This window comes from Amyelois transitella, chromosome 7, assembly GCF_032362555.1.
Source record: "Amyelois transitella isolate CPQ chromosome 7, ilAmyTran1.1, whole genome shotgun sequence".
Taxonomy (NCBI): domain Eukaryota; kingdom Metazoa; phylum Arthropoda; class Insecta; order Lepidoptera; family Pyralidae; genus Amyelois; species Amyelois transitella.
Genome location: NC_083510.1, coordinates 6,373,177 through 6,517,355, shown reverse-complemented (window position 1 = coordinate 6,517,355; position 144,179 = coordinate 6,373,177). Strand labels below are relative to the sequence as shown.

General features: G+C 32.4%; 17 protein-coding genes across 19 annotated transcripts in view; 5 read left to right on the top strand and 12 right to left on the bottom strand.

The window, feature by feature from the left end:
- The window catches only part of LOC106132448 (uncharacterized), a 28,832-nt gene extending 22,768 nt beyond the window's left edge, over positions 1–6,064 (bottom strand). Inside the window, exons 1-2 of one of the 2 annotated variants that reach the window (XM_060945065.1) lie at positions 5,709–6,064; positions 2,037–2,082 (exon numbers count right to left, since the gene is read on the bottom strand). In XM_060945065.1, coding sequence (XP_060801048.1) covers positions 2,037–2,063 — 27 coding nt within the window. In that variant the 5' untranslated portion in view covers positions 2,064–2,082; positions 5,709–6,064. The remainder of the gene's footprint in view (positions 1–2,036; positions 2,083–5,708) is intronic. The other variant, XM_060945066.1, reaches the window with a different exon arrangement.
- Positions 6,065–9,887: 3,823 nt separating this feature from the next.
- On the bottom strand, positions 9,888–18,454 carry LOC106132682 (protein lethal(3)malignant blood neoplasm 1). The gene is made up of 4 exons (XM_013332166.2): positions 18,387–18,454; positions 13,703–13,853; positions 11,328–11,459; positions 9,888–11,080 (listed from the first exon to the last, which is right to left on the bottom strand). Exons 2-4 carry the CDS (start codon positions 13,851–13,853, stop codon positions 10,017–10,019), a joined length of 1,347 nt encoding a protein of 448 aa, XP_013187620.2. The 5' UTR covers positions 18,387–18,454; the 3' UTR covers positions 9,888–10,016.
- Positions 18,455–28,307: 9,853 nt separating this feature from the next.
- LOC106132810 (endocuticle structural glycoprotein ABD-5) lies at positions 28,308–30,784 on the bottom strand. Its single transcript, XM_013332347.2, has 3 exons — positions 30,640–30,784; positions 29,905–30,026; positions 28,308–28,832 (listed from the first exon to the last, which is right to left on the bottom strand). Exons 1-3 carry the CDS (start codon positions 30,649–30,651, stop codon positions 28,646–28,648), a joined length of 321 nt encoding a protein of 106 aa, XP_013187801.1. The 5' UTR covers positions 30,652–30,784; the 3' UTR covers positions 28,308–28,645.
- Positions 30,785–36,276: 5,492 nt separating this feature from the next.
- Positions 36,277–38,348, top strand: LOC106132879 (endocuticle structural glycoprotein ABD-5). The gene is made up of 3 exons (XM_013332443.2): positions 36,277–36,357; positions 36,737–36,873; positions 37,986–38,348. The coding sequence occupies exons 1-3, from the start codon at positions 36,346–36,348 to the stop codon at positions 38,227–38,229; spliced, it is 393 nt and encodes a 130-aa protein (XP_013187897.1). The 5' UTR covers positions 36,277–36,345; the 3' UTR covers positions 38,230–38,348.
- Positions 38,349–40,032: 1,684 nt separating this feature from the next.
- On the bottom strand, positions 40,033–42,463 carry LOC106132888 (flexible cuticle protein 12-like). Its single transcript, XM_013332456.2, has 3 exons — positions 42,059–42,463; positions 41,700–41,818; positions 40,033–40,650 (listed from the first exon to the last, which is right to left on the bottom strand). The coding sequence occupies exons 1-3, from the start codon at positions 42,167–42,169 to the stop codon at positions 40,464–40,466; spliced, it is 417 nt and encodes a 138-aa protein (XP_013187910.2). The 5' UTR covers positions 42,170–42,463; the 3' UTR covers positions 40,033–40,463.
- Positions 42,464–44,078: 1,615 nt separating this feature from the next.
- Positions 44,079–49,710, bottom strand: LOC106132757 (uncharacterized). The gene is made up of 3 exons (XM_013332283.2): positions 49,577–49,710; positions 47,601–47,734; positions 44,079–44,476 (listed from the first exon to the last, which is right to left on the bottom strand). The coding sequence occupies exons 1-3, from the start codon at positions 49,589–49,591 to the stop codon at positions 44,293–44,295; spliced, it is 333 nt and encodes a 110-aa protein (XP_013187737.2). The 5' UTR covers positions 49,592–49,710; the 3' UTR covers positions 44,079–44,292.
- Positions 49,711–60,294: 10,584 nt separating this feature from the next.
- On the bottom strand, positions 60,295–69,707 carry LOC106131585 (uncharacterized). The gene is made up of 7 exons (XM_060945127.1): positions 69,642–69,707; positions 69,329–69,375; positions 68,868–68,949; positions 68,341–68,445; positions 67,043–67,132; positions 60,928–61,046; positions 60,295–60,517 (listed from the first exon to the last, which is right to left on the bottom strand). The coding sequence occupies exons 1-7, from the start codon at positions 69,705–69,707 to the stop codon at positions 60,295–60,297; spliced, it is 732 nt and encodes a 243-aa protein (XP_060801110.1).
- Positions 69,708–70,362: 655 nt separating this feature from the next.
- LOC106131589 (endocuticle structural glycoprotein SgAbd-5-like) lies at positions 70,363–71,407 on the top strand. Its single transcript, XM_013330729.2, has 3 exons — positions 70,363–70,389; positions 70,587–70,696; positions 71,185–71,407. The coding sequence occupies exons 1-3, from the start codon at positions 70,363–70,365 to the stop codon at positions 71,405–71,407; spliced, it is 360 nt and encodes a 119-aa protein (XP_013186183.1).
- Positions 71,408–72,290: 883 nt separating this feature from the next.
- LOC106131595 (uncharacterized) lies at positions 72,291–75,146 on the top strand. Its single transcript, XM_060945125.1, has 3 exons — positions 72,291–72,305; positions 74,399–74,508; positions 74,951–75,146. The coding sequence occupies exons 1-3, from the start codon at positions 72,291–72,293 to the stop codon at positions 75,144–75,146; spliced, it is 321 nt and encodes a 106-aa protein (XP_060801108.1).
- Positions 75,147–76,136: 990 nt separating this feature from the next.
- LOC106132731 (endocuticle structural glycoprotein SgAbd-5-like) lies at positions 76,137–77,888 on the top strand. Its single transcript, XM_013332249.2, has 3 exons — positions 76,137–76,178; positions 76,902–77,023; positions 77,512–77,888. Exons 1-3 carry the CDS (start codon positions 76,167–76,169, stop codon positions 77,732–77,734), a joined length of 357 nt encoding a protein of 118 aa, XP_013187703.1. The 5' UTR covers positions 76,137–76,166; the 3' UTR covers positions 77,735–77,888.
- Positions 77,889–78,573: 685 nt separating this feature from the next.
- On the bottom strand, positions 78,574–81,634 carry LOC106131602 (uncharacterized). Its single transcript, XM_060945124.1, has 5 exons — positions 81,510–81,634; positions 80,498–80,552; positions 79,629–79,744; positions 79,097–79,265; positions 78,574–78,639 (listed from the first exon to the last, which is right to left on the bottom strand). Exons 1-5 carry the CDS (start codon positions 81,632–81,634, stop codon positions 78,574–78,576), a joined length of 531 nt encoding a protein of 176 aa, XP_060801107.1.
- A 3,279-nt stretch (positions 81,635–84,913) lies between these two features.
- LOC106132207 (endocuticle structural glycoprotein SgAbd-2) lies at positions 84,914–89,811 on the bottom strand. The gene is made up of 4 exons (XM_013331567.2): positions 89,751–89,811; positions 87,742–87,854; positions 85,507–85,661; positions 84,914–85,205 (listed from the first exon to the last, which is right to left on the bottom strand). Exons 1-4 carry the CDS (start codon positions 89,757–89,759, stop codon positions 85,036–85,038), a joined length of 447 nt encoding a protein of 148 aa, XP_013187021.1. The 5' UTR covers positions 89,760–89,811; the 3' UTR covers positions 84,914–85,035.
- A 5,743-nt stretch (positions 89,812–95,554) lies between these two features.
- Positions 95,555–103,110, bottom strand: LOC106132223 (endocuticle structural glycoprotein ABD-4). The gene is made up of 4 exons (XM_013331585.2): positions 103,057–103,110; positions 98,431–98,564; positions 97,609–97,780; positions 95,555–95,803 (listed from the first exon to the last, which is right to left on the bottom strand). The coding sequence occupies exons 1-4, from the start codon at positions 103,060–103,062 to the stop codon at positions 95,651–95,653; spliced, it is 465 nt and encodes a 154-aa protein (XP_013187039.1). The 5' UTR covers positions 103,063–103,110; the 3' UTR covers positions 95,555–95,650.
- A 3,684-nt stretch (positions 103,111–106,794) lies between these two features.
- On the bottom strand, positions 106,795–111,754 carry LOC106132749 (cuticle protein 3). The gene is made up of 4 exons (XM_013332273.2): positions 111,701–111,754; positions 109,583–109,899; positions 108,639–108,891; positions 106,795–107,490 (listed from the first exon to the last, which is right to left on the bottom strand). The coding sequence occupies exons 1-4, from the start codon at positions 111,710–111,712 to the stop codon at positions 107,392–107,394; spliced, it is 681 nt and encodes a 226-aa protein (XP_013187727.2). The 5' UTR covers positions 111,713–111,754; the 3' UTR covers positions 106,795–107,391.
- Positions 111,755–116,256: 4,502 nt separating this feature from the next.
- LOC106132563 (uncharacterized) lies at positions 116,257–120,308 on the bottom strand. The gene is made up of 3 exons (XM_013332010.2): positions 120,091–120,308; positions 117,788–117,967; positions 116,257–117,150 (listed from the first exon to the last, which is right to left on the bottom strand). The coding sequence occupies exons 1-3, from the start codon at positions 120,246–120,248 to the stop codon at positions 116,538–116,540; spliced, it is 951 nt and encodes a 316-aa protein (XP_013187464.2). The 5' UTR covers positions 120,249–120,308; the 3' UTR covers positions 116,257–116,537.
- Positions 120,309–122,832: 2,524 nt separating this feature from the next.
- Positions 122,833–126,792, top strand: LOC106132691 (uncharacterized). Its single transcript, XM_013332189.2, has 4 exons — positions 122,833–123,604; positions 123,977–124,079; positions 124,293–125,607; positions 125,691–126,792. The coding sequence occupies exons 1-3, from the start codon at positions 122,898–122,900 to the stop codon at positions 124,482–124,484; spliced, it is 1,002 nt and encodes a 333-aa protein (XP_013187643.2). The 5' UTR covers positions 122,833–122,897; the 3' UTR covers positions 124,485–125,607; positions 125,691–126,792.
- A 355-nt stretch (positions 126,793–127,147) lies between these two features.
- Positions 127,148–137,431, bottom strand: LOC106133977 (endocuticle structural glycoprotein ABD-4). 2 transcript variants are annotated; one of them, XM_013333908.2, is made up of 4 exons: positions 137,361–137,431; positions 130,632–130,759; positions 129,348–129,522; positions 127,148–127,531 (listed from the first exon to the last, which is right to left on the bottom strand). In XM_013333908.2, exons 1-4 carry the CDS (start codon positions 137,361–137,363, stop codon positions 127,433–127,435), a joined length of 405 nt encoding a protein of 134 aa, XP_013189362.1. In that variant the 5' UTR covers positions 137,364–137,431; the 3' UTR covers positions 127,148–127,432. The 2 variants fall into 2 exon arrangements, with proteins under 2 accessions (XP_013189362.1, XP_060801154.1); XM_060945171.1 differs by lacking the exon at positions 137,361–137,431 and adding an exon at positions 131,220–131,246.
- Positions 137,432–144,179: the final 6,748 nt, after the last annotated feature.

Sequence of the window (144,179 nt, the reverse complement as noted above, 5' to 3'; positions counted from 1 at the left end):
AATACATACATACACATCTCTCTTCACTTCTTTATCCGTTAAGGTGTGGACAGAACCAATAGTCAAAAATTGAAGGCCACATAAAGCTGGATGGCTTATTGATGGAACTAAGATTCAGAGGTATTGGAAGGTTGATAGAAGATTGTATAAAATACACGTGAAATACCTTAAGTTAATCTATCTTTATACCGTCATCATGAAAGTCGCATGTAATTCGATTTTCTTGTTGGATTAAACAATCCCACAAGAATGCGTATTGTTTACAACGGTACTATGAGGTACTTCCGAGCTGGTAATCGTAATGTTCACTTTTTGCAATGCTATTGTTTGATCTTGTACCATATCTCGGTTAATTATATCAAATGTAGAACTTATAAAATCGATATATTATAGGTACAAGTTTCAGCTATTCGCTCCTTAGGAATTTTCCATAATGAATTGTAATTATAATTAGATACGTAGAGGAAGAATTTCTATTTAATTTTTTGTAATCAATATGGGATATTTTCTTTGGAACATAAACATGGGATTTATGAAGTCAACAAAAATATGTAAACGTTTTTACGTTTTTGTTTGTAAGAACGCGTGTGCACTATACTATATAATCTCCAAACATACGTATATCCGAAATAAGAACTATTGCTTGGAGCATGCGATGATGAAATTGGTTTACGAAGTAGAACGAGTCCTGTACGTAATTCTGATTCAATACTGTAAACATTGGAGCACTGTCCACTTTCACTCTCAAAGAACTCAACGATAAAACAGAGCAAAGAGCTGGTTGGGCACCAAAACACTGTGTGATTGCTTCTGTGTTCAGGATAGAAGGATTGGTACCGTTTGACTGATATTGCAACGCGGTGGCTAAAGTACAAGATATTTTTGCATATGTAGAAGGATTATAATTACCAAACAATATTAATTTGCGTTTAAAATAATTGCAAGATCTGTCGCGATTACTTAGTATTAAATGTTATTGGTTGAAAATATACGCCATGTGATCTTTAAATTTGCGATTATTTAGTTTGTGTGTTAAAATAAGTTGAAAATAAAATTTTTATAGGTGAATTGAAAGGAAATGATATTGAACAATATATGTACGGTAAATTTAACTATCTCTTTATGTTTCCTTGGAACACATTTATAACCTATATTTGTCAAAAAATATGCAGGCCGTACGGCAATGTAGCAAGGTCTCCAGAGAAAAAAAATTCTAAAACAACTTTTATATTTTAGTAAAAGAACAAGTGTTAATTTTTATTTATTTTCCATACATACATCCATATAATTACGTCTAGATCTATCCCTTGCGGGGCCTACCCTGCAAAGTTTTGAAATGACTGAAAGGTCACGTTCAGCTGTATGTCTTTATGATGGAATTGAGATTCAAATATTGATAGGTTGCTAGCCCATCGCCTATAAAAATAATCCCAAAATATATAAGATATGTTAAAGAAATAAGTATAAATTTATAAGATATTGTAAAGATTTTTCAATTTATTTACAATGTTCCAGATGAAATGACTCGCACATTTCATTAAGGTTGACATAACATTCGTTTAGTACAAACACAACGCGAAGGATTTTACAAGGCGTGGGAAATCAAATTAGTATGTATTATAAAAGCAACCACTTATTAGACCTTACCGCATAAACATTGTACGAAAGAGGTACTTAGCGATTATATGTCTAAACAAAAAGTGAAATTTCGTGAGTGAGAAATTACATCACGCATGAAAAGATTCTACAGACAGGAAACTAAGAAGCCTATGTAATGCTAGACATTCGATTAAAATTTTCCGGTCCATTACCACACGTTAATAAGCTATGAGATAATATAAAATAGAAACTGTAAGTTGACCATAAACTCACTTCTTTGGATGATTGGATTGTTGCAAATTGTGATATACAGGTATGATAAGTAACATCACTACTGAAATGGACATTTATAATTTTAAAGTGATAGGACTGGTTTCAAGTTATTATTGACCTAATTAAAAAAAAAACAAATCAAAAATATTTCAGATATTACTTACCAACAATAGCAATTCTTGTTTAAGCATTTTTCATCCCCGAAGCGACCTAAAATAAAACATTAAGGTTATTAATTATATTCCTTTCCTCGTGTATAAATCTCCTGGAAGATTTTAATCTGTTTATGAAAAAAGAACATACGTTTATTAATAAAATTACTGCTCCATATTTTAGCCAAGGTTAAGCGTGGGTGCACCATTAAAGCGGCATGCATGCTTGTTGACATCGTCATGCTGACCTTGATGTGGAAGTATGAATAATTCTTATGCGAAATATTAATTGTAACACCATCAAGGTTATTATATACAAAAGCTTTTTGGAAGGTTCTCTAAATTAATGTCAGAAAGTCAGGATTTTTTATTTTGAGAGATGTTCAAAGGTTCATTAATTTTGCAAAAACGTGTAAAATGTTTACCTACCTAAACATAAACACTAAATCGCTGAATAGGTACCTATGATTGATTGTGTTGTACAATTTTACAAATATGAACGTTTTTTATATTGATATGTTTGATTTCTTTCAAGCCTAATTTTTACTCCAGAGGTACATTCATACATAAAATTACTTCTTTATTTCTTAATTATTAAAGTAATAAAGGTAATGTTTACAATACTAGAAAGTGTTCACGCAATGGGACACTCAACGATAGTGAAATTGGCATCGTTCCCTGAATAACAATAAGTCACTTGATATTGACGAGATTGATGTATGACGGTGATAGGTGTCATTTCATTACTAATAGAATGCATGACTATGAAACCTCCGTATTTGTACCTATTATGAGTATGTTCCATATGTGGTGTATGCCAAAAACTGCGCAGTTGTGTAATATCAGACAATCAATAATGTAATATACCAGTTTGGTCAGTGCTCCTGTGTGCCTAGATATTATTGTTTACTGGAAAGGAATAAAACAACTTATAAAACAATTATGTTACTTTATTTTTCATTACCTTATGGCGTTTTTAATAAGAGCGTGAATTAATTTTATGAGTGTCGTCTACGTTCTCTTAACTTGAGTGAAAACTTGGGGATTTGTTATAACTATAACAATTTGCAATTAAAAATTTAAATAATAAACGATAGGTAACATGATTGTACGACACATTTTTCCTATTTGAAAATACGATAAAACGGGAAGCTTGAATATGAAACTTGATAAAGCTAGTAGAAGCGTGGTATTTGTGGTTTCTACACTGCAGTTATTTCCTCCGCGATCTCGGAATCAGAATCGATATAAATACGAGTATTGTTATGTTACTTGTTGCTTTATTGGGTAATGTGAAATGACATGAATCCAATATATTGGTCTAAACATAACTTTTGTATAAGTATCGACCAATGCGACATTGGTGTTTTTCTTACGCCAAATTAAAAGATACTATCCATATCCGTCCTTATGTTATTAAAGGTGTAAAAGTATGTACTAGTTACTTCTTCACGCTTTATCTTCACCGATTATTCATTAAATTTTATCCAAACATAGTTTAGAGTACTGAGAAGAATTAATGTGTGCGAGCGGAGCCGCGGCCAAAAACTAGTGACTACTATATTTCTCCTTTAAGGATAAAAAAGTGCGAGAAAAAATTATACTAAATTAGGATGTTTAAAATATATGACCTGAGAATACTGCGACATTTAAAACTTAATTCACAGTTTTGTTAAAAAAAGATAATGTGTGTAAAAGGAAGTCTTGTTTTAAAAGTGACTCATAATTATAAATAAATAGCCTTTGATTGATACTTTAGCCTTTCGTAATAATTTTCTAAAATCCTCACTTGGCGGCCATGACGACATGATTTTTTGCACGCCAAATGCCATTGAATCCATGGAACCGACGGTTTTGTCTGTACATTTATCGAATATTAAAAAAACGCTGGATGTGTAACCATTATCCAACATTTTATATTCCCTTGGAAAGATCGTGGAGCATAGGCGAGAGTAGCTTCGTGTTAAAATTTGACTGACCCAATCCAAGATCGTGGTCATAGACGCACCATGGACTCCTCTACAGTAGGTTGGCGATATCTAAAGATTAATGAAATGCGTCATTTTTATTGCCCTCCAATTCATTCCTGATGTCTGATTAAAAATATATCGCTTTTTAATTTCCGAGAAATACCTATCATCAATAAACCAGGTAATTAAAACATCGACAGTCTAAATTGAGTGGTTAACCACGCATAAATCAGTTTTTTGACGAATATGCAATGAAACGTTGCTTTATATGGTAGCGGCAGCTTGATTGAAGTGTTTAGAAAATACTTGATAATCTAATTAACCCTGTATCATTCACAAGCAACGTGTTTTTTAAATTATTTATAAAATTAAGGTTGATACATTGTCGAAAATTCAGTAACAGCCAAAACTTTATGACTTATCCTAGGATTTATGATGCCCTTAGTATATGTATGTATTGTAGTATAGGTACGTCTTTATCTTCCTCCTAACGTTGTCCCAGATACATTCTAATGGAGAGGTGACTGGGGTGTTCGTTTATATATTGATATAATAATGTTCAAACAATTGTTTTCATGTTTTTTAAACACTGAAAGATATATAATTGGTAAATGATCTCTATAATATTACTGTACTATATTAAAATGTTAAGACATACGAGTAGTTCATACCTTTGTTATAGTAAAACGTTTATTTAGTCCAACAATGATAAAAAATTGTTTTGCGACACAAAATGCTGCAATAAGATGTAAATTTCCTTAAATGTCCTATTGGATTGAACTCATCTGAATGGATGCTCTTGTTTTGGCTCATTTTGAATAAATGGTTCATTGAACTTTAAAACGTATTAATATTTATATAGCAAATCCATTTGAGGCATTTCCTTTTTTAAATTATGAGTTTTCTAACTGTTGAATATATTTCAATGTTATGGCAAAACGTAGTTAATGTGGATATTTTTGTGACTTCAGACATAATGAAGCCAAATTTTTATTATAATTTATTTTTATTTTAATTTAATAACAAGTAAGAAAATAAAAAGTCCCTTTACCTGGACACGATTTTTAACTTATGTGTACCGGTCGTATTCTCCTCATTAATTTCTCATGAAATATTATAATTCATCACAATGAAACAACATTCCTATTACAGCAGCATATTGTACTCTAAAATTGATTAATTTTTTTTAATGTTACTCAGAGTAAAAATTTAAAAAATTTTATCAGAAGAGTCTTAGAACAATAACCTAACCTAAATTTTATTAAAATTTGTTTTTCACCAAGGAAATAGTGAGGAAGGTAAATAAAACTATAATATCTTAATTGTAACAACGACAAACAATCGAATTAATCAATTTGTAGACAAAGCCCATTGTCATTAAACAATATTACCATTAACTAATCCTTACAAATGTTCCATATACCTACTTAAAAAACAGTGAAATAATGAAGATGAATATTCTTTTTTGTTCTCATACAAGTGACATAAATTTATTGTAAGGAATTTGAACAAGAAATATGCAAGTGACCTAGAATGCAAATAATGACATGTGATGTTAAATGATAATGACTGCAGATAACCACAAATGAATAATTATAATTTATTTGGTTAGTTCATTAATTTTATTTCAATGTAGATCAATTAATATTTTTATATTTTATTGCATGTTAGTCTTGTTATTTAAAATTGTTATCTTATTGTAATATTATCATACCTCCCAAAGGTCAAGTATTAATATGCACTGAATTATTTTCCTTTGAAGCCTCTAATTAAACCAGTTTTGTAGTCGTCAAAATTACCTTTTTAAGTATAATTAACTTTAAAATCGGTACTTAAAATTCAGTCACAGGGATTGTTTGGTGTACTTAAGAAAGTAGAACTAACACTTCTTTTATAAAGTAACAATGCATAGTCACACTGCGTCAATGAGAATCAGTACAATAGCAAATGAGGCGTGTCCTCAATACTTCCATTTAAAAGATTTTTCTTACAAAAAGACTAGGAGACAAAACGTCGCGTTCGCGATCTCATCGGGTTAGATTTTGTCTGACGCGTGTTGCGCACGCGCCGGATCTGTTTCAACTGGTAAGGGTTTCCCGCCAAAACCATGCGGAGATACTATCTCAGCTGGTAGCTGCAAAGATTCATTCATGAATACGCATTATGCAATTTTCTTTATTGAACTAACTATTGTCATAGTATACTGCGGTTAAGTTTTGGGTAATGGTCCTTTATGAGGCTGGTTATTTCAAAATTGCGGTCAACGGGCCGACTTTTGTTTTGCTAAGTAGATATTGTTTTCATTAAGCTATGAAGTGGAAGCTATTTCGAAATCATATTTATCTGAATTACTAAATCAGTAATTTATTCCCTTTTTTAATGATTTATTTTCTTAATCTTTCTTATAAAAAATTAATAAAAAATACCAAAGAAATCAGAAGACATATTCCTATTTTTCGATTTATGTCCTGTATTATATGCTGAAAATGTCTAATATTTTTCCGATTTCTGTAATTCACGAAGTATACTTAGGTACCTACTGTCTAAAAAATAACAAACATAGTTTGTTTATGAAATCATAATGCTTAAGTCAATTTAGTTTCAAAAATGTAGTAACGCAATGATTATGTTAATACAGACTTAACTTTGATTAAAGTGATAATTATAAACTCAGTAAACAACCTGTAATTCAAGCAACGACTATTCTTTTAAACGGGATCATTTGGGGAGGAGAAAAATCTTTTTTACGAATAGTCCGTATTCCACCATTTTTATTTGTATCTTTTTTAATATAGTTCCGGTGATAGAAAAAAATTCCTCCTTAAACTCCGCATTAAACTAAGTAACGACTTATTTTTAATAAAAGACAGTACTGTCCCATCTCTATACTACCCGCACTTTCAAAAATTCTAGAACGCATTCTAAATAAACGTCTCATCCATTATCTCGAGAAAAATAATCTATTATCTGAGAATCAATTTGGCTTTCGCACGGGCCGATCAACTTCCCAAGCGGTCGATACTTTAACCTCTCTTATTACTGATGCTTTGGACTCGGGTCAAAAATGCCTCACTGTCTACCTAGACTTCGCCAAGGCTTTTGATACACTCTCGATACCACGTCTTTTATCGAAATTAGAAGCCTTGGGTGTTCGTGGTACTCAACTCAATCTACTTCGTAGCTACCTCACCGACCGTAGACAACTTGTCAAAATTGGTCCCCATCTCAGTTCTGATTGTCCCCTGCATTTTGGTGTCCCGCAGGGCAGCATATTGGGCCCTAGCCTTTTTTTAGTATACATAAATGACCTTACAAACCTTCAGCTTGTGAATGGTAACGTACTGTCATTTGCTGATGACACTGCACTTGTCTTCATTGGAGATAGTTGGCCCGAAGTATTTAAATCCGCACAGTTAGGCTTAAATAGAGTTAATCAATGGCTTGCAGAGAACATTCTAACACTTAACACCACAAAGTCATCATACATGATCTATAGTATGAGAAATATTAATCTCCCGAGTACAGGCACTCATAAGATAATTTCACATAACTTCTCGTCCCCACTTTGCGAGTCCTTAGCTTGTGGTTGCCCAGCTTTGGAGAGAGTGACCACGGTTAAATACTTAGGTGTTACAATTGACTCTAATATGACCTTTCAACAACATATTTCTCTATTATCTTCTCGAGTGAGAAAATTGATATATATTTTTAAACTACTTCGCCCTGTAGCCGATATGAAAGTTCTAAAAATGACCTATAAGGCTCTATGCCAATCCATTATCACATACTGCATAACCTCTTGGGGCGGAGCTGCTGTCACTAATCTTATAACACTCGAAAGAGCTCAAAGAGCAGTCCTCAAAGTAAGTGCATTTAAACCTTTTCGATACCCAACATCTGACCTATATAATGAATGGCAGGTACTTACCGTGAGACAACTATTTATTTTAGACACTGTTTTGAAGTTTCACTCAACATTAACTTATCATCCTGATATTTTGGGCCGTAACAACAGACTTAAACTCTCTTTTCCAAAATATAATACTATGTTTTCCAATCGATTCTTTGGCTTTATAGGGCATTTTCTATACAAAAACCTCAATGCAAAACTTTCTATTGTCGCATTGACCAAATTTTCATGCAAAAAAATTGTTACGAACTGGCTTCTACATTGTTCTTATGAAGAAACAGAGAATATGCTTCATCCTTTAGTTTGACTACTCCTTACTTTCGACGATTTCTCTTGGAATCTAAGTGTTAAAGAATTTTTATTATTCAAATATAGTTATAAGTATGTACATAGCGTAGCCTTGTGTATAATGTCTGGCTTCTGCATTCAGTAGTAATACCGATCTTACTGATGCCAAGACCTAACGTCTTAGGGCTGAATGCAGGGGTTATCACGCAAAACTTGTTTGTAATTATTGTACCATTTCGTAGATTTAATACCTATGTGCCATATTCCGTGGGGGGGGGGGGACCTGGTGACCTGCTATACAGGTGTTTTTGACGCCTAGTGTTGGCACCAGATCTCCACATCTAAATTGATTATTTTATATGGTATTATTACTCGTATTATCTTAAAACCCTAGAACTTATCTCCTTCAATGTTACTTAAACTTAACTAGTATTAAGATTTTGATTTCTATTGGTATCCACGTCAATTTTGTTGTGGAGTGAATAAAGATATTTTTATTTTATTTTATTTATTTTATTTTATTTTGAAAATAAATTAATAGTTTTGAGATGACATCTTGTGATTAGACTATGAAATATTAAAGATTTCACATATAAAAGCAACCTAAAAGCACTCAATATATGAACATACATAGATTAACTATTGATAAAAGTTATCTAAAAGTGTTAACTTTTGTATGTATACTTAGTTCAGTGTTGTTATGGTAGATGGCGTAACGACGGCGTAATATATGTTTACGACGTATACTCATGTCACGTCTTTCTTCTTTACGGGGTGGACAGACCTAACAGTTACAAGATTTTAAAATATCCGTCTAGTCAAATGAAATTAATTCAGAGAAAGAGTCTAAATTTTCTTTTCCTTGACTGGCTTTTACAATCCATGCGCGAGGATAGTTGGTACAAACTATACTTTTTCTTTGCCACCAGACCGGCATATGCAAACCACAGTGGAAATCATTTTGAAATTTTTTACGGCTTTGCTGAGGCGCGTTTATGTCTTTTCCAAGTCACATGAAACTTGTAGGGGATAATGAACTTATCTGGTAAATAAATATTTCCAAACCAACTCTGGCTTTATATATCTAGGTTTATAAACACTTGAATAATAATGAAATATATTAAAGCACAAGGGAATGCATTATTTTCATTGATATCCCTTTTAATAAACGTGGGAGAACAAATGAACAAAGAACACTTGCATGTTTGTGTATAAATATAAAAAAAAATATGTTCACACTTATATTGTATACTTGCAGATCAGCAATAAAGTATATAAAATATCTGAATGCTATTCACAACTTTTCATATAAATACATTCATACATACATATGGTCACGTCTATATCCCTTGTGGGGTAGATAGAGCCAACAGTCTTGAAAAGACTGATCGGCCACGTTCAGCTATTTGGCTTAATGACAGAATTGAGATCTAAATAGTGACAGGTTGCTAGCCCATCTAAAAAAAGAATCTCAAGTTTGTAAGCCTATCCCTTAGTCGCCTTTTACGACATCCATGGGAAAGAGATGGAGTGGTCCTATTCTTTTTTGTATTGGTGCCGGGAACCACACGGCACAGTACATACTTTATTAAAACAATTCTGTCGTAATGTACTATTATCATATCTATAGGAATTCCATTAAAACTATTTAAAATGGTTTAATATTTTATTTACAAATATTATTTTTATGGCAGTTCACTAGGCAGTGTTTAAAGTTAAATTCTATAAGTAAAAGATTATGTAAATAATATCTTAAAGCCAATTAAACTTAAATTAACAATATCAGGTAACTGCATAATTTGAAAATACCAATTTTATTGTTTTCTAACGCTTACTGTCCACTGGGTAGTACAGCCATTTGAATTCGTATCCTTTTAAACCGAATTTCTCATCTTTTTCTGTTTCAGGTTTTGGCACATCATCAGATAGTAAGTCTAGTACTTCCTGAGTGATTTTAGGTCTAAAGCCTTTCTCGTCAGCTACGTAATCTACTCTTGTTCTCACTCCGTTCCTTCCTGTTACAAAATAGTATCCCTGTTTAGCTCCGTTAGCATAGCCTTCCTCAAAATGCCCATGGAACCCAACCGTGTAGTTAAATGTGTACAAGAGTTTACTCATATCATCTTTAGTGAGGCCATCAGGTAACCCATCTCTTTCATTCGGTTCCTTTTTGTGAATGTCGGTATTACTATCGACTATTTGCATTTGTGCGTAGGTCAAAGTCGGTTTCTGCGGAGTTCCTGGTTGCTGAGGTTCATACTGTTTTGGATTTCTTTCACCAGAAGGTTGTTGTCCTGGACCGGGGTAATTTGATCCTTGAGGATTATTTTGAGAATAATTAGGAGAATTTGGATAATTTTGATTACCACCGGAAAGTGGACCGTTTCCTCCATTCGATTCTGGATAATTTTGTCCTTGGTTGTTATTGCCACCATTTTGTCCTGGATAGTTTGGATTGCCCCCGCCTGATGGGAAATTTCCAGCTGGATAGGAACCAGGAGAGTTAGTATTGCTTGGCCCTGATGCAAAATTAGTAGGTGCATTTGGTGCTGGATAGTTAGGGTTTCCAGATCCCGGTGGAGGATTGCTGCCTGCATTTGATCCTGGGTAGTTTGCGTTAGCTCCTTGTGATGGATAATTGGTGTTGCCTTGAGAAGGATAGTTTGGATTTCCCACGGGCGCACTTGGTAAAGCTGGTCTAATAGTGGTAGTAGTTGGAATACTACAGGAGGAGCAAGTTTTAGCTGGCGCTGGTGCGACAGGTCCTGGAATATTTCTGGGTGGAGTCTGCGCTGGTGCCGCTGGCTGCGGTCCTGGCTGCGGCCCTGGTTGGGATTGAGACGGTGGGAGTGGCAGCGAATGACCTTGTCTTTCGGGTCCAGTTGGATCTAAAAAACCAAATGATTAGATTAGTTAAACTGAAATTTTTGATTCTTTACCATTGAAGTGGTTTGATAAAAGTATACTGTTTACTCTTGTTTTTATTTTATTTTATTTACTTAAAGTTCGCGTTCCGTACAATCTTTTTTGTACTCCACACTATATGTTTGCTAAATTTCAAGGAGATTGGTTCAGCAGTTATGTCATGAAAGACTGACAAACAAACAATTTATAATATTAGCATGGATTACTTACATGGTTTTACACGAATATTTTTCATTGACAAGATTTTGAAATTCCCATTCTCATCTGTTGCATAAACTGTGACGTGGTACACTCCATCCGCTGTGATGAACCCAAATTCACCCATGATCAAACCTTTCTCATCTGAAACAAACACATTGCTTATATTTTATAATCGCTCATTATTGCAATTTTCATCCTAAACTTTGAAAACATATTTAAATCATGTGATTTAATTAATAATATACATATATAGAAATATGCCCCTTTCCCGGAAAGGTAGGCAAACACTACATCTCTCCACTTGCCGCGATATCTGCATATTTCCTTCGCTTCATTCACATTCATAACAAGCTCGTTATTCTAACGTAACTTTCTCAGGATTTGATCAAGGTCTTTCGTCTGAGTATTTCCTTCTCTATATTCACATTCTCCTTGTTTATTTGCTTAGTTAATAAATCAAAACCAAATTATAAATAATCATATTTAAGTTAGCTGTTTTGAAGATATTAATCAAAGATTGAAATTACCTACACGTTAACTAAAAATGTTTTGGGATCTCCTTAATCTACAAGAGGGTCAAAAATTATAAATGATTTTTTAATTCAAAAGTTTTGTATTAATAATGATTTCAATGTAATCCTAATTGACGAGGAAGTACGATCGAAATTGTGATGAAATCAAATATTTATCATTATCGAATACTCGTTTATTGCTGGTTCAATAATGTGCTGTTAACTTAAGTTTACTTAAGCCAATTTAGCGCATGATGTCATATGCCGTTTCATTAGGGGCTATTTATATTGAGAAATGTGTTTACTAAAGACGGATTAAATAAGATGAGATTTATCTAAATCTCGTACCTAGTTACGTGATGTTTGTAATACTTTCTGTAGGTAGTTCTTAAAAATCAAATAAAAAAAAAGATACGTTTTATATAGAACTACATGATGAACATGATATTATTACATCCTTTTAATAAATAAGTAATGTTTAAGAATTATCCTTCAATAATATATCAGTAGCTAAATTAAAAACATAATTATATTGATATCGTGTTAACGATTGCTTCTATGATAACGTGTCTAATGTGCCAGACGTATATAAAAAGACTATTCAAATAAAAGTTAAGTGCCTGGTTTAGATGCTTCATTCAGTTCTTATCTTGTAGATTATCAAATAATGTGCTCATAATGAATGTTCTTTATTCAAAGTGACGTAAAAGTCAAAACTGACAATTAGATGTATAATATACTAACCTATAAAATTTAAGAAAATTTATTGGTTAGTGATGTTAATGAATGAAAAAACGCGACAAAGCTACGGGTGGCGTCGTCTAGTCTGTTTTATGTTTACAAAATATGCAGAAATACTTTTGATAATTTGAAAAATAGTTATTAAATTAAAAAAAAAAACATGAACCAGTATTAATTGCTTTTAGGGGTTTATTAAAATAAATATTTAAGGACTGCTAACGATAGGTGTCTTACGTTCAATAGAATTATTGTTTGTGTGAATTGATTACAAAATAGAGAGTAATTAAAGATCTTTAAATATATAGGAACATTAACAGCAAATGCTGTGTGGTTCCCGGCACCAATATAAAAAAAGAATAGGACCACTCCATCTCGTTCCCATGGATGTCGTAAAAGGCGACTAAGGGATAGGCTTATAAACTTGGGATTCTACTTTTAGGCGATGGGCTAGCAACCTGTCACTACTTGAGTCTCAATTCTACCATCGAGCCAAAACGCTGAACGTGGCCTGTCAGTCATTTCAAGATTGTTGGCTCTGTCTAGCCCGCAAGGGATATAGACGTGACTATATGTATGTATGTATGTATGTATGTAACAGCAAATAAAAACACTGTACATATACTAGAAATTTCAGTTATCAAAAATATTTTTTTTTTATTTTTAGTTGAAATCGTGTAATAAATATTAATTATATGTCGTAAATACTCAAACAATTGAAATGCTGGTGCATTTTTATTTAATGTTAAGAAAATAAATATTCTACAAGAAATAAATTTAAATATTTAAATTTCGGAGTCACGCTTTGTAACGCAAAACAAAATTTATGCTAACACGCTAATTGGCGTCTTTTTTCGCATGTGACTGTGATTATTTAAATAGATATGGATTATGATGAGTGTCATTAATTTAATTCTCAAATATTTAATAAAACAAAATTTATAATATTCGCTAGCTACCTTAAAACTTGGATTAATTATTTCCGTGAATTTTATTTTAGTATTCCTTTTATGTTATTCGTTCCCAGTACTGCTATTTTGAAGTGATAAGAAGTACCTACATTAAAATTTTAACTTTTGTTAAGCCTTGACACATTTTTATAGCTTTGAGAGATGAGATGAAGATGTCCATTACCTTTCTTTTCATGCCTGTGTTGTTCTCCTTCGATGTTAAAGCCAAATTCATATGGTCTATTTTCATCCGTATATTTATCAGCACCATGAGCTTGAAGGAAACATGCCAATATCGTGACTAGTATGTAGAGTCTTCTAGATGATGGAAACATCTGGAATTAAAAAGAAACAATGTGTTAATCTTCATAGAGTTCTCAAGAGGAATTTCTCAGGTCAATAATATTATGTTTATAAATTTATCAAATTGCATATTAGTTTTATGATAATGAATTCGGTTCACTACAAAATTAGACACAACCTTATATCGCACAGTCAAGTCATAAATTAAGCTTATCCATAAAATATTATTGCCCACTCTTTTATAAATTAAAACCACCTTAAATTCTGATAACAGCTTACGGTAAAATATAAATTTATTGTTTCTTTATTGATATTGGCAATTTCATAGATAACTTTTTAACTTATACTTATATGAAAGGTACTCGTAGTAAGGTATGTATTAAAAAAATGTATGTTTTAAAAATTTAAGAATTATTTAAAGAGTTACAAGCTTTTAAGGCAACGCTCGCTTATTTACCGCCGTAGTTTGCGTATAGGATCCAAAACTTGCTTGGAAGAAATTCATTATTTGTTTATATACGTAATTTTAATTAACTTAATTATATCTACTGTTCAACATTATTTTAATGGGCAGAAAATATGTATATTATTCTTAGTATTGTAAGATAAAACTGTTTTAGGAATGTAGAATAAGTCGTTTGGTTCAGTTTTACGAAAACTAATGTGTAATTTATATTTTAATATAACCGCATGTTCTATTGAACTTAAACCGGTATTTTATCGAAGATGAGATAATGACACTTGATAATTTTTATTTTAATTAACTGGATCCATATTCATGGCAAATTCACCACTATACCTAATATATACAAATCGCTATGGAAAATCCTAATAGTAGTTCAAAGCCAACAAATAATGTCACCTGCGGCTTTATCTGCTGTTTTTGGTCGTATATAAAGTATGAAATATTTTTATTTTGTGTGCTAAGCAACACTAATATTTTAAACAGTCCAACAGTCTTGAAAATTTGACTGAATTGGCGGTAGTAGGCCTAATACTGGAACTTTGCTCGACTTGTGGGTGGCAAAATTGTCATTATCGAATCCAATATTAAATTAAATACAGATTTAAAAGTTTTGCATTTTAATCAATTAAAATATATTTATTTGTATAATGATGGTTTTTATTAGTTGTTTATTAAAGAAAAAAGAAAAGCAGCTAAATGTGGGGAACGTGAGGGTTTTTATGTGTCTTTTTTAAATATATAGGTGATACTACACATTAAGTTACGCATAGCCGGATATTTACGCACCTTGAAAATATTCGCTAAAACTCTCAGTAGGTACTGGTAAGGTCACGTTTTATTATCACCTCGTAGAAATATTTTTTGAATATCGCGTGGCATTCGGATGTCACGAAGATAAAGCGATTAGATTTTTTAATAATTCGATGAAATTGACTGAACCCAAGTAATTTTGGAAATATTACGCCTAATTCGTATGCTCACAGTATGCTTATAATTGTGATTGGTCATTTTTCTATTAAAGATATTCTAATGATTTCTCTAGTTAAATAAAGAAGCAGAATTGGCATAGAGTTAAATTAGTCTTTTAAATATACTTAAAATTACTTTTGCAGATCACATTCACAAAATTTTTTTTTCCGGAATAGACCTTACACAATTTAATATGAGGTCGGCATAAAGTATTAATGTAAAAAAATACGGTGATGTTAAATTCAACATCTTCTGTAACCTTAACTGTTATTGCTAATTGTTAACAGCGTATGGGCGTTTCTGATTGATTTATGGCTACTTCCTTATATTTTTAAATGCTTTTATCAGCTGTACTGTTAAAATTTTCCTAAATAGACAAACTTATGATCACACTATTTCCCTTGCGGGGTAGACAGAGTCAACAATCATTAAAAGACTGATAGGCCACGTTCAGCTATGTGGCATAATGACGGAATTTGAATTCAAAGAGTGACAGGTTGCTTGCAGGTTTATAAGCCTATCCTTTAGTGGCCTTTTACGACATCCATGGGAAAGAGATGAAGTGGTCTTATTCTTCTTTTCGTGTGGTTCCCGGCATCAATATATGAACTTAATCGAATTCGGACTTTTGTTTAAATGACTTATCTTCTTTAACAGTATTTGGTGAACGTTTAATATGAAATTATTAGAATTAATAAATAATTAATAATAAAAAGACATTCTAATTTATAAACGTTTTATACTCTTTCAGTCTATTTTTTAAACATTTGATATTCATTATGCATTTTGAAGGACTGTACGTTAATTTCAATTAATTAGTTTAATATATATATTGTTGTACATGTTACACACTTTAATAATAAAACCTGTACGACAACATCCGTAATAACTAGAATAGGCAGGTCAAATGAGCTACCAGACCTATAAAATCGTAATCAGGCCCATCCGACCTTTGTGAGACAATTTTTTTTAAATTCTATTTTCACATAACAGTATTTTAATGTGACATATTTAAGTAAGAAATACTATTAACAAATGGGCCTTATTAAGTATTTTATCATCTATAAATTAAAGTATTCGAGTAATTGTTTATACCAGACATACTAATATTATATCGTTGAAGGCGTAACTTCGATGTATTATATCATATCTCATATTATTCAAATTTTAATCACAAATTGAAATCATCTATTCAAGGGCATCAATATTTAATAAAATAATCAAAAAAGGAGTACGACAGGTTTAGTCATTATGCTATTTTATTTGACTCAATAAATCATGGGTTACTTAGATAAATTAATACGCCATTAATAATAAATACACGTGAAGTTTTTAAAAACAAGAATATAATACCGTTATATTAAATATTATCAATCCACTAGTTGACCTGATCATGGAACATATATATTCATTAAGGATAGCAGCAAAATTTGAAGAAATACAAGTCTAGCATGTATCCTCAGATTGGCCATTTTGGGTACTTTTACCTGACTGTATTATAAGGGTTAATATTCTACATTAACAAAGGTGCATTACAAATTATTTGCCTAACGAAATTCAAAGATTATTGAACTAGCATTGGCGGATAAATCTTGCAAATTCTTGAATAAATTACCAATATCATATTACTATATAAAATTTAAATCATAAAATGGCAATAAAGACACCTGTCGAACAGGTTTAATGGTTTTTTATAATAAACGTACACGTGAAAGTTTTAATGAATTATTATTGTAAGCAATAATTTGAAATCCTTATTGCTTTTATATGGTACTGTATATTTGGTATTCAATGTATGCGTTGTCCAAAAGTCCTCTTTCGCTTAAAATACATTGAATTTGGGGTTAACAATATTTTTCAAATGGTTTATGCATTATGATAATCTTTATAATTTATTTTTGGTAAATTTAATAGATTTATAGTTACTGATTATAGAATTGTAACTGATTATAGGATTTAAGGGTACTAATAATATTTCTGTAGTTAAGGTGAAATTAGGAATTTTCTTTTTGGAATACATTTAATATTTGTCTGTTAGATATGTAGTGGAAGGGAAAGTTATTGTACAGGCGCAGTCTACGCCTGCTGTTACGCCCAATTTAAAAGAAAATCTCGTTATTTTCGAGAAATTTCGGGATATTCTCTCATATGCCATAATATAAAGACTTTGTGTTGATATGACAGTGATTCAGTATCCACTTTTATACATTTAGAATTAAAGAGAAACAAAGATTTCTAACGTTAGAAGTGAAATTTTAAAGATTAAGATTTTCAACATAAAGTATTGAGAAGGTAACCTTTTAGGATTGTTTCAGAACCCATTACCCATAGTGTTAGGTGTTTCCATTTACGCACGAATCAATACATATAATGAGTAATAAGGAGTTTCGTCTTACCCTGTCTTTCTCAAGCTCATCGAGAGCTGAGCATTTCATTTAAGGCATTTGAGTGACATAAATGTTATTATATACTTATGTATATAAAGAATTTCCTTTTCAGTATATGCTCATAATAATTGTATTGTTTATTTAAGTGTGTAATGTATATTTATTATATTAATAATACTCGTATATATGTTATTAGTGTGTAGTTGCTTATTAAGATACATAAATGTAGTTATATCTGAGTAAATACTAAGAGCGTCGGTGGTCGAATCAGTAAGGTGATGAAAGAACGCGTGATGCGCAGAAGGCACAGGTTCAAATCCCACCTCGGCTATGTACCAATGACTATTTCCAAAGTTATGTACATTAGTTTGAATACTAACCGATGCTCTTACGGTGAGGGAAATTATCGTAAGGAAACCCGCACTAAATGTAGGTTTATCCGATAATTACTTTAACACCCACTTAATTTCCCTGCTTAACCCAAAGGTCGACTAATAAAAAATGCACAAATTAGTTTCGTTAGATGGGAATGATGAGAAAGTAGATTAAACACCATGTAGTTCATATTTATGTGTTTCAACATTGTCATACCTACACAACAGCACGTATAATAATGTAAATGCATTTTTATCAAAGGTTTGATTCAAAAGATTCATAAGAAATTGTAACGTGCTTAACTTTTACCTATAACATTTGAACTAACTTTGATTGATATAATGAGACAATTTCAATCATAATTTTACCTTGTGTCGTCCTGTAAGTCACAGTATAGGCCGGGCTCCGCGGCCCGTTGCGCAAGAGTTCACACGAGACTGTCCGATTCTTTACAACACTCTCGTAATTTATTAATACGTACACATAGATCAATGGTATATAGAAGAGGATGTTGATTTAACTGCCTACGCATGAAATAACTGACGAATTCTATCATAATATTTTCCAAATACAAATATTTAAACTTTGCATTCTGGCAGAGTGGAATAAAATCAATCATCTCGAGCTAAGGAATCGACCTCGATTCTAAAGAAAGTGAAAAATTCTTGTACCGGTTGACACCAATGGAAGACGGCTGATTTCAGCAGAAATGTAACTACTTTGATGCGCCTTTGACCATGATCCTGGATTGGGTTATTGAGGTTTTCATATGAAGCAACTTCCATTCGACCTCGGGTAACCTTTGCAGAGAGACCTAACCTTATTTTATTTAAGAGGATTTGAGCATGATCACGAGTGTACATTCTCATTATAAGTACATTCAGTTACCTGAATGTGCAGGTTTCCTTACGATTTTCCCACACCGCAAAAGCATTATTTAGCATTCAAACGACGGCTGATATAATTTGTTCAATATTTCGATTTCTGTCTTTCATACACAGAGTTTTACTAAAGTTTGTGTCCTTTTGTTACATTTTTATTTCTATTAAATGTAAACAACTTCATAGTATCAATGGCTAGTATATTAGTTTAACTATTAAGAATACATTATATATTAAATGTTAGGTTTGTCTTATTTTCAAAGCTATTGTATAAAAAAATACCAGCTTTTCTTAATAAAAAAAAATGATGAACTTTGTTTCCTTTTTATTTTATTCTATTTTTGCAATAATTCAGCCCATTATCAGTTTATTCGTTATTTCTATTTATACATAAAGTGATATACTATACCTATATAAATATCTTCGCGTATTATTTTATTTATATAATCTTGTAAAATGAAGCTAACTTATCTTGAATTATTTACAAATCCGTAAAAATGAATAAAATAGTAATAAAATTAACACTTTCTGGTGATACATTACGAGCTTTGGATAACAGGGGCTATTTTGTTATAGTATTAAATTAAGCTTAAACGTACAGAGCACTTTTATAATAAATAATTTTCTTCCGTAGACTGCAGGGCGTTATTTTTTAAGTGGTTGGATTGATAATTATGTCATTGGCGCAGTATTCTCCTGGTGTTGGTTCCGGTTGCATCTTCATTTTATTTATTTATTGTTATTTCACATAACAGAATACAACTGAGTACATATAATAAGATAAAAAAGAAATAGTAGAAACAAACTGGGTCGTATCCCGCAGGATGTGTTTATGCAAAAAACAATCAGGGAAATAGCTCCATGCGTTAAAATACATTACATTTCAATTAAATCAAATTAACAAGCCTTGCAAAATTAGTGTAACAAAAAAACAATCAGATACAATTGGAAAAATATTATTTAGCAGAAATTTGAGGATTAAACGTATGGTGTATGTTTGTGATAAAGTATATTCCTAAGTATTCCGGAATATGCAGCAAATTTAGGGTTAGAAGTGTGAAAATCTTGTCTGGAGAGTTCGGATTACGCTTTTGACCATGATCTTGGATTGGGTGAGCCGGGTTTTTACATAAAGCGACTCACGTCTCCCCTCCGCAATGTATGCACTATCGTTTCAGGAAACAAAAAAAAAAGTTAAAAAAATAACGGTCCTTGTCTTACGTCACAGCACCACGACTGTGCCTTTGACCTTATTAAAATTTAAAACAACATCAATTCTTGATAATATTACTAACATGAAAATCTAAACATGTACTAATTGACAGAGGTCGCAATGTAAGTGCTTATTGTTTACTTAACAATTTGTTACACGAAATATCAAGGTGGTTTTTTGTGCTTGGTTTTAATTTTACCATATTTAAGGTGATAAATTGTACCTTATGATCAGGTCTTAAGAGGTACATATAATATTTAACTTATTACTATTAAAAACAAAGTCGTGCTAAGTAAAGTTTTTTTGGCTACGTATAAGTATTCTATTTTTTAGAAAGTGAAACTATATTTTTACTTTTTCAGTGATTTATGAAGATTTTTATTCAAAATATAGATTAATAAACAACAGGCTATTTGTTTCATATTGTCTGTCTGTATTCTGTTGTTAGGTAATTCAAAGCAATGGATTTGTTATTACACTAGAAAAAAATATTTAGTTTAATTTTATAATCGTAGTATCTAATTGAAATCTACAGCAATTTATAATCATATTTATCATCATATAATGTTATCTTATGGCTTTTGCAGTGGTCTATTATGGGCAACTCATTAATTTTATGAGTAATTTTGACTTGCAATGACTTGCAATTTGGAATCATGGCAAGTGGAAAGATGCGATAAAATTTTATATAATTTTATCTACTTTGAAATCAATCACGTCTCCATGCAAAGATTCCTGGGTGTATGATTTTTAGAGGGGCTATCTATTGTACATATTTAATAGACAGGTGTCATCAATAGTAGTTTCGATATGAAGTTAATTTGGTATAAGCAAGGAACGATTGGCCTTACAATTTTAATTGTTTATAACGAAACAGATACCTATTGACTGGTTTAGTTTTGACGAAACATGTTGCAAAATTATCAATTTAATGAGAAAATTCTTATTTATATATAAAAAAAGTAATTGTTTTAATGTGTCCCACGAAACAATTTTAGAGCTAAGTCAACTTGCCATTAAGAAGTAAGTTTATTATCACCTCGTGAGTGACCTATGCAAGACGAGGGAATACAAGAAACTCAGGAAGGTTTGGTCACGATTGATGACTTTACGACACGAAGCAGATTATTTACTGAGACGATCTAGGCGATAACAGGCCTATTGTATTTAAATGTCATTTAATTGCATATTTCAATGTAATCCGTATATACTTATTGAATCAAAGAGTTACTGGTATAATCTTATGAATTAAAGATACCATAATTACAAACAAAAGAAAAAAAGAGATATTAGGAAATTGTAAAGTTAGAAAGGGTTATGAGCTACTGAATTATATTGCTATCATAGATCATCATACTCCTGGCCTGTCCATTCTGGATCACGTTGATATTCTAAATTATCATCGACATCTCCTGGCGTCAGCACGAATTACGAGAAGAGATATTGAGAGAGAACTTAGCACTGAAGTCAGTTAAATAAATTGAAACTGGGGGAAATTATTAGTTTAATGTTAAACGAGTTAAAGAAAGCGGACCCCAGGCCCCGAATCACTGTGGTGGAGGGTGCAATAGGAAAGGCGCAAAGTTGTGAGAATAGTTTAATGTTGAGTTGATTAAGTTTACCAACATGGATATTAAATTTGCATTGTATTAAAACTAGTTTAATAAAGACATGGAAAAACTTTTATAACTTTGAACAAACGTTTACTGAAAGTATTGCACGGCAAAGTTGTAGAACTGTACAAAGTTGAATATTTTCCACAGAATGATTCAGACCACGTTAAGCCTACATTATTTAAGTAATTAAAAATTTCAGCTGCGTTTTTAAGGCTGTCCTGTCACTGTATATAAATAATAATGCAGGTACCTTAAAACGAGACTGGCTTTATGTTAGTATATTGTTTCTTTCTAAACTGTGGTTTACCTGTGTATATATACATAGGTAAAGCTAAAACCAAAATACTTATAACATTAATCCGCGTAAAGAAAAATTTCTTAACAGGCGTCGTTTGTACAGTCTAACATTTGAAGATAACTCAACACAGATTATCTTTCTAACACATTTTTAAAATATATTAAATGCGGAAGTTAAAGATGTAGTAAAATGATGCTTGTTACTCTTTCACGCAAAATCTAATGGACGGCTTTTTGAGATTTGGTGTACGGGTAGAGAATAATAGAATAAATAGAGTATGATACGGGAATAACATAATAAGTACATTTTTCCCGAAATTTCCAACAGAGTGAAGCCCTAGTGCGCAGCTAGAATAAGGCGAACATCACTCTTTAAATATAATTTTGCCATTGATTTTTTGTTAGAGCAGTGTATTGAATGCAATTGCTATGAAAGGTAATACAGGCACTGGTTGGTACATTGCCTAGTTTAAATAATATGTTATTATTATAAAGTAATATTTTTTATTATATGGATTGAAAATAAGAAAAAAACTTATAGAAATAAGGCGGTGCAAGAACGGTCATTTTAGTAGTCCCTCAACCTACCTTAAAATAAACATGTATTTTTCTCCCATGTGCCACGTGTTAATGTAACAAGACTTGTTAATTTATTAACCAACTTTTACTAAGGGCTGCTTCTTCTTTCTAGATTGTAAAAGTCAATAAAAGTGGACGTTCATAAACTTGGGTTTTCTTTCAGGCGATGGGCCATTATCTGAAACTCAATTCCATTATGAAACTTTTCAACTGAACTTGCCTTCAAGTCTTCTCGAGACTTATTCTAGAGTCTTCTCGAGTCTATCCCGTAAAGGTGATATTTAGTGATATGTACTGGTATGTACTACCTTTGAAAATGTGTTAAAAACGCTAGGTCTCAAACTAATAAGAATCAATCTTGTAAACTAGATATTGCATGTATTAAATGCCTCATGTTATTATTGTGGTGGGCTATATGACATAATTAATTCATTAATTTACTTTCATCTAGCTAAGCATATCATTAGGTTGGACTCTGATCCATTAATAATATTACTTATAATTATTGATATTCTAAATGTTTAATGGTTCTAATTAATTAATTAGATAAGACATTAGGAATCTTATAAAAGAAATAATTTTATCATTTATTTACATTTAGCAGAATATAGACAGAGGTTAAACGAGTGTTGCAGTGGAAAAAAAATCAGAACAATATGAACAGTGTAAGTTTTTTCTCATTTATATTTTTAGACTTACTTATTAATAAATTAAGTATATTTTAAAATTAGTGGTAAATAATTAGACGAAGCCCAAATTAACTACTCCGTATTTTAACAGTCATGATTTGACTCAGCTGTGTATTTTTCCTGAAGGAGTTAAAATCTCCTAGGAAAGTGAATAATATTGCCATAAACTTTTCAGGTAACACTTTTATGTCTATTCGTCGCAATGGTCCGAGGCGCTCCGACGCTCTCCGAGACAGATGTCCGTCGCGCGCTCCCGGCCATTCACCATGAGGAAATCCACGATGACTTCGGACAATATGCCTTACGATATGTCACGGCAGAAGGAATCACTTACGAAGAACGCGGCCGCCTGGTACCCGATCCTGATGGCAAGGATTACGTATTGATTTATGAGAGAGAATATTCCTTCATTGGAGACGATGGTATCTCTTATAAAACTAAATACACCACGGGCCTCGAAGGACACAAAGTCGACGGAGATCATTTGCCAAAAGCCCCTGAAAATGAAGATGTAAAAGAAGAAACTGAGACAGCAACTGCTGAAGAAGCCACAACTACCGAACTGCCGACGACCGCAGAAGTAGCTCCTGAACCCCGTAAACTTACTGAATTCCCTTTGGAGCAGCACGATGAACAAGAACCAAGGCACCCAACCGCCAGTGCATAAACAGAATAGAATTTACAATTACCACTAACTTATATATTATAAAATAATTTCATTATAATTGTATTTAAATATTTTGTTCTTATAAATTCGACTCGTACTCATGAAAATATTTTATTTGGTGATCATTTGACTCAATTTGTTCAGGTTCCTGTATGTATTCTAACAGTCATTTTATTTTTTTATATATTTATGTACATAAAGGAAAAAAATAAGAATAGAACTTAAACTAAAGAGAGATTTACCTTACTACTTATTTCTAGAGAAATTTCTTCCAGTAGGGCAACGACAGGAAAATGTAAAGAAAGGCATTGGCTTGTGTAGGTACATAATTAATAAGATATACATAAACTTTCATAAATTTACTGATATTAATAAACCTGAAACATAATAATATTTTTAATGCAGTTACCTAAAATTCTAATATTTGTGAATCCATTTTGCCAAGTCTTTATTATTATTTTGAGCTTACAACGGACACTTGATGATTAAGTTTATTTTCTATCAAGCCGAGAACAAACAATATCTGTTTTCCTCCTAGCGTGTATTGCAAAAGTACCGATCAACATCAACAATATTTGAATTTGAATTTTATTTTTTCTCTCGAATCATCTAGATAGGCCTGACATACTAAATACAGTGGAATGATAAAGAGCAAATATTAAATGAGAGGTTAAATTTTAGCAAAGCTAGTTAGCAAACTGAATGCATTTAGTGAGAAGTTGGTTGACCCGGTCAGAGTTTAACTACGACACAAAAGGTTACATGTTTCGTCAAAATGATTTTGTAACCATTTTAAATAAATGTGACATAACGAAGGTTCTCAAACACACTCGTCTCTACACGGAGATGACAATACTTGAGTTATTGCGCAATTTATAAAACAGGTGGATCCTTGAGTATCAGCTATATTGGCCACGCAAGGTCAGCAAAATTTTGATGTTTTACAAAAGGTAAGGTTTGTCAATTTCCCCAAGGGATCAAGTTATCAAAAACATGCTCTTAAAGTGCATTACACACGTCAATTTCCTCAGAAATACGTTGCGGAATTTCGATTGTTACTTTGAATGTGACTCCATCGTCTTAATTTTTATCCTGGAAGCGTAACGTTCTTGTGGAGGTCGGGGAATCTATCTTCAACTTGATTTCTAAATTTGTTTTCATTCGTAATATAATTGTTGTGCGATATGCAATAACTATTTTTCCTATCGTGAAAATGTTGTGTGCTCTACGTCGACTGTACGTAGAGAATTAGTTATTTCATACACTGTCATAATGTATTATTTCATGCAAGAAACAGTATTAAATAAAATGTTGGACTTTGAGATACATAGTAGTAAAGCAAATAATAAATAATATGTGACGTTATTAAAAGCATTTGTGGGTAAACCTTGAAATCCATTATACATTCAATTTTCAATAAAATTAATAATAAAGTATATCAATATATGTATTAAAGTTAAAGTAATTACTTTAATGAAAATTCGATTATAGGTTTGGTGAGAACGAAGAAGAGAAACCTTTACTTTCAGGCAATTGTATGTGTATCTATAATAGTGTAAGGGTTACATTCTACCAAGGTCGTAGAGATAAAACAAGAATTGCTTCCACTGACTGTCCTACTCTCGGATCGTAGGTAGTCATAAGCGAACTCAGGACCTCTTCAGAGACGTGAGGACACGTTGTAGGACTAAAACTAGTTAGATCATTACAAATATTTTTAACGCAAGTTATCGGAATAACCCATAACATTGGATGAAGAATTCTATCGCAGGTAATCAGATTTCGGCATACTTGTCTACGACTGTTGATGGACAATCGTAAAAAATGGTGATTAATTATAGAAGAATAACGTAATTAAAGTGAAGGTTACAATAAAATTCCAAAATGATAAAGTTGCGTTTCGTATTATGATTATATTCCAAGAAGACTGTGATGTTCTTGGCATTTACATACATAGTTAGATTTGCGAAACATCTGTACGAATGTGCGTATGCATGGATGTAAAGTCGCAGCATGTAAACACTAAGGCCTAACATATTGCATCTAGGTGTAAATGGCATTTAATGACTTGAAGTGGGCGTACAGCTATATAAAATGCATTTGCATGTTTAATTGCATCATAACTATTGTTATCCGTTATGTAATAAAAATTGTAATATACCCACTAATTTTTTTATAATTCAACGTCAAAAAAACTTCAAATAATAACATTGATTATGTGGGCTTATTCAAATACTAAAAGATACTACCTTGTGCTGTGTAGTTCGCAATACTTTTAAATACTACATCTCTTTTTCATGGATGTCGTAAAGAACGACCAAAGAATAAGCACATTTATCTAATGTAGCTTTAACAATATCACACATAAGTTAGGTTCCCCAGCACTGGTTGCGGAGGTCATTTGGGACTCGCTTCGTCTAAAAGCCTGGCTTACCTAATCCAGAAACATAGTCAGAAGACGCTCTCCGGGCCCCTCTTCAGAAAAGTAACCAGGATTAAGAAAGAAGCTTCTTGGTCGTGTTCTTCATTACTTGTAGGTTGTGCTAGACTTCTTTTTAAGTACGATCTTTCGTTGTAATGACGAAGGCGGGGGAGATATGTTGTTACATTTGTGCAAATATTTTTTGGGCTTGAAGAATGGTATGATCAAATTATCAAGTCAAGTCAAAAGTACCCGAAACCGCCGAGATTGCATGAAGAGAGTTATGAATGTGGATGAAGCGAAGGAAGTATGCAGAGATCGTGGCAAGTGGAAAGAGGAAGTCTCTGCCTACCCCTCCGGGAAAGAGGCGTGATTTTGTGTATGTATGTAAAAATGGTAATTAATGATAGGTTTGTTGGTGGAGAAATCAATTAATTCCTTTTATGCCATCCTATCTTTAATTGTTAATAAAGAGCTACAATTAACATCAATACAGCGTCCTCGACTTTTGATGGAAACTAATAATATTATTTATAATTAATAACAAATAATGAAATATTATTAAACAAAATCGTAACTTGTTATGACTATTTTGTATGAGTTGTTTCACTTTTCAATCATCCATTTCTATTTGTTTTGAATACAGATTATCTACCTACTACCTTCCATTTAAAAAGATATAAGTTTTTCCTATACTTACATAGTATAATTTATGGTAAAATTTTGAAATTATTGGATATAGTTACTAGACAAATAACAAGGTAAACCCGCAATATCTTTTTTGTCGGAACGCGGCCGAGTAGTTTTTGCACTTTATCATAAAGATGATTGGATACAAATCTAATTATTATAATGTTGTTTTGTGAACAGTTCAATTAATTATATTTTGTAATAAGAGACAGTCCTTGAGAATTAAGCTTATGAATTAAAATTATGAAAATATAGGAATCTGTTATTTATACCGAAATATAAAATACGAGTAAATGTTGTTTTTAAACTAATATTCAATTAAGCATTTACGGGAGGGCCCTAGCCTATGAAAAATTAAAGAATAAAGTAGAGACATTCTTATCTGCACTATTAGTTCTTCTCAGCAGTGTTTATACATACATACATACATAAAATCACGCCTCTTTCCCGGAGGGGTAGGCTGAGACTACCTCTTTCCACTTGCCACGATCTCTGCATACTTCTTTCGCTTCGTCCACAAGCAGTGTTTATCACAATATAAAATAATTGTTATATACAGATACTTATTAAAAAATATAATTTTTTGAATTATTTATATCACGATTATGGAAATAAGTATGGAGTTAATGATGAAGATCTTATAAGATCACACAAGTATTTTATTTACTTAAATGCATTCAGGACTCAGTTAAAAAAAAACTGAGTCCTGAACTCAGTTTTTTTATAAAGTGTTTATTAAAATTTAATACAGCCGTGGGTTAATTAAAATTCGGCCCTTTCGTAATGGTCTCTACCATGCAATTCAAAATACACTAGTGACTAGTGCGAAATTGATGTTGTCACGTTCAATTTTACGTCACGTGTAACGTTAAATCTTTTTACGGCATGGAGGGTAATTCCTATTTATAAATATAAATTTGATAAGTATGATCTAACGGCGATAAAAAAAACTTTGAGAAAACTGCACATTCTGCTGATAGGTAAGATAGCACTGCAAAGTTTTTGGAGTCCCTTTTTGTATAACCCTGAAATACTTAATCCAGCAACAGGGCCATAGACGGACCTTGGGCTTCATTCTTGAGAGTAAAGAAGTAAAGGACACAACCGGGGCTAACACAAGGAGGATGATGATGATGATATCTAAAGCGGGCTTAGAAATTACTGAAGCTAACAACAGAAAATGTAGAGAAACCAATGTGATGAAGATAATCAACATTTTTGAAGAAAGAAGACTGTTTTAATTTTCTTAAAAACTTTATTAATATCACATGAGTCTTTACAAAATTATAAAAGTAAAAAAGGTATTCTTATGGCACAAGAACTTAAAATTCGCATTTCCCTTTCTTTATGCTCAGACAGAATACAGCTGAGATCGATAAGCGGATAGCTATCGGGAAAATGTTCATTAGGGATGAATGTTATCAGAGTATTTACATGGACCATACACAAAAGCTTAATTAACACAGTAGCAATTTAAGATGATTCTTAAACAAACATGGCGTTCATTCAATTTTCGATACTATTAAATTGCGCTTGAATTATCTAGAAATATCGTCTCAAAAGTGGTTCAAATTTACTTTTGTCCGAGGGAGGTTTTGGGCTGGAATCCGTTAGGGCCTGCTGTAAATGTAACAGTGTAGTGTTTTCCGTCAGGCGCGACATATGCGTACTGTCCAGTGACTGTTAAAGCGGCGTTTTCGGATTCTGGGTTGTCGATCTTGCCTTCCTCTTGACGGGATGTTCCGTCGCTTGTTTCGTATCTATTGGAAAAAAAAAAATATGTTTAAATTTTCACTTTCACGCTATTTTCTGTCAAAGATTACTTGCTCTTTAATAGCAGCATTCAATTATAACGTATTCTCTTGCTGTGTACAAAACATCATCTCATATTCTCCTCTATTGGTGTACACAGATTTACTCAATACACTAATTAATACTACTATAGGTACTACAAATACCATGTATGTAGCAATAGGGACCACTCCATCTCTTTCTCATGGATGTCGTTAAAGGCGACTAAGGGATAGCCCTTAGTCGCCTTTAATGTTATTATATGGATGTCGTTAAAGGCGACTAAGGGCTATCCCTTAGTCGCCTTGGGATAACCTTGGGATTCTTTTTTAGGCGATGAGTTAACAATCTGTCACTATTTGAATCTCAATCGTATAATATTATTAATCCAAACAGCTGAACGTGGCCTATCAGTCTTATCAAAACTATTGGCTCTGTCTACCCCGCATGGGATATAGACGTGATTATATGTATGTCCTACAAATACTATACTTAAATCTATTGAAGGCTTAAGATGTACCAATTCAGTCGTCAATCAATGTTTAACTAGTTAATATTTTTTTTTATATAATTATAAATTTCAATTAATAAACGTGGCTCCGTTTTTATACGTGTGTCATTTTAACATTTAAGCGGAATCCTTCATTTTCTTGAAACGAATTTTAATGATTTAACATACAAATTATTGAAGTCTCAATTGTATGTAAATTACAGCTCGGAATTTTTCACAATTTTTACTTAACTGTAAATTACGAAATTGTAAGTTAAGAGTTATTAAAATTTTCGTTTATTTAGTTTTAAACATTAGAATAAATGTAAGTAAGAAATCCTAGTACTACGAATTTTGCAAGAGTTAAACTTTCTAATAAAAAAGAGACAATAATTAGATTTTGGGAAAAACAAACACTACCATTTTACAATTTTGACTAAGTTATTAACAAATCTTCAACTTTTAATTCCTAACCTGTAATATTTTTTGATTAAATAAAAAAATAAAGGAATGTAAAAAATATATATATAAACTATAACTATTAAACTTACGCGAAATTGTAGCCGTCGGGTTCAACATTGCTGTCAAAACGAAGGATCTGTACTTCCTGAGGGTTCTGTTGGGGCTGGGGTGCGCCTGCGCTCAGCGCGGCGACCACGCACAATACTGTCACCTGGATAATACAAACAAGTTGTTTTACAATAGGAGTACATACATATGTACACACAAAAATAACCTTTTTCCCAAAGGGGTAGGCAGAGACTACATCTTTTCACTTGGCAAGATTTATTTTTTACCACATCCACATTCATCTCTTCATGCAGCCTTGTCGGTTTAGGGTATTTTTGACAATTAATTAAAAATCTTCAAGTAAAATATATTACATGTAATTATGCATTACTTTTAACTTATACGATATGGCGTTGCAACATGCAAAGATGATGGAAAATTCCTATTTAATATTGAGGTTTGAGCAAATCTTCCTTTTAGTTTGCAACTACAGGTTTTCTAAAAAACCGTTAGATGAAACCTATGTTATGGCGAGATAATTAAATAATTATGTTGATAAACTTTGACCGCTTATGAAACCGTAACTCAGAGTTTGTCATAAACTCAGTTTACGAGATCCATCCGCAACGTCCTCCTTAATAGTTGCCCCACAGATGCATCACAAAAGTCACGACACACTTTCGTAACAGGTTGTAAACAGTGATTATGAATCGGAATACAAACAGAACTGTGACCTTCGTTGCTTATTGTAATAACTTAGAAAAATTGCGACTCACGTATTTAAGCATCTTGCTAAGTTTTCGTGTTGAGCACAAACTAACGAATGAGCAAGTAGTGTGGATCTCTCTTATTATATACCTTGTATCCCACAGTGGTGCACTTGCAGGAGGATGACATCACAGAGGATGGCTTAGCGTTGCCCGCGGCGTTAGCTGTCCGTCACCATGACGATCTTCGTTTCTGCCTTTACAAAACTTTCGGTAACTCATTTGTTTGGACTGTCAGTCATAACTTGGAATTTGCTTACGACAGTAAGATTAATTTAGCTTTATTGTACATTATTTGTCATTATAATTATATCTATTAAAAAAATTCTTACATGCGGAATGTTTAATTAATACAAAGATGCATATCTTATATTTTATTTACATTAACTTTATGTCAGATCAATTGTGTGATAGCGGCTCAGTTATGCAAAACATTTTTATGAACCTAGTCCCTAAATATTCTCTTTAAATTGTCAATCCTTAATTGAAATATTCGAGTGAAAATTAGAAAATTATCTCTAATTTTCACTCGAATATAACAAATTCAATTTATTCTTGGGGTTAGTCTCGGTTTGAGTTTGCCTATTACCACATTGACCATGATCTTGGGAGTGTGCATTCAGGGTTTTACACAAATCTCCACAACCTTCTTTAAGGAACCTTTACCATTACTGGATCAGGATTACCAATCAATATATAAGTCATAAATAAGTTTCCTGAAAATGTTTTCCCTTGACATAAGAGCATCGGTTAGCAATAAAACTAACGTATTATAGTATCCTCATAGCAAGTTAGTACCTATATGAAGTGTTATTGATACATATCCGCGGTAAGATTTGAACCTGCTCATCAAGCAAATCCATCCTAATGATAAACAGCAAAATAAACATAACTACCAATAAGCCACTAACTAATGAAACGTTGATAACGAAATATAATTAGGATTACCTACAATGCAGGTGCGACAAGTGTTGAGTAATAGTCCGTGAGTGAAACACAATGGGCTCATTTAAAAGCTTCACTTTATTGTCATGATGACACATGTTTGCAAAAGCTTCGTCAAATATTTGAGAACCAGAAGCAATGTGCTTCCAAAAGTATGTGGGTGTTCTGTTTGAATGAAACGGCAGCAAAGAAGAGTAAAAACCAAGTTATTATATAGAAGATAACTTTAAAAAGCAAAGCTATTAACAATTTATATGATACCACCACATTTAATGCATTTTTTATGGGCAATAAAAATAATTTGTATTGTATTGGATAGTATACTAGTAGATACATGCGACATTACCAGCGTAAAGCTAAAAGCCGTCATTTCCTTTCACGCGGCAATTTTGGAAAATACTCTCTTAGTACACCCCTAGAGTACTTTATAAGTTATCAACAAGTTTGGGGCTATGTGTTGTTATTTTAGTCAGCTTCTTCATTAAAAGATCGAGAATGTCGTACCTATAAAATAATTAAGCAAAAAAACATACGTAAATCACACCCCTCTCCTGAAGCGACAGGCAGAGATTGACTTTTTTACTTGCCACGATCTTTGCATACTTATTTAGCTTCGTACATATTTTTTAATCTTTTATTCTTGACTTTAGCCCCCATTTGATGAAGGTAACTTTTTACCTTTAAAGTTAAAAAACAAAAAATAATTATTCCTTTTTTTTTGGTTTCGTATAATTCGTACTTAGATAAAAATTGCACATTCAAGGCAAGGAAAATGTTTCATTATTTTAAGTAAATAAGCGCAGAACTATTTTCACAAATTATTAAACAATTTTCACAAGTTTCATACTTTTCTTTAATGAAATGCAGAGTAAATACCACATCTTTCCTTTTAAAGTCGTAAATGCTATCCAAGGTGCAAAGCATAACGCTAAACTAAATTGAAATGGAAACTAGATCCAGTTTGGAACACGTCTAGTGTAAAAGTTGAAAAAGCAATTTCTGATTTATGTTCTACCTATATTAGGTAAAAATAGTGCAACAAAATATTTTAATTCGATTTATTGGGTTACTTTATGTGATGTGTAATGGCATATAGAAATCCTAAGTACTATGCGCCACGCATTATTATATTAACATCCAAATGGCCAAACAAAATATCTAAAGTCAGGAAAACAAAAAGAAAATATTGGAATTAATTATACTGAAGCTACTTTGATGTGATTTGTGATTTTTTGTACCTGATGTTGAGATATGAAATCAAGCCTTAGCATATCTAATAAATGGTTTGATTGCTTTGTTTTTATATTCCTTCGAGTTTGATCATGCGTAACATCTACAATTAAAATAATAAGATTACAACAAAACTGGGAATATTAACCTTGGCAATAGACGAAAATAAAATCAATACTAGCTAGGCGCCTATTTCTAAGTAACTATATTTAGAAGATATTTACGTCATTATAACTATTTGTGCTGTATAGTAAATTTCAGTTAAAACATAAAACAACATAAATTAGTTAATGACATAATAGAAAAAAAATCGATTAATTACACTTGTGAATTTTGTAGTTTAAATTTGGTAAAATAGATGTTTCATGTTCATTAAAAATATAATGGAAAAGTCAATTTAAGAAATTCAAAATTATTTAAAGAACCCATACCATTATGATATGATAATAAAATAATATAGAATAACTTTTATTAAGATATCATATACATAAACGTAATAATTGTTAAGGTAGCTGTCAAACAAATAGACTCGCCCAAGTAATGTGTTATTTACTTCGTTATATCTTAGGCAGTTTTTATTGGATATTGATGCGGAAATAAAAAAATGTTTGAGATATTGTGAAACAATATAAACATAACATCAGTTACATAAATAGCTAAAGATAAATTACAGTTTCAAGTCAACGTGATTGGTTGTTTAATTGTGTTAATTTTTGCAATTTACCGACATAATACATAGAAAAGTTTATTTTGTATATTCGTATAGAAAAAATTGTGCTCTTGTTGGATATTTTTTGTTCAGTTAGGTAGTACTGAGGATAATTTTGATAAAAATTGCGTTGAGTGTTTACTTGCCTAATGTATATTTAATTGAAGATTCTATTTTACTCACAGTAATTTCAAGGTAACGTTTATTTACATTTAAAGTTCATCGTCAATTTATAACGAATCTAACTATTGTTTCTATAGTTTATTTACTTTCAAATGTTAGGTACTCATGGTCTTGCAACGACAAGTGTTAGTTTCTAAAATAAAGAAAATGTAGTTATCTCTTATATATCTTGGATATACATTATATATATATTAATCTTAAATGGTAATTTTAAAAGTAAATCAACATTGATGATGTTTAATAGACGTACATACATTTTCATTAAAGGCGTCCTATTTTATCAAATTAAGGTTCAATGTGTCGTAAAACTACAGTGTTTCGCTTGTACATTTTAAATTAATTCAACCACATTATGGTATGCCTTGACCTGCGGTTATAACATACGAAAATAATGTATAATAAATAAAACTAGCTTCTGAGGATGTTGTGGGTATGTATATGCAGTTATATTTTTTCACAATTGATCAAAGTCGAGATAGCGACGACATATTTTGTTGAAGCAATTTGATATGATAAAGATCAGTTTAGATGAAAAAAATCATCTACAAAAATAATCAAGGATAAATGTTACGTATTTTAAGTCAATAAGTAAGAAAATAAGCAGATTAAATTATACTGTTTTTCTTAATTGTTAAATTAAATAGTGATATTTTGTACCAAAATTACAAAACTTTTGCACCGCGAAAAATAAACGAACAGATATGGTAATAATTACTTCTACACTCGCTGAGAGTGTTGAGTTAATATACGTTAAAGAGTTGCGACTGTAATTGGTTTTAGGTATAAGTACCTGGATGACCGAGCAGTGCTCAGTGGACGTCAGAAAAACAGTTAAAAATAATAATAAAAGAAAACATAAAAATCACCAAAATCTCAGGGAAACCATAAAAGTATAGTAAACAATCAGCATAAAAACCATAAAAATTCGTCAAAATTCATCAAAACCTACAATAAAATAGTAAAAACGAAAAATAAAACCAGCCGTTGTCAGGGATAAATGAGAGAGTAAGGGCACATCATGCATCCAGACAACTGAATATACCACTTAATATTATATATTCAAATTAAGCTTGGTCTTGTCACGGAGAGGTCAGGTCATGGACTGACTTACCAAAAGTGACAAATGTATTATAACTATCTATCTAGGTACCTATGGGATGATGTTGAAACTGGATTAAGTAACACCACGGTTAATACACAGAAGCTAAAGTTTTAAATTAAATAATATACTTAATTGTTATTACTACCTCATCTCTGTAAGGATTGATTACTAAGCCATTCCGCTGATTATATACTTAATGTAAATGATTACAACGAGTTCAGCTAGTGTTTACTCGCTAGAACATAAGGACTTACGTAATAATTTTAAATATCATCGTGTTTAGGTACATCTGGTAACTAACGAAAAATAACGTGTGCTAACTGTTTCCCGCATAGATTGACCCTGGTTTATATTTTTTTTATTGTTTCTACCAGACTAGTGCATCCTTTTACAAAATCCACGGAAAAGAGACGATGTTGTTATTTTCTATAAACTTACAGGGACTTGGAATTTTTGGAACAACTTGAAATTTTTCTTTTAGGCGATGCTTTTTCTGCTAATTATCAAGTATAATATTTTGTCTTTTTGTAGGATATTGATTTTAATGGATACAAAAATAAACTACTTTTAACGTACTTCACATTAATAACACAATAATTTTCTTATCATAAAACTACATTAATGTGACAATAGCAATATTGCATCGTGTGGGTTACCTCAGAACCGAATATCATTACATTTGTTTATGTCGCCAGTGTCTCTATGTTTATTTACTTTTACTGACTGATGAGATCAGGATTAAATCAACGGTTATAATATTGTATCTATATAGCAGGTATATTTCAGCCTAGATGAGTAGGTATACATTCTACAGGAGATAAAAATAGAGGCAGGTGAAATATAATATGTATATAGATAAAAAGTTATTGAACAAAAAACTTAAGATGTTTTTAGGTGATGGGCTAGAAACTAGCTATGCCTTTCAGTCTTTTTTAAGACTGTTGGCTCTGTCTACCCTTTGAAGGATATAAACGTGATCATATGTATATATATCAGACTTTCATTCATACAGGGTGTATTTCTATTGGTTAAGGAACTTTACCAACGTTAATAAGGAATATTATTGTCTGTTTGTTTCTGTCTTCTCTGGAATAACTCAACGCATTTCAATGAATAGCTTTTAAGTCTGGACAACATGTATGTAGGGCAACATAAAACTGTAAAATTTTTATAGAGAAAGCTTAAGTATATTTTTAGTGCGGCGTAGTTCAATGTATGTCTTTGGTAAGTTTTTTTTTTGTAATAAATTATAAAAAAAAACTTACCAATCATATGACCACCATCTTCTCGATAATTAGGTTAAGTGTTGCACGCACGGCCACCGACTGCAAACAATTTACATGATTGACAAATCCATGTAACATTTCGGGGATCACCAAATAAACTGTTTGCATTGTTCTGATTAACACCTCCTCTGACAATGAAACTTCGAAACAAGCAATTGTCAATACTTGAAAAGATATTTATAGCTCAGAAAGTCACTCAGAAGTATAGTCGTTTAGGACTCGTTCTATCATATACACCTTAAAATTCACTAAACTTCAAAATGATGAAAATTGTAAGTTGCATACTTGTGTCGTGAAAACTTTGAACGGATACGAAGTTTTTCACGGAAGGAACTTCGCGTCTCTACTTGCTATTTTTCTAAAACTATACCATTCATTTGCTATTACATTTACATTATAATTGTTATTTATTTCTTTTAAAATATTTATAATTAATGAGTTAAGCTTCACACATATCATACATGAATATAAAAAAATAATCCAATTTTAAATGAATAAATTTTTCTAAATACACGTAAATGGTGCTCTCTTATACGTAACTTATGTTAGCAGCAGGACTTTCAAGTTCTTTAACCATTTTCATTGTATTATTATAAGTATAATATTGTTTTAATATAAATTTTTATGTACTAAAAACTTTACTTTTTCCAGACCATCTTCGCATTGGCAGCCTTAGCAGCAGTATGCGCTGTTCCCCAAGATGCTGCTGCCCCTAGCCAACAACAACAACAGACAGTCCAGATTGTCAAGCAAGACTCTGAAGTAGACGTCAATGGATACAACTTTGAGTAAGTCACTTAAACAAGTAATACTTTTTAAATATATCAATACGTCTTTTTGTTGAAAAATACCTAGACTAATTTATTGCCTTGAGAAGAAATATGAATTAACAAATGTCATAATGAATTACTATTGCTGTACTAATAATACTTTACTTGAAAAATTTCTATAATATTTTGGATAAAACTCATTCCAAGATTTTTTACCTCTATTTAAAAAACAGTTAAAGTTGATGCAGTCAAATAAATTTAAAATCTAGTTGCATTATGAAAAACTATAATGTTACAACAATCAGTTGCGCTGTCACATTCACCAGTACCTAATTACCACTTTTATAGTATTATTTCATTGCGGAATTTATGGTAATCTTTAAATTTTATATATAAAACACCTTTGTACCTACAATGTGTGTGTAATAAATAATTGACATCATATAAACGAATAATTTAGGCAAGGGCACATATGTATATGCTACTGAGGACAAGTTATTTATGATCATTTGAAGTAGTTAAGGTCATTGCTCATCTTACATTAAACTAAGGTAATGTGTTTTTTTAACAGAAAATTATTTGCGCGCATTATGAGGGATTGAGAATATATTACGTCTTTAACAACTTTTTATAAGAATCCTTGAATGGTATTACAAGTAATTTAGCTATGTTTGTTTACACAAATAGTTTTTTATGTAAGTAATTAATAACTTTTGTACTATTTTTATTCGTCAATTTAGTTTCGATGAGAAGGCATTAATAGGGATTTTTGATGTGAAAATGAATCTAACGTACTATTGTAGCTTCAATTTTGAACAAAATCTCTATAATTTTAGTAGAGGTCTTACCAATAGTCCATTTATTTGTGTAGGTACTTACTTAAATAAAAGTAAATATCTTGAATTGTGTTTATCATCGTGTTTATATCAAAAAAAATCATAATTTGTGAAAAAAAGTGTGGTTTGAAAAGTCGTAAGTTAAATAGAATAGGTAGAATGACGAGTCAAGTTTGTTAACGAGTTTTATTTCACCTTTATTTCAGTACCTAAACAAAAAAAACTGTATGTAAACTACTTTTATAATATTAATTAACTCTTTCTACCTCTAATAACATCGTTCTTTTTCTTAAGGTTCGAGACCAGCGATGGTACCTCCAGACAAGAACAAGGCGAGTACAAAAACGACACGGATCAGCAAGGTCTGTCTGTGAAGGGAAGTTACAAATACGTTGCCCCCGATGGCCAGCACATACAAGTGACCTTCGTAGCTGATAAGAACGGCTACCAACCAAAAGAACACACCGGAGATGACCAACAACAACAGCAACAACAAGAACCGCAACAACAGCAACAACAACAGCCTGCACAATACTAAAAGTAATTTTATCAGAATCGCTAAAACCAAATAATGTAATGTTAAGTGAATTATATTTTCTAGTCTAAATGTGGACATGTAACTCGTAGATGTGAATAAAATAAACGTATTTACCTCTTTATGATATTATTATTTGTTAAAAAGTTAAAAGAATTTTCCTACATGATAACAAAATAAAGCTAGCTTTAAAAAAAAGACAGGAAAAGGATCTACGGATCAAACAGTTAAGAAATACATGTGTTGACATTTAAGTTTATTTTACGTGATTATCTAAGTAGCTTTCATTTTTTCTGAACGATTAGAAAAATTCACAAAGAAAAATTTTAAACCAATAATGTTTTTCATGTGCTAACATTTAATATTCTTTATAATAAAATAAATCCAAAGCTTTTAAGAATTATATACGTACATACATATAATCTCGTCTATATCCCTTGCGGGATAGACAGAGCCAACAGTCTTGAAAAGACTGATAGGCCACGTTTAGCTGTTTGGCTTAATGATAGAATTTAAATATTCATATAGTGACAGGTTGCTAACCCGTCGCCTAATGAAGAATCCCAAGTTAAGCCTATCCCTTAGTCGTCTTTTTTATTGATGCCGAGAACAATATGGCAAACAGCTTTGAAGACTTTTGTAAATGAATTTCAGTACAAAATTTCTGGCAATCATCTCTATAACTATATTCAAAATTTATATCAATATGACTTGATTTTATCTTCTATCAAGTTATATTAATTTATATAATATCTTTTAAACTTCTCCCATTTTAAACCAAGACTGTAGGTAATCTTATTTTAAATATATAAAATTTTTAGAAAATAATATAGTTTCAATCATTAAAATTTAAAGTTAAAATGTGTCTTAATGTCTTACTGTCTGTCATATCGTTCAATATGATATTTAGGTTCAAAGGGGTGTATTTGTAAATGCTCTTTTTGAAAGCTCCTGCAGGAAGCATACTGAACAAGAGATGATTAGTAATTATTAATATTATCGGTGACAATTCTTTCGGAAAAAATAATTAAATTAAGAAGACTTCAAGAATTCCTTGCAATTTCGTGGACCTCGTACAAGGACAATCATGTCAGTGCATATTACTAAGATTCAAAGACAAATTAAACAATCAGGAACAAAATTACGGATGCGCTGTAACGATACCTGAATATCACTTTCATGCATCCAAACAAGCGTTTTGAATGTTCCGAATATAAGCTCTGTCTATACCGTAAGTGATAAAGATGTAATTTGGGTTTGTGTCTGTGTAATATCTGCATACTCTTATCTTTGAATCTTTTGCAACAACATCCGGGTCTAATAGTTTAAATATTTGATGGAATGCTACCAAGCCTTAAGAGCTCAAAAGTGGACATGATTTGTTGCGTTTCAATGACAGTTTAAATTTAATTTCTTCTTCTATCTTTCTCTTTTATCAGCCATATTCCGTTACCATTCCCAATTTACATCCGATTTAGCAAAAGCAGTATGTTGGTGATATTTTGTAATAGTAAGTGGACACTGACTCTCTTTGACATAGAAATAGATTTTCGCTGTAAATGACATATTACCCTTTGGTTTTGTTTTATTTGTGTTTCTCTGCAGAACAACCTTATATAATATAATAACGATACTAAAAGTAATAATATAGTATTCAATTGATCAGCTGATCATCAGTTGATCAGCTATTTAACAAATTCTCTACTTATACTTACTCTCTGTGAACACCCACCATAGTTACAGTTGTTATGTGCATGTTGTTAATAAGTAAATGATTCATAATGAAAACATTTAAATGTTTTATTTCACACTCTCTTTCTCGTTTGATCGGATAAAGTAGGTATATTAACAAGAAGAGTTCAAAGCGGTAAATGATTATTTTAATCCAAGATTCTTTTATCTGCCTCTCAAATAAAACGCATAGGTACATTTAAGTTTCCTATCAATTAAACAACGCATTTTCGCTTCTTTGGATCTTTGCGGTCTATTTATGCAACATTCATGCCCATTTTACTATAAATTAATGAATGGAAATATTAACAAATTATATCCTGTATGCATAATATTTATAATTACTAATATATATTAAAGCATAAGTTTACCTACACCGTGGAAAAGAACATACTTAGGCTATATTTGGGTTATCCCGCGGGAATAGGCGCAATCGATGTTTTTCAACCTTAGACCAATTAGATATTAATTGTTCAAAAATAAAGGCAGAATACTTTGTACATAATTTATTGGCTTGGTAAGATGTGAATCTGTGGTTTGTATCCTTTATCATCAGCTGTGAAGGTGACCTGGTACTGCTGTCCGTCAGGAGCCGTGTAGGAGTAGGACCCCTTCACTCCGATACCCTGTTGGTCGCCAACGGTGATCAGGGTTCCTTCCTCCCGGCGTGATACGCCGTCGCTAGTTTTGTATCTAAAATAAAAATACTTTTTGAGGAATTTATAATTATACCATTAGTATTGCTTCATGAGTTTGCAAGAAGAGAGTAATATGTGGGTAATGCGGGGGTTGCGGCAAAGGTATAGCATACTCCTCGTCTTTCACTTAATTAAAATTATATTCACGTTTCAGCTTCAATCAAAACCAAATAATTATTATTTACATCATTTAACATTATAACAATGCCATCTAGCGCAAATTGGTAGAACTACAATGCGGTCAATACATACCATGATCTTTTTAGGATTTGACATCCTAATAAATTTAAAGAAATTAATAAGATGGCGCTGTGGATAAACAAAATATGTTTGTTGTATGATGCCGCATTAAAAAATTACTTTATTGTTATAATTTTTTTATTTTGAAAGGAAATAAATAAGTAAATATTCTGAGAAAAATATTCTGTGATTAATATTGAGCGAAAATACGAAAACATCACGTTTATTGTACTCCCCTAAACATTTTATATCTATTTTTTTTAGTTGTTCTTAAAGCGGCAACGGAAATAGACCATTAAAAAAATAAGCTTTCCAGCTCTCACTGTTTATGAGATACAGTCTGGTGACAGACACTCGGACAGACGAACAGAACAGATGGACAAACGAACAGACGGATAAACTGACAGCGGAGGCTTAGTAATAAGGGCCCATATTTCCTTTTAGGTACGATGCCGTAAAAGCGACTTTAAATGTAATATATAAAAAAGATTTTTAAATATACCTTAGTATTATAACGTAGTAATTAAACGTTAAGCCAATCATTAGGTATATAACCAAAAGATCTTTGTCATATTATGCAAGGTAACACTTTATGGTAAGAAGATAATGGAATGGCCAATAAACCTCAAAATGTACTTGTGATGAGTAAACAATCAAGCATAGACAAGACATATTCTAATTATGAGATTGATCATAAGTTTTAATAATTAAAATATCCCACTAAAGAATAGCCCGCCCTTGTAATGTACGTATGCTCTGTAGATGAACAGTAAAGTATTTTATATGAATTGAAACCGTACTTACTCAAAATCGTATCCATCTGGTTTGACTAAAGTTCTTTCCGTTATTATTTCTACGGGCTGTTTGTCGGCGTTTTCTTGTGCAGTGAGCGCTGCGATGAAAGCGGCGAAGACGAATAATTTCTGGAAATATAATCAACCATCATCTCATTTAAACAAAAAGTAACTGAGCCACTTTTTACTTAATCTCAATAAACATAAGAGGACACTGGCTGACTTTCTAATTGGCCGACATATCAACACAAAAATGAGTGGTTAGTTGAAAAGTTAGAATCAAAGTGTTTGATAGGGATATATAAGAAAATTATTTTACTTTATATCATAAAAATTTTATCGTTCAAATTATATGTAGTAGGTACTTACGGTGAACATCTTGTTTTTTTTTTGTAAAGGATATCTAACTGACAAGTCACTTGGATACTGTGAGAAAAAATACAAAACCATCCTTAAATATAGGTGAATGTTTGTCGACATTACAGCAATGTCAGTGTACAGGGTATGCAACTGAGTGATAACACGAAATCAAGTGATGAAACTTAGCGAACAAACAACAATCGCGAATACATTTGACGATCATAATGATTAACATCACACTAAAGGCTAAATACTTACATGGTCTTTAGCAAGTGATTTTAAACTCAACTAAAAATTTCCTTTATTGATTTTTTCCCTTTTGATTATGCCAAAATACTTGACGTCGATTCTGATTATTATGACATCAATATTTTACTAAATACATACATACATTCAGTCAGAAAAGTATCGGGAATGGATTATTTATTTATGGTTCCAAATTCAAATTTTTGTTTTTTTTGTTGTTGTTAGATTGGAACAACTGTTTTCCATTTTGGCGCGGAGTTTGAGTTGCATCTGTTGTTTACATTAAATACAGTGCTATTTTTAGTTATATCATATCTAGTGTGTATTGCTAATTTCATAATGGATAAAAACATCGAACAAAGAGTTTATCTTAAATTTTGCATTGCCAATGGAATATCGTGTTCGGAGTCACTGAAAATGTTACAGAAGGCTTACGGTGAATCGACTTTATCAAAAACTCGTGCTTATGAGTGGTACAAAGCGTTCAAAAGCGGTCGAGATGTGATGGAAGATTTGCCTCGCTCTGGTAGGCCATCAACGTCTGCAACTGAAGTTAACATCGCAAAAGTGAAGGAAATAGTGACTGAAAATCCTCATTCAACTTTGAGAGAGATAGCCACCGAACTTTCTGTATCTCACGAGTCGATCCGTACCATTTTAACTAATAATTTGGGTATGAAACATGTTGCCGCTCGGCTAGTCCCAAAAGACCTGAATTTTTTTCAAAAACTCAATCGCATGAGAGTCGCTGAGGACATGCTAGAACGAGTCAATTCCGACCCAACATTCATGAAACGCATTGTTACTGGTGACGAGACGTGGGTTTACGAGTTTGACATGCAAACTAGTTAACAAGCTTCGGAGTGGCGCCTTCCAACTGAACCGAAACCGAAAAAACCACGCCAAAGTCGTTCAAAAGTCAAAGTCATGTCGACTGTTTTCTTTGACTATCGCGGTGTTGTGCACTCGGAATTCTTGCCGGAAGGTCAAACGGTAAATAAGGAATATTATTTGAGTGTTATGCGGCGTTTAAGAGAGCAAATCCGACGAAAAAGGCCAGATTTGTGGAAAGAAAATTCTTGGATTTTGCACCATGATAATGCACCTTCGCACAAGGCCATCATTGTGAACGAATTTTTAACCAAACACTCAACAAATACCATCGAGCAACCTCCATATTCACCAGATATGGCTCCAGCCGACTTTTTTCTTTTTCCTAAACTCAAATTACCACTTCGTGGCACCCGTTTTCAATCGGTAGAAGACATAAAAGAGAATTCGCGGCGAGAACTGACCTCAATTCCGGAAACAGCATTTAAAAAATGTTTTGATGATTGGATTATTCGTTGGCGTAAGTGTATCGTTTCTAAAGGAGCATATTTTGAAGGTGATAAAATAAATTTGGATGAATAACAAACAGTTTGTGTATTATTGATCTTTTCCTGCTACTTTCTTGACAGAGTAGTATTTCTGTCCACCACTTTTCAAGATAAGCGCATAAATACAGACAGAAAAAAAAGGAAGAACTTTACATTATAATATGTAGTGATAAGTAATACAATATAAATCTAAAAGTTGTATTACGTAATTTACTAAAGGCGGCATTATATTAAAAATGAGGTAGATATTCAATTTCTTTTAAGGCCCTTAAGTTGTTCTGCTCTGCTATAAAACGAAATTTATAATAGTTATAAACGTTAGTCTTTTTTACAAGGCTACGCAATATTCATTTTAATCTTGTATGATCTAGGTATAGTTAATTGAATAATGTTTTCTAATAATTAAATAAAAAAAATTGTTCATTCAATAATTTAATAAATTAATTTAAATAAAAACTTAATGAAATACAAGAGATATGATGACTTCCAGTGACAATATACATAAGTTACAAGATCCGATCGCTTTTTTCAATCGAATCCAGACAGTCTTTTGTTAAAGTCAATTCTTTGCATTAGTTTACTATATATCCCTATCATATTCACTTCTTACATACAATGTTATGACACTTTCTTAATTATGGTCCTGTAGCCCCTCTTGCCAGCTTTATACGTCATTTCGTACAACTGCCCCTTATTGTCGTACCAGCGAACTGCTCCATTGACGTCAAGGGCAGCATCATCTGATCCCAGATTCAGAATAGCTCCCCTTTCAGTTCTGGATGACCCATCATTTGCATCATAACTGAAAATAAAGAAAGAAAAAAAAATAGTCTTTAAAGGTATTTCCTTCTTTTATCAGCATTCGTATTTTACATAATACGGTAAGCTCGAAGATAACTGTTGAACACTGTGTTACTAATGAATATTCTAAATTATTAAAATATGACGAGAATAAAAAATATTCCTGTTAAAACCTTGAATAAATATACCATATATCATAAAATTCGTGTCATATTTTTTCACAAGATATATGGATTTTGTAATCATTTAAAATATCTGTACTTCTAACGGGATAATTATGTTATTTTTGTTTTTGCCTGTATAATATGAGACAAGGATTTATAAAGGCATTAACATAATAAAACACTTTTTCTTATTAAAATAAAGATGGTTAATAAAATTAACGTATTTATTGCAATTATTTCTTCAATCTTTCTTTCACCTTTGAGCTTCGTCGGTCTTGTTGTGTGTAGGTTCATGTAAAAAGGAAGTAACTGCTTCTAATTTCAAAATAAATAATTCTTATTAATTCGTATATCGATGATTTATGCTTAGTGATTTGCAAAACTCGTCAAGAATTTTATGCTTTTTATAACCGGCAGTGAGCTGAATTCTCAAGAAGTCCTAATTGTAACTCAAATGATCGGTGTTTCCTTTGATCAGCTCCGTTGAAATAGCGGCCGTTGAACCTTTCGCAGGTGTACTTCTTAAATTGTTTTTGTACCACGATCTTGTTCCATTGTCCATGTTAATATGATATGCGCTTCAATTACATAAATCTGATAAAGTATACAATATACCGTGAGCTAAACAAAATTATCTAATGTAAATGTTAATTATTAATGCAAATATATAAAAGGAAAAGTTGACGGACTAATCCTTCTAATCACACACAGCCAAAATTACGGGACAGGTAAACAAAAATGTAGGCATGAATACCTATGAATGGTTTTTACCAAGTTCCTATGAATCTGAAACTCAAGCAAAAGCTTATTCAGCAATTTGTGTTGTTTGCATGATATCCATATAATTAATTATCTAGGCTTGACTGCTCTTTTTTGTTGACGGTAGTTTGGTTGAATGAATGAATGAAACAAAGCTACAAAAAAAGTGTTAAGCGAGATAACTTAGTCTAGCTTTTAGTGTGATCTGTACTTTATAAAGCAACATGCGAAACACCCACATGCTTTATGAACAGGATTTATAATTTGGATGTATTAAAAAATGATCTACATTTTTTTTATCATTTAGGTAAGTACGAACATGAACGTATGAATGATTTGGTATATATGTATGTTTTGTCTTAATTGTTTTACATTTATATATATGAAATTAAAAAAATAATTGCGGAATTAATTATACATACCTACCAAATAATGGCTAACAAAGAATATTAAAATTTTGACAGCTGTTTGAAAAGTGCACGAAAATCATTCAGAGACTAAATAGATGAACATCATTATGAGAATATTGTCAATGCATGTGTTCTACGGCAAATAGATTTGTCCTTCTCAAATACATTCCGCTTATACATAAATAAATATATATATAAGGGACAGATTAAACAGATTGAGTTAGCCTCGAAGTAAGTTCGAGCCTTGTGTTACGTGATACTAACTCAACGATAATATATTTTATTATAAATACTTATAATGATAAACATCCAAGTCCCAGAACAAGGAGAAAGATCATTTCTCATCATTCCCTGGCCGGGATTCAAACCCGGGACCTACTGTGTCACAGACAAGCGCACTACCGTCGCGCCACAAAGACCGTAACCGACATCTTTCTGGATGGGAACCCAAGATGCGTCTTTTAATCATGATCTTGGATTGGGTAAGTCAAGGTTTGACACGAAACGACACCCGAGTGATCTCCGCAATCTGTGCAGGGCAATCTCACATCTTAGTATATCTCCTGCAAATAGTACCTATTTGCACTAAAACGGATATATTGTTTATTGCGGAAAGTTTGTTGCCAAATATTAGCTTTCTACAAAGCGTCGTCGGTCACCATCAACCTGTCGGGGCACGTCCCGCGATAATCTGGTTACATCGTCCACGTAAGTGCAATAAAGACTAATTTACATAAAACCGACATTCCGTGGTGTTTGTACTGCAAATATTTATGTCGATCTATTACGACTGACTCATTGTTAGCTTTCCATTTCATTTATTTTCTAGTATTTGTTGATAAATGGACCTTGTATTTGTTTGTTTTCACATGTGCCATATATTATGAATTTATAGTTAGTAAAATATTTAAATAGCACATTATTAAAAATATCCCATAAATAGGCCTACAATGTATTGCGTGACTGCATTTTATCTATGTATAGACATAAAAATAAACTGTTGTAAGTTTAAACGAATGGCAAAAATCACTTCTCAACTGCAAACTAAAGTAACAAGAAATTTAAATTTATATAAACTGAGCATATGTAAACATTATTTCGTCTACATTTTTGTCTACTCGGGTCGAGTAACTGTTATTATACAAAACTATCCAAATAAAATTGTGGTTTTATCAGTTGTATTTTTATAAGCTCTGTAATGCCCAGGCATTTCCTACTAAAGAGTAGGTAGTAAGTTGATATCAACATTAACATATTAAAATGGTATATTCATTCTAATTTTGTATCTAACAGATTAAGTGAATAATTATTAAAAATAATAATAAGTAGGTTTTATATAAATAGCGAACCAATACCTATAAAATAAAGTGTGCTATCAATAAGGGCGAAAGTGTCTGGGTGACATTATTTTTAGTAAAAGTGGGCCGGCAACCACATTTTTGGCAGACTGCTCGATTCGAAATTTTGTAGGTACTACTATATACTGTTGTTAATGCAACTGCAATTTATACGATATATTTATTCTATTGATTTCTTCTTTGCTGCAGAGGAGCCCGGGGTCTGCCTGTGACCACGACCCTGAAGTGGGTAAGTCAGGTTTTTCTAGTAAGCGTTCTCTGTCTGCCCTCTGCAACAATTGCAAGCGGACCTAACCCTTATTGTTAGGTTACACATCCATTTAATCGTAACGGGGTCGGCAGAACAATGAGTTATAAAACTCAACTGCTACTCGTACATTCAGTTGGATGGCTGTACTGATGAACTTTAGAAAATTAAATATTTATTGACTTACTAAAAATTATAGGAATTAGGCATGTTTGCTGTGTCGTATTCATGTCGTACAACTTGCGCACTCGGTTGGTTTGGCTGGCTACCATAATAAGGACTTGCTGTTAGTGTTTGCACCAGACAAGCGGCACTGAAGACCTGGAACGTAACGTAACAAACTTAGTATAAATAATAATTCATGTTTGAGAAGAAATAGCATCGATCTATTACTAGGTTTTATTTACCCATTATTTATACATTATGTACCCACCTGGCTCACTGATGAACTTTGAAGAATGTAATCTAAGAGAATAAATTCCCCAAATAACAGAGAAAATTGTTAAAAATGTGTGTTTTATATTTAAAATAATAATAAATAAATGTGTAAGGGACAAATCAAAATATTTTTAAAAAGAAAGCTTAGAATAGATAGACATACTTATAGGTATAGCCACTTCGTTTTATATCACGTTACATATTAGTATAAAAAGTATAAAACTCAAGCCAAAAAACATTGCCTCTTCGTTAAATTTATTAGGGTCTAAAATGATAAGAAGTTCACATGAAGTAAATTGAATATACATATGTTTATTGTATCGGAATGCTTTTACTTTGAAGCGATAACAAGATCCCTTTTATTTTTCCTATCTGCATCTGAATGTTTCATGATAATGCTAATTGAAGGACATGTACGACCAAGAATATATATCTATATATATCAAATGTAGGTAAAATAAACTTCGTGCGAATATTGTTAGCTTTTAATACAAATAGTTTCCGTGCGGAACTTTAGAATAAAATACATTACGAGTATAATGTGGTCAGCAGTAAATGTAAAATTACCTATATTTGACGACGACCAAGGTAAGGGAAGGCTTTACGTAGTCCGAGTCTTTTTGAGACTAATGGGTTTTTTATTATTTGCTTTACTATAAATAACATTATATTTATGTATGTTTGTTCATCACTACATAGTATAAAACAAAGTCGCTATTTTAGTCTGTTTGTCTGGATGCTTAAATCTTTAAAATTACGCAACGGATTTTGTTGCGGTTTTTTATAACAGGTAGAGTGATTCAAGAGGAAGGTTTTTATGTATAATAACATTTATAATTTTGCACCCGTGCGAAGCCGGGGCGGGTCGCTAGTCAGATATATATGTAAAAGGACACTAACTGACGCATCGCCGCCGACTTCTGAAATTCTCGCGGAAACGGAAATTAGCGGGGTTTCACGTCCAGCACGCGGGCGCAGTCTAGAAGTCAAGATTCAATCAATTTATAACGTTTAGGATAAAGAAAAACAAATGAACAGGTCGGGTCACACGTTCAAATATTATAAAAACTTTTTAGATAGGCGAAGGTCAAATTCGCGATTAAATATAGACAAAGCCTTGATGCACGGGATTAAATGTCATATTTTTTATCTTCCTTATATGCATAACTAAAAATTTGCCTTAACTTTAAGAATTGTGTAAAATTTTTATTGACATGGATAAAAGTCTTTTAATGTACCACTTAAAATATTAATCAAGTGTTGTCATGTTATAGTCTAGTCAAATAGATGCTCCAGTAATACTAAGCTGTACGTGATTTACTAAGGCCTTTCTCTGTACTTTTGGGACACTTATATATTATGGAATAATCACTTACTGTAACATAAACACATAGTTATAGAGCATTTATAATAATGGAAAAAACACAAATTTCGAAAAAATCTGCAAGGCTAATAACACATTTTTGACTCCTGCCAAAAAGTAGTAGCCTCCTAGTAAACAGTCTATTCAAAGTCATACTGTCACTCCCGTCTGTCCGTCACAATTGGCAAGTTTGCAAGGAAACTTAACCCTGAGTAACTATACAGTTACTAAACCACCAAACAAGTACTGTTACCAAGTTTTTACAAAACTGTTGTAAATCAATATATTTTTTATTATTATTATCGTCCAAATTATTATATTTTACAAGTTCGACAATAAAAGTAAATACAATAAGTACCTACCAGTAACAGCAGCATCTTGATAAAAGGTAATGTAGTTTCCTGGACAGGCCGTAGTCAGAATGTGTTAACGGTTTCGTAAGTTCTCCTTATATAAAGAGTACCTGGTATGCGTCCGCCGCCGCTGCCCACCGAACTCCGACCACTGGCCAGTGACAAACCGAGCCAATTTTGCTTGACCAAAACACCGGTCCTTATATAGAACAATTGGCACATCTAAGATAAATCCTACAGAAATTCCCAATGTAAACTAGGCTCTTTTTAAACTTGTAAGAAAATAAAAATATCATTACGCACTGAATGTTATATCCTTGCCCGTCCATCGTTGAGATAAATATAAAAAATCCTTAAGATGATTTAATAATTATATTTTATTGAAGGTATTAATCTAATATGGTGTTCAGATTATTTTGTGATTACTTATTTTAATTTAAATTTTTTCAATCTCAATTCTATTATAAAGCCATATAGCCGAACGTGATCTTTCAGGCTTTTCAAGACTGGTGACCCTGTCTACTCCGTAAAAATATATTAATATAAAAATAAATTATTATAATGAATTTATGTGATGATTCTGTAACTAAAATTTTATGTAAGTATTATGTATGTAAATGTTTTAATATCACAATGTAAAAAATATTTAATGTCACAATTAAAATAACATTATTTTAATTATGACATTAAATCTTGAAAAGGCCACTATCACAAGTTTAAGCGAATAAGGTAGCCATTGTACAAAACAATACATATTTAAGGCACTCATGACTTTTTAGATGGTAAGTATAAACGTTCAGCTATCCACTCAAACTGGCATTTGAAAGGCCTGAAAGACTATTGCTTCTATTTCTATCGAGTCCGTGAGCGATAAAGATGTCATGTTGACGGCCTATGTGGCGCAGAGGTAGTGCGCTTGTCTGTGACACCGGAGGTCCCGGGTTCGAATCCCGGCCAGGGCATGATGAGAAACGAACTTTCTCTGATTGGCCTGGGTCTTGGATGTTTATCTATATAAGTATTTATTATAATTATATTATCGTTGAGTTAGTATCTCGTAACACAAGTTTTGAACTTACTTCGAGGCTAACTCAATCTGTGTAATTTGTTTCTATAATAAATGGTATAAATATGGTCATATCAGAACTGGAGCAGTGAGTGCACTCAATAAACGTTTTAAACATCAGACGTGACAGACGAGAAACATCAAGCCTTTTAGGAGACGGACACATGAATGGATTTACCAAGAAAACGCGTCACAAATCGCCGCCCAAATAGGTAACATCCTACGTCGGACAATGGACACGTGAATATTTCTTGTAAACTGCACAATTAGCAAGTGAGATCATTTAGAGGAGTGTTCAGTCAGACAGATTTGTAACAATGATCTTTGAATAACTGAAGTTTATTACACTGCCATGTGGTCGAATGACACTGTGTACAATCATTTTCAATTTTTTGGTTTTGTACATACATACATACATATGGTCACGCCTATATCCCTTGCGGGGTAGACAGAGCCAACAGTCCTAAAAAGGGTGAATGGCCACGTTCAGCTTTTTGGCTTAATGATAGAATTGAGATTCAAACAGTGACAGGTTGCTAACCCAACGCCTAAAAAAGAATCCCAAGTTTGTAAGCCTATCCCTTAGTCGCCTTTTACGACATCCATGGAAAAGAGCTGGAGTGGTCCTATTCTTTTTTGTGTTGGTGCCGGGAACCACACGGCTTTTGGTTTTGTGCTGGTTTTTATTGGTCACAAATGTATAAAGAAAATAAACAAAGACATAAGTACAGATTATTTGAAATGAAATCTCTTTCAGCAGGTTCGTGAATAGATACCTTTCAAATCTTTCCTTACCAATCTGGAGAAACAAAATAAATTTTTTGCCTAGGGCCTAGGAGATAGCTGTTTCACCTCGCACGGAGGTGACCCAGGTATCTCTTGAGCCTTGTGTACAACGGTTTTTATATCTAAATATATAGTTAAATATAATATATAGCTATAATATCTAAATATAAAATTCTTTCATAAGACGGGGGTCTAGAGAAATATAATAAGAATTACCTATCTGACATTTACTGTGACCTATCTGACTGTACTGTGTCGCTCCGGGCACCAATAGAAAAAAATAATAGAGACCACTTCTTCTCTTCCCCATGGATATCGTAAAAGTCGACTAAGGGATAGGCTTATAAACTTTGGATTCTCCTTTTATGCGATGGGCTAGCAACCTGTCACTATTTGAAACTCAATTCTATCATTATACCAAACAGCTGAACGTGGCATTTTGGTCTTTTCTAGACTGTTGGCTTTGTCTACCCCGGAAGGAATGATGTGGTTATAAATATGTATGTACCCGTCTGACATTTAGTAACAAATATTTGTAGGTAAGTATTATTTAAGTCATAAGGAATTTGTTTGATAAGTTTTACTGGAAAGGCGTCAGTGTGGCGATCGAAGTAATGGGAAATCTTAGTCTGGTTGACAATGGGCACTTAGAAATACCCTTTATTAAAATACAATTACTTTGGAAGACATCTAGGTTTACCCAATACATATTCAAAGATTCACACTTATTTGTATTCAATGTTGAAATTTATAATATTCATTAAACCTTTGATCTCTTCGTGCACTTAACTTTAGTCATCTCGTTTTAGCTGACTATCAGTTGAATCGCTTCTTCATTTCGATAGTACATTTATTTAGGTACTTACATAATCGTTATATACTAAGCACTTTGGAATAGGAGTTCTCCATCTTTTTACATGAATGTCGTAAAAGGGGACTCATACTGTTCAGGTCTGGTATACGTACCAGCTGCTTCTCTAGCCGTGAAAATTATAAAAGTCACTCAAAGAAAAATCTGTTTAAATCTGCATAAAATGCAAACCTGTCACTATCTTAATATCAACGCCATCATCTATAAGCTATAGGAGAAAACTTATTATCATATTCCAATGTCTTAACTACATATATAACCGCAAAGTGTCAAAAAAAAATCCGTATATTCGTTTTTGCGTAAAAGAGTGTCAAACACATGCACATCTTTACGAACTTTCGCATTTATAATATTAGTAAGACAGGATAGTAGGGCTCATATTGAACTAAAGGATTTCATTATGCGTGTACATAATGTGTCGTTATTTTTACAACAATATGACATTATCATGCGAAACTCTCTCCCTTGATAAGATATCGATTGCGTAGAGCAGCTCATAAAACTGCCACCATGACCACAACACTGGGAGAAAGTGGGAGATATATTGCTCAAGGAAATGGCAAGTGGCACATCGTATCACAGACATACATATATAATAAGAGCCGTATTATCTCAGCGATATCATACAAATTTATTGTAAAACAAAAAAACCCGTGCCTTTTATTGCCCTAATTTTTTATAATGGATTCAATAACTTACACTGTGACCTCTTCGTCATAGTGAGATTATGTCTTTTTTATATTTACCTATGTAAGGTATGTACCTTTTAGTATAAAACTTATTGGTAGAGGAAGACAATAGTTACTGATAACAAATTCAGTACAAAATTGAAAAAAAACCTTTGGGTCATTTAAAAGCATTTAATAGGTAACAATGCTGAAAAGTAAATGTTGTGAATAATTCGAATTTTATAAACAATGTACCTATTTAAAAAATACTTTATTCTTAAGTGCCAGTGCGCTACAAATACAATTTTATAATTATTGACTAGTCTAATGGTTGATTGAAACTCTAATTATTGCAAATTAGTATGTATGGCATGAAATCCATGCCTGTATATTGTTTGCCAATGCAGCTAGTCACGTTTATAGTCGCAGATGTGTATGCATTATCTGTTTGCTGAATAAATGTCGATACCTCATTAAAGTAAACCTTGTGGCCATATTTTTTTTAATATTTAATTTTTGATATTTAACATTAAAAATATAATACCGAACCAAATGGCACTTGAAATCATGTTCCAATAAAGGTTGCAATGGCACCTACCCTGCAAAGGTTGCGAAAGTCAGATGAGAGTCGCTTCGTGTAAAAACCTAACTTACCCAATCCAGGAACATGAGCAAAGTCGCATCCCGGGATAAGTGGTGAGAGTTAAGGCATTTGATTCTGACCACATTTCTGTATAAGTTCGTATTGAAATAAAAGGTTGCTAAAAAATGCACTTTTCCTCAACTGATTGACGTGAAATCAGTTGACTTGAAATCATATTGTCATTAATCTCAATCCATGAGCGTTGATGATCAATTTTTAATTGTTTTGATAACATTGATTTAAAACCTGCTTTCATTTTCAATCAAACGTCCTTGCTGAGCACGTATTTAAAGTAAGTTACTTTGTAACCTTTATCCTGAAATTTCTAAATAGGTATATTGTTGTTTTATTGAAATACAGTTCCTCTTCCTCTTCCTGGCTTTTAGTCCCGGTTGCAACCTCACCACTCTGAAGAGGAGCTCGGGGTAAGCCCTTGACCATGGATCCTGGATAAGGTGAGTCAGGTTCAGTCAGGAAGCGACTCCCGTCTGACCTCCGTAACCATTGCAGGGGGAACCTAACCTGTATTGGATCATATGGTTACACATCCAGTTCCCTGAATGTGCAGGTTTCCTCACGATGTTTTCACTCACCGTAAGAGCATTGGTTAGTATTTAAACTAATGTACGTACATACTTTAAAAATAGTCATTGGTTCATGGCCGCAGTGTGATTCGGTGCCTTTACGCGCAACACTTGTTTAACCGGGCGGGCACCTTACCGATTCAACCACCGATGCTTTTTTTTATTGAAATGTAGGCATATTTAACGACATACATATATACATATGGCCTCGTCTATATCCCTTGCGGGGTAGACAGAGTTCAGCTATTTGGCTAAATGATAGAATGGAGATTCAAATAGTGACAGGTTGCTAACCCATCGCCTACAAAAGAATCCCAAGTTTGTAAGCCTATCCCTTAGTCGCCTTTTAAGACATCCATGGGAAAGAGATGGAGTGGTCCTATTGTTTTTTGTATTGGTGCCGAAAACCACACGGTACATATTCAAGCAAACGAAAAATAATGGGTGAAATTGGAATTGTAAATATTTTCAGAAAAAATACGTGGCTGTTTAATAGAAATCTAATAAGTTTGTCAAGTATATCTATCAAATAAAAATTAAGCGACACTAAGGTATAATAGATCCCTAAGATTTAGAAATTACTTACACAGCGACAAATGTTCATATAAATTGTACGAGCATGTTTTTATTCTTATTGCATTTATCTTTTCAGATGAATTTTCGGATGGCAATATATCTCGCTTGTTTATTTTTAGGCTTCTCATGTTACGAAGACAGAATGAACAGAAATGATTTGATTATACTAGGAATTAGCGATTTAAAGGAACTTAAGAAACTTTTACAGACAGACAACGAGCAGATTCAGCAGAGGAAGCAAAAACAGTCTTTGAGGTCTGAAATTGAGATTCCTGATGAAATTGCTAACTTATATTATAGTGAAGTCGACAAAAAAGGAAAAGTTGTGTACTCAAAGTGGCTGAATAATTTGAAGGACGTTGTTGTGATGCTGAGAGAAAAATTCGGTGTGGAACTTGTGACATAATTATAGAATAGAGCAGCCAAAACTTTTTAGTTATTAAAGTGATTTAACTATTACTGTTAGTATCAGTTAAACCTTATAATATAATATATATATATAATATTTCCTTTTATTAAAGCAAATGCAAAGAAGTTCGAAAAAAAATTGTTGAAAATATTAAGAGCAAATGCACTCGGGTGCGTCTGGCTATCCAATTATTTACTGACGCCATTTGAGATCGCAGAAATTTCATTACATTTCTTCTTAAACGACACCTCACTCGATATTTATTTTTTTAATAATTAAAATTCACTTATCTTATTCATTAGCTTACCATATAAGTAATGTATCTATACTAAAATGTTTATAGCTTACCTACTACCCATTTTATTTCCAGAAGATCAGAACCAAAAGCCCTCTCCTCGTGAATATCGTAAGGATCAAAAGTACACAACTGTGCCCGCAGCTTTGTCCGCGTTGAATAGTTATTTTAGACATCATTGAAGCCCTCAAGGATCAATAATTTTCCCCGTTTTTTTCCATTATATCTTCGCTCCTAAAAGTTGCAGCGTGATGTTATATATATATATATATATATATGTTATTTAGGTATATATATATATATATATTCTTCTTTCTTTCTTTCTTGATAAATGGTCTATTCAACCCATAATTTTTTTTTCAATTCGAACCAGTTGTTTCTGAGATTAGCTCGTTCAAACAAACAAACTCTTCAGCTTTATAAAATTAGTATAGATATGTAGTACAGAATATTATTAACTACGACACGCTCACACATAATGGTCGCTTAGTTACTTTAAGTTACTACATAATAGTCCTAGCTATAAAACCCAAACATATTTAAAATTTCGAGAGCTAATATAAAGACCATAAATAACTTCAAAATAAAACGCACCATCAAGGTGCACTACGAGAATGATGATCGTACACTTCAATCAATGATTATGTCGTGGCCATATCATAGAATTGATCATTTCATGAAACATTTGAGCATTTCATGATCTATTCACATCACTGTTGTTAAATCTTATACGTTTAATGATTTGGTCATGCACGATTGGCCAGATCATGAAAAGAGAGTGTCCATGAAATGTTAAGTAAATTTTCAGAATATTTTTAGTATGAAAACCATTTATTTATCTTATGGTTTTTTAATATAAAAAAATAAAGTATTTGTTTATATGTTTATCAAGGGACAGAAATTAAGAAAATTCTGGAAACTTGATAATAGATAATATAAGAATAAAAATATATACAACAATTTTACGAATGAAATTATGAAACATTGTTTATTGTCCTAGAAAACTTTGGCAAGACAAGAATTCTTACATTAAGACCCTTAACACTAAGATGGCACTATATTATATCGCAAATTGTATTCCGACTTATTATTATTAAATTTGTATGTTAAAAATAAACAAGAATGAAAAAGAAACATGGGAATCTTTCAAACAGTAGAATCGTAAATACTTTTTTCTTGAATATAAGATAGGTACTCTTCCTTCGCAGTTTCCAAAATATCGTATCTGGCTGGAGAGCCAATAATAATTGTCCATAGACTTTTTTCCCGTGGTCTCCTTTATTTGGTTTATAACCTAAACTATTACGATTATATGTAACTATTTTACGATATGATTAAACAAGTCAAATCGTCAAACTGTTTCTTATCAATGATCTGGTCAAGCCACATCATGATGTGGTCAATAGATAGTTGGCCATTTCATGAAATGTGATCAGATCATGAATTGGCCGAGTATTTCATGAAGTGATCAATTCTGTGATATGACCACGACAATTATAAATATATACATACATATAACCACGTCCATATACCTTGCGGGGTAGACAGAGCCAACAGTCTCGAAAAGACCAATAGACCATGTTTAGCTCTTTATCTTATTGATAGAATCGAGATTCATATAGTGACATGTTGCTAGCCCGTCGCCTAAAAGAAGCATTCCAAGTTTATAAGCCTATCCCTTGGTCGGCAAAAAAACAGTATGAAAAACGTTAGGTAAATTAATAATCTCTGACTAAGTTCGTTTGCACTTTATGACGCGTTGCATGAATTCAACTGGAAATTGAAAAGAAAATAAATCAAAATTATTAGTTGTACAATTTTAAGAAATATCTACATTTGAATCAAAAGTCATGACATATCTACGACTACATCATGTTATTGTACGTACATTTTAATTGGAAATATTATGAAATAATTAGATATATATAGGATAACTAAAAACTTTTTTACAGGTTTTATTTAGTATGTCAACAAGTTGTATCACTGTTGCTGATAATACTACCACTAGCGTTCCACTGACGAGTGTTCAATGGAGTCTTAACAGGTAGGAAACACTTTTGCTCTAGTAAGTTTAGAATATGTTAGCTTTTTCCCTAGATCTTCGTTTCTGCACACTTAGGCAAAAAACGTTATTTATATATACATAACATTCACTAGTTTGAGTGAAAAACAGCGACAGATCATCATTCCTAATCCGGTGTAAGACCACGCTGCTCCCAAACCTTTTTGGAGAGGAGCTCAGGTCACTTATTAAGCATTATACCTTTTGAGTCACGGGTAAGATTAGAACGTGTTCTATGCAATGCAAATTCATTCGAATCTTACCGCGGCGTAAAAGAGCAATCTTGCTTTGTAAGCGGATACCACCACTTGACCACCAATGCTCTTATTTCCTCGAGCATTTTCTCTTTCGATTTATTGAATATAGAAGGGGTGAATTGAAAAAAAATTATAAATATTTAATTAAAACAACCACATTACTTTTATTGTTACAGAACTGATGTAACTCTTAGTTTCCAAAATGCAACCTATGTATCAATTTACAATAAAATGTCTAGAAGAGCAATATTAATAGTCAATCAAGAAAGTGTGACACCCCGTTCTCGAGTGACCCATCAAAGACATGGTAAAAGAAAAACCCGACGCCCAAGTCGATCCAAGATACCAACGTGCCTATATTATTTCGAGTTTGATAAGGACGGGAATAAAATAAATGAACATTTCATGTACAATCTCAGAGATGTTCAGATATTCTTTGACAAAATTCTTCAAACTGATATATGCTATGAACGATGTGAGGGTCTTCCATATGCGCTACAAACTCCAACGCCAACATAATTTAACCCAGTAATGAAGCTACTGCTGACGAGCTGATCCGGGTCTCAATTTCTTCATCGTATAAGTCAGTGGTCTGAAAAGCAACAAGTACACATTATGAGTTTTTTATTCATTATTTGGAAAATAAAAACATAGGTAGACCTAATTAGAAATAAGTTTTTATTTTTTTCTGTTATTAGGATATTAATTTTTTTTATTCTGATCTATTCCGTAAGTGGCATTTGATCGTACGTTGAAAGTTATCAGCTTCATTCATGCCACGATTATAAAGAAATTAAGTATATAATGTATAGCATACAAACCGTTTCATTATCTGTAGACGTAGTCCAGTCTGAGGTCGTTTCAGTCAATCTTGGATTATCTGTTATCGTGATTTCACTTTTATAATTAAAAGATTTTTGAGCGGAATCTAAATCTTTTTTCTTTTCTTTAGATTCATTAATAAAACGCAAGCCTGGATTAATAATGTCAGTAAGCTTTTTTATATTATTTATGTTCCTTTGAATATTATCTGGAGCGTAGAATTTGGATATGTCGTTTCTTACTTGGGAAATTTTTTCTTCTATATTCGATCTCGTTAACTTATTTAGATTATTTATATCTGAAAGTGATCTAAAAAAAAACATTTTTAATAATTGAAAAACGACAAAGTAATAACATGTAACATATTCAAAATACTTACAACTTAAATAGAGAGTCGGGATTATGTGAAAACTGGTCAAAATTAACTGAAGTTAGAACTGATGGTGTCTTATATCCTTGATTATCACTGGTCACGTGTATTATACTCGTAAGTGCAAAAAATGCGAAACGTATCGATAGTTTCATTTCCTAAAAACACATATTTAAAATGAAATAACAAGTTGTTAAGAAACATTTTAAAGTTATCTGGTTGGAAAAAAGATTGAAACTCATGTACCTTATACAAAGATTGTACTTTTGTTACAAGAATTTGCAAATAAATTGTGAACGAGTATTTTCTCACTTAACATAAATATGGGCGCGTGATACCTCGTTACCGGTAAAACGGTGTATGAGGATACAAATTTACAATAATTCCACTGTGGTTAAAAACTTATGATATCCGGTAGCTTTTTTGTGTAATTAGGGATTACTCAGAAGAGCTGTCAGGTAATCACGGTTAAATAATCAGAAAAACATTTCGTTGATTATTATTTGTGAGCATTTTGGATTGGTTCGGCGTTAGTATTACAATTTTGAATTTATACCTATAGCAGTTTTTAGTATTATATGAATTGACATTAGACCCCAAAATCGTACGAGTAAAGGAAATTGATTTGCATTAATGATACCACCGCCAAAACCACTTAAATTTGATGAAGAATGCCCGCGACTACGTCCGCGTAAATTTCGAGTTAAATCTTAATCATACAGTCAGATACAGACAGACAGCTAAAAATGAAAAAAAAAATTCTCTATCCGTTTCAGTCAAAATATTAAATGTACAGACAAAATATTTTTACCGTTTTATCATATGTAAAGATTGTAACATTTAGTGGTAATGTGTTAAAAATGAAGGATTTTTCGAAGTTCTTCTTGGGCCCTGGGCAAAAGCTTATTAAAAACTTTACCACCCAATAATAAACTGTTGATTTATATTTAGTTAGAAACATATCTATAATTTGGAGGTCTAGGTTCGATCTGTTGTGCAAGAAAATAAATTCAATTATTCAAAAAGATTGTTAACCTCTGGTTGTCGATAAATTGTGCTTATTAATTTCACTTTTTACCTACTTGTCTACGGGGTGTTGAGTTTTTCTTCAAACTATGTATTAATTCGCAAAATATAAAGTGATCAGTAGATCTTACACCGTTAAAGGCTTCGATCATGTAAGGTAAAAGGACATAATTAAAACTTAGTACAAAGCACTTACTTATTTATTATGCTATACAATGAAATCGTATATAAATATTATATACTATTCCAACATAAAATATTTACATCAATTGTCCTAGGAGAGGTATAGAAGTTAGCCTAGTAAAGCGATGACTCCCTCGGGTACTGCTCCCCCGGCAGTCTGCGTGATTGTGGGTTGGAAGCCATTCTCATCAGCTATGTAGGAGACGGTGTAAGTGACCCCATCAGGTCCTACCCAGGAGTATTGCCCTTGAACAGCATAGATCTCATTTTCACTTCCAGCGTTTTTCAGTTCACCTCTTTCTTCATGCTTGGTGCCGTCGGAGAGTTCGAACCTGTAAAAATATAAAGTTTATGTTGTTACAGTTATATGTTTGAATTTATTATTTGCGACTTATAATAAAAAATTGTTGATCGTCAATTATATTTGTCATTAAAAAATAATCATAATCTGGAATTCAAATATCTGCTTGTATTTGTAAAATCATGCGGCATTATTTTAAATTTAACCGCCATGATGGTTCCAGTGGATCGTCACAACTTGATTTTAATTAGATGACTACTTGTTACTTTCAGATTGGATACGATTAACAACCTTAGCCTAAAGTGTTTATACACTATTTATGAAAATTATTTATATTTAAGTGGATACTCTAAGTTATAAACTAACAAAATTTATATATTATTTAAACTAGAAAAATATACAATTTCCAAACAAGCGTGCTTATATGGTGATAAAACTTACGCGAAATCATGAGTATCCAGACCGCTATTATTGATGTCATAGCGCAAAATTTGCACATCCTGAGGATTTTGGGCTTGAGGAGCAGCGACCGCAAGGGCAAGGACACAGGCCAATACTAACTGAAAACAAATCCATCCATCAAAAATGTATCCAACAGGAACTCACTAAAAATCACTCACTATTTCACTGCACTTAAATACTTTTACCTACCAGTTTCATTTTTATTTTATTTTTCTATCGACCGTTCCCTTCAATGTTTTCTTGATGTATAAGATGATTACGTATTGTAAGAGTCTCTTATATATTTCCTCTAAAACACGATTGCATCAGAACAGACCTACAACGTTCCTTTGCACCACAGTAAGGCACCAGGTGTAGTATCTGCTCGGTGAATGTACAAAATCATGCACACAAACATATTTGAACTCTCATGTGTTTGTAAACATCAAGTTTGACCCGCAAATATATTTCTTAAGTATAATCCGACAAATGTCAATGTTAATAGGGATTACAAAAGGTAATAATCTTCTTGGCAGACAATGTGTCGTTATTAAACATTTAACGCATATTACAATTCGTATTCAAAATTTGTTGATGAGCCTTTTTTAACTCGATTCTATTTGAGGTATAATAAATATAGACTAAGATTAATTAATAACATTAACTAAGACAGTGGATTAAATATTTTTCCAAAATAATAATAGGCGGCGATTGATAAAACTTTCGTCTGTCTGTCTGGTATATTATTGTTATGGTATTAAAGTCTGATTTTTTTTAATGGTGAAATGGTGGTTTTATGGTGGTTATATGGCTACTTTTCAGTCCCATGCATGCGAAACACAATAGTGGAAATACGAAAATAGATTTTTTATGATCATGTTCTTATACATATTTATTTAGTTATATGAATTTTCATATATACCCATGCTTGAAAGAGGCATCGTCATCATTACTTAACAATTCAAAATTAATCAAAGTCATCAAAAATACTTGAACTAAACTTATTGCGTAACATTCAAGTCGTGTGCCAATAATCTTGAACTTGAGATTATTTTGCTGCTTAAAAGCTGGCGACTTTTAAATGTTTAAGTAAATACCGGAAAACCTTTCAATTGACTTATTTTTATTTCATTAATGCTTTACAATTTTATTTTAAGAGGTACTGCCGTAACGTAAGAAATGCGTCACTGCCGCGATGATGGATAATAGATATACCTACTTATGATCACGTCTATATTCCTTGCGGGGTAGACAAAGACTAAAACGCTACGCTTTGCTTTATGGCTAAATGATGGAATTGAGATTATGATGAAGATGATGGACAAATACTCAAAAATTATCATAATACCTATGTCGAAGCGAGTTAGACGTTAGAGTTTGAGAAAATCTAACATAAAATGATAAATCTTACCAAAGACATTTCATTAGTCATTATTACTGCTATACATATTTAAGCATGGCACCATTTATAAAAGAAATGCGGCACTAACACCGTGATGGAACAATTACTATCATTAATTTAGAAGTGTCAGTCAATCTGTCTATCCTCTTTAGACCCTCGGGCGTGATGTGGCACACGACGCGACTGCAATAATCTCACAGGTTACTTAAATACAAGGTTATTTAAAAAATGCTCCTTTTTATTGATATCTTATTATTAACATTGTCAAAAAACGTTTTGACATCTTTTTATAATTGAAAATTGTAACATTTTTGTAAGTATTTTTTTTATTTTCTAAATTTGATTTAAAAATTTTACTTATTCATTTTAAAATATTTTTCATATAATAAAGATTATATACAAGAGGAATAAGGAACATACAAGTATGTTAATTGCTCAAATGTTTGCGGTTGTAGAATTGTTAAGACTGTGGGAACGTTAATCAGCTCATCAAACGCCACGGCCTTTAGTATTTCATATTTACTGTGGACGAAGTTTTAGGAAGATGATGCATTCAACTATTTAAGCAAAATTAATCCTTAAAAAAATAGAGTTAAAGTTCATTCGTGAATTTTATGCTAATAAATATAAACAGTCATCAAGAAAAGTTCAAGGGAACACATGTTGCTGCATAATTCGATGTCAAATTGATTTCTGACGAGTACTTAGGTGAAAACATTTCGATGAATATATGTGGTTGGTTACTAAATTATGACTTAGTCTTAAATCAGCTTTCGCCATAGAATCTTTAAGGCTATACCTACTCAATAATCCTGTACTTACTGTACAGGATTATTGAGCATTTACTGTAAGAAATCTTTAGAATTAATAGGTATTATCGTTAGCTTTGGTGAATATAAATAAATAATAAAAATATACGGGACAAATTACACACATTGAGTTAGCCTCGAAGTAAGTTCGAGACATGTGTTACGAGATACTCACCCAACGATACTATATTTTAGATCAATCCAATCGGAAAAAATTCGTTTCTCATCATGCCCTGGCTGGTATAAGAAATAACAAATGCTTTAATTTTTAAAAGTCCAGTATTTAATTGCCATGGCTGTGTGAACCATTGATTTGAGAGATTGAGAATTTAAGATTATTTTTAGCTGTTTCTTATAAGTTACGTGAATCCCATGGATTACAAAATTTTTGTGTATATATTCGGATTTATTTACGACCACAATTGTTTGTCGCAACCATCCTAGCTGGTTGCCTTACGTCACAGTCTGATGACCCGAGGCGGAGCGCTCGACCTCCGGCACCCATACATTTTCCTCATATTCATTTTTGGGTTACCTCTAGCCTAGGTATAACCACATAAATAGAGGGTAAGTAACCAAAATATTACAAAAGACAGTTATGAACAACATATCTCATATGAATAAGATATTTTTAATCCTAGAACAGTAGCAGTTTCCGTGAATTTGGTAATATTTCATCTTATTTACCATGACGCCATTATAATGCAACCGAAGGCAGGCTTTCATTCTGTATGCCGGAAAAAAGTACTATACTAGACTGCCGATTTTTCCAAATAGCGTAATTAAATTTGATTCAGGTAGATCAGAAAAAGCTGAGAGATTTCTATGGGATCTTTTTGATGTTTACTAACAGAGCACGTGTGTTTTCGCGAAGTTCTTTAAAATATTACTTAGTATGTTACTTGTTTACCTCGACTTCTTTATTGTTAGCAGGTAAGTATATTACGAGACTTAATCTTAATAACAATTTATGTAACTCTGGCTCGTCAAGACGAGACCACACTGTATGGTAATTTGCTTGCCGTAAGCAAGCGAGAAAAGGATAATCATTGATACCTTTATATTGTCTTTAAATACTATATACCTATGTTATTTATTGCTTGTTGTATTTATTTGAATCTCAATTCCATTGTTAAGCCATAGAACTGAACGTGGCCTTTCAATCTTTTCGAGATTGTTGGCTCCGTCTACCTCGTAAGGGATAAAGTAGTGATTGTAGATACTATTTATTAAATTTGAAATGAGTAAACCACAGAGGCTACGTTTAGCATTTTTTGGGTTTGTTGAATCGGGAAAGGAAGTAAGTTGTTATGTAATACTCGTAGTTTACGAGTATTTTTTCGCGGCCAGAGCGCTTTTTAAGAAAACACACTATACTCGTATTTTAAGGTAATTTGGCTGACACTGATAATTATCTTGAATAAACATAAAGGGGTTGGACTATTGGAAAATATTGAAAAAAAAAAATCATATCTTACTTCTATAAGTACTACTTTTACTTATGGTACTTATGGTGTAATCATATGTAGTATGTATAAATTTTCTTGATTAATGTTGAATATATGTCAGGTGATAAATTTTCGATGGCTACCGTGACAAGGTCGAAAGCCAAATAGACATTTTTGTTACATCAATTCAAATATGCAATTATATTATTATGTATTTCTAACAAAATGTCAAGAGAAGGTCAAGTACCATATTTAAATGAAAAGGCTAGTAATAATACTCATCGATATTGAAAGATGCAGTGGTATTCGGAAGAAGGAAATTGATTATTATAATGTTTCAATTAATATTTATAAGCAGCTAAGATCACTCTTTAAGTTTACTAAATAAATGGTTGGACTGTGACAGCGGTGGCTGTACCTAAGGTAAATAATTTTCACGTCACGTCTTCTCACGTCCCTTGCGTGGAAGACAGAGCCAACATTCTTTAAAATACTGAATAGCTACGTTCAGCTGTATGGCATCATAATGGTTTTTTTTTAAATTATAAATATGTGCTGTAAATATGCAATGACAAATGCTAATAACTTGAGATTCTTCTTTTACGCGATTTGCAAGCAATCTGCCACTATTTGAATCTCAACTGTTGGCTCTCTCTACCCCAAAAGGGATAAAGACGTGATAATATGTATGTATATAATATGTGCGGAAAGATTTCTCTTATTTCATAAACTGTGTGGCTAACCAATATTAATAACACATAATCATTCGATGTAGCAATATAGGTAATTTTACGTATTGCCTCATGTTTGGCTATCTCTGGCACCCAAACAATAATGAGCTATGGTATCTCCGGTCTCGTAAGGTATATCTGTCATTTTCACAGCTCATTTTGAAAATGCTTACGTGTAGTACAGCGTAAGTAGGGCTGCCACCCGGTGTTAAACCAGATCGAGTCTTCCTTATTACATACATTACAAATTACATATCAAGTTTATTTAATCACTAATTTATAACTCAGAAATGAAAATGGAATATGTGCTAACAAAATTTTTATTAATACGGTTTCAAATCATTTCTGCCAATTGAGTCACAAATGTAGTAACCGTGACAAATTTTTTAAAGTTCTGTTTTTCAGAAGCTAAATTTAAACCTTCAAATGTTCGGCCTGATTGTTGTATGTTTTAGATTGAACAAAAAGGAGAAGAAAATTGTGCAAGCTGCTTGTCTCCACACGCAAATTCTTAAAGTTTATCAAGGGACAGGCTTATGAGATTTAAATTCTTCTCTGGCGATAGGCAAGCACCTACCTATTGATGTTACTATCTGCACGTCAATTTCACCATTTCGTCATGCAGCTGACCGTGACCTTCGAGTCTTGTCGAGTTTCTTGGGATTTTTCCCGTCAGAAAAAGGATTTGATTTTTGTAATAAAAAAAAAAACAATAAAATTCGTAAAAAAACGTTCATAATGGTAATGAAAAATTTACTTGAAAATAGTTATTCCTATAAGTAATACCTACCGTTACATTGCACACAGTATTTTGCTCATTGCAAGAACTCAACTTTTTATCTATTTGCATTACTTTGTAATAATTCTATATGGCAACCCTAATTAAAAGGACTACCCCAGTTGCATCATTTAATCAGTGGGTGGGATACGTTTAGTGGTCATGGGAACTGTTCTGCGAAATAATAGGTTGGCTATCAGATCGCTTCATATGGCAGACTAAACCATTTTGCGAACATATCCGTATCAAGATAAAGTAGAATGACAATCCATCTCTCCAAATTTATTTAGATTCTATTGCTTTGACTTAAGAACTACTTTCATATTAATGACTAAGTGTTTAAGTCGTTAACTGTACTAAGTTATTGAACTGTTCTCATGGGCTTTGTTACATAAGGAAGATCAAAGCTTTTGTTTGCGTTATGATTTTTTTTGAGATAAGTATGTAGTTAGGCTGTTGGTTCTGCGTCTATAAATAATACTACTTTACTACTACTACTACTTAAAAAAGATGTCTGCTTTAGTTAGTTTTTTCATGGAAATGCCTATTTTTCAGGCCGACTGTCATTTGCTGATGACAGTCTTACAAAGTGCGCAGAGCGCGAGAAAACGTTTCTCGCGCTCCTTTGCGTTTCTCATCCAAGTCAGCACTTCGCCCGGAATTTCTAAACAATCCATTTATTGCTCATTGTGGGCCGTTGTACTGCGATACAAAATACGTATTTTATATGAACAACAATATGTCAACTTACTATGTGTACATGTGCTTCTTTGATGTAAAGAAACAAAAGAAAATTGAAAAGGGAAGTTACATAATATGTGAACTGTTTTCGGTTTTTATTATTAAAATTTACACAGTTAGTGAAATCATTATTATATTGTTTAAAACGAAGCGGTGACTCTGTCCAGCTCGTCTTCAGTAAAGCAGATCAGCATGAGGCAGAAAACCCGTCGGCGATCAAGATGGCTCCGCTCGTTTGATGACATGTAGTATCTGTTCTCGTCGGGGGTGTGTCGGTCCAAATCCACTTTGCAATACTAGAAAATACAAAAAGAAAGATCATTGTTTTCCAATTTTAGTAAGGGAAAGGCTTGTAAACTTGATATTCTATTCTGAGGCATTATTTAGGAATTTCATTCTGAATTTGGACGTTCAGTCTTTTTGAAACTGTTATCACTGTCTATCCAATAATACTAATATTATGAAGGTGAAAGTGGGTTTCAGTGTTCTTTGCTTGTCTTTCACGTAAATCCACTGAATTGATCTCCTTTCATTCATATTTCAGAAAGTACGAAAAAATAAAAGTATCAAAATCCAAGATCCTAAATAAGTCATATCACCCCGGCCGGCGCAACAGCGACGCGTAAGATTCAGAGGTCAACGACACAATACATTCAGCTGAGCGATCTCGACAACTCTGTACTTTACTTGATCTTGATACTAGAAAAATAATTTATTTTTCAGACATTTATTTATATGTTTAGTTTTAATTTCTTTTTGTTGTATTCGTCTTTTATAAAGCGTGTGACGTATTTCTCTGTACTTTACTTGATCTTGATACTAGAAAAATAATTTATTTTTCAGACATTTATTTACATGTTTAGTTTTAATTTCTTTTTGTTGTATTCGTCTTTAATAAAGCGTGTGACGTATTTCTTGAGGGTTTTTTAAATGATTTACTTTAAATAAAAATAGGCTCAAACAGCTCAGAAGCATGGGTAAAGTCTATGTTTAAAAGGATGCAGTTGTTTTAAATGTCACCCTGTATGTATATACATATATTATTCAGTTGTTCATGTGATTATTGGTTATGTATATTTTATGTATACGAAAGCAATTTGAATATTTCACTAGGGCTCTCCGATACACGCAAAGGTGAAAGAGAGAAGAGTCATGATTATTTACCTTACGCTTTATGATACTTGCGCACGTCTCATCATCTTCCTACTCATTTTGTTTCCCGATTGCATCCTCACCTCTCAATAGGACCCCGAGATGCGTCTACGACCAGACTCACGATGTTATCTCTCTAGAGCATCGGTTGAAATTCAAATAAAGATAAAAAATAAGTATTGATTATATCCTACTTCGTTTCTTACGATATTTCCCCTTCTTTGAGTATAGCTTTATTATCCTGCTGCTTTTATTTTAATGCTATGTGAACAAAATATAAACAAGCAAAAATAATATATTTTTTTTGGTAACGTGTCATGTTTTTTTTTTTCATGCTTTGGAACTTAGTTACCTTTCTTTGACCTTCTTGATAGCATACCAATTCTTCAAAATGGCTGTTTAGTTCAGCTTTTGGATACTTAAAGTACCGTTCAAGCTCAGCGTAGCGTCCTAATTGCTGAAACAAAAGAAACAATAACATATGGGAAAAGCTAAAAGGAAAAAGCACGAAAAAGATTGTCGGTAAGTTATAAAAATATATTTTCCAAAAAAAGCTTGTTTACAATCACTCTTTCACTATTTAAATTTCAGTTGCAACATTAAGACATCCGGCTGAACGTAGCATTCGAGCCTTTGCGAGGCTATTTATTTACTGTCTACATCGTAAGGGCAAAACCGTGAAATATGTAGGTAGACCTTAACTAAGAGAGATACTAGAATTAAAATTAATGCAAGGTTTGTATTCCTTTTACTTTATCGAGTTAATTGAGTGTTTACGAATTTGGCAATGGTACATTTATTTATTTACCCGCATGGGGTTTAACCGGACCTGAGTTATCCCCCTTATAGAATACTCAATATTTGAATAACAATACATACTTCAGCATCCAGCGATCCACTTTTTCGTACTGTGTCCTGTGGGAATTCGTTTGGGAATATTCTTCTTAACTCCACATCTTCGCTAAAATATATGTACAATTTATACTTTTATGGATATTCAAACATGTAAATAGATTACAGTAATGACAGAATATGTTGAATGTCTATTTTTTTTCAACAATACAAACTTAATATTTTCAATTTATTGGAAATGTAGCCAAGAATTATTTTCCCAAAAGAGGCTGTAAAGTAAGAAGCATACAAAAGGTATATTTTCCTTTTGTTAGTTAGAATTTCGGTAAAAATTAGGTACGTCAAAATTAAAACACACTCTCAAAGACCAATGCGAGTGTATGTTTATAATGTCTTCATATAATTTACCCGACTGCAAGGAAGTGCGACTCTAAAGTCACGTGTTTTGGTTGGTAGTGAAGTGTATCCAGATTTTCCTAAATACTTACTATGTATAAATCACACTCTCTACTTGAACTGATAGCACAATTAATATCTGTAAAGTAAAATTATGGTTTTTCATTACCACTGTACCTCCTATTGTAATACTTATGTATTCTAGGGATCCATCAAAATAAGATTTAAAAAAAAATAGAACCTCTTACTTAAACCATACAGCTGAACGCAAGGGATAAAGACATGATTATAACTTTGTATGTACTTTCGTTAAAAACCAAGTGGATTTTGTTTGTTCTTTAAATTAAGTTAATAAATTATATTTTCTTATTTCTGAAATGTATAGGTACGCATTATGTCACTTACTAAGAAAATGGCTAAAATACTATATTTTTCCTTGGCCCGGTATATAAGAATATTCAATGAATACATTACAGAATGTTTTCCTAAAATGTTACGAAACAGTCTGGAAATATAACCATAATAATATAAAAGTAATCGATAATATTTCATTTTATTCTAGGTCGTAAAAGTATTTCATGGTATGAACAGTTACATAGACATGCAAAAATTTCTTGTAACAATATACGAGTATGTAAAGTATTGCAGTGTGATACATGAATTGGGATGACAATAAATAAGTTGATGATTGATCAGTGACAGTTACTGCCTATTATCTGGGTCAGTAAAATAATCTAGCATCATTATGAAGTCACTTTAAGAAAACGATTGTTTATAATGATAATTCCATGATGATGATTATTTTGCATACGAAATTCATTTATTCAGAAGAACATGATTTTTATTATAATCGCGTCCCTACTCTATTATGTACTTACTCTCTTTTTATACTTTCCGTACGCAAACAGCAAAATCGTGACGTGAGTGATCTTACAAAAATATATGCCTGAGATATCACTGATATAGCAAATATTTTAACTGCAAAAGATTTTGTAAAATTAGGTGTATTAAATTAGTTAGGGTCATTTAAACTGGTTTCTCTAGTCTCTACATGTCTGTTATTTTTAAGGAGCAGTTATAGTTATTATCAATCCGAATTTAATCTGTTATTCAACCTTCCACCAAAATGGTTTATGATAATCTACAAGGAAATGTGTGTCAAAGACCTATATATATAAAAATAATTGAATGTTTTGGAACTAGAACTTGTTTTGTTCGCAAAGTGACAACACAAGATTTAATAAAATGAAGTTATTGGTTGGTATTGTGTTTTTTATATAGTTTTGATGATTGTTGTATGATATTTTTATAATATTCTTCAAGTAATAACTTTATTTTTGTATTCCCCAGCTATTATTCTTATGCTTAGTACTAGTACTATCGTCATCACATGCGGGGCCTCTAGCTCGTATTTTGGATAATTACTTTTTTAATGATGGTTCAGGAAATTATGAGTTTTGGTAAGTGATTTTAATTATGTAAACGTAAATGTTTTCAGCTTTGATGCTAGAGATAGCTAGCTAGATATGTTCTTATTTATTTACTAATTTATGTACACAGATAACATCGAGACTGATAAACACAAGAAACAAAATTACAAAGGTCTTATTTATTTCAAAGATGTTCTGATTGGGTCCAAGAGAAAAAAATGCTTTCTTTATCTGAAATACAAATCTCTTTTATTTACTAACTCAAAGTTTCATTTACAAATCTCTGTTAAAAAACAAAATGCTGCTTGCATGCTAGCACGAGTTAAAGTATTAGACTGAAATTGAGTTTAACAGAAAATAGTCAAACAATGATTTTGTTTTCCTAATTAAAGATTAAAGAATACTTTTATTTTCCTCCAGAACGAAGTGTATTAAAGTTTACATTGTATTAAGGATTCAAAAGTATAAAATATTGTTTTTCATGAAATATATAATTTATATAAATTAATAATTTACAGGTTCAAACAGTCTGATAACATCTACAGATGGCAAAAAGGAGAGTTAAGGTACCTAGGTACCCAGCCGTTCGTGCATGTGACTGGTGGTTACGCATATATGAACGACGATGATCAAATATTGAGAGTCACGAACTTTACGGCTGACGAAAATGGTTACCAACCGGAGGAAAGTGAGGGTCCAGGAGGAATTCCTGGACGTCTGGCCTCGGGCGCAACTGGCTAATTAACAACTTCATTTGGTTTTTAAATTCTATCAAACCTTTGTTATACCTAGTCATTTCTGCCCTGGTCATGTATAGTTTTAGAAAGTCGAGTCATTAAAATACTTATGCAGAAAATAATTTTATTATACGTAAGTTATATTTTGAAAGTAACATGAAGATAAATACACATTTATGTTAATAAAATTTTGAGTTTTATTCACAAGAGCTTTAGGAATTATTGCAATTTAGACATTTTCATATAAGTGTGCCTACTTTTTTCTGGAGCTAATAATAATACGTAACTTAAGTTACCTACATTTCATCTTTAAATCGCCTTTGATAATAATTTCAACGAATATATAGTACAGCGGTATAGGTATAGGTAGATACCTATTTTTTTTCCGAGATTTTGCTCTCTGCTGTCTTAATCTAAACTTTCAAATAGTGTGTTCCTCGTAAGTAATTAAAATTTGTTTTTGTAAAAAACGTAAAAATAAAATATTGTTTTTTCAAAATTTATGGCATTAAATTCCATCACAGATGTTATGAAATAAAAGTTAATGGTTGTCCATTTGTGGCATTTAAAGGTCCAATAACAAACTATCTGATGCGTGTTGTGACACCCATAAGAGTTTTCGAAAATTTTAAAAATTAACTAATCTTTGATGTTTGAAATATTTGCACAGTTTTATTAGCGAGTGGGTTCTAGATACCGGTACAGCATTTCTCTGATGACAGAACTAATGTCTTCACTTCATATGTCAACCTAAAGTCGATTAGCCTCCCTGAAAATATCCTATATTATCTGCACATATAACCCAATAACTTTCCGTCTTCCTCCTGGCACTAATCCTGGTTACATCTTTACCGCTCTGGAGAGGAGCCTAATGTGTGCCTTTGACCATGATTCTGGATTGGGTAAGTCAAATTTTACAAGAAGTGACTTCTGTCTGATCTCCGCAGCCATTCTAGGTGAACCTTATCCTATTTGATCATGGGGACACATCTAGGGGTCCTCTTCACTGAGGTGAGCACGCAACCTGGACTAACGCCAGGAGGGAGAGAGAACGGAAGAAAATTCATAAGAATTTAACACTGGTCAAGTGCGAGTATGTTCTAAACAACACGGCAGAATTTAAAAATGTTCAAACTTGGAGGTTTAACATAAATGTTTGATAGACACAAACGTGGTCGATTAATAAATCTTAATTTTTAAATATTATTCAGTTTTAAACAGATTTTATTGTAATTTTTAACAATCGTGTAAGAATTTAGACTTTAAGTAATGTTCTTGATGTTAATTTGTTTATCAAAAAAATCGAGATTCTAATCTTGAAAAATTCATGACAGACCCTGAGAAATGCCCTGAGAATTATTATTTCGGTATTTTATACAATATAGAGTTCCAATGTATAACTTAATTTTTTGCTAACGTAATTGCACATTAGGTTTATTATAAACGTACATAATATTAATAGATAATTAATAATGATACTTCATAAAAACGTTTTATTGCAGTGTTTTTTCTGTGGTTTTAATTTTACATGCATGATTAAACCTCATGTCTTAATATTTTTGTCAAAAAAGTAAGACTTTATATAAAAAAGAACCGGCTAATTGTATGTCGGACTCACACACGAAGTGTTCCACACCGAACACTTAAATATTTATTTTTTTAAATTCACGTTTACCAAATCAACCAAAAAATTGCTTAAAAATTGCGTTTATTGTATGGAAGCAAAACTTACTTTATTTTAATTTAATTATTCATTTTGCAAAGGTAATATACAACTCAATATTCTGTTAAAAATCTTTAGGCGTCTCCCTTTTTTACTTCTTCCTCCTGACTAGAGTCCCAGTTTCATCCTCACCACTCGAGAGACAATTCCGGTTTGCGCCCATGACCATGGATTCTAGATTAGGTGAGTCAGGGTTTTACCCGAAACGACTCCCATTTGACTTCCGCAATATTTGCAGTGGAACCTAAACCCATACTGGATCAAAGTTACACATCCAGTTGCCTGGTTGTGCAGTTTTCTGCACAGCAGCTTCACATTTTTACATAGATACCCATCACAAAACGTGCACTAAACCGCTAAAGACGATTTCACTTAAAAACATTATAAACGTCCCATATGATCTGTGAAAAAAAACGTTTGAACTATTCCAAAAATACAGTTGTTAATAAAAATAACGTCAACAAATCAATTAAAATTGAAAAAATTCAGATTTAACTTTTCACTCTTCTTGACAAATTATGCTTATCTGTCCTCTTAGAGATAAACCAATTTATATAAGAATCTCTATTAAGTTTATATGTCAAAACTTTTTTGGTCATGAAAGTTCAGGCCGGCTGCAAATATCGTGATCTATAAAGTTAACGCAATATTGCAAGGTAGCGGAGGCAACGCGTATTTAAAGTCGTTGATTAAAAATGCATTATAGCAGTTAGTACTCAAGTTTCACATGAAATAGAACATTTGAACATTCTATTGAAATGTAACACGGTCTTGCATTAAGTTTAATAAAGAATAAGATAATTTTTATAAAGAATAAAATAGCCATTTCTACAATGAATATCACGGTTAGTTTGTTTTGTTTAAACTTTGCATTTTATTTTGCTTTTCGTAATATATGTATTTTTGTTATTTATACTTAGAACTTTTAAAAGTTCATAATATACCATAGCATAAAATCTTGTACTTAATCATACGTGCCGTGTGGTTCCCGGCACCAATTAAATAAAGGAAGGGACCACTCCACCTCATTTCCATTGATGTCGTCAAAGGCGACTAAGGGATAGGCTTATTAACTTGGGATTCTTCTTTTAGGCGATGGGCTAGCAAGCTGTCACTGTTTGAATCACAATTCTATCATTAAGCCAAACAGCTGAAAGTGGTCCCTCAATCTTTTTAAGACTGTGGGCTCTTTCTACCCCGCAAGGGATATAGACGTGATTATATGTAGGTATGTACTTAAACATACTAATTTATAATATTTCACCTTAACAGGCTTCCTGCCTATGTTTAGTTTTGATATTGTCTACTTCTTCTGGAGGTCCTTTACATGAAATAATATCAAATTACTTCGAAGACGATGGGTCAGGAAATTATGAGTTTGGGTAAGTTTGAATATAAACAAAATGTAATAAACAGGCAAAAGCAATAACAGAGCTGGAAAAAGGGGCAATCGGAATGCAATGGGATTATTTTCAACCAAACTCGATATATACGCCGACATGGTTGTTGATTTATAATTAAGACAGATAGATGATATAAAATCCTAGCAGGTCAGAGTAGCACTGATATTGTACGTACAATTGCTTGGTTCAAATACAAGGCGCTACAACTTTGATGTTCGGCACACCTTATATATTTTCTTTTTGCCCATTAAATTGTCAGATGTAAAAATGTTTAATTAATTATGGATAGGCCACGTCTTATTATTTTCAATTTATACACAAATTCAACATCAGGAAAATTAATACGGAACACAAAATGTTATAAATAAGTAGGACTAAAACATAGTTTATATAGTTTCAGGACATCGGACAACATTTACAGATGGCAAAAAGGAATAGTGAAGTACATTAACAATCAGCCAATCTTATCAGTAACGGGTGGTTTTGCGTATTTCGATGAAATTAAAAACGTACTAAAAGTTACTAACTTCAAGGCTGATGAAAATGGCTATCAACCAGAGGAAAGTGAGGGGCCAGGTGGAATACCAGGACGCCTCGGCGCCGGCGCTGCTGGCTAAACTACTTACCTAGTCAATATTTATTTAGTCAATAATTTCTTCTTTTATTCTGTCTTGTTGACTTAACTACTTAGAAAAATATTAATAAAGTTAGTTGAAGTGCTATCTAGTTTTATATTCTTTCATACTAATAGTCATAATTTAAAGATGAGTACCTTAGCATTTCTTGACCTATATAGGTACGTGAAACATGTAAGAGCACGGAAAACCATTTTTGCTGTGGTTTTAAGTGCAATGACAATGTTAAATGCTGCTACGTTTTGCTGAGATGTTTGATTTACCTGTGGCAATGATGCAAGTCGCATATATACTTACTTTAGAATCGAAATATTTGAACCCTAGCGATCCGCCATGGGTGCAATGCTGATATCACATACCTTAATATCAACCTTTCTCTAAAATCACAATATCTATTGAAAGCACTCTCAACAAAATAGGTTGGAAAGTTTAAAAGATTTAAGTAAACAAAGGATACAAGCTACTTTATTTTATAGTATGTAGCGATAGTAATATAGGTACACTAGACTTTAATATGCTGATCGTCGTGTCGAGCGTACTTTGTCAAAGTAAGGTTATATTCCCATGAAGTTTGTGCGGTTAGGGCTACCTCGTGTTCCTTTTTACAGAGGTGAGGACATATTTGGTTTTAATATTTAAAGACGTAGTAACCCTAATAATTACCGTACATAATACGTAAATATTAAAATAATAAATAAAAAAATTGTTTTAGATTAAATTTTAAATCTGCGTGATCTTAAATTTAAATTTAAACCAAAAAAGGGAAAGCTAGTTTTGTCAAATACTTATAACAATGGTGAAATATCCTTCTAATAAGTACTTAAAAATTTAATAGCTACTAACTTTATCGACTAAAGGGCCGTTAGCCTTGTCTGAAGTTAAGTTTGACGACACACATAACTTAAGATGTAATAACTCGACCACTTTTATATAAAGAGAAGATAGTTACCCAATACATCAGATTGTAAGCAACGGTCACGGCAACCACACGGTGTTAGAAAAATGAATAAACTGGTACGTATACAAGTGAAATAACGTGCTTTGTGTATAAAAAGTATTAATATTACTTGTTTTAAGTATTAATTTAAATATCATCTTATATGATATGAATAACCTTAACAATAAATAAAGTAATCTGTAAATCACACGTTCAAAAATGTATTTAAAATTTGGTAGGTTTTATAAACTTGACTTAAATTTGACGGCCTCTGTGGCTCAGCGGTAGTACGCTTGTCTGTGACACCGGAGGTCCCGGGTTCGAATCCCGGCCAGGGCATGATGAGAAAAGAACTTTTTCTGATTGGCCTGGGTCTTGGATGTTTATCTATATAAGTATTTATTATAAAATATAGTATCGTTGAGTTAGTATCTCGTAACACAAGTCTCGAACTTACTTCGAGGCTAACTCAATCAGTGTAATTTGTCCAAAAAAAAAAAAAAAAAATTAATGTAATTCGTGAACGACGTTCAAATAACTAAACTAACTCATACATGAGATGAGCAACAGATCACTTATAAACAAGTAATGTTAAAATGTGTTGTGTGTGTTTGTGTTGAATTTTTTCTACCCCATTAGTAAATCTTCATCGAAATTTATTCCTTTGATTGATTTCATCAGCTCAATAGAGCTGATGAAAATAGGTAGATGGAAATCAAAATACTATGTTTACAATATTAATGGCCCATTTTAGATGTTAATAAAACATTTAATTTATTTCACATATTAACATTTTCCAGGTGCTTCTTTGCCTCATATCATCGTTGGCTTCCAGCACACTCGCAGCTAGTATTCTAGAAAATGCAGTGAAATTGCTCAAACACGAAAACAACAATGATGGCTCCGGAAATTACAGATTCTTGTAAGTTTGATCACGTTTACTTCTTATTTTTAATGACTTTGGGCTTAACATATAAATTATTAGAAGGTATTTTTATAAAAGGAAAAGATGGTCTTACATAACTATAACTGCACATCTAAAACCACAAAATGGATTTCCCTGAAATTTGGCGTAAGGATTCATATAATGACCTAGAATCCGTTATGGTAAGATATTTGATGAATCAATCTATGTACTTCTAGTGCCACTTGGTATTTCTTTTAATTCAATTTTATAAAATGTGCTAATAAATATTTTGCCTTCTTTGTTATTTTATTATTACAACTCTTATTATAATGCAATATACTATTGAGAATCCAGTAAAAACGACATCCTCTTCTTATGTGTACGTAAATATTTTATGAACTGTATTAGTAGGTACTATTATTAATTCTGTAGTTTGTGTAAGTAGCAGAATCATGTTTTGCCAGCCATTTGATTTTTAGTTGAGTATTTTATACCGTTTTCAGTTTTGAACAGTCTGATGAGACGAGACACGAGCAGATTGGGACCTTAAGGAACGCTGGGACAGACAACGCGTTTGTAGCATCTGAAGGGTTTTATACCTGGCGGGCCCCTTCTGGACTGTTGTACTTAGTGAAATACATTGCTGATGAGAACGGATTTCAGCCAACAGTTGAAGAAGGTCCAGGCGCCTTGCCTCCTGCGGCTACTGCATCACTTTTAGGCTAAGTTGATACGATTGGAAAATATGTGGATTTCGTTTTTAGAATCATAGACTGACCTTTCTTACGAATGTTTTCAAAAGATGTAGGCGAATTTTGACCTTTGCCTACTATTTTTTAAGTAGGTATGCTAAAGTTCATGTTTCTTAGAGAACCTTGTGTGTTATACTCGTAATTTGCCAAATATTGTTGTTTTATATTAAGTGCGTTGGCTCTAGTCAAGCTGATGATCAAACTGAAATAAATATGTGATTTCGATATATTGTCTTTTATTAGAATAATTCTAAAATAAGTCAAAAAATAAATTTTAGAAGAGTACTTATAACTGAGTTGAACGTTAGAACTATAATTATTTGTAGATATTGGGGCTAATTTTAAGAAGCTAGGTAATTTTAAGATAAATAGACTCTTGTCCGCATTTAAGAACGTCTTCATTCACCCTAGTATAGTCGCAATTGCTCTCGGATCGTAGCTGTAGACAGGAACTGGCTGAAGTCTCCCCACGATCTACGAAATTTTTCGGTGTGTTTAGGTCTATGTAGTAACTAGTATAGCTAAAACATATTATTTAGAATTTGAACGAAAGAGAATCAAGTTAACTTTATGGTGATAAGTTACCTAAATATTTTTTTTTCTTTCTTTTGTAAAATAAACCGGAATAAATAATCTGCAAAGATTTTAAATTCATAGCAGTTACTTTACATCAAAATTATGATTGATAATATTAACTAATGATATTCAAATTAACTCGTAGTGTAAAAGATGACAAAAGTGGGTAACTTTTTAAGAAATAATGCTTATTTTTAGTTAGGAATTAAAGTGAAAATGGAATATTTATTCATTATTTTATCCCAATACAGATGCAACTGCTCGTGAAGGCAAACTGAAATATGTTCTTTCTAGTACTGGGATCTGAAAGTAATAATAGATAAAATTATAGTTTTCATATTAAAAAGTGGTGACAAAAAAAAAACAATTTTTAAATTTTCAAATTAAATTCAGCACGGATTAAAAAAAATATATATTTCTGACTCAAAATTAATACAATATTCTATGATTGATGATTGATTTTAGTTTATCCTAAAAGGCTTGCAACGGCTGTTGAGGACAAACTTTCCGGTACTGACTGAAGTATAGGGACCTGAAACTACAGTTTTTATCATTGCACTTGTAGTCACATATTAATAGAAAGACACTCTTAATAATAATTTTTAATTCTTAATTAGATTTTCAATTGTTTTTAACTACGGTTTATGTTAGCATTTGTAGCAGCTGTGTACTTAGTACCTACAGGAAGCATTAATGATTGAAGATGGCATCGCAAGAATAAGAACAAGAAAAAGATTTATGTGCTAGTATATTTACTTACTTTAGAAATGGTATAAGTGGGATGGTACCCATTTTTATCAGCATAGTACGTCACTTTGTATTGGATATCACCAATACGGAAACTGTAAGATCCTTCGACTATTTGATCACCGTTCTCGTCGAGTTTCCCTTGACGATCCTCCATTATGGTACCATCGTCACTTTCATAGCTAAAATTATTATTTTTAAATAGACATTTAAAATAAAAGTATATAATATTACACCTTAAAAATTATAAGAATAGCAAATCAACTACAAATTACAAAAAGCATCTTTGCCATAGAAGTCGAAATAAAAATTTAAATTTATGTAATCTTCGCCTTTTAATGGAAGTACAGACAGAACGGTGTAAGTTTAAATATGTTTAGAAGCTAGGCATGCAGTGCCAAGTTTGCTTGTATTCTAATTAAATATAACTTATCATTTATTTGGTTCTGTCTACTCCTTAAGAAATGAAGGCGTGATTATCAATTCTTATCATTATGTTTTGAATTAAACACCCGGAATAGAGAAAGACTGAACATATGACTTACCTGTAACTGTATTCCCCTTTATATAAATTATCTACGTCCAACTTATACGCCACCGCCGATTTTTTATACATTGATGCAATGATTGCAATACACAACATGAGCTCTGGATATTTCATCTGAAATTAATATTTTTATAATGAGAGATGTATTTTTCAAAATTTTAATTTCGTACAAGAAATGATAATTGTATAATAAAGGTGGAAATGTTTGGTCACTTTATTGCCAAGAGTTACCTCTTAAATGTATGAATGTTTCATAATACACTTACCTTTATATATTATACGTAATGAAAAATGCACTGGTCAAAATAACAGCACTTGCAAGACGTGCTGATCTCAGTAATATAAAGTCTCCTATGCCTTAGCTTTACAAATACATTATTTGCATTCAAGTTATAATTGACCACTTCAGGTAGTAATAGTAATGTGAATGGATTATTTCTGCATGCAACGAGTATTTGTATTTACTTAAGTATTTTAAAACAAGAATTTAGAGTTACAATTCTCACCTTAGTATCACATACGGATCCTACTTTTTAGGGTACTGTAATACCAAAAATGGAAAAGGACTTATAGAACCAATTTCTTACTCAAAAGTATAACCGGCAGATTTTTAAGGAAATAAAGTTAATATACAGATACCTTTCATTAAAAATTGTCTAAATTCATATACATAAATGAATTTTGTAAATCGATATTGTTTCATAGTATTATTAAGATAAAATCATCATTAGACGAGTAAAATTACTTAATAAAATATAATCATTTCTAAATACTATTTATTTAACTGCAAGTTACTCTTATTTGTATATTTGTAAATGTTATTTATATCTTAAATTTATATATTAAATCAACATTAAATTTATTAACATTTTCAAATAATTCTTCTGTCATTAAATCTTGAGTCGTCGCTATGGAACTGAGGCTGGAACCCGTTGACGTCGGCTATGTAACGAACTAAATGTCTGCGACCCCCTGGGTCCACGTATCCATATTCACCCCGTACACCATATCCGTCATTCGAAGATTTGAAACCGCCATCTTCTTTTCTATATGAACCGTCCGATAATTCATACCTGAAACAATATATTTTGTGTGTTGACATTTTAAAGACTTGTATATTATTTTTGCATACATTTTTTTTAAAGATTTCATTCTTAACGAACTTTTTTTTTAAAAGAACAAAGGCAGTATTCCGGCTTCTTCTTCTTCTTTCTCACATAAGCTAAGGATTATTCTTTTAGGGGATAACTTAGCAACTGTTTCTACTTATCAATCTCAATGTTTTCATTGAACTATCCAGTGGAAGCCTTCAACCCTTGTGACTATAGCTTTTACCTTGTAAAGGATAAAAACGTGATATATTAGGTATTTTTCTCTACTCCAGTACTACACCACAGTACAGTAGCTTTGCCAAGAATATAATATATCGGAGGCCAAAGTTGCAAGATGCTTCGTAATTACCATGGGCAATCATAAAACTGGTACGTTCACGATTCAATTAAAATGTGGTTTAAAAAGAATCAAGTGAAGAGGCAAGATGTTTGCACGCTATTTTAACTAAGGTCAAAAGTCACTGTTTCGTTAGGTAAATTACATTACCAGCAAGGTTGAAATCGAATTAGCTTTACAACATGCAAATTTACAATTAATTTCAATTACATACTCGTATATTTGTCAATTGCACTTTTCTATTAGCATTACTTATTGATTTTATTCAAACGATGATACGATTTTGAAAACATTTAGCTTTGACTTTTAGAGTTAGTTCCATCTTAAGGTTACATTGCTCTTGATTGATTATGATTTTTAAATAGAAAAGGTTACTAATTTGTTATCACTACGACAACAAGAACTTATCCTTCCTTTTTAATATACTTACTCAAAACTGTAAGCTCCAAGCCCGTTAATGTTGTACACAAATTTCTTTGTTTCTGTTCTAGCTTCCGTCGGCGCGTCAACGATGACCAAAACCACAACGATGACGCGTAGAAGAGATACAAGCATCTGCATCAAATCAAATGTGTCAAGGCCGACTGGTCTATAGTGTCCATGACGTTATTAAGAATAGGTACAGTAAACAGCACATCAACCTACCGAAATTCACTGTAAATTCGCCTCTATTACTGCGTCATAGAGTTACATGCAGGCAATTTGGTATGCTGTTGATTATACCAATTTTATTTCGATAACTAGCAGATAATGACTGGCGCTGAGATGATAGAAAGATTTGGTCACACTTATGTAACGTATGTGATTTGATACTGTTTATGGTAAGAAAAAATAATGAAAGAAACTTAACAATAGGACGGCAAATGAATGTTATAATCTGGTAATTTATACCTATTGATTACATAAAATGCAGCAACATGTTTGAATAGAGTAAGAAGTAGGACATTTCAATGTACATAATAATATGTTCTTTCCATATAATCCAAAATAAGTATTTTTAGATTTCTACAACTTTGACTTTTCGGTTTTGCATAAAGATTATAAAAGGAGAGTAGAAGACTTTTCGTTTAAGTCTGAAATACCTAATATTTAAACATTTTAGTATTCAATATGATGATGGCATTGAAAAATATTGTGAGTATATGCATAGCTAATTCAAGATTCAATTCCTTGAACTTAATAATACAGTAGACGTGCTGGCTTTTATGCTTTTGTTGTGTCTAATTAAACTTAAGTATCAATAGTACCTAGCTATTTATTTAAGCGATCTTAACCTGCTTATTTGTTTGAAATCAATCTTAGTTGTTTGAGAAATCTAGCTTTATCCGTAACGTAAGCTTGGGGAACTCTCGATCTAGAATATTATCTATTCCCTCCCTGTTTCAAGAAACTGATTCCTATGGTGTACGTACTTATATGGAAAGTTGGTAAACCAATACGATTAGAAGAAATATAAGTAAAAACAAGCAAAAATATTTATTTTAGAAGACATTACTTGATGAAGTACGAGTAGGCTGGAAAATTATTCCATTCTCACTTACCTTGTAATAATCTCCACCAGTTGAAATGTTTAAAAATTGTGACAACAAGACAGCTGTCCACACTTTATATCCAGTTCATTAAGAATGTCAAGCCGGGACTTCATTCCTTATTAACAATGCGAAACGAGGACCAAACTTGCTCATTATGTGTCAATGACTCCCAACGCGTCTTGTGGATAAACAGGTTGACACTATTTTACATATTTAGGATTCCGCACTTTGGCTATGAATAGTCCATCATGCTACTTCAGCAGATGTTACGTTTGTAGCCTCACTCGTGAAAGGAGCCCGGGGTGCGACTGTGACCTCGATCCTGGAGTGGGTCGGGTTAGTCATGTTTAAGCAAAACGAATCCGTCGGCTTTACTACTGAATCCGACCCATATTGATCCTAACATTAGTCCATATTGGGTAGCAATAAGAAAATATCATATTTCTGAAGAAGAATCATTGGTAAGATTCAGAATATAGGTTACATGAACGCTTTTTAAATATGATATCTCAACCACTCGATCAGCAAAGTAATCAAAATATTTAACATAGATACTTGGGAGTTTCCACTATAGAGCCATACCTAGATAATAATTATTTTGTAATAACTGATCAATTACAATAAAAGGTCACCGCGGTTCATAAGCTCATATTGTTACTTACATAACAGATAGACATATGATATACCCGCAAACACGGTTGTACATAGGTATAAGATATTCATGCTTCTACATGCTAATTAAAGTACTATAATACCGACATCCCTATTATGATTGAACGTAATAAGATATTTCAGAAGAAAGTATAAAAGTTTTTATTTAGCGTAACATTGGCAGCATCTGAAATAAAAAATAATTGATCTAGGGAAGCTAATGCTCTTTAATATGAGATTTTTTTTGCAACAGTTCTTAAAACTGAAGATGCTGTTGGACGAAAAAAGTGGAATGCGAAAAGACGGAATTCATTTTAAAAACAAATAATTTTATAACTATTAAAAGCGCTTTAATATGTGACATGGAGTGATGCTTTAATATCTGCACGAATTGTTCACGTCAAAGTACATTCTAGTGAGTTTGATTAATGATATTTTACCTACATCCCACTTTGAACCGTTGAATAAGTTAAAATGACGTCACAAATTATTTTCCTTTATTTATTTTTTAAGTACGGAACCCAGATGTGTTACGAAATTTTGTGGTTATCGTCTAGAAATAAGTATTATGTAACCAACAAATCCCGATGACAAATAGTTTAATAATAGGTAAGCAACCAGCACACGTTTTAATGCAATGAAGTAAGTATTACCAAAGCTCACACTATTGTTTGCTTGGGGTCACATTGTTTCATCTTAATTTATTGATGTGACGCAAGGAAAGAGATAAACCTCTAATATTTTTTAGAGTGTTTTCAGTCTTGGGGGATTAAGATGTGATTACATGTATGCAAGTTACAAGTATAACTTATATTTATGTACGTATACCTAAATACTAAAAAAAAACGATTGATATAAGAACCTTCTACTTTTTGAAGACGGTTAAAAAGTTAGGGCAAATTAAGATAAAAGTTATCTTGAGAAAGCAGTAAAAATATAATGGTAGTGAGTACTACAATATAATATGTAACCCGAATTTTCTTGAATTACTAAAAGAAATAAATAAAAATGTGTTTGTATTTTTTACAACGAAGTTTTCATAATTTAATCGTACTATGGCTCCATCTAGTGATTGTCGTTAACATTTACAAGAATGTAGTGCTGAGTGATTGCTTAAATTTCTATATTTTTTATACTCAACTTACTAGAGGGCGTCACCAACATTAACTGTGGATATAAGTAAGCTCAATGTTTTTTTACTACGCTTTTATTAGCTTGGGTTGTATGTATGTAACGGAATCTTTGAGCTTAATTTTCACTGGTTTCTAAACGTCTGATCAACTTGGAACTTTGCACACGTATCAAGGACCGATGACAATGCAATATTTTGATAAGAGTTTCTCATTATCCTTATTAAAACTGCCAGGATTAATAAATTCATTTTTAGATCCTTCGTAGGAGAGTAAGAGAGACAGAGATAGCACCAGTTCCAGTATTTTGGTTTTTCTAAACTGTTGATTCTGTTTACGCCGTAAAGTATTAAGATATCACAAAATGTGTGTTAAACATGTGAGTCGGTAAAAGAATATGAAAGTACTGAATTAAAGGGTTAATTTTATAAGAATGTTTTTATCGTATTCATAAAATTGTATTTAAAATCCAAATTCTTCGAGAATATTATATTTTTCTCATTATTATCTACATACATAAAGTTTAATGTTCTTAGAATTAATTAAATCACAGTTACAAATCTCTACTCAATGAGCCTCTCATGAGTATCTTACTCAGCATCGTGTAGGTCGATTGACTTTTCTTTCTAAATCGTTATAATTATTAACCAAGGGAAGCGAAGTTTCCTCGTGGTTGGAAACCTTGTGGTTGGAACTGTTGTTGAGGTTGGAATTGATTCTGCTGAGGTTGAGACGCGATGTACTGCAGGGCGCGCGCGATGGCTTCTGGGATCGGTGGGGGAGTTGGCAAATGGGCGCCCTCGGGGCGGAATCCTGAAAAAATTAAAAGATATGTACTGAGCTATAGAGTGTGATGTTGTGTATGGAAACGACATCCAATTAAATATAGGTCTTTATATATTGATTTAAATAGCCGCCTGTCACTATGAGTATCTGAATCTTTAAGCCATATTGAGAAATCCTCGAACTCGAAGAGAAGACCTCGAAATCGTTAGCTCGGTCTTCTCTGTTAGGAACAAAGACATGATGTGTGTATAAACTGTTTAAAATGACATATTCGTTTGTTATGACTAGTATCAAGCAAGACTATGACTTTATTAGCAGGATAAGCTACCGTTTTCGTCAGCAGTGTATCTGAGAGAGATGGGCACGCCTTCGGGCGAGGTGTAGCTGAAGGAGCCTTCAGCAACCTGCGCCTCCGCATCCTTGATGCCCGCGTTCTTCAAGTAGCCGCGCTCCTGTGCTGCGATGCCATTGCCCGTCTCGTAGCTGACGAAAAAAGTATTAAATTAGGGAGACGATTTAGTATCCGAAAAAACTATGCATATAGGTTTATTTTTCAAATATCAGCCAGGCTCCGAGAATTAGGATAATTTTTATATTTTCGTTGTTGTACGTTTTATTAAATGTGGACTGCATTTGCACCATTAAAATCTAAAATAATAAGCCCATTGTTAAACTTAAATTTGACGTTTTATCTTTAACTATATGATCAACATTTTGGTAAACCAAAATAAACTACAGCAATATGTATTTGAAATAATATTATTAAGCTATTTAGCTTAAGAACTGTACTTTAAACTACCTATAACAAAACGTTTCAGAAATTGATTGGTCGTGGTCGTGTTTCAAACGAGGTGTGTGAATACCGCCGGCAATCGACGCACATCACTAAAGATCAAATGTAATGAGAGGTTCTAGTAAGCGGTCTAGGTCTTACAGAATCTTTCTTGCTAAATGTCAGGTCTCACTTTTCTAGAGTTATCCAAATTCAAGGAGAAACAAAATACGTAAAGCGATGTTTTAATAGTCTGAAATTAGTATGAAATAGGGATTCTCTGATTCCTCGCAAAAAACCAATAGAGGTTAAAAGAATGTTAGTTCTTACAAGAAGAGATAGGACGCTAAAGCTCTGTTAAATTTCTGTTTTTGGATGGTAATAAAAATAGAACGAACAAGCGAAAATTTTAAACTTTTAAGTAAAACGTAATTTTAGAGCCCAAGAACATATTGTCACTTTAATCTAGACGACAGCCATCATGAAACTGGTATCTTGGTCTATGGCATTTTATGTTGCATAATTTAGTATGTGTGAGACTGAAAGTTTTGACAAATTGCTCAATAAATTCGCATGTATATTTCCAAGCTACTAACAAACAATAAATGATTACATGCAAATTTTATATCTGACAAATATTTATTACGTACATTTTCCATCAAACTATAATTTAGTTATACAAGGAGTCAGAGTTTGTTGTAACTTTTATTTGATTTTACTTATTAATAACAACAAAATTGTTATAGTATTTAATTAACATTAGATGCCGGAATATCAAAAATGTTGCAGTTTGAATCTCAAAACAGTTTTACCTAGTTTAAAAAGTCAAATTTAGTCAGAAATAAATTAAAAAATACTTGGACGAAAAAGACCACCGTGCACCGGTTTCAATTCTTTATAAACTCATCTATCTATTTAGTCAATATAGTCATCAGTACAACTTTTACCTTGTTTTATCTTTAAAACTTTATTCTTTAAAACTAAACTTTTCACAAAACCATATTCCAATATTAATATGATTTCAAAACCATATCCGAGCCAATTTTGTTGCGTAAGTAGGTCCGACTCAGATGTGCGGGTGTCTCTTAATACGTCCTATTTTAATATGTAATGCGTTTGACACGAAAGGAATGCACATCTATGATGTCACCATCGATATTAAGTAACAGAACTTTACATAAATATATCAAACTTTATCTGAAATAACATTTAGGATCCCATTTCATGTTTGATGGATCAGCTTGCCAAATAGACGCTTTACGATTAGTATGTTTGCGTCATCAAACAACTGAAAAGCAATCAATATTTTTTTATCTTTCGGTGACAGTTATTGGTGTGAACTTTAGGTGCTTTGGTTTTGTAAGCAGTCGATTATATAATCTATTATTTGCTTCAAAACTCAACGAAACACAAACGTGTTTAAGAGATAAAAATGGTCTCCATATTTATATGTCCTATATATTTTAATTAGGAAGGTGCATATAAACACTTCTTTGGTGTTGTAATGTTAAATTTTCTAATTCAATTATTAATGCTTTGTCATCAACATATGATTGTATTCCCACATCCCTGTATTATGTGGTATTCCTTGTTACTATGCATCATTAGCAGTGAAGCTTTAAAACCCGAATACTTTGTTACCTATATGATTTGACTGTTATCTAACGTCTGCAATCAAGAGGCTAGAGTAGAACCAAGCCTGAGGTAAATTTCTTCGTAATGTTTATTTGCCTTTGCTTGGGTAATTTTTTCCTATTAGCAAAAATTTGACTTTAGTTACTGAATACTAACCTGTATTGATAGCTTCCGTCAACATTCGAGTCCTGCTGGTAACTGATGATTGGGATCGTATACTGCTGCGCCTGGGCGAACGCTACTGCTAATACAGCTGATAGTACCACAAACTAAAACATAAAAACCAAAATTTTAATTAATATTTATCTTACTTGTGGTTAAACTGGATAGAACTTGTTGATCTGTCCACCAGTTTTTACTTTTTCGCAAGTCTTGGTTACACCCTTAAATTTTATAGCTCTTTGTTGGGTAAACTGCAATCTTGTATATCCGCTTTCTTGCTTTTCTTTGTCCTAAGTAAATTATTATTGTTAAATTCAGACATACATATAATCACGTCTATATCCCTCACTTAGTAGACAGAGACAAAGTCTTAAAAGACTAATAAAATACGTTCAGCTGTTCATCTTAATGATAGAATTGAGATTCAAATAGTGACGGGTTGCAATCGACTAAAAGAAGAATCCCAAGTTTATAAGCCTATCCCTTAGTCGCCTTTTACGAACTCCATGGGAAAGAGACCGAGTGGTCCTATTATTTTACCTATAAGTGCCGGGAACCACATGCCACCATTATTATTGTTATGTGTCGAGCAAGATTAGCCGAAGAACCAATTTGTGATAAAAAGGACAAAAAGCTTACAGACACAAATTAGAATGCTAAATTGCTCATACGAAAAAGTGAAAAACAAAAGTTGATCAAAATTTTATGCACAATGTTGAGAATTCATGATTTTTGTTGGGATTGACCTCAGTTTCAAAATGACCCCATTCAATTCAGTCATCAATTAATTTCAAAATGGCACACGAATCATTCATTTACATTTTTATTATCTGGTTTGGGCTGCAACAGTGATATATCAGGCTGTCGTAATGGCTATTAATACAATAAAAAGATGATCGTTACGATATCTATACTATAACTAAATTTTGTAAAAACTCGATAAACCCATAAAACCAAACGAATAAAAACATCTTAATCAAACTACGCACTTAAAGTGCATATGCAATTATTATGTTTCGACAGTAACAGTTTGAATATTGATTAGATTAAGATATAAACAGCCTTTGTGGTTTATAATGACACAAAAAGAGTATTGTTTGTCATACAATAACAATTGAGTGTCAAGTAATTTTGTGGGAAACGGCGGTACCTATCTAAGGAAACTTCTTTGTTGTTGATATCTCGGCATCGCGTATTGTTAGAAATTGGTAATCAAAGCATTGACTATAGGTGTGTGATAACTTAAGGCGGTAAACGTTGCTAGTTATTACATCTAAAGTAGTTAATGATAGATACTGTAATGTAATGAGGCAAATTCTGTTTGTTTGTATGTATATCGTCTGTATTGTTTTGTATTAGATTAAAAATAAAGATTTATTTTGAATGTATGTACATGATAAGTTTATACACTTAAGTTTTTAGAAAATTATTATAGTAATATTTAAAATAATCTTTGGTCATTTATAAACAGATAAAATGATTCAATATCAAATCATCTCATCTTCTGATAAGTATCATATTTAAAATAAATCTTTCTTGATTGGCTGAAACCTAATAGTTATAATAATGAAGGAAATACTGCTTTTTATAATTATTGCTTCAGATTCATGTTATTTCATAGATCTATCAAATAATAATATTTGACTACCAAGCGCATTATGTATAAACTAGTAAATATTTTTTAAAGTTAAATTATTATTGCATATTTGGTATCAAAATAAATAAACCACACAATTTAATGGCAACGAAAAATAATATGGCCTGTCTTATTTAAGGATACATGTATTATAATTTTCTGGAAAACCATTTCAATGAGAATATTCAGAAAAAGTGATAGATAGTTATTTAGTTGTGATCGTGAAAGTTTCACTAATGTAATTATTATTAGTACCAAAGCGTTAATGAACTTTTTTTTAATAGATAATTTAATATACATATGTTTTTGGTTATAATGATTAGATAATATCTAGATAAAGTTTCGATAATTGACCGTCTGCACTCACCGATTTCATTTTGGTATAATAACTAATTGTGGTGTGATAGGCAGGTGATCCTCGGAGGATGTGTTAGACGGGAATGATTTTTCATCTTCACGGCGTCGGCTTTTATACGCAACTGTAGTTGTTGGCTCACCTCAGAAATTGGAGTATTCACTGCGTATGCGCACTGTAGCGGGCGGGCGCCGCCTTGCTTTTTTAAATAAATCTCTTTCTATCAAAACTTAACATTGCATTCAAAAATTTTTATTTCTTAAATTTCATGTTTACATTTATTATTATGCAGTGCTTGTTATTTCTTTTTTTAATGAAATTAAATATTTAAGAAAAAATAGAAATAAATTTTGCTATAAATAGCCGACAGATTTTTACAAAGATTCATATTCAGGTCGCAAGTATATAACTTCGGAAATTCAAGTGCTAAAAAAACTGCTTCATATGGATTACTGTGTCACCTAACAAAAAAAGGAATTCTAACCATTACATTAAAAATTAAAGCACATCTTTTTAAGAAATCATAAAATTCGTCATTGGCTATCAAAGAGAAACCCAAATAGTAGGTGTTTTTGCATGCGAGTGGTAACAATAGATCCAATAATTGCTTTTTAATAAGTCCCATTATCTATTTAAGTGACATTTTTCTTTTAAAGTATACAAGTTCAAATTCAAACTATTTCTTGATACAGTGCTTTTGGGCTGAACGTTGTAAGTTAAGCGTTCAGTTTATTCATTTTAACATTTTTATATGTTTTATTTGTTGAAAAGCCTAAACCTTTGAAATAGTAAGTAAAGAGCTTATTTCACTCAAGAAGAAGAAATACATACAATGTGCGATGAAAATCGTCGAAAATCTTTATAATACAGGTAATTTCAAAATGACCCCTTTACCTTAGACTTTAATATTATAATTTGATTTATGACTTGTTCCTATAGTGGCGACAGATTAGTGTTAGGTACTAGGAATACAATATAAGTATGTTACAATCATAGTTGTAGAACAAATTTTAATACTTCTATATCCTTCACTTCTAACTATCTCCTCTCCTCTGTATCAAAATTTTGTTTGTTTCCGTTAGCACCCTTCACCGCTACGATGCGAGGCCTAAGGTAGATCCTTTACTCTCAAGACTCAAAGGCCACTAAAGTTATCTCTTTAAATCATAAACTTTGCCAGCCTTAAACCAAAGTTAAGATTAGTCATTGATCCTGACTAGTTCAAGACTACGTCGTTTTGTATTAAGAATTTATTGTTTGATATGGTATCAATGCACAGGCCAAACGGTTGGCTAGATCAAGACCAATTTTTACGTGATATGAAATTTGGCATGTAGATTCTTAGTGTAGTTAAGGGGTGCATTAAGATAGGAAAATTTTTCGTATTACGCGGGAGCCTTAAGCGCTCTCTGAGAACAGTTTAATTATATGTGATAGTGATTATCGGATATTGTGAATGAATGCATTGTTTGCATACATAAGTTATAGGTTTAAGGCACATAAATAAGTTCATCTACGACGAAAATTCGAAAATTCTACGTTCATCAAAGACACTCAGAATTAAGTGGATTAGTTCAATATAATCAAATTTGTATTAATACTTAGATGCAGTAATGTAATAGCGCCGTTTGGTTCCCGGCACAATTTAAAAAAAAAAAAGAATAAGATCACTTCATATTTTTCCCATGGATGTCGTAAAAGGCCACTTAGTAAGTGAGTTCCATCATAAGGCCATACAGCTAAACGTGGCCTGTCAGTCTTTTTAAGACTGTTGACTCTTTTCTTGGGATTTAGATGTGACTAAAGTATTTGATTGTACCTATGTATAATTTAAGGTTTCTTGGAGAAGACCAATACCAAGGTCCGGGAAAATGCATATGCAAGAAGATAAATTACCTGCTTGGCTAACAAAATTTTCTGAATAACTGACAACTCTTGTATTGGATATTATTACAAGATTAATGTTTGTGAATGGTATTTGCACAATAATTGGATTTATTCAAAGAAAATCTAGATTCCTGTTCAAATGAATAATAGACAAATGTATTGTGTACAATATTGAGTAGGTTGGCAATATTTTCTATAAATAATAAGTTCAGATATAAGTACAGTTTTGTTTATTATTTTATACTAGCTGTTACCACGGCTTCGTTCGTGACAAGTGAACTTCATCTATACAAAATTTCATTTAAATAACAACAGTGATTTAGCCGTGTAACCTTATCAAATCAACAGTCTTTCGCATTCATAATATTTGTGTAGATTTTGGTAATTTCTTTAAATAACAGTCCTCTATTTACCTAGCTGTGCCACATTCAAGGACTTTTAGGAATTTGTACAGGAACAATAAGAATGTGATTGTTCTAAAATCAAAATAAATTTCAGATTGTATATGCTGCAGAGTTGAAAAGTTGTCAGAACATTAAAAAAAAATTTGTCGGACTGACCGCAACTGTGGTATCTGTTTATTTGATATCTAGACTTTGCAAAAAGACCTGAAGTATAAATAATATTTTAGATTTGCAGTATCTTGGTAGCTTAGAATCTAATCATTCTTAAATCATAAATACGAAAGTCAATGATTAAGTTTGTATGTTTAGACGACCTAAGATTTATATTGAGGCCAAATCGCGAGCTGACATTAGTTTGAAATATTTTTATTATTATTCGATATGCGATATTAATATAAATTTACAGTTCGTTAATAATGTCTTATAATAATTTGATTGATTTATAGAATTTCCTTGATTACGCTCATATATCAAAATAGATTATGATGATTTACATAATGACAAGTCAGTTCATAATCAATTATTGTAATCCATTAATATTTGTTGTCAGGAAAATAATTATTTCATCCTCTTGACGAAAACCATGGTTACGTCCTCACCATAGAGAGGAGCCCATAGTCAGTCTGTGACTATCTGTTCTAAGGGGATTCTCGATTTGGGAATATACCTGAAATATAATAACCTTATTACCGCCAAGGTTTAGGGTATATGGCAACTAAAGTGATAGGCACCAACGGCTTAAATTTCGTTTGCAAATTAATAATAATCTTTTTATATTGAATTTTTCTGGAGCTTACAAATGTAATTTTTAAAATAAGCACAACTTAAAAAACCCGAGCGTCCAACTCTAGCAAAGTTAACAAAGAATGGTACAAACAAAGAAAAAAAATAAAATATATATATATAGCCTTATCAACTTTCCTGAACTCAGGTGAACTACTCAGAGGTAGTGTAGGTAGTAAAATATCATATTTTGTAAAAAAAATACTCCTATTTGCCACCTGAGCGGCATTTTGTATACGCTACTGGCGCGGCACAGAAAACTTGTGTTTGCGTTCAAGCATGTATGACGATGATCCAATACAGAGTAGATTCCCCTGACTTACGCTCTCCTGCCCTCGAAGATGACACGCGCGACGCCTTTTTATGGCCAAAATCTATCCACTCAATTTTTATTATGGCGTGAAACGGGACAGCGATAGTTTATGACGCGATTAAACGGCATCGCGCTTGCCATACCACAGGGGTGTTAGACCATGATGATGAAACCTTGGAAATAACATATTACTGAACAAATTTTGTATCATAGATTTATACCCAGTATATCATCAGAATCAAGATAATTGTAAGATAAAGAAGGTTAACGCGTAGGCGGTTGTAGAGAAATCATCGTTTAGCATTTAGCTTTGTTTGAAACATACGTCTATAAATGTAATAAATAGCATTTCGTATTAAATTTCTGGTATTTATGATTCACCAAAGTAGATATGAGTAAGGTTTTGTAGGTAAATGCTAGTAAACTTTAGTTTTAGCCAATTATGTATTTCATTTCTATGGCTTGTTCATTTTATTTTAAGGCAGAGATCACTACTCCCTCCAGAGATTTAAGTTTTTATACTCGCTCAAAATTTTTAATCTCGACGTGGGGCAACACTCATCGACTCAACCTTTCTTTAGTTTTTGTCAGCTGGGTAAAATTAAAAATTATGTTCATTATTTGTGGAATTTCTTATGTGTTAATCATAAGAAATCACAATAAGAAACAAAGAGCAATAAGACAATTTTACTTACAGATATTAAATTTAAAAAGATGATTTTTTTTTAAGTCAGATATAATCCTACTACTATTATAAAGGCGAAAGTTTGTATGGATGTATGGATGTTTGTTACTCTTTCACGCAAAAACTACTGAACCGATTAGCATGAAATTTGGTATGTAGGTAGCTGAAGACCCAGAATAACACATAGGCTACTTTTTATCCCAGAGTTCCCGCGGGATTGATAGGGTTTCCATGCGGACGAAGTCGCGGGCGGCCTCTAGTAAATACATATAACATAAAAATTTTCATTTCAGAAGCACAATGCTGAGTATTTATGGTTGAGGTGCTATTCGGCGTTTTATTCACAATTTCTACTAAACATAAGTAGTATGTTCTAGTAAACATGGTAGGTACTAAGTTTTAGTCTTTCATTTAACCATTATTCGCATTTCAATGTGAAACGATAGTTATAAACATGATAGTTGCAATAAATGGTGATAGAAGTTGCACAATATATACCATGCAAATGGGGTAATAGTGAAAATTTCTTTCACAGTTTCAAATATCTGGGATTAAACTACCAAGGAATTACTCATAGTAGGGAGTTATATTATAAAAAGTGTCGGCAGATAGTCATTTTCGTCCTCTCTATTCTAAGTCCTGACAGGAATTTATAAAATTATATCAGTTACCATAATAGACAGACAATGAAGAATTACCTATCTTATACCAAATTACTTTTTAACCGTAACACCGACTATCGTCCTCCTTCATCCATCCAGAGAAGTGGAAACATCCGGGCATCCGGAAGTTTTCACTTCTCTGGAGAGGTCCCAGACGTCTCTGGCCCCGATACCTTCAGCAGCAGTTTAGGTGCAGGTTTCCCACCATGTTTTCCCTCACAGAACAGCATTTGTTGAAGTAACAAGAAGTAACAGAAGTTCGTATTTATTTGATTATATTTTCCTAAAATGTATTGTTTTATATATAAAGAATCAGCAAACCAAATCAAAAAAGATCAAATCGAGGACGCCCTGGCGAAAGGTCAGGTCAAGAATATCCGAAACCGATGAGCTTGCATAATGATTAACCTCTCTGGGAAATAAGCGTGATTTTGTGTATGTTTGTAAAGAAAGATAATATTGCTAAGAAGAAGCTAAAAAAAACATATCAGTCATCGTGTAGAATAAAATCTCAAGGTATACCTTCGTTTATGAACCGAACGTGGTACATAATTAATATAATAAATAATTGATAGTAAACACTTTAAAAAAAGTTTATTTCTTATACAAAAATACAAGTAAATACAAAATAAAGTTCGACTATCTACACATTGAATACTGAGAAAAGATGATGCATCCGTAATCTCAGTCGATTAACATTAACAGTATGTAGAAAAAGCTCTTGGTGCGAAAAATGTTCTACCGTTGTCAATGATAACATGGTATACTGTAAGGTTTGTAGAATACTGGTATGGAAGTAACAAACAATACTTATTACCTCCTCTGGTTTATAAATTTCATTTTATCATTTAATTTAATCATGCTTTGCTCAGTCTTAATTTCCTCATTGCGATAAGTTAAAAACATGCCGCGTTATTATGATTTCTTACATTTTGTTAGATGCGCAAAATACTTTTAAGGTCTTTAAGTAAAAATCTTAAAATTTATGGGTCAATAAAAATAAAAAATTGAAATATTATAACTATCTAGAATATTCAAGCCGTTATATGATTATATGCATATCAAAATACATGTTAACAAATCCATCAAACGGCATTACCTAATTTTTCTTTTGAAATTCACAGAGTATTACTGAAAAATAATGACAATTTTAATTTTCGCATGCATAGTAGATATAGTTAAAATCTTCCCCGCGGCTTGAACGGGGAAGGTTGATATTGAGGCTGTATATTTGTTGAGGCACCGTCTGCACTGGGAGGTAACGTCTTCAAATACTCCAAAGCCTTCTGAATTGCCGGTGGGATTGGGGGCGGAGTCGGAAGATGTTCCCCCTGGAAAATTTACAAGAAAAAAATTATGAAATGTTGAGCTGGTTCGTTCATAACATTTATTTTGTATTGCGATTTTTTCTTCCTTATTCGCTCTTTTATGCGTATATTTAGTTATTTTGTGTAAATCGTATTTTTTCGGAATATCCTTTTATTTGTTTCACTTAATTAAATTTAATGCTCATTTAGAAAAAAAAAGCTGAGAAAGAGGTGTGATTTTATGTATGTAAGTAAGAGCTTTCGCCCGCCGCACCGCCCGTGTGAAAAGTACCCCATGTACTTTGCCGTTCACTCACCTAATGTCCGGATCATTTAGAAGGAATGTATAATTTCATGAAAATTAATTCATTGATTTGTCTGTAAAAAAGGTTACAAACAAACTAACTTTCGCATTTATGATAACTATTAGTATGAATCTGTTCATCTATTTGTGTTCAGAATGATTTAGTTTTTTGACCTACATTTTATGTGGAGATCAGTTTGATTTAAATTTTAAAGAAGCCGCACCTATGCATGGAGACGAAGTCAATCAATATTCCACATTTTACAACAGTATTGAAATCAGCAATATATAATGTAGATATCTGCTTTAGTAATAGATGTGCCTACCCAAATAAAAAATAATTTAATTACATATACTTCTGTGTATCATGATAATGATAATGATTATAATAAAGCCATACAACTGAACGTGGTCTTTCAGTCTTTTCAAAACTTTTGGCTCCGTCTACCCCGTAAGGGATAAAGACGTGATAAATTTTACGAGTAGTGTGTAGGTATGTAATAAATAAATACCGAGCATGAAAATAATTTCAAAAGAAATTAATATTTGAGTTCGAGCTTATAAAATAGTGGTCATTTTATCAAAATTAAAAGCCTTTTTCATAAGTATTTAAAGTCTTATGAAAATTTCATGTGAACAAAGTCATAGGTAAAAATAACCACTCATACACAAGTGACACAGTTTTAGAAAACTATCACACTATGACCAGTTTTCAGTCAAGTTTAACTCGAAGACTTCTCAACTTGCTATTTCCCAAGCGCAGATCATGGGTCAGCGTTTGACATTTTCGGACGACATTTGTTCACATATTGACTCTTACGAGTTGACTAAGACTGTATTCATTAGTTTTAATCTAAATGCAAGAAAGAAGCTGTGTTATTTCCGGTAGATCTGATATTTTTGTTAGGATTTCGAATTTCTACATACATATAATCACGTCTTGCTCCCTTTAATCAGAGCAGTAGACAGAGCCAACAGTCATGAAAAGACTGAACGGCTACATTCGGCTATGAATTCAAATAGTGACATCAGTGAAGAATCTCAAGTTTATTAGCCTTTCCTTAAATCGCCTTTTGCGGCACACGGTTCATATTACTTATAAAAGTAAAGTATCACTTACAACCTGAAAGTGCACTAAAGATTGCTAGAATGTTAGCATGAAGTGTTAACATTAAGGGAACCTGACTTTAAGTCAACAATAGTGAATCTCAGGGGATTATGTTAAAAAAGAGATAATAAATTTAGTATATCTATGTATCCATGGTAATATCAATATTTATATCCATGCCAATAAACTTAGGTTTCCTCTCTTAGTCGATAGGCAACTTGTCACTATTTGAATCTAAATCTGAACGTGGCCTTACAATATTATTCCGCAAGAATATCGAGTAATTGATTGATTGATATGTGTTTGTTTGTCTGCCTTTCAAAAAATTTGGTGTGAAGTACGGAGGAGGACATAGGGTACTTTTCGCGCGGGTGGAATCAAGGCTAAAGCTAGCTTTATATAAATAAATATACAAACTTGTGGTTGAAATCCGTTCTCATCAGCGATGTAGGTGAGCGCGATGAGGTCTCCCTCCGGAGACTTGTAGCTAAACTTTCCTTCAGCCACTTGCACTTCCTCACCTTCCCCTTTGCCAAAGTTCTTTACGTAACCTGACTCTTCGGCGTTTATTTCGTTCCCCGTTTCGTATCTGAAATTATATAGGTAAACTTTATTATAACAATGACATTTTCCAAAGATCTAGTGAGGATTTGTAGAAAAGTTGAATGAGAATACTGTAAAATAAGTTCTAAACTTAGATAAAATTAGATGATCTATTCGATCGGTCTCTCGCATATCAGCTTAATACAGATTACTTCCTCGACGTTTAGCTGTATTTGAAGCCGATCGCAGCGGTGAAGAGAGAAGAGACGTGAAAAGTGGTGAGTGTTTCCACTGAAGCGGAATGGAGTATTGTCAAGTGGAGAGTGGTGAACAGAGCGGGACGAAGCGGAGCGGGATGGAGCGGAGTAAACCGGTGGATATCAGTAGTTTATTTCTCACTTCGCACGGAGCGGGGCAGGGCGTACGCCTTCCATTATCGTTCTCTACGTTCCGCTGCGACGGAGGTTCCATTCGGCCTCTCACAAATCGCACCTACTCCTTAATTTTATATGCAAAACTGCTCCTTTTGGCTACACTGTTTCCACTGAAGTGAAGCGGAAATAAGTTTAAGTATCCTTTATTCGCTTTTTTTGGACATTTGTCTGCAAGTAAAGTAGCGAGTTGTTTCAAAATACACTGTTAGAAACCACATAGTTTTGATTCAATTTGAATTGTTATTAAAACATAAGTACTTACAACCATTTATATGAGCCATCTACGTTGGGGCCCTCAGACTCTTGGCGTATTATTGGGATTTGGTTATTTGACTGCTGCCCTTGCTGCACCTGCGGTGCCGCGGCGGCCACCGCTATGAGCGACAATAGAAATATCTGGAATTTAATAAGAAAAAAAATAACAAAATGCCATAACCTGCACTACATGCACATGCACTGAAACAAAACGGTAACGATGTGAGTAGGAGTTTTGCCACTAGGCATTACAAAAGCCGTTCATCAATTAAAAAAAAAGAAAAACAGAAGTATTGTTTGTGTTCTAACAATATTTCATGGCCATGACTATAATAGCACTTGATTATTTAATCCTAAGGTCAAGTTCATCTGACTTGTTCAATTCAATAAATCAATTCAAGTTCGATACGGTATTTATATTAAAATACTTGCATACGAGTATTTATCCCTAGCAAATTTTAAAGGTCGAACGGTGAATTTTATTCGCGAATAAAGCCCTTGATCATCAGTGTAAGCCAAACTTGGACAATACAATTGGTTTTAGTAGCTACTATTATTTTATTTCTATAGTTAATTGATGTTCTAAATCACACACATAATTAAGTAGTACGAGTACTTACTAGGTAACATTACAGGATTATTTACAATTCTATTTTTCGCTGGCCTGGGCCTCTTATGGTAAAGCGTCGGTGGTCGAGTCGGTAAGGTTCCCGTTAAAATGCGTCATGCGCAGAAAGACACAGGTTGAAACAAAAAAATGCAACCGGGACTAAAGCCAGGAGGAAGAAGAAGAAGGACCTCTTATGGATTTAAAATATTTTTCTTTGTTCGAGAAGGCATACTATAATATACTTAAACTATAACTTCTTGTATCACTAACATCAAAAACTCGGTAAGAAATCTTACTGCCTGTTAAAATTATTGAAGCAATGAGATTTTACGCCGAACATATAGTTTTGACACAGGCGTTAAGATACAATGTGTGCATCAGCATATGATCAAAATCACAATTTTTTTTTAAATATCGAAAATTAATAATTAAAAAAAAATAGTTTAACAAACACACAACTAAATTAGTAAAATATAAACAAAATGCTCTCAAAACCCGCGACTAATTGAAAATTAACATATCTACAAGTTTTAATAGTTCGTTAAAGGTTAAAATATTTATAAAATCTTTTTTTTTAAAGTTAGAACTTGTTATCTAATTAATAACAACACAAATATATAAAATATCTTATTTATTTATTTAATTGTTACACCAACAGTGTTAACATACTGCTTTCAATGACAGGGACATTACATATTGTTCTTATGAAAACACCAATTACAGGTATACACATCGTTCACCATAGATTCAGTAACATATGTAGGTATTAAATATAAAATTTGCAGTTATAATCCTAAAACATTTACACTATATTCAGCATCTTATATTTAAGGACATTCAAACTATCGTCAAATAAGTCCAAATTCTCAGAATTGCGAACCAAGGAATTATATGTATCGCACAAACGCCTTACTGGCGCATGGCCGCCCAGATTTGTTCTCGATGTAGGGCCAGATTGCAGTTTAGTTATAGGATATCGTGGCAGTCTACTCGGTACTTTTGTATCTATTAATGACACTAAGTCCCCGGAATCCAATAAGTTATTTAGAAGTTTATAAAGAAACATCACATCGTATATTTTTCTTGTATCACGAAGCGAGACCATATTAAAATGTTTCATCCGTTCAATTAATAACAACATAACCAAACAGTACCAAAATCATCTAAGTGCGTGATTCTTAAACATCATAAATTATTCAAATACTAACATAACTTGTATTATTACGCGGAAAAGCAATGAAGCAGCGGAATAGAGAGTCGAAACGCTTTCCTCGTCAACAATGAAACGAATATAAAGGAAAAGGAATAATGGAGAAACCGCGGAGTCAACCGCATCATATATGTTAAGTTTATAGACAAACCTGCGTATGGATATTGTGGAATATGTTTATTCCAATATTAACAATTATATAAATATTATAATTAAATCAAATTAAAACTAAAGCTAAAACTACTTATAAAAATAAAGAAAAAAGATGACTACAAACTAAAATTGATGCAAAAGTAAGTTAAAAAAAAAATATAATTAATATGTTATAATACATAAAATTAATTTATTCCAATTTAAAATTAGTTTGAAAGCTAACCAATGATTATACGGTGGATAAAACGACACTGACTTACTGAATGTAGTAGGTTGGTTTCCCAGATTTTCAAATTACAAATTTATTGTCGAACTTACTTTGAGACTAGCTCAATCTATGTAATTTGTCCCGTAAATATTTATTTATTATTTTTTAAATTATAGCATCAATCCATCTTGATTTCAGTATGGATAACCAAACAAGGCGTAACCGTTATAAAGGGCGTGTGAAATAGGTCAACTTACGAGCTCGACCGAGCCGAATAGGCGATATTTCCTGATATTTTACATATCTACGAACCATGCTGACACAAATATATATTCACTTCAAGATACAGATCAACATTTCTAATAAACTCTCTTTGAAGTCAACATCAATAAGCGTGAATAGTACTAATGAGGGCTTGTCTGATCTTCCGCAAGTCTGACATTTTCATCTGGTGTAAACCATATTGCACCAATGGCTTGATAAACTCATTCCATGTATTGCATTAAGTTGCAAATCATAATGATACCTACATACCCACTGCTTAATACAATATTTGCGTAAGAAAATTATTTAAAAAAAAGAAAAGAAAATATAAAAAAAATCATGTTTTATGGTTCTTGTTGTATTTAATTTAAGATCATCGTAGATAGTCTCAATTAATTTAAAAGACTATAACGTTTAGTTGAATTAATATTCTACTTGATATATTTACTTTACTACTTTATAGATAAAACTTTACTCGATCTGCTTCCTCCTGGCGTTAATCCCGGTCACAGCCTCAACTCTCTAAAGAAAAGCTCGTGGTGCGCCTATTGACCGTGATCGTGTTTTGGTAACTTTTCGTCTATCCTCCGCAACGTTTGCACCCAACCCATTTTGAATTATAGTAAAATTTCCTTTCCTCGTTATAAACACTTCTATTATTTATTTCTTGCTCACTTTCCACTGAACTCGAATTTAGAAATTAAAAAGCTAGATGCCGAAAGATTTTCGTAGCGGAAAATAGTCTTATAATCCCAAAATAAATTGAAACGTGACATGCCACAAGTGGTAAATGTCGGAAACAGGGAAAGCAAGGCAACCGTGACTCGACAAGCATCTGTCTCCGCGCCTTCCTATCACGCACTCAGTATTAACTCCTGACCTGCAGCGACAATAACATATTTTATGCGCAGTTTACATAAAAATTAATGGCTTTATCGAACTTTTGTCGTGTCATTATAAATTTAAACAAAACTAGCGACCCGTCTCCGCAGTGACCGCACGGTTATATACTGACGTATAAACTGTCTTCTTGAACCACTATATCTTTACAACAACTTTACAACAAAATACGTTTCGTAGTTTTAAAGATTTAAGTATATAAAGCCAGCGTGAAGCACTTTGTTTTATTGTGGTGATTTAAAACTGAATTTGTAAACATTACATGCTTCAAAATTTGAGATTCATATACCTAAGTATTGAAAGTGCAGAGAATTCATCAAAATTTTTCTGTTCATTTTCTTATTACCTAATTCACATATCTTTAAGAATCGTTGTCATAAAGGATATTATGTCAACTACTTTTAACGTTATTTTTATGTCAAAATGTTAGTATTATTTACTCAATATAGATATTCCAAGGTATGTTTTTTGCACTGCAGAATAAAATAATGTAGAAAACAAAGTTTGTCATTCCATGAACTGCAGTTGATAAAGTGTCAAATTTTTAAATTTTATGGGATTCCATATAAGCTCACGTGAGCCATATGCAATTGTGCAAGGCAAAACCGTGCTGTCGTTACATAAGTTGCGGGCGTGCTTATATAGGTAAGCTTTTTATCGTGCATAAACTTCTGTAACGACTGTAGCGTTTATAAAATTTGTCGTGACTCTCATCATTTACTTTCGCGTATGAAATTTGTATTCAAAATAAATTCAATACAAAATTTATGAAGAAGTTCAACTTTTTGATGTTGTAGGTATGTAGTGCCATTAGTCACTGAAACTTACAATCTTATTTTTTTTTTTTATGAAATTAGGTGTTTTATAAACAATATATCAGACATATAATCACTACATATAACAAATTAAAGTCTCCCTTTTTTCTCTGTCTGTATGTGGTAATCTCGGAAAGTTTTTGGACGGATTTTGTTTCTGTATAAAATGTTGGAAAGAGGGTTTTTGAGGAAAGATCATATCTATTAATGCTACCCGTGCGAAGCCGGGGGCGGGTCACCAGTAGCCTATAAAACTTTTTTATAAATGTATGTGTTAAAAGTTTTGTTTAAAATAGTAAATAATAAAACAAATCGTTTTAACAAAAAGTTTAGTTTGATGATATCGCCTAGTAACCTTAGGGCATACCCTGAGGTTTAAATTCAATAAATTTGACCTTCTCAAACTAATTTTGGTCCATCATTCCTGACTTTCTATTGAGGATAAATAAGCTAGGTATATAATTTATCCTTACCATCATTGTAATTGGGGCAGGAATTCTTAACGTGTCTGGATGCACTCACAGGCTGCACTGGTGTGGGCCCGGTGACATCGCATGGTGTTTATATACCGTCGTCTTTACCTATGAACTTCGTCCGACCCGACGACGCGCGCGCATCCAGGCAACACATCTCTGCTCAGCTACACTTGCACGCGTGAACTTAATGTAATTGAGTGTGAGGATATTTTTTATTATTTTTTCAAACTTTTATGAAAAATCGCCATGGTTCATAAGTTATTAGCCTCTGTCGGGGACTTCGTTTTCTGAGGAAAAAAATCAACAAAAATCCCTGCTACTATAATATTTATAAGAATGTAATTAAATGATAACCAATGGTTTTTAGTTATTTTACAATATTTACTCCAAAACTTTGATTTTTGTAGTGATACTCCAATTCCTAAATATATTCCTTTATACTTATCTGGAGCATCAGAATTTTAACATCATTGAACCACTGGTCATTTGAACTTCTAAAAGAATTGTGACTAACAAGAAACTAGCCACGTGCCGTAGCATTTATTTATTTAACTTTACAAATCTCTAGTCATAGGTATCCTACAATACTCCTATTTTTTTTAAGGCAACCAAATCCTTGATGAATGCTGGGCAAAAGAATCTTCTGTCCAGCAGTATGATTGATGGCAATAAATATAAGAAAAATGGACCATATTAATCGAACCAAGTTAACAATATAATATGCGAAAATATGTTCCTGACGTATGCAGTTTATTGAGTAATTAGTATTAATTATGCATAAATGGTCAGCTTGGCAACACAGGCCAAAGATCAAGTAGGTGTTTAGTGGTCATTGAATGTGATCTTTTGGGTAAATAGAAGGATCGCCCCTTCATTCTTTAATACCACGGCTTTATTATAGGGTCTACATTAAAAAATACATCTATATTGTATTCTTTGAAGTTTCTCTTTCCTATTTTAAATGATATTCTTTTTTACGAATTATTCGCTAATTAACTAATAAACACCAACAAAAAACTGACTTAATATAATATTTTAGAATATGCCCTTTTGTTCTTTCATTCCATGTTAGGTATGTAAAAGGTATAAATAATTAAATCCAAATTTTCCCAAAACAAGTGCTTTTATTTATGATAATTTAACTTCAGACAGCGGAGACTTTATACAATTAAAATAGTATGTCGATCATATTTGTGACATTTTAAACTCATTTTTAGTGTGGATCATGAAATTTTATCGTGGGATCCTGTATTCACTAAAAACTCTGTTACCTTTAGCCTGACATTATCCGGTAATTTTACCTTTGCAATCAGTACAACATCCGGTACTCAATCCGCTGTAAATATTCTGTTTTTGCAATATGAATAGACTCTGGCATAAATACTTTACATCCAATTTGGTGCAGTTGACATTTACAAGTCAACGTCTTTCAATTAATTGTTTTTATTATATTTCATGTTAAATTTTAAAAAATCATCATCCTCCTTGCGATCGCATGTTGCATTTGTCCGTTTAGAGGAATAACCAAGATCCTGGATTTGGTAAGTAAGTTTTAATATGTAGCGAGTCATGTCTGTACGCAACCCTATATTTAGCTATATCAATGTGAATGATGTTTTCACACATTGTATGAGTCTTAGTTAGTAATCAAACGAAGCTGCGATGTGATCCGAACCAGGAAACCTGGGAGCGAGCATGTGTTTTGAACTTTATCCACTCGACCAATGACGCTTTTTATTAAGTCATAAATATGTTAAAAAACTGTTCAAAAGTTTTTATTTATATCTGACTAACTTTACAACTGGACATTGGCAACTATGTGCTTCTTTTCCTATAAAAACCTTAGGATGAGAATATTTTTAACTAAAACTTACGGTCAGAAGATAGCGAATATACTATATTATCCTCCTGTGAAATTAGCCCTGGCTGTTATTTAGCCAAGGCAATCCTGAAGTAGGTAAGTCCTGCGAGCTATGAAGCCCACGGCTGAGAAGGCATCGGGAATGCGCTATAATGAAGGATAATATACGCTATTAATTTTATTCTTCAATTGAAATTTGCATAAATCTAGTACAAATGGAGGCATGATGTCCGAAATGGTACGGTATTATTGCAAAATACTATGTTCATTGCGGCCAATGGTGACCCCGGCGGATCCTGTTTTACGTGTGGCATTTGACGAAACTAATGTAATGGAAAACTGAGCAATAATCAAATAAATTTATACAAATATATATGAATTTATTTAGGTACTAAGCCAGTTCTCAAAGGCGACATCATTGGATATGACACGTTATGTTTTTTACTTACATCATAAAAATATAAATAAGAAATATATATATGGCACACCCTGATTGGGTAAACTCCTAAGTTAGTTCGAAACTTGTGTTTCGAGATACTCAATGATACTATATGAAGATTTAAAAAAAAATCGTTTCTCATCATGCCCATGCAAAGATTCGAACCCGGCGCTACCACTGGCACACCACCCAGAGGCCACAGATGAAAGAATTCATGGAAAAGGACACAAAAGTAGTTGAAAGTTATACAGATTGGTGACTCACTATTACGGCATAACCAAGCCCTTCTGAAGAAACACGCGAATTCCCTGCTTTCTAAGGCTGTCGAGATTTTTGATATGCGTCCCGCATTCAAGATGATCAGACACGTCATTCAGACAATCACGTACTGCAGACAATATTTATTGTCATGATATCATCAAACAACTTACAGCCGTGATATTTCTGGAAAAAGATTCTGAGGCGACTAAGGGACAAAAGCAGTAAGTATTCCGTCGACGTTTCTTGAGTTCTGATGCAAGCAGCTATATCAGTTTTGTCTACTCGACGGACCTAGAGATCCGTCAATTCAAATGCAACCGGAAATTCTGTATGATGAGATATGTTTCTTGCTTTAAAAGCTTGCATTATAAGGTACAAAATACAATCAGCACACGGCTTATTAAACTAAAAGAAAAATAACAAGAGAATACATAATAAACTGCCCGCGCGAGGGTCACCTGTTGCCTCCTTCAGGCGTTTTCTGAGCGCTTTGTGGCAGGCAGGCAGGGCTAATAATATCTATGTATTCTATGTATTTATGTAGATATGTACCTATTAATTTATTATTACTCTCATGGGAATTTTCAAAGATCTATCCGAAAAGGTCTGTCTTTATTTCTTACAGAATAGTCAGAGCCAATAATTACAAGACTAAATGGGTACGTTTTGCGCTGGATGGCTTAAAATTATGTAGGTACTTGCTGAATTAAGATTTAGAGAAAGTGACAGGTTACTAACTCGTCGCCTAAAAGAAGAATCCCAAGTTAGAAAAGGGCCATCTGCCACATGCTAATTGTGGAGACATCTCTTCGCCACAAGCCAAAAGCAGCAAACATTCAGAATATATCGCCTTTTGCTGGCGATTTTTTGCGTAATATACTTGAACGAGGAGGGATTTAGACCTGTGCCTATATGCGCATCACACATTTTAACCGGGACCTTACCGATTCGACCACCGACGCCATTTCAATTACACATTATGAAATTGACCAGAATATTCGTAATGATTAATTACTTCTGAATCTATTTTATAACTGGTTAATGCAAATCCTTAACATCGAATTGGTTACTGCGTTTGACATTTATACAAATAATCATAAATAACAATTTCATTAACACTTTTATTTATTTATCAAACAGTCATAATTATCATAAGTTAATAAGGTATGTACAAAAGTATAAAAATATGAACACATAACTATGATACAAATTTTTTATCACATTAAAAAAAAGTTGGACTTAGGTACTGAATTGAAAATACTTGAAAACTCTTGCGGTTTCCTAAGAGAATTTTGGTCACGTAGTGTAGGGCTACCGTTGTTGTTATGTTTAACCACTTAACAATCAAAGCATGCATTACTTCACATCAATAGGAAACTTAATTAGGAGAAAAAAATACTTTCAGGGGTTTGATAAAAAAGAATTATTTTCGTCTAAACGCCTTCTTTAGATACAAAACATTTTTTACAAGATATTGTTGTTGCATTTATTGGTTCCTATTAGCTTCCTATTTCATAATACTGTCGAATATGGATTAGAAAATAAAAAAAATCTAACATAGAAATATTGAAGTACCTTCGTCGCCAGTTAATAAAATTAACAGGAGTCACGATCAACCTTGAATTGTAACCACGTAATTTAAATTGTGCGTTGAAACACGCAAATGCATGTTTACTTAACCAAAAAGTGCTAAAATAACAGATGGTCACAATCCAAGCTTGATTGTGTCAATGTGTACACAATTTTGTCCTTAATTCTAAGAAATATATATCTATTGTTGGTAGTATTGCCCTTTGTAGTCAAGTGCTGCCCTTTCTTCTTGCTGCCGCGCGGCTTCTGGGTTGTTCTTGGCTTCTAAAGCAGCACGCTCCTGATGGAAACAAAAATAATTATTATAACTTGTATTTAAACAAGGAAGCTATTTATTTATACTGTAGTAAGATACCTAACTTTTATTTTGAATCAGATACTTTGTTTTAAATACTGATGTACACAAAGGTTGATAAAAGTGCACGAAGTATATTTCTCACCGTCTACTCTACTAACGTACTACATCTACTTTTAACAAAGCCATTATTAGATACCTAAACTACTATTTTTTATATTGATTCAGTACGTGTGTCCTTATTGGTATTGAACACAATGCAGTAAGTCAAACTAATTTAATATATAAGTGATTAACTGACGAATTTAAGTTGGTACGCAAAATTGAAAAGCCAAGACGAACAATAAACAAATCAGGTCGTAAGGACAAGAGTACCCAAAGACAACGATGATATGAATGTAGAGGAAGCAAATGATACAAGGATCATGAAAAGTGGAAAGCTGTAGTTTCTGCCTACCCCTGCGAAAAGTGACGTGATTATTTGTATGTATTAATTACCAAATCATAACAAGCGTGGATTCATTTTTAGCTTAAACCTTGACATTTCTTGACTCATCTCCTTCTCTCCAACTGGTTAAATGAAATTGTTAATGCAACCGGTAACCTTTTCAATTCAGACCAAGGTCAAACTAACATCACTTTCTTTAAATATGAATCTCGCAAACCAATGAATATTTTATTTAAAAATAAACAGCAATTTGAAGGCCTAATAAAGATATATGGATTACTATAACAGTATTAGATGTTTATGATATTACGTAAACATAAACTGGTTCAATACATGAATATTAATAAGCTCCAAATAAAATGAAACTAGACCTAGAAAAATATTTTACGAATACTGCCGGTAAGTAATAAAATAATAATTTGTTAGCATTATCAATTTATTCAGCATTATGTATTAGTGAACCACGATAAATTCTGTTAATATTACTAGCATTTTATTAATATAATAAAAAAGCATTATCTCAGACATATATGTAATAGTTCCGGATGCTAAATTCAGTAGTGTGCATTTGACTAGTTCATGAAGTGGAAATCACAAACGCACATCGTTACACCAATTAAGTTCAATCATTTCCTATTTGCAATGCTGAACGTTTAGCTATTCTGAATTATGTAATTGTTCTTACCTGGTTAGCTTTAATTCCAGCGTATATGAGGTCTAAACCTTTCTGGATTTCGGGAGATACTGGAGGTGGTGTTGGGATATGGTCTCCCTTTACTCTGAATCCGAACTCATCAGCAGTGTATTCGACAGTGATGACTTGGCCATCAGGAGCTGTGTAGGTGTAAGTTCCCTGCTGGACGAGAGCATCGTGGTTGTCTCCCACTGATTTCAGGTAGCCTTGCTCTTCGGCCTGGATGTTGTTTCCGGTCTCATAACTGAAATAGAAATAAGATCGAACTGATTATGCAATCAGAAAATGTTCTGATTAAAGGTTTTTGTATTTACAAAATTTGTATGTACGACAAATAAAGTTACCGATATTATAAAATCTATTGACAAATATAAAACTAAAACAAGAATACCGTGTGGTTCCCGGAATTTTAGGAAAGGACCACTCTATATCTTTCCTATAGATGTCGTTAAAGGCGACCATAGAAAGGCTAATAAACTTGGGAATCAACATGATACTATGCATGAATGAATCTCAATTTTATCATTTAGCCATAAAGCTGAACGTGGCCTTTCAGTCTTTCCAAAACTGTTGGCTATATGTATGTATGTACAGAAAATATCATAATTGTTATAAATTAGTTATGTATTTTTTAAGACTGATAACATATTTGAGTGATTTAAATATGTGTTATGTTTGAAAAAACAATAAAATTATTTCTTTAATACGTTTTAATTAACTATTTATTGAAATAGACCTTAAAAATGATCATAATGATAATGTATAACGGAAGTAGCAGAAAGCAGTTAAAAGATCTACATACAACCCTAAAGTATATTTTGGAATGTTTTAAGGCGCTAGGTCAAATTTCAGTAATACATTGTATCTATATCAACCCAATAAGTTATTTACAAAGACACATAAATATAAAATAATATGTTATTATGTAAACTTACGCAGTTTTATAGCTCCCATCAGTGCCTTGCTCTTTGTCAAAACGAATAATAGGGATGAACGTAGTAGTTTCCAACTCAATTTTGCCTCTGAAGTCATCAACAGGCTTCCTGTACTGTTGTGGTTGCTGATAATCTTGTTGTTGTTGCTGCTGGGGCTGTTGTTGTCTAAATTCCTGAGGTTGTTGTTGGTAAGCGTTGTAGTTCTGTTCTGCCTGTTGTTGGTCATCGATTTGTTGTTGCGGCTCTGGCTGCGGTCTCAACGACACTCTTCGTTGAGGAAGAGCTGCCGCTAGAGACAGGACTGCACAAGATACTACCTGGAAGAGTTACAATTTGATGGTTTAATACAAATGTTGTTACTGCTAAAAATTTAATCTGACTATTTTACATTACTTCGCTTTTTTGCCATACTTTTAAACTCACGAATCGAGTCTTAGTACTTTGCCGATTAAGTTTCAATTAATAAATAACTATTTAATTTGCATATATGAAAAAACAGCATTGTCCACGGCATATGCTTAGTGAAGACAATTTTCATACATAAATGTAAATTTTAATTAACAGAATGTTCAGATGATCTATGTAATGGTCTTTCTTTCTTTTCAAGTACGTTTATTGTAATTTGTGGCTGTTGTTACTATACAACTTACAAGATACATTCAAAGAAAAGTTTGATTTTTACCGAGGATGATGTCAGACAAAAAAGCTTAATCATATTCGTAATGTCGTAAGATAAAATGAGGCAGATACAATAGGCCATCTTGTGAAACCGGCTCATTCGACACGCAGGTTGGGCGAAAGTGGGCTCAACAGCACACTTGACTCTTATGTGCATGTCCATAACCACATTGTTTTCATTGAGATCAAGTTGACGTTTGTACGTTTTGTTATCCTAGTTCCTGTTGTTTAATGAGATACTCTTATATTATATAACTGACTATCGTAACAAACTTGTAATATTAGAGAAGTAGAGCAACTGCTTCTGCGGCCCGATGGTCTAGGTCAGATTTCGACCAAGACACCAGGGTAAGCGTGAAACATAGATGTCCGTTTGCATATACTTATAAGGTCTGATTTAAACGATTTTCTGACAAAATCGGTTTTGAGCTTCGGAATGTACATACGTAAAATTTTGTTTATTATAAAATTAATATAACATGGCGTCGGTCTAGTTTTAAATATATCGACGAATTTAAAATTATCTTCAAATACATATAACTTTGAAAATATGAAAAAAAAATTAAAAAACAATAAAAACATTTGTTGTCAATCATGTGTTTTGATTTTGTTATTACATAATTCTTGTCAAACTATTATTCAGTTTCGAAATGTTAATATTCGTTTGATCATTATATATATATTTTTGGGAATAAACAAGTATCAAATCAAGTTTTTTTTATTCTACGATTACAATCTTTATGCAATATATCAATATAAAGTAATAAATTTATGTCAAACTACCATGGGGCAATTTGAAATCTGCAAAGAGTTATTAATCAATCAATTAACTTTCACTATATGTTACACTGGATTTGATTTATTTATAGGGTACTTAATTACTCCGGCCGAGTTCAAAATGACTGAAATTGTAATCACCGGATTTGTTTGACCTAGAAAGTGATATTACATAAATAAACGTACTATAACTAAGCGATTAGTAACGATCAATTATTTAAGTTTTTTGTGTTTCTGTAAGAAATTAACAAGCGAAATGTGAAGATTGAATAATCACGCCACTCTAAGTACACCGTAAAAACGAAAGACAAATGACATGCAAATAAAATTGTAGCAAACCTGATGTAAATAGACAGAACTACTTTAATCTAAAAAAAATATATTTTGGTTCTAATCAGAATAACAGGTAGTATAATATCTTAGTAAGATAGACATAGTTTTTGAACTGATCGTTCTACCAAAGTGAAATAAGATATAATAATCATACTGAATAATGAAATGTCAAAGTTCAAAAGCCGAAGTTGCTTCGACCCTAATTTAGGGCACCCTGACGCAACAACCAGAAGATGGTCTTTGAATCCTGCCTATTTCTTTGGCTCTTTAGAAATAGGTCAGGAAAGTGGTAAGTGGTCTAGTTCTTTTTTTTAACTTATAGTAACTTACCAGGAGCTTCATAGTTGTATGTGTGATAAGACGTGCGACGCCGGGGCACGTGGTGTCTCGTGAACTATGTCAGAGTGGTAGTACCGCGCTCACTTATATACTACACCCCTGCCACTTACTCGCGCTAGTGTGCCATCACACTTTCATACAAACTGCCTGCAATACGCGGGATCTTCGGCTGCCCAGGTTGATTTCAATTTGGATATCAAAAAATTATGGTCGAGATGAGATACCATTGTGTGACTTGTTATTGGACTTGGTTGTCAATGGTGTTACGTATACCACTTTGAGGTCATCAATCATCGAGATTTAGGCAACTTTATAGGTAATGCTACATAAGCCTTCGATTACGTCTTTTGAAATATTATAAAAAATACTTAGGAAATTTTGAAAGTAATAAATGTCTTTTATATTTTGACCAGTCAAAAATCCTTAAATAAATACAAACTTTTCCGTTAGTAACTACTACGAATTATAAATTATATCCGATTAAGCATCGATACATATAATTATATGAACAAAACATTTATTTGACATACAATACAGTTAGGTCAAAAGTACCCGAAACCGCCGAGCTTGTATGAGAGTTATGAATGTGGACGAAGCGAAAGAAGTATGCAGAGATCGTGGCAAGTGGAAAGAGGTAGTCTCTGCCTACCCCTCCGGGAAAGAGGCGTGATTTTATGTATGTATGTATGTATACAGTTAGGAAATAAACAAAAACAAGAACTCATTAGAAGATGTACCTACTTGTATGACAGATTTCTGTGAGATGTCCTAGCTCGCCATCAACAAATTTATTTACCACAACTTAAATTTCACCTCAATAATTCTACTGCAAGTGCTCAAAAACTTTTACAAAACAAGTCCTGTATAATTGTTCTTAGATACTTTTACCTATTTTTTGATATTCATAAGTAATTAACTTGCATTTTCATTGACTACATCTTTATTGACAATAAGTGCATTTACCATCTTCATCATATTGTTTTGATGTCTTATTTCTTGATTACTCCTAATAATAAAGAGTAAAAGTTTTCACAACTGACGAATCAATAGTATGCATGTTAGTGCAATGTTTACTACGATCGATAGTTACATAAAGTGTAGGCGTTGTTTTAAGTCGTCAGTGTAGCAACGTGTTAGTATCAGTTATCAAGGCGGCTTGTGCAACAAGTTCAAAAGGGTAAGGCAGAGTTTCAATTGCTGTTCTTCTATAAGAAGTCGTTCAAAGTTTACAAAGTAGTTCATTTCCTCTTTGTGTTTAACCTAGTTCGGCTCTCCTTTAAGTCTGCTCAAAACTACGATTTATGTGGGTAAATCAGGTTCATCAGGTATCTGCATCTGTTAAACCTATCCTAGTTTAAAGTATAAATCTAGTTGCCTAAATGTTCATGAAGACGATGTTGTTAATGATATTATAGTGACAGTGCATACTAAGTTTTGTACATATTTTAAAGGTCTTGCTGCCTGGCATCATATACTTTGGATCTATGTTCTATATGTTCTTCTTAATGTTGCCATATATACGCTTGTGCAATCGGCTCACAGGGCGTGTGTGGCCGCGCCCGTTGCCATCCGCACGATTTCCGATACTTTTTGCGTACTTAGATAAAACAATAATGATACAGATATAGTCTGATGCTATTCCATTTTGATAATATTTTTTTTGTTAAATCAGGGTTTTTCTGATAAGAGGCCAGATTAAGAGTACCCGAAACCGACTAGATTGCATGAAAATGGTTAATAAAGGGGAAAGATGATGATTTTATGTGCCTATGTATGTATTTTTACTTATTCTGGACTACATATTATTATTCGAGACTGTAGAATATCTAATTTAAATATTATACAATATTTAACATGTAAGTACATGTTAATTATTGTTAGTAATAAGTTTTGTGAATAAACATAAAAATACTGAAACCATTTTCCCTTTCTATACATATAGCAACTTAACAATGAACATAGTCATATTTTATCTTACTTTTAATACATGTCCTTTTATTTTTTATTACACGTTAAAATATGCAATTTCTTTTCTGTGGTATCCTTATTTTGTGGTTCCGCTGCTGTAGTGCGTCAGGACGCAATTAATTGCACACAATTATGAAACAAAACTCACAAATGAATTGAAGCAAATGATTAGGTATTACCGTAATTTCTGAGGAAGCTCATACATAAATATAAAAAAGTTACTAAAATTTAAGTGTTTAAAAATATCTGATAAATAATCGTGCCTATCAAGGCATAGCCCTTACCACGTACCACGGGGACAAGAATTTTTAAAATTCGGCATGTAGTTTTCTCTCCGCAGAAACGGTATAGGCACAAGCGTTTTCTTATTTATTTTATTGGTTTTACTTTTAAAAAATCAATGTTAAAAGTCATTTTAATAAGACAAGCCTATCGCTGGTCAAATATCGCAATTGCATCTGCGTGCAACGAGAGATGGGCTATCATTACATAACTAACGAGGTCACTGACACCAGCGCGTGGCCGTGTGGCAGTTCTACCGCCTACATCGCAAATTTTATATCATAGGTACATTCATAGAATTCGGAATAATTTAGACTACAACGTTTAACGTTATTATATAAAGAATGACGTTTTCATATAGCTTCTTAATTCTGATTGACAACCAGAAATCTGCGAAAACACTTCATTTCTATTGGTTCATTGCAATAAAACGTTTCTGTTGTCTTATATTATTACAATATCAATAAATTTAAGTGTACGGTAAAAGTATATAATTGACATCAAAAGTAAGGCAGCTTTCCAGAATTTATATTACATAAAAATAAACCTAGTGTCAAAAATTCAAGGTCTTGAATTTCTCTCATCCCAGGATTTCACGTTACTCATAATGATGTTGCACAGGTTACTTCCTGGTGTCAGAATTTCTAGATTTATCTGAATCTCAACCTCTGGTGTGGTTTAGTGTGAATGATCAATTTACTATAACTGATGTTATACTTATGTTATCGCTGATTACTGAAGCTCTGTTGGAATAATTTTCTTTTGACACGTAAACAGTGGAACCATTCGCTATATGGTCAGAATATATATCAAACCAGTTTATAAAAATGGGCTTCATAGTTGTTGTTTTTTTAACTTACTTTTTGTGATACGGTACTGCTAAAAAGTATACGGTCTTCTTGATTGATTATTTGAGGTAGAGCTAGAGACTTTTGCTGTTGTTGTCACATCAGTCAATTTATTGCTGGACATATGCTTTCCGAAAAGTACAGCTGGAACGGTTGAATGCGTTTTGCCACTTCCCATACACTGGTTTTTATAAGAGACTACGATTACAATTTTAAGTAATTTTCAGTTATTTTTGTCGAAATAGTTGTTAAGCTAGCGTTGAAATATTACTAGCCACTTTAATTTCATAACGCAAAAATTGAAAACATTTATTAACGATGGAAATATCGCAGGTTTCCGTTTAATTATACAAGCCAATCAACATGTTAAGATTTAACATGTATAATTATATAGGTTAGGCACCCATAGTCTTACTTTTCTCAATTATAGTTAGTTGAGTCAGAGCTCAGAGTTGCCAGGTAATAATAATAATCAGTTCTAATATGTTAGAGACTTTTTAGGTTATGTCATTGAATAGTATCTCAATTTATCTGTCTATATAGGCCTAAAAATTATTTGCATTTGTTTTTTTCTATACGTTATTTATTTTGTTCACTCATTTCTCAATAAAGTGAGAGGAGGATCGCTTCTACACGACTATGCGTTTGGGAATTGATCTTGACATTTGATGTGTGATATTTCAATTTGCATCGGCACGCGGCTAAATTCCTTTTGTTCCTGAAGGTTTTTAAGATAAATACTACTGCACTCAATTTATCATTTACATTTTTATTTACAGCTTGATTGTTAACCGATTTTACTACCGAGGATAACTCTGTAGTTGGTTACTCCGTTGATTGCTACATTTAATTTGAGTTGATCTGTTTACATTTCGAATAAAAATTTTCATCCCTTAGTTAAATATTGCAATGACTTCTTTAGTAATTTTAGTTTTTTATAATATTTTTTTTATTCACATATATTTACGTCTGTATTCCTTGCGGGGTAGACAGAACCAGAAGTCTTGAAAAGATTGAAAGGCTACGTTCAGCTGTATGACTCTATGCTGGAATTGAGATTCAAATAGTGACAAGTTGCCAGCCCATAGCCTACAAGAAGAATCCCAAATTTATAAGCCTTATCCATAGTCGCCTTTTACATGGAAAAGATATGGAATGGTCCTAATCTACATAAAGTGCATGGAACCACACGGCACACATATCTTATTAATTTCAACCTTAATTTTCAAATCAAATGACTGACATATAAACTACGCGCTAACTAAAATGAATATAAGCTATAGGGTCGTGTTTGCTGTTTAGAGACACAGACCCAAAAAAGAGGAATTTCACAATATTGATCATATTTATAATACCAGTCAATTGGTTAGTTATAGTAAACTTAAATATTCATAGGTAACGACTTTTTGCTTTACTTTAAACATATTAATTTTAATAAAACAATTAAAAGGCAGTTCATTATATAATTTACAAAAGGTCAATAAACATTACACACAATGTCGACTATAATACAACGAATATCACAATCAGGTTTTTTTTTTTTCAATTTATGTATAAAATTATTTATGTGTGGTGAACAGATTATCCTTTAGACATCCATTTGGGACGATTTTATCAGATAAGCATAATACTAAAGGCTCAAATCAGAAACATCTTATATCACTTAGAGAATTAAACATGTTATTATACGAAGATGGCACCATTATAAAGCTTTTTCATTTTTATTAAAATTAAACAGCAGTAGTAGATGTCGCTGCTTCCGTTGAAGAATCCTCCGCTGGTGCGGATCCCGTAGAAGAAAGAGATTCCTCAGAGGTTGGGGTGGAAGCAGGACCGGCTGTTGATGCTGCCTCAGAAGCAGATTCTGTCAAGGCAGTTGATGGCGTGTCGGCACTAGACGTTGATGATACATCTGAAGCGGCAGTTGATAATTCAGGACTAGCTGTAGAAGACGACTCCGAACCTGTAGTCGATGAACCTTCGGGAGTGGCAGTTGAAGACGCTTCAGCTGGGTTACTTGTTTCGGATGCCGCTGATGTTGTTGACTCTGATGGTGTTGAGGATTCCGGCGAAGAAGATGCTGTTTCAGTCTGTGCTTCTGGTGCCTGACTAGAATCAGCAGATTTTTTTTGTGCATCAGGAGAATCAGATGATTCTTCTTGTTTTTTTGCCGGTGTTTGTGAGTCAGGTTTCGCAGTTTTAGCTGCAGGTGCAGAACCAGAAGCTTTGCTGTCAGACTTTAGCGCACGACCAGACTTTTCACCCGAATTTTCCGATGATGCGGAAGGTATTCTAGGTATGTGGTCCCCAATTGGTCGAAAACCATTTTCGTCAGCAATGTACCTATTCAAAACAACAACGAAAAATTTAATTATTATAAATAATGCACCTTATCCTTGTAAAAGACCTTTAGGGTTACATTTTAATATATTTATATTTTTAACGGTTACTTTTACAATTATATAAGACTAAATATAAATTCATTATTTTTTATTCAACTATATCAAGATTTGCTTAGACTAATATTAAGTATATACATAATGTCGAATAGGTTAATTACCAGATAAATAACATTCGTCAAACTTTGTTTTATTATTTGCTGAACATGTCACAGTTATGTGAATTTTATGATCTTTATTTTCTCAAGTACGTAAATAATAATTTAACTCATAAACACTAATAAATCATTTAACCAAATTCTTTAATTATTTTCTATTAGTGCAGTGAGATTTCCAGCACCAATAGAAAATAGAATAGGACCACTCCATCTCTTTTCAATGGATATCGTAAAAAGCTACTAAGGGATAGGCTTATAAACTTGGGATTCTTCTTTTAGGCGATGGGCTAGCAACCTGTCTCAAATCTATCATTTAGCCAAACAAACAGCTGAACGTGGCTTAACAGTATTTTCAAGATTGTTGGCACAGTCTACCCCGCAAGCAATATAAACGTAATTATATGTATGTATGTCTTATTTTACCTCACAGAAATGAGCGTTCCATCAGGAGCGGTGTAGGAATAAGATCCTTGCTGTACATGAATTTCATCGCTTTCATCACTGTCACTCTCACCGCCTTCATTACTACTGGCAGAGCGGCCTTTTGGGAGCACCTTATCATATGATGTTTCTTCGCGTTTAATTCCATTGCCAGTTTCATAGCTGAAATTTTAATTCAAGTCGAATTATTACACTTCTGAAAGACATTTGTCACTTCTTATACACGCGTAATCCTGTAAAATGTGATACCTCTGCAAGATTTTTTATACAGATTATTTTGGACATCATTAAAACCCTCAAGGATGAATAATTTTCCCCGTTTTTTTTTTTCCACATATTGCATTATTTCTTTGCTCCTTATAGTTTCAGCGTAATATTATATAGTCTAAAGCCTTCCTTTGATAAATGGTCTATTCAAAGCAAAAATATTTTTTTAATACGAACCAGTAGTTCCTGAGATTAGCGCGTTTAAACAAACAACTTCCAGCTTTATAATATTAGTATAGATGTTATTAGGCACAATGCTGTCGTACAATGATAAACGACTTTGAATTTTTTTAGTGAACCGATTTCGATGAAACAAACTTTAAATATTTTTCTGAGTTAAAACAAAGCAATTGGTGAAAGTTTTAAATAAATCGGTTCAGTACTTTCGGAGATAAGCGTGATCATACATACAGACAGACAAAAAATTAAAAAAAATATATTTTTACTTTTTATTATTAATTCTAAGTGTCCCTCTATCCAATTAAGTCAAAAAAGAAAAGCAATTCAATTCAATATAATATGCACCTAAAATTTTTACGCAATACTCGAGTACGTCCATGTCATCACTTGCGAAAAACGAAAGTCTGATGGGAATTTCTTCGGAATGCTCTCAAAATTTTGCCCACCGACTCCTAGATCTTACAAGCCAACGTCCCATCTCCAGACCAAGCGGTTAAGGATTTGCATTGATTGTCAGTCTGTGTACTTTTATATTTATAGAAAACTAGCTTTTACCCGCGGCTTCGCCCGGGCAAATGTATTTTAGATTATAAGGATACGCCATAAAATTTCACCCATTTTTAATCCAGTATCGTGCGGGACTGTTTTAAGTTTATATTTGATTTAAATTCATATGGCTTCTCCCGTCTTGTCCCGTCTCTTCTCGTTCTGTTCCGTCTCGTCCCAACCTGTTGTGTCCCGTCCTGCCCCGTCCAGTCATATCATGTTCCATCCCATCCTATTTAGTGCCATCCTGCTTTCCGAAACTGATACGTATTTTTTACTAACCAATATTTAAGACTTCTCGCACTTCGACACCCATCAAAAAACGAAGTTTCATACAAACTTCCTACCCTTATTTTTCGCCCTTGAGATGCAGTTTTCAAAATCCAATGTTTTAATGATTTTTTCATACCAACCAAAATTTTATTCTAAAATTTTTCAATTTGAATTATCAATTTTCAAAATTATATTAATGAATTATTTTATTATTATTATTATATATTATTTTAATCTAACCGTAAATTTTAATCTCAAATTTCATGCGTCCAACATTAAAAATGACGAAATTTCATACAAACTTGCAACCCCTATTTCACCCCCTTAGAAATGCAATTTACAAAATCTAATTAATGAATTATTTTTTTAATCTAACCGTAAATTTAAATCACAATTTTCTCGTGTCCAATACTAAAAATGACGAAGTTTCATACAAACTTGCAACCCCTATTTCACACCCTTAGGAATACAATTTTCAAAATCCAATTAATGAATTATTATTTTAATCTAATCGTAAATTTAAATCTAAAATTTCAAGTTATTATCCCACACAAAAAATGACGAGGTTTCATACAAACTTGCAACCCCTATTTCACCCCCTTAGGAAAAAAATCCTTTCTTAGTGGATCTCTCCTAATTAAAAACTACCTTCCTGCCAAATTTCATCTTTATTGGCTCAGTAGATTTCGCGGTTTCGTGATTCCTAAGTGACTGGTTTTCGCTTTTGTATATATGTATAGATAAAGAATATAGATGTATCAAGACTTGTAGAGATATAAATTTATAGATATAAAATAATAATATTTAAATAATTATATCAATTTTTTATAATTTTTTTTTTTAATTTCGCGTTGCTTTATTTACTATTTGTAAACGTCCGAGATAAAATAAAGGTAACGTGCGTGTTTTATTTCCATTATTTATAAATAGTATTTATTAATTTTGGTTTAAAATTCAAAAGTAATTAAGTATGAATTTTAACTATCTTTCTGAATATCTTCACATCATTTAGTACTTACCTAAATTTATATGTGCCATTCGGCTCCAATTCCTCTGATTGTGAAACTATTGGGATCACTGTAGGTTGCTGTTTTTCCGGTGGTGGCGCGCTATCCGGCGCCGGCGCAGAATTCACGCACGTCGCTAACAAGCACACGAAAATTAATTTATAAAACATCTTCACTGTATAAAGTCCAGAATTCTACTGATGAGTGGTACTCCAGACTTCATGAGCACTTATATGTAAGATTCAGATATTTACACTATCCTCCCCCCGCCTTCCGGCGGAACGAGCCTTAGTGGACGCTAAATACTTCAACCTTAGCGCTTGACAGAGATGTTCTTCGGAAAATTGCACAATCGACTAGGTGTCAACAATGAGACATGACCAGTGACGAACTCCTCGGATTAATAGTAGACAGATTAAACAAGATCCGCTAATCGAAAAGATTGGTACGTTTCTTCACAGCCAGAGTCAGTTTTACGAATTAATTACGTAAGTTAACTTTTCCTAACCAAATATGTTACTTTAGGTATACAGGGGATTATTTAAATACCGAACAAAAATTCCATTAATTAATAAATATTGTTGCACGCCCGCGGTACGAGGAATTACGTGAAATCCTCTCTTAGTGCACACCTAAAGACTATCAGTCAGTCGGTTAATCATTAAAAAACACGTGGTTTGATAACGGGTCAGATAAAAATTACCCTGATCTGTTCCTATTAAAAAAAATCTCAAATATTGTTGTGTATGTAGTATGTACATGTAATATAGGAAAACTTTTAATGGAACTTGCTGGATCCAGATGAAGTTTCTTTTATTAAAATTATCTCTGAAAATTATTTGTTCATTAAATGGACACTCTTTTATATTTATCATTAAAATTAGTTAACTTTGTGCAGTTGCACAAATGATGAATCCAAGATACGACAATTAAAAAAAAATACATATAACTGTCTTAACGAATTATGGAAAGTCGAATGACCGAACAAAAAGATAAGAAAACGATATCTTATCTACATTATTCGGGTTAAATATATAACGCCACCTAAAACGACGGTTTTTCATGACATTGATTTATAAGATACTACATTTTTGTTTTCTACAGTCTTAACTGTTATGTTTGTCTATTTTGCACCAATAAGATAACAAGTTATCATTATCCAAGCAATTTAGTCTGGCTGCAACCTCCATGGAACACTTGCGGACACACGCTTTAACAACTAATACAAAAGTTTCGTTCCACGTTTCCAAAATTCCTACTTATCAAATATCTTGCTATTTTCATAATAATTATTGCCGAAATTTATGTTGAGGTTCCAGCTGTAGTATTTTACATACATACATACATATTCTCACGTCTATATCCCTTGCGGGGTAGACAGAGCCAACAAACAGTCTTGAAAAGACTGTTAGCCCACCTTCAGATAGAATTGAGATTAAAAATGGTGACAGGTTGCTAGCCCATCACTTAAAAAAAGAATCCCAAGTTTATAAGCATATTTCTTAGTCGCCTTTTACGACATCCATGGGAGATAGATGGAGTGGTCCTATTCTTTTTTGTATTAGTGCTGGGAACCATATATACCATATTAGCTTCCTACGTTTCTTAAAATATTTGAATAGTGATTGTACTATTAATTTACATCAAATACATAGATATAGATAGATGTTTACACAATCATTCACCATTTACCGAAAATCGAGCAGGAATTACCCACAGTTTATCAACATGATATTGATTCGTGAATATTTTTTAGTTATTTTTTCATATATTGATTATATAATTATTCTGCTGATCAGTCTCTATATTTTTTCTGAATATCTTCTTTCCTTGTGGTGTTAGTCCCGTCCTCACCCTTCTAGAGATAATATGTGAATGGGTGAGCTCGGTTTTTACAACCATCTGATCTCTACATCCTTTTCAGGGGAAAATAACTCATATTAAATTATAGTTACACATCCGGTTGAATGAATGTGCAGGATTCCTCACAACGATTTCCTTCACTATAAGAACAGTTAGCGCGGTTAGCATTCAAACTATTGTACATAATTAAGAAAAAAATCATTGGTATGTACCAACCGGTCATGGATTGAATGTGCCATTAGCCGGGCACGCTTTTGACTTCTGAATATCATTCTAATAGCGACGAATATAAATTATATGAACTCTTGTAAATGATATAATATGTATTTATCTATATTTTCAACTAGACAATTTAGTAGCGCCTTATATATTCGGTGGATAAATTTAACCTCAGTATAAGCTTATCTGGAAATTGCTGACTTTGTTTCCATTTCAATATATATTTTTTATTTTGTTCTGATATGAATGCAACTTAATTAACCTTACAAATTTGTAATGTTGGTTTAGATGTATAATGACAATATTTCACTAGTATTTGTTATTTTTAGACCGTAGTGTATGCTCAATGTTGTAGCAATCAGCACTCAAACAACGTTTGTTAGGGGCTAGCCTTAAATTTTTAAACAACAAAAATGTTGTCCTTAAGTAAGAATCTCTGCTAGTTAGGTTAACATGTAAATAAATTTGATTGATACTGATTAATTGGTAGTTAAACAGACTAGACGAAACTTCCGTATGTTCAAAGAGTATACAAATGATGATATCATCATTTGAATGAAAATTAATCATGCTAGGACAAAAACAAAATAAGAAATTAATTCCTGTCGGACTAGTCTATTCAAATATAAATATAGAAAAAAAACAGATTACTTTGTTTAAGTTGATCATCTGACTCATTTTCATAACGAATTCAACCGTCTTAGAGATAAGTTGCACTGTATTAGTAATCTAAAATAATGTTTATTATTTATTCGATTAAAATCGTTTTGGTGTTCATAAATGCTGTATGGACAAGTGACATATCTAATGGTGCGTATAAACCAATACAAAACGTTGACAGAGTATTAAGAGAAGTCTACAAATTTAATCATCCTCCTGAGGAAACAATACCTGTCGCAATAGTTTTTGAAGAAACTGGAAGTCGCGAAGGAAAATCTATTGACAATAAAGCAAACAATAATATTTTACCAAATAAGGAAATCGGTGATATTCAAATCCATACACTGCCGAGAGAAAGGGGTGATTTTAATGTCAAATCTTCTGATAATAATGCAGCTAATATCAAAATATCTGACACAAAAATCATTAAAGAAGATCTTCAAATACCAGTGGCTGTAGTTTATGAACAAGAACACGCTACTGTAAGAAATAATAAACAAGATTTACAGCGCTCTAAAAATCGAAATCATGGTCATTCAAATCGCCGTCGCGTTCAAAAAGTGGTGCCAAAAATATCAAATAACACAATCAGTGGAAATGAAACAACAATTCATGAAAATATAACAACTACAACAGAAACGCTTAATAACTTTGACAATTCCAAGAAAAAAGTCGAGACTGAAAACACCCATAATCGACCTAGAAGTCGGGAACGTGACCCTGTTATACCAATTATTCAATCTGAAAATCAAGTTTATGGTCACAGTGGCGACTTTCATTACAGGTAAAAATTTTGTCATTTTTTACGACTTTTGTTTATTAGTGCAAAATAGCAAATCCTTTATTCGGAAGTCAAACCCACAACAAACAATTAGCCATGGCAGATGAGAGAGAGTTTTTCGACCCAATGTCAATTCACTTTTAAAAATATCCACTCCATACCTTCCCATTAATAAGAGGCGACTAAGAGAAAACGCAGGTTCATCGAGTGCAGTTTTAACCATGATAAATTATGGATTCGGTTCCCCTGCGGAGGTCCGATGAGAGTTGCTCCTATTTCAAAATGCATGCTTTGGGCTCGTGATGTGATTGAGATAAAAACTAAGAGGAAGAGAGTGTTGAGTCAAATGAACAAATGATTGAATTTTATTTTTAGTTATGAGGGCGGAGATGGTACTCAAGTTTTCGAAAAAGGCGAATTGAAATCGTTTGAGGACAACAAAACAGGCGAATCTGTAGTTGGAAGTTTTTCTTACACGGTACGTAAAAATATTTTTACGGTATTTTTTAAAATTTTGTAAAATACCGCTTTTTTAAATTTTGTACATGTGACCTGGAGAGGATACTGCGGACGGCATTAAAGTAATTTCAAATCAATTAGTCATGAATATAATGTAGATTTTTTACAAGATCGCTTGAAGTACGCAGTTCACCAATTTTTTTTACAGAATTATTCTGTATTTTATTTCTAGGATAAAAATGGTCAAGATTTTAGTTTATCGTACACGGCGGATGAAAACGGCTACCGTCCGACAGGCGCGCACCTGCCGACGCCGCCGCCGATCCCACCCGCTATAGAACGAGCGTTGCGCTATTTAGCTACAAAGACTACTCCTGAGCCAGTGACAGATTCGGTTGCACACTCTAAAGATGATTCAGATTAAGGCTACACTGCACTACACTTATATATAAATCATTTTTGTTACAAAGAATATTTTTTTTTTCAAGAATGCAATCCTTTTTTCACAAGAATAACTACTAAAAATTTATTATTGTTTTTTTGTACTTCTAAGGTTAGCCTTATAATAAGCATAAAATTTTAAGGCCAAAAAATTTATTGCTTATTGTTTTGAAATTAATTGTGAGTTTCAAAGGTTTATGAATACTTAAAACATGTATTTACATAAATTTCACAAGTAACTGACAAGACATTATACTGTCGTATTTAGATATTAATTATGCCAGAAACCCGAAAATTGCTTTTGTAATAAATATAACCAGGAGTCTTTATTAAACATACATATATCTTCTACCTACTTTAAATAGAAAAATATTCATTTTACGAAAATGATACAAGATATCACTTAATAACGTGAACATAACTTTATTTCAATTCTACTACCACCTTCAAAGTGCAAATACTCGTACGGAAATCATCAAAATAAATTTGTTCTTTTTAATTATTCACCAAACATTGATAATATATTAAATCCCCTCTCCTTTTTATAGCTAAAAGATTTTTATTTATATACCTTCCTGTTATTTCCATAATATCGTTCATAGATCGTCCCAATGTCTTTTTGGTCTGCCTCTCCTTTGTCGGCCGTCCAAAACCCAAAAAGTATTCTATCTCAGTAGATAGAATAACTTTTGGGTAATAACTGGTTATCACTACTGCAAATGTTATTGATGGGTTGCAGTCTACTTGCGACAAATATATTCTCCCATATCCAATCTTACCGCCAAATGTATACATTTTTATATTTACTAGTCTAAATTTCATATACATATTCCATCATTTAGCCGAAAAAGCTGAACATGGACTATCAGTTTTTTCTAGACTGTTGGCTTTGTCTACCCCGCAATGGAATAGATATGATTAAATGTATGTGTGTTATTATATACGTGTTATATTTTCGTGGGAAGTAGGTAGACTCATAAACTTGATTTGTATAAAAGTGCAACATTAAAAAAAATTACGAGTATACCGAAATTTTTATAACTTTTCAGACCACCGTAATTAGTAATTTCGGTTCAGTTCAGAGGATAAAAAAATGGAAAATAAAGGTTTGGTTAATTTATAATAATTACACAGTAAAAATTACAATTCAATTTTTACTAGTAGGTACTAACTAAATTTATTTTTTTAGCTGTCACAATTGGCATCATAATCCTGTCATTTAGCTATACAGCTGAATGTGGACTTTCAGACTTCTCGATACTGTTGGCTCTGTCTACCTCGAAAGGAATTAAAGACTTAATTATAAGTATGTATGTTCGATATGTAGAAAATTTTCCTAAAGTTAAGGGTCAGGCGAAAAGTTGGTCCGCACGCGTTGTATCCTATTCTACGTTCATCTCCGACCTTGGACTACTCACTACACAAACAGGTTGAGAGCGGAATGTCGGGTCACCAGATTCACAAGCCTGCTGCTTGCTTCCTTAACTTCAACTTACTAAAATTTTTAGTATCGTCTTTGATAAGATGTATCAAAGACGATACTAAAAATTTTAGTAAAAAAGTTTAGTACATTCGTTCTCAACTTACTTATCTATACTTAAATACTAACTAGGCTTCGAGGTTTATGTCTGTTCCATTAGTATCCTAATTTTCACTTTCGTTAAGATCTAAATATTTCAAACCAATTGTCATGGAGTGCCATTACATTAATTACGATGTCAAATTTAGTTTGCAAGATTATTCGTTAAACTAAGAAACTTTGACAGCTACATAAATCTGATATGTAGTATTAGCTGCACGTAAGTGAAAAGAAATGGATACATCTATTGAAACTGACTGGGACATACATCAACGTTTGTTGTAAGTCGGGCTAAACTGTCTTTTACTCTCCTTTAACCGGACACAAAGGTACTTGTATTGTAGTATGAATGCATAGTTTGATTTATTACCTCAAAAAAACATAAAAATAGCTATGATCTTGGGTTATTTTAATTTTCAGCATTTAGGGAAGTGACATAAGTATCATATGTGATGTGACACTTAACTGTTGTTTTAACGTTAGTGCTAATAAACAAAATACATAAGAATGACCTCACGAAGCAGTAAAATAAAAGATAACAAAAACATGTAGAGGGAGGAACAATATTTATGTTTTTTTGCTGTAAACTCAATACCAAAAATGTTGTTTGTTTTGTTTGTAAAATCTTTATAGGAAAGTCCATAATTAAAGAGGCAGAACACATAGAAAGCATTAAGGATGCGTTATAATAAACAATAAATTTATTAATATTTAGTGGTAAACATACATTAATAAAATATATATAAACTTACATAAATATGAGTTCACTTAATTGTTACATGCATTAGAATACATTCTTTTGATTACTGTTTTAAAAGAACTTAGGTTAAGAGCAGATCTCGTATCTTGTGGGAGATTATTGCAAAGCTGAGCAGAAAGAACCCTAAAAGATAAGCCATAAGTCCGAGAGGAAATGTTTAAAAATCTTTGCAAAGATAATGATCAAAAAAGAGTCATTATGCATTCAATAATTAATCTTTTGATCAAGAAGTATTATAAACATTATTTAATTAATAACGTCAGGGCATATAACTGGGATAGTGGCATACGACAAAGAAAATACACCATTTAATTTTGCAATGCTTCTTTGGCACTGTATGCTTTATTTAATAAGAAAATAAATAGTACAAACATGTCCGTTCGTTCAATCATCATTGTCTATCACAGTTCAGTCATTGTACACGTTCATTTTTATTTGATTTTTAATGCGTCGTATAAAATATTTATCGCTTCAGAAATACAATCTGTTACAGAAATAATCGAGATTTTTGTAACCATTGCAAATTTTGTAGCGATGAGCATCAAAGTCGCAGGTACCACGGAGAAGATGGTGAGTTTTTCACAGGAAAAGATCAATTTCTTCCTGGTGGAGAAGGTGGTAGGGTAGCCAGGTAGTCGAGAGCCTTCTGAATCGCTGGTGGTATTGGTGGTGGTGTGGGCAAGTGTGCTCCCTGGAAAACAGGTTAATAGCAATGAAAATGGAAGTCTTATTTTTATAGGATTTGAGTTGCACTTCATAATTTTTTTTGCATATCAGCTGGCAGACTGACTAATAAATACAAAAAATAAAATGTAACAAATTTCTAATTTAGAATATAGACAGATCTATTTTATTGCTACATCAGGACTTCTATGATATGATTCACCTCATAAGGTAGCATGATGTAATGTCACGCTGACTATATAATAAAAAAAAATCTGATATTTCTACGTAGTTTACAACCTTGACTTTATACTAGCTGATAAATTTATCCATTTACATATATTTCCCCGTAAATTTATTGTTAGTGATGACATTGTTGTTAACAATAGCATCATAGATAACATCGACGTTCAACTATTTTTGAGATTTTAGCATATCTGACTATAACAATATTACGAAGTGTAAAAGGAAAAGCCTATTATTAAGTGTTCACACACGCTAGATTATAAAATGTGGAATGAAAAATTTCAAAAGGCATGTGTATTTGAGAAGACTTTATATTAATTTATAAGTATTTACTTTAACCTAGCTATTATTAAAAGACGATTAGTTCAAATTAAAGCTCCATTTTCAGTTTCTATGACGCTATATCAAACGTTATCAGCTTTGAGTTAATCGTGGCATACTCTACTATTTGATGATCGTCCTTTTTAGTAAATAATCAACTAGTTTCATGTTGATGTGCAAATAATAGTATTAGACAGCCTACATTTCGCACATTGTACGAAACAAAACACGTAATTTGCATGTATTTGACATAACATTGTTATACCACCCAGTGGGCGACTAACAGTTAATGGAATGCGCATACGTCCTTGAACTAAAAGATGACACACTAACTTCACGAATGTTAGACGACCATATTTCTTAATCTTAGACTTTACATTTCGAATTTAAGAAATAAATTATTTGATTTATCTTTATACTAGCTGTTACATGGAGTTTTGTACTTGAAATATGCTTCCTAACGTATGCATTCATAATAATAACTATCTGTTTGTCAAATTTCGCAGAAATTCGTCTAGTGATTACACCTGTATGTTGTCCATCATATTTTCCTTTAAAAATACAGATTAGTTATATATTATTTGGAACCCAGTTTCTGCTTAAAATAAACAACTGGGTAGTAGATATAGTATATTATATTGTTTGTATCGAGTTATGCTATTTGTTATAACACATTTGTTATTCCAATTACGTGATTTGTTAGATGATTGTTAACTCAATTATGTAACTCAAGCATCACTTATTTGGCGAAATGTAGATTTTCATTGCTTGGGAATAAGCAGACGGAAACACAGCAATAACCTTCTATAAATGTATTAGTTGTTAATTATATAATTTCTGTTGTTTTTGAATTGTAAGTCTTTTTGCAGTTATTTTAAAGGATTATGTACATTACTATTGTTTTTGTTTATGTATTTGTTCGTTTGCTTTCAACTAGGTTCAGAATCTTAGCGATAGAAATCTGTAATCGTATGACTTTGAATTTGAAAAATTGTTGCCGACAAAGCGGTAAACAAATAATATAGGTATTTTAACAATTTTGCTGTCCAAAAAGTTAAAGAATGGCAAAATTAACCTGACAAAATATCTGTATGTAAATTCAAGTATATATGTATATAAAATGTGTTTAATTTAAAGTAAACAAATGTTAAACTATTTTTTTTCGTTTCTTGTACATATATATGGAGTTACAACTGGCGCAGTTTATTTTCATCTGTCTGGTATATTCGTTTGTCTAGACAGGTACTTTCCTATTTATTAGGAAGGTTTGGACTCACCTCAGGTTTGAACCCGCCCTCATCATCGGCGATGTAGTTCAGGTTGATGACGGTGCCATCTGGCGCAGTGTAGCTGAAGCCTCCTTGCGCGACGATGACATCACCTGCGTCTGGACCACTCGCCTTCTTGAGCGTACCTGTCTCCTCAGCCTTTATGCCGTTTTCCGTCTCATAACTAGAATTGATAATATTCTATTTTTAAAATTCGTTTATGAACACGGATTTTAAATCAGAAGTAACATTATCGCGTACTTTAATGATAGAATCTACTCGTATCAAAATTAAATCTAACTATTGATGTAGTGATAAATCCGCTTTTGTGCCATCTCTTTTTATTTTATGCTGTTATATATGTATTATTCTAATGGTGCAATAAAGTGTTTATATATCATACTTAAAGTAGGTACTTAATTTTTGTAGTAAACTCAAAATAGTTAACATTTTATTCTATAAACATCATTATAAGTATTTTGAAATTTCATCGAAATCTGTTCACCATGAGGTAACAGAAAATAGACAGACAAGCGCGGTTACTTTTTCATAATTAAGTCGTTAGTATATGGATAACTTATGTACACACCAAAAGCATAAAAACAGATAATGATCCACTCAATGTACAAATCAATTATCAATTGCATATGACGAAACACCTTTACGCCAAAAGCTAACTACCAGCAAGTATTTCGTGAATACTATCTAAATAGCACTTAGGCACTTGTTTATTTATAAATTTATCCTAATCCATTAAACTGATCAAACGTTAACCTATGTTTACATAGAGCATAACATTGAGTACCAACATGTTTTTATCTTTTATGTTTTTTAGATCAGGTGTTTATAAATTAGCTTTGTAAATTTACATTGAAAACAAACCAAAATATAGGTACCTATGTTTGAATTATTGTTTGTTTTTGGTTAAAATAACTTAAAATCTAAAAGTTTCTTATGAAAATATTAGGTACCTACATAAATTTTATAAGAATAAGTCCTACCTATGTTCATGAACCTCTTATTGACCGACTTAAAAAAGAAAGAATTCTTGTCCGTGAACGAGGTTATGACTTGGCGAATTTGAAATCGATTTTGTTGATCGTATTTTTTTATGAATATCAGTACTCCTCAATTTTTTTTTTTTATCAATTGTTATGAACAAATTAGTTGCGCTTCCATAACACCGCCTAAATATACTAATTAGATAGATGATATTTTGATATGAAGGCACCGAGTATAGGGCAGTGTGCAGAAACTAAATAGTTTTAACTTAAACAACAATAAACAAGTTACCTGTATCTGTAAGATCCATCCACCTGCTGATCGAAATCTTGTTTGATAATGGCTATCACTTGATCAGACGGCTTTTGTTGTGGAGCGGACGCCGCTAGGGCAACTAACCCAACGAAAAATATCACTCTCTGAAAAGTATGAACGTTTTATCAGAACTAATTCAAATATTATTGTATGTACCAAAACCACGTATATTAAAACGAAGACATTAGTTTTAATATAAAAACAAACATTCAGTCATTGGATATACATCCAATTGGATCGTGATTATACCATCACGATGAGAGTCGCTTCATGTTACCTGACTCACCCAATACAGGATCTCCAGGCTCCTCTCCAGAGTGGCGAGGATGTAACCGAGACTATAGCTAGCAGGAAGAAGATAGATTAAAACTTTGTGGATCACATTGGTCACTTCTCAGTCTGTGAATTCTCAAGAGATGTCCCGGGTAAAAGTATTATGAACAAAAACCCTGATTTTTTGCCAAACTATTTTTATCGTGTAAGTCATTTGTTTAAAATGTACATAAACCTCATTCTGGCGTCTCTGTTGGGTGTGTACTTAGTCCAAAATTCAAATCTACATACCATGTAGATGTCTCCATAAGTATCAAACAAACTAAACATGACCCTTGAGTATTTTTGAGACTGTTAGCTTTGTCTAACCAATAAATACTCCGTTAATCCACTTATTTTTTAAATGTATTTCATATAGGTAGGTTCGAGAAACTTGGAAGTTTATTGAAAAGCAAAGATTCGCTGCGCGGTTAAACTGTGTAAAATATCACCAGGCAATTGCTATAATTACCTACATTACTACGCACACCATTGCTTATCTTAATGATAATTTTGCCCTTTATTCAAACTTTACTAAGTACTTTATGATAAATCAAAACTACTACTATATCTAGGTATGCTGAGCATTAGGCATTAAGGGGCATTACGTATATTTTTTATATACTTATATTTTTATAACTATGTTCCATGGCACAGCTCGAATACAAATTTGCGTTATTAAAATTAATAGGCGTCACAAGAGCGTTAACAAGAGTGAGGGAGCAGGTACGTGTTATTTTTTATATCTAGATTTAAATAAAATATTTCTTAATATAAATTCTTAAAGGAAAATTAAGTCAAATACCTAAACTAAACAAATATACCTACTAATATAAACTGCCCGCAATATCTGTGATATGATTTTTTCTATACTTTACAAGATATAATCTATACTAATATTATAAATTCGAAAGTTTGTGAGTATGTCAGGATGACTGTATGGATGTTTGTTACTCTTTCACGCAAAAACTACTTAACTGATTACGATAAAATATGGTATGTAGGTATAACATATAGGCTACTTTTTATCCCGGAGTCCCCGCGGGAATGATTCCACGCGGACGAAGTCGCGGATACAATGAATGTCAATTTTCAGGTGAAAGTTGTTACACTTCTGTTTTTAGATAAGTGCAAAATGTGAAAATTTCATAAAATACACCCCTCGCAATTACTTATTAAATTCCTAATTTACAGCATTTTCATGACATTCACGTTATCAGTGACCTGCCGCAGACTATTTGGGTCACGTTGCTCGCTGCACATAAACAAACATCTAGTGACCACTCGCTAATTGTATCCATAAGACAACACAATTAGCTCGCCTGTGACCATTTGTATTGGCCTTCACACGCCGATCACGAAAAGTATTGGACGAGTGTAATGGTGTCTTCGCATTTCATTTACCTATAAATACTTGTCTTCCCTTTTGCGTCCGCTAGTAGGTACTTGTAAAAAGACGACAAAGTATGAAAAAATCGGGACGTGCTGCTAAAATAAGCAAGAATGTGGTTTCCGGTACTTTAGAGTAGTCCACAACTCCGTATCTTTCCAATGGACGTCGTAAAAGGCGACCAAGGGAAAGGCTGATCTTAGGATTCTCCTGGTAGGCAACGGGCTAGCAATCTATCACTATTTGAATCTCAAGTTCACTATTAAGCCTTATAGCTTAACATGTCCTTTAGCTTTTTCAAGACTGTTGGCTCTGTCTATCCGATAAGGGATATAGACGTGATTATACGCATGTATGTAACTTAAACCTACGAGCTATCGTAGAAGAAAAAAAGAAATATGCAAGGAATGTGGAAATATGTACACTCTGTCCTCCTAAAAATGTTGCTTTTCTTGTCGGTTCTTCGAGTTTATGAAAATATATTCATCACAACACGAAGAACCGAAATGACTAGATTGGTATCCATAGTGAGAATGCCAATCAGGTAATATTTATTTTTCTAAAATAACCTTACTATAGAACCCTCATCTCAAAGATTTAACTGCCGCAAAACATGTAGGTTATGGTTAAATACATGAAAATAATTCTGCTGCTAAACTGCTGAACTATACAGGCTCACAACTTCATTTTAGTCTGATGAGGACATTTAATACCTATGTGATCAAAATTTATAATGAAAATCACAAAGCCATTATTACAACTGTGGTATTTAATTATAAGTCCTTATTATTTTATTCCACTTTACAAACAACAAATATGTATATTACCTATATGTATGTATTTCAAAGATCTTCATAAAAACTTGTCTTAATAGTTTAAATTGGCTTAAGATACAATTACAAGGTTGACACGCTTCATTGAAGATTATTATAAATTACAAGCAGTAAACTGATAGTTGCGCGTGCTCGTATAATACTTAAATATGGATGCTTCGTATAAAGATGTGAGTGTGAAATCATCATATTAAGGTGAAGGGAGCGGCTATTCATGATATTTTATACAATATGTACAATATAGTCTTCACTACTTACATCTCGTTCTATCCAAATGCATCAATCTTTTTATTTCACCTCATCGGTTAAGGGGACTCTTAGCATCTTAGCCTTAACACGACTTCCCATATTAGACGTAGTATACAAAAATGAAACACGATTCCTGATACCCCGCAGTATGGCTCCTCACTGCCACTAAGACAGGCTTGTTATGCCATTGACAAAATATTTGTCTTATGCCTACAAGAAAGGTTAAGCACCCTTAAAAAGTTACTTATGTTTTAGCTTAGTGTTTATAGCTTTTAACTCGACCATAATCTTCTCATTACTTCATTCTTCAGCCATAAAACCGAAAATAAAATCCTTTAACCATTAAATTATGAGGGTGTTCAATTTGGAGCTCAAAAATTCCAAACACTTAAAATATGGAGTCAAACACCTTTTAACTTGTTTTTTTATTTGATTAGGCACACATAAATTTCAGTGTGTATGCAGTTTCGGGTCAAGGGTTTTCGAAATGCTTTTCGTATATTGCGGAAAAGATGCTAGCGCATTTTAAAAACTTTACGCATACTTTTATTAATGTTTAACTAATAATATATTCTAACATTATAAATGTGAAAGTGTGTTTATTTGTCCGTCTTTCACGTCAAAACCCCTAAACAGATATCCATGACATTTTATTATATAAATATATATTTTTTTTTATACATAAATATGAGGGTAACCAAAATTTATATTTAAACTAAATAGTTTTAGGCCATAATTTTAACTTTTTAATTGAATAAGTATACCTAGGAACTTATGAGGTTTTACTACCCACAGAAATTATGCATTCACGTTATTTAGTAACACCTCTATTAGCGTCTCATGTTGAATTGCAAACCCCGTGTATGACAGCATTTTGCAAGTCAATTTGGTATATGTGAATAAGTACTGTGAGAATATGTCAGGAATTTCATTTGGCAAGACAATATTCGTAAAAACAGAAGTTCCTCTAATTATAATTATTTCACACGGTAGTTTAATAAACTAAAGACACTGAACTCCCAAACATGACTGTAGTAGGTATTTGAAAATGTTAAATATTATCTAATATGAATTTGGTTGTCCTATCAGTCTTCTCTCCACATAGGTGAGGATGCAACCCGAACTAAATTCGGCTGGAAGATTTATCACACCTAAGTATATTAACATCTCTGTTATTGGGCTTTACAACGTTAGATAAGGGAGTCTAAGAAGCACAATATTCGGTATGTTTTCAAAACTGTTCCAGTTGATTTCAGTTAGTGAAACATATTCTTAACGATTAACTTAACATTATATTATTTACTAGCTGTTGGCCGCGACTTCGTCCGCGTGAATTTCGAGTTGAATCTACAATAATGTGAAATAAATCAATATACCTACTTATCATATGAAATATTAACTTAAATATGTGATATTATATTTTTGACCAATAAAGCAATTGAAATTAAAGTGTTAACTTAACTCACAAACTCAAAGAATTTCTTTATATACGACGTTATTAGCTTTTCCTTTTGTTATAGGTATAATGCTGCCGTACAATAATGAATGACTTTGAATTTTAAATTTCGTAATTTATTTGCGGGCAACCTCATGTCTTGAGTTCATTCAAATGATGAAACAAACTTTAAATGTTTTCTGAGTTAAAACAAAGCAATTGGTGAAAGTTTTAACAAAATCGGTTAAGTACTTTCGGAGATAAGCGTAATCATACATACAGATAGACAAAAAATAAAAATAAAAAATCTATTTTTAGTTCTAAGTGTCCCTATATTTTTCCATTTCAGTCAAAAATACTAAATGTACAGACAAAATTTTTTTACTGTTTTATTATATGCATAGATTAAGCGTAAGAATGAAAGAAATTGACAAATCGACACAAGATAAAATACGCATGCTACTTTTTTCACAGTAATAATGAATATCTAAGTCGGGATAATATTTCATGATTGTGCTATTAGCTTTTTAACCCCGAGATCTTAAATCACTAGACATAATTATACTAGTTCACTCTCTCTCTCTCTGTCCCTTAGCTTTCTACGGGCAGTATATTCGGCGTTGTTTCTAGTGACAAACAGTTACCCAAAGGTTATCTATATATTAATTTGATATCGTTAGAAATAATCGAAAAAATATGCATTGACGTAAAATTTTACATTTTCTCAAAATAAAAAAAAAATGTGTCTTATAAGGTCTGGTAAGGATGGAACTCTACATACCGTAAAAGCCTAGGCGATTGATTTATTTCTAGCCAATGGCACTTGTCTCTCTAAAGAAGCAGCTTAAAGACAAAGGTTAGGTATCGAGGTATTGTAGATGCAATAAATGCACGCGATATTGCATAAGCAGGGACCCACGAACCTATGCCCTATGCGCCAACTATGGTCGCGTCCTTAAAAACTTGCTGCAGACGTTCTAAGCAATTTATTGTATATTGATTTAAACTCATGTTTAACTTTAACATTTTCTACGCTCGAACTTTAGAATAACAATCAATGATCTCTTAGAGTAATTAAGACGTGTGGCTCCTGGCACCAATATAAAATAGAATAGGACCACTCCACCTCTTTCTCACGGATGTCATAAAAGGCAACTAAGGGATAGGCTTCTATGATTGGGATTCCTCTTTTAGGCGATGGGCTAGCAAGCTGTCACCATTTCGAATCTCAATTTTATCATTAAGCCCAGCAGCTGAGCATGGCCTTTCAGTCTTTTGATGACTGTTAGCCCTGTCTACCCCAAAGGGGATATAGACGTGATTATATTTTATATCATGTAATGATCTCTTAGTTTTAAGGTGGTTTCATTGTGAAAAAATATTTTTTCATATGAGATATCACTATGATAATATTTAATTATCAATCAAAAAGAAATCCTGTTGTTTATAACGTTCATCAACAAGAAGTTAAAGGAAGTAGTCCATTTTTTATTACATTATTTTCTTTTCTGAAAGAAATGGTCTTCTTTTATTGTTTGAGGTACGAAGTTATAGTTCAAGTTTAGTTTTTCATTCTTGTTTTGATTCAAATTTATAAAAAAAATGTAGAACAATAATTGAAACTCTCTTTTTTCTTTACTCTTCATTTATTAAAAATGATCTTAAGATAATTAAAAATTTTGTGGGGTCTTAGTGTCGCTAATAAATACCTTCTACATAAATCTTTGTACCACCTTAACTCAGTGGTTTCATGGATCCTATCATTTCCTCGATATATTTATGTGTTCCTTAACAATATAACAGTCATGAAAATGTCATTTTAATTTATTACCTGATGATAAATGTTTTTACTCGATTATGACAGGATTATGCCGATGAGCATAATTGTTAAATATAAACCTGCATTTAGAATTGGTGAAATTCCTTTTTTTAAATTAAATGATGTCGTAATGTACATTTTTGTTTAGAAAATATTTGCGTCACCTTAATTAATATGATTTATTAATAGTTTAAATGCAATAATTGAGATTAAAAGATTTAAGCCATCACGTAAAAAAAAATCATAAAGAATTTTATGGAAAGAAACCCCTGAAAATTACTTTATCTAAGTATATCGTATATTCCTGACTGTAATTCTTCTATAAATGAATAAGATATTGCACTTTCATGCGTGTAGGTATATATTGCTTTCTTAGCGTGTAAATCTCATACTTGAAACCATAAAACTGTTTCGAAAAATTAATAAAATCGAACTTTTCATATTTACGTATCCTGAAGTTATAAAAATAAACCAATAAGCAGAGCAAAAACGAGAAATTCTTAACTTTTAATCTTAAAAACAAAGAAATAAAATTAGCCCTTTATTACTTCAATAATCTTTTCAAAGCGGCTTACTAACAATAGACTAAAAAGTACATGAATGATTCTCACAGAGCAATGACAAAGAACAAAGACTGAGATCAAGATCAATATCGCATAAGACTTACCATGTTAAGGTTCTAGTATCAAGATGAGCGAAGTGTGGTATATCCCATGTGTCGGTAGTCGGCGGCGTGTGCGCCGGATTGTACTTAGTGGTCTAATCACCTGTTCCTTTTATAGAGTCGCAGGTTTGTCTAGCCATTGCATATAGCAGGGGGAGTCTGTTGCAGTGCACAGGGCCGCAATAAGGGAAGGAAGCAAAACTTGGCAAAAGAATAGGTTAATCAGCAACATTGGTGTTATCCGTTTTATAATTGAAGCCAATACAGGTACATTGCTCACAAATCACGATAAACTCCAAATAAAATATAACCTACAACGTTACATGTTTTCAATGCCTAATGCGATATTGGCATCGTAATAAAAGATACCTTTTTTTGATTGCGGATCGATCTAAATAATAAAGTTTGTAGTTTATTGAACTCGATCAGCTTGTTACCGAAATCCGTACGCAGAAACAAAATTATCTACGGTAATATGTTTTGCCAATGGTTTAGTATAATTCCTTGCGGATTTAATTCGTCTTCTGAACATCTCCCTTTTTTCCTTGTTGTGTTGTATGTTACAATGTGTTACTTTAAAGTTTGATACCAAATTCAATTGTAGTTTAATAAGAAAATTGTTATATTTCAGTAACCTTACCTAGGTATACAATTTTATCGAAATATATTTTATAGGTATTTATATTGTGGTATGATATTTCATTCTTGATTCTTAATATTGAAAGGACCTTGCCATGAAATTTCATAGAATTTATATCGAAAGTCAATTTACTGACAATCTACTATGAAGCAGTTCGTAAATGATATGACTTTATGTAAATAATAATATTTAGAGCGTCTGTGGTCGAATCGGTAAAATGAATGTGGCGCAAAAAGGGCACAGGTAAAGCCAGGAGGAAAAAGAAATAATATGGCAATTAATTTACGAGTTCAAGTCCGGCCCTTGACTGCAACATTATCTCGCCTTTGCCATGCCACAATAGAATACCTACGAAGAGCCTCGTAAAACGCCAAGTTAGCGTTAAATGGTAAGTACGCCTTATGTCAAACACATTGCAATCGTCGCATAGTGTACCATATCAATTTAAATTTCAACTCGAAAACAGAATCTTTGCTATCGAGCTAGTTTAGTTACGGTGAGGAAAAAATTGTCAGTAAACTCGTAGTAGTCGATAGGATAAAACTGGTAAAGATGAATTAATGGGATATCGTCATTTTTCTTTTTTTAAACCTTATTTCCTAAACTTACGACTAAGATTGAATAGTCTTAAGTAAGGCTTTCACATAGATCCCAACTTGTACTAAATTAATAAAATATCTGTAAGTGAATTATAAAAAAATCAATAGTATATATGTATATTTAAGTATATTTATATATATATATATTAAAATTTATTATATTTATTAAAATAAGGAGACTGTTTCAAAAAGAGGGCCTTTCTGCCTGTCTAACTCTTATAAATTTTTTATACCGCCGTTCGTTCGATCATTTTCGTGTCGTCGATAAGCTGTAAAATAAAAATTCTTAGTTTGATTGAGTTCCGCGATGACTAGCGTTTTATCTTCCTAGATTTGTGGTCACAAGATGTTACAGCCGCATACACACTCAAAGTTGCACTAACGAATTATGTACTTTTGCCACACCTAACCTAAATTTAACTGTTAAAGTAAAAACCACAAAATGCAAATTGAAATATAATACAATACAAGACGTAAATTATCCTTAAACCAGAGTTAAAGTTAACAAAGTCCGTAGTGTCATTGAAATTGACATTATCTATTTGTTACGAGTACTTATATAATAAAAGGTACATATACTGCTTTACTGTAAAACCAAGTCTATTCCTGTCTTTCATATAGGTATTTTTCAACCTCAGACAGATTTCGGAAAAAACTATATCTTAAACGGGTAGATATAAATAAAAGAACGGTGTTAAAATAAATTAAATTTACTATTACATTTCTGTAGAGTAATATGCTTTGCCAATTAAACCTAGTCAACATACTTACATTACCTCTTTAATTTTCGACAATCAATCCATTAAGTTCGTTTTAAATTTTAACAGTTCACAGGTTATTTTCCAAAACAATATTGTTTCTTCAGTATTGTTTTCGTGAACAAAGGTGATTACAGTAAGCGCCTATGCGAAATTCCTCCGGAGAGGTTAATCTCATTAGTAGATGTGCGATTACAAGGTATTTTGAACGAAACGATTTCGCATACTTAAGTAGAATACACAACATTTTATTCAATGTAAAAAATTGTTATTTAAAAAAGGCTTGTTTTAAAAAATACATGAAAAATTCAAGCAATTGTTCATAGATGTTAACAAAGCCAATTCATTTCAAATTAAATAAATAAACATAACAAAACAGACTACATATTTCTGTGTTGCACTCGTATTTCGGATACTACAATGTTATAATCGTTTGTTTGAAGAAACAGTCAAACGCTAGAAATACGCGGTGATCAAGAAAACATTGGCCTTTTTACAATCTATTACTTTTCAGTTAGTCAAAGACCCCAAACCCCAACAAGAAAAACAAATTTTTCGCTGTTTGCTAACTAGTTGTGAAACAACAAACAACTTACCAAAGTGGACGAAGGGATAAAACCTGTCCATCGACGGATTATACATATGTGAACGGTCATGAATCATCATAAAGCATCGGTGAAAAAAAATATAATGCACAGGCTACTACCCTACCAAGCCCATATATTAGGCCATATATAAATATACCTAAGATACGTCTATGAAGGTCTTTTTAACAAGGCTGCTTTTGATGCTGAAATCAATTACTTTTCTGAGTTACGTACATTAGTCTGATTGCCAATTCGGTGAGGAAGTCATCTTGAGAAATGTCTGCAATTTTACGAAAGTAGTCACTGTGCACGAAACCTACATATATACAGATTAATATTTAAAAAAAACATACGGCTATTGCAAGATATAAACAATTGCATAATCATCTGTAGCATTGTAATGTGACATCTTCGATTTTATTGTACTAAGTAACAACCTAGACGAATGCAGTTTTATGGCGCCTCCTCTACTAAACACCTACATAAAAACATAGAATGGCATTTGATATTGTGCATAAGAAATAACAACTTTACAAAATAATATAGAAGGGTTATAAAGAATTCACTGACGGATCTCAATGTGTAATGTCTTACAGGCTGATTAATCAAGAAATCTGTTTTAAATTCCATAAGCCCAATTTGATTGCATTCACCTGCATTGTCATTCATTTAGGACTAATCTATACTATTATTATAAAGTTGAAGAGTTTGTTTGTTTGAACGCGCTAATCTCAGGAACTACTAGCTCGAATTGAAAAATTCTTTTTGCGTTGAATAAACCATTTATCGAGGGAAGCTTTGGGCTGTACAATATCACGCTCTAAATACAAGGAGCAGTTATTTATCCTTGAAGGCTTTAATTATTCCCAAAAAATTTTTTTCTCGCGGACGAAGTCGCGGGCACAGCTAGTGAGGATATAAAAATAAATATATTTTTCATTGAAAGCAAAACTTATTCTAACAAGAGGCAAACAGACGTTGCTATAAAGTCCCGTTCAGTTAGACTTACATTTGTTCACCTGTGAATAGACTGGCAAATTAAACTTTTATGCTGCCGGCACTATAATTTTTTTTTTTATAGTAAATGATTTCACTATACTTTTTACACAAAGTAGCTGTTATATTGGGATGCTTTAAAGGAATGGAAGTATAAGTGATTTCCATAGAAACCGAAATATTATTATTCCAAAATCTATGCCAACAATATCCAACGGAGTAGCGTTGTCGTTGCACTATGGGTAGTTAACCTCAAAAATCATCTACAATATCAATAGGCCTGTCAACACTATCGATAGTATTGATAGTTATTGCAATAATCAGCCGCAATAATATCGATAATTCTGTCGATACTAGTGCTTTTATTCAAAAATTGATATCCTATCAATAGACTATTGATCGGCAACACTACAACAAAGCGAGCGAGCCAGTGGTACATCATAGTCTTAGTTATCGTGGCTAATGCCAAGTACAATGACAATAGGTGAGATTCGATATCTGTACAAAATATTTTCGTTTGGTGTGAGCCAAAAACTGCATTTTAATGTGAAATTGTACGATGACCTATTTAATCGTTAAGAAAGGCGACTGTCTAGGTGACGATTTTATAAATTAATATAGAAAAAATTAAAAAATATAACCTTTATTCAGATGCAAATATTGCTAGAGTTGATAGACCAGTAATCAGCATAGCATCTGCTATTGCAAAATTCAAAAGGTTAAACAGCATTTACTATCAATGATAATCCAAAAATATGCTTCAAATACTCCTAACCGGTTGATTACCATATATACTAAATTTTTACATCACATAAACATAGAAAAATATTATCTGGAATATTGCAGCACAATTACTTACCTACTATTTTAAGAAACGTATATTATAAATTCTTAGTAATACTTTAAGTGGACCACATAAAACAAGAGGCTTATTGACATTTACATTTTGGTAGTTTTAAAAATATTGGTATACCTACTTATTATCTATGATGGCAGAATAATGTCCTACTGGTATTTACCAACCTATATCAAGTCTTATAATTTTTTCAAAAGGGGACCAATTGATTTGTTAATTATTTTAAAAAATCTATTCAGTATAAACCTCTTAAGATTTTAGGTTTTGTCTAATATCCTCATACGGGATAAATGCATGATATATGTAGTACTTAACAGCTATTTGAATCCCAATTGCATCATTAAGCCTTACAGCCGAACATGAACTTACTATTTTTTTAATATTTATGCATGAATGAATATTTGTATACTGATATTTGCAATAAATCATATTAATAAAGTTACGAACTTAACATAAATTTTTAAAAGTCGAAACGATCATAACTTGTTCTTAAAAATATGTTCATCCTTTCTGCGAAGTCACAGACACCATATGACCAAAGCTAGGGCCAATCTTGTATCGAAAAAGAAATATAATTTAAGTGCAAAAAATTTCGTTATTTTGTTTTATAACAGTATGATATTTAATACGCATGCACGCAACTTACTATCATTATTTCGCAATCAAACCTACTTTTAAACAAGAACATTTTTAGAATACGCATCATTCGGCCCTATTGCATAAAATACAAAACATTATTCTATTTTTAAAACCTATTGAAATCATTATACTTGATGAATCGCATCGGTGAATTGACGCAATTAAGCATAATTATGATTCTATTAATATTTTTCACATCGAAACAAATTAATACGAAAGGATAAACGTACGTAGTAAATTATTTTTATGTCAAACAAAGCTAATAAAGGTATAATATTTTAGTTGAGAGTTATCTGAGAGTTACCTGCTTCGACTACGATAGTTTGTGGTTTCCAAAAGTGCACATTATCTTTGTCTAACCCAAACTCAGCATTTCTTATATTTCGTATTTATAATTAATTAAATTTCTTAATTAATTGACTAAGCCGGCGAAGCAAGCGAAGTCTACAAATTAACTTGAGACAAAAATACATTTTTGTATGTTTGTTACAAGATAAATTTCGAACCTTTGATCTGATTTTGATTAAAAGGTACATGTATAATATTTGTCAATATAAAATTGTAAAGTTAAAAGTTTTTGAGATTATACACAACTTTGTAAGAATTAAAAGTGTTCGCGAAGTCTAAGCTCTCAGTAAACAAACTGTTACCTAGTTATATTACCTACATAATAATGCACTCGAAAAATTTGAATTCGGAAATCTGACGTAGAACTGACTATAAAATACAACGGTGTTATTATAAACTTATGTAAACTCATGTTTTTTATATAGATAATCATTATTTTTACAACTCTTATTCCTTGGATTGATTAATATATATGTCAAGCGAACATAGGCCCCGATTTAGCATTCATCATGGAGCGATTGTGCACTATAAACCATAAGTAATATATAGTACTTAATAGGTGAGGTGGCATCTTAAATGCTAAGGTCGTCAGGGCCCGACCGCGGTCCGCATAGCGGGAGAGGTGAAGATCACATGAACCATCTTAACGTTATATTGAAGGAATGAATGAATATAGCAAATGATAAATACATACATCACACACTTGTTTTGTCTTAATCTTTCTTTCTATTGTATCTGTATATATATCTTATTTTCCTTTTACAGTTATAAATATTTCCTTACGAACTGGCCTTGAAAAATTACGCAAATTGGTTTCTCTCTTCGCTTTCTTTATGAGCTATATAAAGTAAGCATCTTATTGAAATGAGAAAAGGACATCTCAATTGTCAGTCATTATCATATATTAATAGATTTTTTCAAAATTAAGTGATAATGTCACAGCACAATAGAATCTTAAACCAGTTGTTTATTTTTTGAAGATGGCGTAATCATGAATGGGTTTGGCTAGACGATTAACCAGTTTAAGTTGAGATCCATTTACTGTAAGTACTGATAGACTTTAGGTCTCCCAAATAAAATGGATGTTGATGCCAGGCGTGGGCATGTTAAGCCACCATGAACTACTGTGACATCGATAAAAACCAAGGACTACACGACCTGGACTGGACATCCGATGTCTGTCTCGAGGCGATTTATGATACCATTAGTACTAAAATGGCGATTACTAAATGTTATAAATGTCTAACTATTCAAAGCGCGTCTCTAAATGAGTTTTAGTATAAAAAACCATGCGTAACTTTTGATAACAATTTTTTGCTATAAGCTTTAACCAAAACACTTGTTAAATGATCATTCCAGATTCTTTATCATATCAACCGTTGGATGTCTACTACTAAAC

Coding starts and splice junctions, on each gene's coding strand:
- LOC106132207 (XM_013331567.2), bottom strand. Junction 85,662..87,741: donor GACGGAAGCTATCAATACAG/GTTAGTATTCAG, acceptor TTTTTTCGTCAG/CTACGAGACGGGCAATGGCA. Junction 85,206..85,506: donor ATACACTGCTGACGAAAACG/GTAGCTTATCCT, acceptor TAATTTTTTCAG/GATTCCGCCCCGAGGGCGCC.
- LOC106132682 (XM_013332166.2), bottom strand. CDS start 13,853: ATGTTTCCATCATCTAGAAGACTCTACATACTAGTCACGATATTGGCA. Junction 11,460..13,702: donor ACACAGGCATGAAAAGAAAG/GTAATGGACATC, acceptor TGTTTGTTTCAG/ATGAGAAAGGTTTGATCATG. Junction 11,081..11,327: donor AAATATTCGTGTAAAACCAT/GTAAGTAATCCA, acceptor TTGGTTTTTTAG/ATCCAACTGGACCCGAAAGA.
- LOC106131589 (XM_013330729.2), top strand. CDS start 70,363: ATGGTTTATGATAATCTACAAGGAAAT. Junction 70,390..70,586: donor ATGATAATCTACAAGGAAAT/GTGTGTCAAAGA, acceptor TGTATTCCCCAG/CTATTATTCTTATGCTTAGT. Junction 70,697..71,184: donor TCAGGAAATTATGAGTTTTG/GTAAGTGATTTT, acceptor AATAATTTACAG/GTTCAAACAGTCTGATAACA.
- LOC106132223 (XM_013331585.2), bottom strand. Junction 97,781..98,430: donor GATGGCTCATATAAATGGTT/GTAAGTACTTAT, acceptor ATATAATTTCAG/ATACGAAACGGGGAACGAAA. Junction 95,804..97,608: donor AGAACGGATTTCAACCACAA/GTTTGTATATTT, acceptor TAAATTTTCCAG/GGGGAACATCTTCCGACTCC.
- LOC106132731 (XM_013332249.2), top strand. Junction 77,024..77,511: donor TCCGGAAATTACAGATTCTT/GTAAGTTTGATC, acceptor TACCGTTTTCAG/TTTTGAACAGTCTGATGAGA.
- LOC106132563 (XM_013332010.2), bottom strand. CDS start 120,248: ATGTTTTATAAATTAATTTTCGTGTGCTTGTTAGCGACGTGCGTGAAT. Junction 117,968..120,090: donor AATGGCACATATAAATTTAG/GTAAGTACTAAA, acceptor TTAAAATTTCAG/CTATGAAACTGGCAATGGAA. Junction 117,151..117,787: donor GGAACGCTCATTTCTGTGAG/GTAAAATAAGAC, acceptor TGTTTTGAATAG/GTACATTGCTGACGAAAATG.
- LOC106132888 (XM_013332456.2), bottom strand. CDS start 42,169: ATGTCGACAAACATTCACCTATATTTAAGGATGGTTTTGTATTTTTTC. Junction 41,819..42,058: donor AAAAAAACAAGATGTTCACC/GTAAGTACCTAC, acceptor TTATATTTCCAG/AAATTATTCGTCTTCGCCGC. Junction 40,651..41,699: donor CCAGATGGATACGATTTTGA/GTAAGTACGGTT, acceptor TTTTTATTTTAG/ATACAAAACTAGCGACGGCG.
- LOC106131585 (XM_060945127.1), bottom strand. CDS start 69,707: ATGTATTCATTGAATATTCTTATATACCGGGCCAAGGAAAAATATAGT. Junction 68,446..68,867: donor GTGGATCGCTGGATGCTGAA/GTATGTATTGTT, acceptor CTTTTGTTTCAG/CAATTAGGACGCTACGCTGA. Junction 60,518..60,927: donor CTGGATACTCATGATTTCGC/GTAAGTTTTATC, acceptor ATATTTTTACAG/GTTCGAACTCTCCGACGGCA.
- LOC106131595 (XM_060945125.1), top strand. Junction 74,509..74,950: donor TCAGGAAATTATGAGTTTGG/GTAAGTTTGAAT, acceptor CAACATTTACAG/ATGGCAAAAAGGAATAGTGA.
- LOC106132810 (XM_013332347.2), bottom strand. Junction 28,833..29,904: donor CCCGACGGCTACAATTTCGC/GTAAGTTTAATA, acceptor TTTTTCCAATAG/ATACGAAACAAGCGACGGAA.
- LOC106131602 (XM_060945124.1), bottom strand. CDS start 81,634: ATGCTTGTATCTCTTCTACGCGTCATCGTTGTGGTTTTGGTCATCGTT. Junction 80,553..81,509: donor CTTGGAGCTTACAGTTTTGA/GTAAGTATATTA, acceptor AACGGGTTCCAG/CCTCAGTTCCATAGCGACGA. Junction 79,745..80,497: donor CAGAAGAATTATTTGAAAAT/GTTAATAAATTT, acceptor TATTAATTTCAG/ATGAAATATCCAGAGCTCAT.
- LOC106132691 (XM_013332189.2), top strand. CDS start 122,898: ATGTTTATTATTTATTCGATTAAAATCGTTTTGGTGTTCATAAATGCT. Junction 123,605..123,976: donor AGTGGCGACTTTCATTACAG/GTAAAAATTTTG, acceptor TTTTATTTTTAG/TTATGAGGGCGGAGATGGTA. Junction 124,080..124,292: donor TTGGAAGTTTTTCTTACACG/GTACGTAAAAAT, acceptor TTTTATTTCTAG/GATAAAAATGGTCAAGATTT.
- LOC106132757 (XM_013332283.2), bottom strand. Junction 44,477..47,600: donor CCTAATTCCTATAATTTTTA/GTAAGTCAATAA, acceptor CTTTATTTTCAG/TTATGATGCAAATGATGGGT.
- LOC106133977 (XM_013333908.2), bottom strand. Junction 129,523..130,631: donor GATGGATCTTACAGATACAG/GTAACTTGTTTA, acceptor TATCAATTCTAG/TTATGAGACGGAAAACGGCA. Junction 127,532..129,347: donor AGGGCGGGTTCAAACCTGAG/GTGAGTCCAAAC, acceptor CCTGTTTTCCAG/GGAGCACACTTGCCCACACC.
- LOC106132879 (XM_013332443.2), top strand. Junction 36,874..37,985: donor GTCAATGGATACAACTTTGA/GTAAGTCACTTA, acceptor CTTTTTCTTAAG/GTTCGAGACCAGCGATGGTA.
- LOC106132749 (XM_013332273.2), bottom strand. Junction 108,892..109,582: donor GATGGGAGCTATAAAACTGC/GTAAGTTTACAT, acceptor TTTCTATTTCAG/TTATGAGACCGGAAACAACA. Junction 107,491..108,638: donor CTGGAATTAAAGCTAACCAG/GTAAGAACAATT, acceptor TGTTTCCATCAG/GAGCGTGCTGCTTTAGAAGC.